General features: G+C 34.7%; 4 protein-coding genes and 1 non-coding gene across 8 annotated transcripts; 1 reads left to right on the forward strand and 4 right to left on the reverse strand.

Annotated features, from left to right (window-relative positions):
- Positions 1-1903: 1903 nt before the first annotated feature.
- Positions 1904-4114, reverse strand: LOC103569194 (myrosinase 1-like). Its single transcript, XM_008546367.2, has 6 exons — positions 3704-4114; positions 3515-3648; positions 3199-3456; positions 2949-3129; positions 2457-2842; positions 1904-2359 (listed from the first exon to the last, which is right to left on the reverse strand). The coding sequence occupies exons 1-6, from the start codon at positions 3909-3911 to the stop codon at positions 1985-1987; spliced, it is 1542 nt and encodes a 513-aa protein (XP_008544589.1). The 5' UTR covers positions 3912-4114; the 3' UTR covers positions 1904-1984.
- A 338-nt stretch (positions 4115-4452) lies between these two features.
- Positions 4453-6490, reverse strand: LOC103569195 (myrosinase 1). Of its 2 annotated transcripts, XM_008546369.3 has the most exons (7): positions 6375-6490; positions 6200-6303; positions 6003-6136; positions 5681-5938; positions 5432-5612; positions 4940-5325; positions 4453-4854 (listed from the first exon to the last, which is right to left on the reverse strand). In XM_008546369.3, exons 2-7 carry the CDS (start codon positions 6279-6281, stop codon positions 4480-4482), a joined length of 1416 nt encoding a protein of 471 aa, XP_008544591.1. In that variant the 5' UTR covers positions 6282-6303; positions 6375-6490; the 3' UTR covers positions 4453-4479. The 2 variants fall into 2 exon arrangements, with proteins under 2 accessions (XP_008544591.1, XP_008544590.1); XM_008546368.3 differs by having other exon boundaries at positions 6200-6488.
- A 239-nt stretch (positions 6491-6729) lies between these two features.
- Positions 6730-81006, reverse strand: LOC103569196 (myrosinase 1). 3 transcript variants are annotated; one of them, XM_008546371.1, is made up of 8 exons: positions 80870-81006; positions 8799-8888; positions 8543-8723; positions 8345-8478; positions 8027-8284; positions 7785-7965; positions 7324-7709; positions 6730-7255 (listed from the first exon to the last, which is right to left on the reverse strand). In XM_008546371.1, exons 3-8 carry the CDS (start codon positions 8721-8723, stop codon positions 6869-6871), a joined length of 1527 nt encoding a protein of 508 aa, XP_008544593.1. In that variant the 5' UTR covers positions 8799-8888; positions 80870-81006; the 3' UTR covers positions 6730-6868. The 3 variants fall into 3 exon arrangements, with proteins under 3 accessions (XP_008544593.1, XP_008544592.1, XP_008544594.1); XM_008546370.1 differs by lacking the exon at positions 8799-8888; XM_008546372.1 differs by lacking the exons at positions 8799-8888; positions 80870-81006 and adding an exon at positions 34413-34513.
- Trnam-cau (transfer RNA methionine (anticodon CAU)) lies at positions 62052-62124 on the forward strand. The gene has a single exon. It is a non-coding gene; the product is annotated as a tRNA-Met (tRNA).
- A 1628-nt stretch (positions 81007-82634) lies between the features above and the next one.
- Positions 82635-97478, reverse strand: LOC103569198 (zygotic gap protein knirps). Its single transcript, XM_008546374.3, has 3 exons — positions 97163-97478; positions 92225-92302; positions 82635-84754 (listed from the first exon to the last, which is right to left on the reverse strand). The coding sequence occupies exons 2-3, from the start codon at positions 92300-92302 to the stop codon at positions 83621-83623; spliced, it is 1212 nt and encodes a 403-aa protein (XP_008544596.1). The 5' UTR covers positions 97163-97478; the 3' UTR covers positions 82635-83620.
- Between the last annotated feature and the right edge of the window lie 46701 nt (positions 97479-144179).

Here is a 144179-nt window from a genome sequence, read left to right on the forward strand (position 1 = left end):
TGTTCAATACTACGTGAGTTTTTAACACGTGAGCTCGCACATCAATTTCCTTTGTTTAAATATACCCAACATATACTTTTTTCAACAATCGGAATTTAATTAATTTTTTAATTCTGGAAACTCAAGTGGTTTTACAATAACTATTTAGAATTCAAGTTTACAAGAGATATGGCGAAATTTTTCGATATTCGAGCGCGCAGTGAAAAAAATATATTTATCGATTTGCTGATAAGTAATTTATATGTGACGCTCGAGCCAGGCTTCCTTGAAAAATGCGCGGACCGGATGCGAAGGAGCTTCTCAGCCACGCATCGTCTCTGAGACAGCATTGTCTTGAGGGGGCGAAATCTCTTTTATTCGACCCGACATATGTCCAATGCTGAATGCATTTCAATTTACGATCCCCATCATCAGTTACGAAAACAATATTACTAATAATAATAATAATGATGATGGTAGTTTGTGTTAAATATTTTTATTGAGAATATCGTTTAAGTTTACGGAGGTTAATATTTTGTTAAAAATGAATAATGAAGACGGCAAAGTACACAACGTGCAGCAAATGAGAAAAATGCTTAGGTCATATATATGTACATGCACTTAGTGAGCGATTTAAAACCGCTCGGGGCATTACCCATACGAAGTAATGCCACGAGTTGATCTCTCGTCTCCCGGTAGGTTCAATCTTTAGTCTTTTAGCCAGACTCTGCTCCGGACTTGGAAGCAAGAGCATTTGTATCTTTCTCTGGTGGATAAGTCGGAGGTTCTGAAATGTTAACGTTGTACGTTCACGTTAACATCTTCATCGCCAGGATGATGTAGATCGCTAAGAAAACACCTTGACATGCGAGTGAATTATGACGGGCAACACCCACTTCCCTCGTCGATTACTCTTCATTCCTTTTTAATTCTCTTTTGATGTACGTTGCTAGAAAAATTTAAACTTTCATCAAAAAAAAAAAAAACAATATATATATATATAGTGTTGAAAAATCAGCTATTTATTTATTGTCTTTTTTATCTCGTGGTAATTATTGTTAGATTGAAGAAAAATTATTTTTAAAATAATTTATTAACTGACATAAATAATTTAAATAATTATTAAATTAATAATTAATTCAAATGATGGTTATAATAAATGCATGGCATCGAAGCCTTGGGATTATGATGGTCATCTTGTTTATCATTATTTATATATTTACACATAACATGTTAAACTGGTGTCTAAAGTATACACGTGAGCGAATAAACGACAGAGTGCGAAGTGTTGGTGACGAAGACGAGGCAGCGAGCTGAGATGATTTCTTTGAGCTAGAGTGGGAGGAAAATAGTGGAGTGAATGAGGAGATGGATGCAATGCAAAAAGGGAAGATACTATCGGCTGGGACCCCCGCGGGTAAATCATCGACGTAGGCGGATCCGAGCGATCGATCGCGCCAGCGAGGATGACGATCCGCGTATCACTCGTAATGATCTTAATCAAGCGTTGCATCATATTGGTGCCTCACTCTCTCGTAGCTCAGTACAAGCACTTTATAAGTGGTTGTGTGGTATATATCTAGACGATGTAAATACCTTCCCAGGCTGTAGTTATACATACCTTTATGACTATTCCGCTGCATTGAGGATCTTTTAATGGAAGAACCTGATATCGGCTCTCTCACTTCAGATCTATTGATATTTATTTATATGACCTTCTTTTTTTAAAATGGGGAAAAAAAAAACAGTTTTTTTAATATTTTTTTCGATCAAAATTATTGATAGAATTTTTATGGTAATTACTTTAATTTATATGTAATGAAACTAATTACCATCAAAAGAGTCTTTACGACAAGAACAAAAAATTTATCAATTGAAACATTTGATAGTCTATATTCTTTTAATGAGTTGTAATAAATTTATTTTTTCAAATTTTATTTCGCTAAAATTAAAATACTCCAATAACTTAATAATTTTTTTAATTCTAAAAGTTTCAAAAACTATTTTAGTTGACAAGCGTAAAAGAGTTTATAACAGTTTTATTTTTGTAAATTTCGCTTAAAACTTTTGATGACAATTTAGGCGTTCTAGGCAATTGAGGATCAGTAAAATTAACTGAAAAAATTCCGTATCTTTTTGAGTAACCTTGGAGCCATTCGAAGCTATCGGTGAGCGACCATGCGAAATATCCGCGAATATTTACACCCTGTGAGATTAGTTTCAACACTTGATAAAGATTGTGGTGATAAAAATGGGCACGATTTTTATCAACTACCTCGCCGTCATCTTCGTATCCATTCTCGGTGATGATTATTGACGGAATATTTTTATACAGGTTTAACATATGGTTTATCGCCTTCGACATTTCTGATGGTGTACACTATGGTCGAGAGTTATGGTGTAACCGGAAAAAAATAATGAATAAATTAGTTGATTATTTATTGAGTCATCAAATGAATTTATTGAAAGTAAATTACTCTAGTTTTGATAGCTGTCGAAAAAATTGAAGTCATTCCTGTATCTCCTGTAAAAGATACTATTGTTTGAGACCGATGCTTTGGCAATTTTTTTACAACTACTGAGTAATGAAAATTTATCCCCAAATAATCAACCGAATTTTGTATTATCTGAATTTGATTTTTCGTTAATTTTGGTAAACGTGAGCGAGGAAATCCTTGGTGATGACTAAGTTGCGATATCCGGTGTTTCATTGAATGGGGATAATCACCATGTTTAGAAAAAATCGGATGCAAAAACCAGCTGTTCCAAAACTCCCAAGATAGTTCAGCCCCTGACACTTCTTTATGATCATTTGGGTTTTCAGGGGACTGCCATGTCAATAACAATCCAATTCCTACTTGGCCTACAATATCATCGAATTAAATATTTTATTCCTCCAATCGGCTTTAATGACCAATGTAATTAGCGATCAATTGATTTTTTTAATGACAATAGATAAAAATAAATACCATTCTGTTGACTACGAAATTCTTCATGATACATCCGGTATGTTCTAGCGTGAGCTATTAAAGCATGATGACCACACAAATAATCACCCACGCCAGATTGATTGATTCCAGGCGCAAAGTCACCATTATAACCAAAATAACACATTACTGAAGGTTCATTTATTGTAATCCAATATTTGACCTAAGGATATAAATAAAAGTATAATCATAAAAAATTTAACAGCTATTTATTGATAGTAAGTAATTTTACCCTATCTCCGAACGCGGTGAAAAGCACTTGAGCATAATCGACGAACCAATCGATAATGAGGGGATTCGTCCATCCACCTAGATCTTGCAATTTTTGAGGCAGATCCCAGTGGTATATCGTTACAAAAGGTGTAATATTTTGTCTGAGCATTTCATTTATTACATTATTGTAATATAATATTCCATCGATATTGATATTATTACTAAAACCCGTTGGCATAACTCTCGACCATGATATCGATATTCGATACGCGTTTCCCTAAATCATTATTTTATCAATTATCTATTTAATACTTAAGAGCATAAAATTAACTTACGTTTATCTGTTTAATTAGATTAATGTCTGTTTTATACATATTGTAAAAATTAGTTGTGATATCGGCGTTAGACCCATCGACTACTTTATGCGGCTTCTCGTGAGTCATTCTATCCCAAATCGATTCACCCTTTTCTTAAACAATAACTCAGTATTATGAGGACATTTTCATGAATTAAAACATACTTACGAGATATATTCCATGCGCCTTCGGTTTGAAATGCCGAAGAACCTGCACCAAGCATAAAATCATCTGGAAATTTTGTTTCAATGGTTTCATTGATTCCTCTGAGACTGAAGTGAAAATGCTCAGTTTTCACAGTAAACTTCGACAATATTATCGTCAAGAAACCAATTAAAATTATAATTGAGTTAAAATAAACTAATTTATCCATCATTACAATTTTATGTCTTAATTACAAAAGCAGCAAGCGCGTGACATTTATTATTTTTACTTTGAAATAATGTTTTTAGACGATTATCTTTATATTGCTTAGGCTTGATGATGTTTGTTACGACAACTAAACACAAAGTCAGTGAATCTAAAGCAATAATATCCGTTCCGTGTTTTATTTTATATCAAACAACAAGATTCTCTTAATTATATGAGGAAACATTATATGACGAATTCTTAATGGCAATACTTACAAAAATAACTCATGAACTAATTCGGTTTTTTTTTTTTTCGGTAATTATCGGGTTCGTTATTATTGATGTTGAAATATAGACCAGAAAATTAATACTTTGTCGTTCGCTTATCGAGGCAACGTAGAAAAAAATATCATAATAAAATAAAAAAACTATTTGTTTGCATTGATAAAAATTTTATAGGATACTTAACAGATAAAATGACAACAAAAATCAAAATTAGATTACGATTTATTAATTGTTTTTTTTTTTTTTTTTTTTTTTTTTTTTTTTTTTTTTTTTTTTTTTTTTTTTAAATTCGTAAGAACAAAATTTATTTCAATCGGAGAGGGTAAAAGAACTTGTAACTGTTCTAGCTTTATAAATCTGAGATATAACTCTCGAAGAAAGCTTCGGTGATCTGGGTAATTGGGGATCGGTAAAATTAACCGAAAAAATTCCGTATCTTATCGAGTAACCGCTGATCCATTCGTAGTTGTCAGTGAGAGACCAAGCAAAGTAACCGCGAATATTGACTCCCTCGGAAATCAGTTTCAAAACTTGATGGAGATAATGATAATAATAGTTTGCGCGATTATAGTCGAGTAACTCGCCATGATCTTCAAAACCATTTTCGGTGATAAATATGTATGGAATATTTTTGTACTTTTGCAAAATATGTTTGATCGCCTTAGACATGTCTAATGGTGTACACTGGTAACAGAAAAGAAAATATTGATAGTTACTTTAAAATAGTGCGAATAATTGAATGAAATAGATAAAAGATATAAATAATTACTCTATTTTTTGCGGGATGTTTGAAAATTGAATTCATTCCTGTATCTGCGGCAAAAGACACAGACTTTTCAAAATTGTGATCAGTTAGTTTGCTTAGAATTATTGAGTTATAAAAATTAATGCCTAAATAATCAGTAGAGTTAATAATCATAGCAATCTGTTGCTTTGTAAATTTTGGTAACCGTGAGCGGGTAAATCCTTGGTGATGACTAAGTTGCGATATTCGGTGTTTCATTGTGTGCGGATAGTCGCCATGCTTAGAAAAAATTGGGTGCAAAAACCAGCTGTTCCAAAACTCCCAAGAAAACTCAACCCCTGATAGTTCTTCAGGATCATTAGGATTTTCAGGAAGATGCCATGTCAAAAATAATCCAATTCCTACTTGACCTACAATATCATAGAATTTAATTGATTAATGCTTCGAGTCGATCTAATTATCAACGTAATTAGCGATAAATTGATTTTTTCAATGAAAATAAATAAAAACAATTACCGTTCTGTAGATGACGAAATTCTTTATCATACAACTGGTATGTTTTGGCATGAGCGAGTAAAACATGGTGACCACACAGATATTCTCCAATACCAGATTGATCGATTCCAGGCGCATAGTCTCCGGTATAACTTATATGGCACATTATTGAGGGTTCATTTATTGTTATCCAGTATTTGACCTTAGTGAATAAACAAATTATCATCATGACAAAGAAGAATGCCATTAATTAATAGAAAGTAGTGTTACCCTATCTCCGAACGCGGTAAAAAGTACTTTGGCATAATCGACAAACCAATCGGCAATAAGGGGATTCGCCCATCCTCCTAACTCTTGTAATTTTTGAGGCAGATCCCAGTGATGAATAGTTATAAAAGGTGTAATATTTTGTCTAAGCATTTCATTTATCACATTGTTGTAAAATGTTATTCCATCAGTATTAATATTATTACTAAAACCTGTTGGCATAACTCTCGACCATGATATCGATATTCGATACGCGTTTCCCTAAGTAAATAATTCATCAATTATCTATTTGATAATTAACTTTAAATGTATGGCATTGACTTACGTTTATTTGTTTAATTAAACTAATGTCTGTTTTATACATATTGTAAAAATTAGTTGCGATATCGGCATTGGATCCATCGACTACTTTATGCGGCTTCTCGTGAGTCATTCTATCCCAAATGGATTCACCCTTTTCTAAAATAGTAACTCAGTGCTATGAGGATATTCTTAAAGCTTTATAAATGAAGACCTACTTACGAGATATATTCCATGCGCCTTCTGTTTGAAACGCAGAAGAACCTGCACCAAGTATAAAATCGTCCGGAAAGTATGTTTCCATGACTTTATCGACTCCTTTGAGACTAAAGTGAAAATTTTTAGTTTTCACAGTAAAATTTGAGAGAATCATCGCCGAAAAGCCAATAAAACTTACTGTTGAATTTAAATACACTGATCTTTTCATGATGACTATTTTTAGAGTAAATTCGAGTTCGTTAACTTACAATTACTGTTATCATCCATACAAGAATTTTTTTTTTTTTCGGCTATCGTAAACGGCTTATCAGACGAAACAACATTTAATACTCATCAAATACTTTCTTATCATAAAAAACAGTTATTTCGCTATTTTATTGTAACAAGAAGTTATCTCCGCTGGATATAAATGCGAAATTAAACATTAATCATAATTTAGGTTGTTTTTTTAATTAAAAAAAATTCTTAGAAATCAATGTTATAGTAGTAGTTAATAAAAAAAAATATGAAATTAAACCAATTTTATCTATACTTTAATTAATTAATCAGCCATTCTGAATTGTGGCTGATAGTATTTTATTAATAAAATTACATTATCTTGTATTTAAGACGTCAACAAAATCAACAAAAATTACGGTAGTAAATGAAAATCCCTACAGACATAAAGTTCTACTAAATAGATACCACTTTACCGTTATTTAGAAAAGTGTCGGAAACGATTTTAGTTTTGAAAATTTCAGTTATGATTTCAGATGATAATTTAGGAGTTCTGGTACGTTCTGGGTCTGTATAATCTACTGAAAAAAGTCCGTACTTCTGGGTGTAACCATCGCTCCATTCAAAATTATCTAGTAGTGACCAAGCGAAATATCCGCGAATATTAAATCCTTCATTAATTAATTTTAAAGTTTCATTGAGATGAAGATAGTAATATTCGGCTCGATTCACGTCATTCAAGCCGCCATGATCATAAATGCCGTTTTCAGTTATTAACATTTTTGGAATAATTAATTCTTTGTTCATTTTCTTTATGGCATTTGACATTGCCCATGGAGTGCACTGAAATTAACACGAAAAAATATTTACTATTAATAATAGTTTAAGAAAATTAATATAATAGCACTTACGCGATCTTTGGGAAAAGTTTTCGAGGTGGCAATCATTCCTGTATCCCCGTAAAAAGATATTGTACTCTTGACATCATAATTTGTTAATTTCGTAAGGAATTTAGCTGAGTAAAAGTTGACTCCCAAGAAGTCTGCTGATTTTTTAACCAATTCAATCTGTTCTTTAGTAAATTCTGGTAATCGTGACCTCGAAAATCCCTGAATTGAACTGTAGTTGGCAATTCTGTCTTTCATTCTCTTTGGATAGTCACCCTCACTCGAAAAAATTGGATGCAAAATCCAGTCATTCCAAAAAACATTTGATATTTCCGATCCTGCGACTTCTTCGGGATCATCTGGATTTTCCGGAACCAGCCAACTGATAGCTACTGCTATTCCAACCGTACCTATAATTATTAATTACCCGAATAATATTTTGGCTAAAATGAATTCCTAAAAGTAAATTCGATTAGATTATAAACCTTTTTGCTTTTCATAAAACTCTTCATGGTACATTCTATATGTTTTGGCATGAGCAAGCAAAGCATTATGACCACAAGAATAATCTCCTTGTCCGGATTTATTAAGTCCTGGTGCAAATGTTCCGTCATAACCGAAAATACAAAATATATTAGGCTCATTCAATGTTATCCAATTTTTAACCTAGTCGAAAATTTCATAGTCTGTTAGATTAATATCTTCAAATCAACTGATATTTTCTTACCCTATCTCCAAATTCATTGAAAACAACTCGGGCATAATCGACAAACCAGTTGACAACTTTGGGATTTTCCCAGCCGCCCAAATCTTGCAGCTTTTGGGGCAGCTCCCAGTGATAAATGCTAATAAAAGGTGTGACGTTGCTTCTAAGCATTTCATTTATAACATTATTGTAGTATTCAATACCCTCAACATTAATATAATCAGTTAATCCGTTGGGCAAAATCCTTGGCCATGATATCGATATTCTGTAGGCGTTTGCCTAAAAATTCACGGTCTATAACGATCAAATTTTTAATTAATATGCATGTAAGCAGCTTACCCCAATTTGTTTAATAAGATCAATATCCGTCTTGTATAGATAGTAGGAATTATCAGCAATGTCACCATTATGTCCATCAGCAATTCTGCTCGGCATGCTGTGGGTCATCCTGTCCCAAATAGATTCACCCTTGTCTTTGAAAAAAATTTTTCTTTATTATAAATCACCAATTCAAACAAAAACAGACCAATAACTTACTATCAACATTCCATGCCCCTTCGATTTGGTAAGACGACGTTGCACATCCGAAGATGAAGTCATCAGGAAATCTATTTTTGCAATTTTCACTTTCCACTCCATGGCATACTTCACTATTCACAATTGTCATCAAAATAACAACCGATTTTACCAATTTCTTCATCTTAAATTTTCTATCCATCTAGAATTAAAATTTAAAAAAGATCACTTTCCATTTGCCGCTGTTTGCGTTCAATTATATACCAATCAGACGCACCAATATTTTTTTTAACAACTTTGATTAAGTTGTTTTTTCAGTCCATATGATATCAATTTATGTTTACTTTTCTTGTAATCACATGCATGACTTATTTTTTCAATGAAAAGTAAAGAAATATACAAATTACTCGAATGTTTTCAGTTTTCCACTTAAATAGATATTGCGTTATTGTTATTTTTTCCGTCCGCATCACACATTCATAATATTTTAGTCAATGATTTCGATTTGAAACCGTAAATAACTGACGTTTTTTTGATTAATTATACGTCTTTCGAAATCGATCAAATGCTGAAATTTATTTAAGCCCGTACACAATCTGTTTACTAAATTTCAATGATCTGATTATAAAATAAAAAAATTCGTCTTACAAAGAAATAAAAAATGAACACTCATTCTTGTCAATTTAGTTTATCTAAATTTGTGATTAATCGGATATCAGAATATATTATTTTTTACATAACAGTTAATTCAGAGACGTGATCGAATAATCTATTGTAGGAGTGAATCGAGTTAAATCATTATCACAATTAAAAATTTCTAGATTATAAGATTCTGAGACTGCGATATCGAATATTTTGCAAAGCAACATACAATATATGAGCATATATATAGATATATATGTGCAAGAGGTTGTAGTGTTGGGTTATGAGTCTTTGAAAGCGGGAACTGGCGTACCGAATTGATGCACACGAAACGGCATGCCCGGAATGTTATAATCGCAAACCTTTGAACCCAAAGCCAAGAACTCCCACACCCTGTTCTCTCGCGCGTCGAGTCAACTCTTTCTCTCCCTTTTCCTCTTCATCTTTTTCTTCACCTTTATCTCTTTTGCTGTCTTGTCTTTCTCCATCATATCATCCGGCACCACCATCATCATCACCACTCGTATGTATTCTCCATCTCTCAGGAAGACTCGTTTCCATCCACAAGAAATTACTCCCGTGACTCTTCACCCAGCCTACGGATATTCCTCCCAACTTCGCTCTTTCTCCTTTCCCTTTTTTATCAATACTATTATTACAATACAAAATTCAGATATTTACAAGTTTCGGTCAGAGTCAGTACCAAAGATTCATTCGTTTCATGTGTGCTGGCATTTTAAATTTAGTAGAGTGAAAAAAGTAAATTAAATAATACTAATTTATTACATATATATTGTATACAAATAAGCCCCGAGCTAATTCAGGATCGGACATCAGGATATCTTAATTATCTAGGGGAAATTAATTACAGCGACGCCCACTGAAGATCTGCGGGACTCGAAGGGGAGGCTGGGCGGTTTGTCTGTGTATCAAATTCACGATGATGATAATACGATAACGACTAAAAGGACATGGAGAATACAAAACGACTCCCTAGGGCGCTCATTGTGGGAGTGGGCCAGAGTCAGTTACTTTCTATACGAAAAATTTATTCGCGGGACCTGTTCACATGACCTGACACCACTTTTCATAAAACAATTATCGCTACACCAGGTTTTAATCAAGATAAGCCTGACGATAAAAATAAATAAACGAACAAAGTGTCCGCTGTAAGCATAACGAAAAATAATATTTGTTTATAATTTTGTTTCCAGTCAATAAATTAAACAAACAAGGCATTAATTTCTCCTTGTCATAAAAAATGAATTTTATAAGTCCACCTTCCGTGTACATTGTGTGCTGATACACGTTCTTGTACAAGTGTGTTTATGTGCCCGTACCATCATCTACATGAATTTCGCGGTCTCGACTCACGCGCGAGCGTATATTATTAATTGTTTCATCGCCGCCTCGTTCGGTGCCTCCCCCGTGCACGACTAAGCAAATACAAGAGGCGTAACCGGGCGAGTGATGTACGAGCTTAAAAGCTGCTCTCGAGTATCAGCCAACAACAGCAGGCAACTTCTCCCTAAAGGCCATGCTCTTCTTGCTGCTGCCTTTTTTCATACAGTTTTGCTTCGAAAAAAAAAAAGTAACAATAATAATAATAAATAAAACAAAACCCCTTTCATACATTTTTTTGCTCAGACTCGACTCGACTCGTTTCTTTATCTTACGCGGGATTGTAATTTAAGGCCGGGCTTTTCCGGCTCTGAAAACGTAATTGGTTCGGAGCATGGATCCTTTGCACGATAACACTCTTATAAATGGATACGTGTATAAATAAAAAATAAAACCCGCAGGAAGATCAGAAAATATTATTTTTTTTTATCTTCTCACAATTCCGCGCCCTCGATCCCACTAATCTTCAGATCGTTTCTCAAATCCCCAACGAGTGCACACGCAAATCGTCAGAGTACTTGTTCATATAAATATATAAGGGAATGCACTTGAATTTATTTCGATTTATACCTTCTGGAAGGTTGCGATCAACGAGGTGCAAATCGAGTCATATATATTTATGTATCCAGCATTCCCTTCGGATAATTCTGATCCTCGTGAGATCTCTAACGAGTCTGAGTTGTGAGATCAATATGAGAAAGGATTATATGAGTCTCACTCTCAATAATTTATAAATAAATACACTTAATAGCTATTATTTTTTATTATTTTTCTATATCTCGTTAACTTTCAATCTTGTTGATACTCTGGTGAATCTTGTTAATAACATTTTTTCTTAATCGCAACATATAAATTGATGTGGTTAATGATTTTCTGCGAAGTTTCTGTTTAATATTGTAAGCAAATCAAACGGAAAATTACCATGTCCCGAGCAAGAGAGAGGAGTGATTATAATTATGCTCTGATATTATGACTGAGAGGAAAATCCGGGCTCTCAGTACCAGCTCGTGTATATAATTGCAATCAATCTTCAGACCAGAATTACTAGTTTTAATTTACTATTTTTTTTCTTTTTTTTTTTTTTTTCATTATTATTATTTCATAACACCATCTTGAACATATAATATATAAAGAAAGATATTATTATTCTTTGTTGTTGTCATGATTGCTGATTACTGAGACACGTGTAAGTTGTTAGATTGTTATTCTTCGGTATTTAATTTACGAAACCAGAAAGATAAAAAATCATTTTAATTGTTAACTTATTTCCAATAATATTTATATTGCACTTTAAGCTATTTCAATCCGTTCGTAATGTAATTGGTATTTATTATTATTATTTATAGGCGTTAAAAGTGAATAATAGAAGGAAAAAAAAATCAGATATTAATTATGAGTTATAGGATAGGAATAATAAAATGAATAATGGGATGCAAAGGGCAAGAAATAAAATATTTAAACAACTATTCTATGGAAGTTTAGTTGGATGAATCAGCAGAGTCATGTTGCTGGAAGACGTGAATGTGTGCGCGAGAGGAACTGCACAGACTGCTGAGAGTAACGATGGAAAATAGATGACAGTAGACAAAGTTCGAATGTTCGCCGGGTGATTTCGCCAATAAAGCTTTTCTAGAGTTACTTGGACGATACGACTCGCAAGATGGATTTATGTCGGCGTCATTAGGGGTTAATTATACGCCTTGTCAGCCAGCTGATGCGCTCTGAACAACCTGAAGAAGACGAACAAGTAACAGCACAACCAAGACAAGAGACTCCTTGGAAGATACTTCTCAGTTCCACTTGGCAAATAAAAAACATAAAAACGACAGTAGCTTTCTTCCTACGCAGAATCTTGATTTACACTTCAACAGTAAGTGTCTTAGTTCCCAGTCTGGTACTGAGATCTCGGTGATCTACGATAAAATAATATACCTTCGGCAACTATTCATTTGGAATCCACATATATATATATATATATATATATATATATATATATATATATTTAAACTCACGTCGGAAAAAGGCATCTTTTAAATTCCAGAGAGTTAAAGACACTTGGTATGGTAATCACGCGTACGAACCATCAAACTTTCCTCATTCTCGTTCGGAATTGTTGGGACTCATCACATCATGCAAAGTCGGACTACTTGTAACATCAAAGATCTTATTACTATTATTATTATTACTATATTATGATGATGATGAAGAAGAAAGTAAAGACTCGGGGGGCCACAGATAGCCGAATGTCTCTATCGATGCGAAATCTTGGCTTAAAAAATCTTTGAGCCTAGAAAAAAACAACTAGAGGAACAAATGACGTACTCATGACGTTAACACGGACATCACGTAGCACCTTAATGCCAAATGTAGTATCCATTGTGTTGCCTTATAAGTTTAGTGCTATCAAACTCGTGGATCCGCTTAATCCAGAAATCTCAAGTAAGTCGGTACCCTTAATACGAAGCATAACGTCCTCAACGATCCCTCCTCCTCTTGTCGTGGGAAACGTGTAATATATATGCATACATATCTATATAATATACATATATGTGCATACACGTTGCAGTATCTCGTACGCAAAGGAGAAACTCACGCATGCATCATAAACGCAGACAGGTCTGAGGTCGAATTACTTGTACACAGCACACGATCATTCCCCAGAAATTACAACTTTCGCTTAAACTTAACGTTATTTATGTACATAGTTATTTCTTATTATTATTTTCCTGTATTAGACGCTAATGAACTTCCCAATGCTTACCAAGAATCCACTCGATAGTAACGATTGATTAAAAGTAGACACTTTTAAAAAGCTAAATTCAGGCGGCTCTTGCAGTTCCGAGCCAGACAAAATGCTGTCATGACATTTGAAGGATTTGATTCGCCGAATGATCTCGAAACAATGAACAAACAATTTGCAGCAAGTCTGATTCACAAACGGCATCGCTTAGACAATCGGATGTGGTCAGGGAGCCCCCGGCGTTCGCTCGAGTTAGAGGAATGCATATTTCTGGTGCTCGCCCACGCCAGTTGGTAGGTCCGATTGTTCTCAGGATAGCTGGAACTGTTGGAGTGTTAGACGTAGACTCTTTCTTATATATTAGCCCAACCTTCAACCTGGATACCCGGGATAGTTCGCCTACGGCAAAAGAATCACTTATCCGTCTCACTTACTCGCCAGCATTGGTTTCGCTGGTTTCTTTGTTGCGAATCCGAAGCTTTTCACTTTATTATATTCTTATATTCGTGAGCCAAGCAGTCTTCTCTTCTGCCTCACAAGCTCTCTTCCTCTCTAGTTGTCGCTTCTCGATTCGTTTATATTCTCTTTTTCCGCGACGTGACGCATCTCACCCTGAGAACTACACCCACGCCTCGGCTACATCTGAGACCAGTGATTTTCTCTAGTCGGCTTTCAAACGGCTTTAGAATTAGCTTATGTCTTCCCTAAACACCTGTCGAGATATTTATTAAAATAGAAAATAATTCGCTGGTATTTTTCCAAAAAAATCGTAAAATTCATGCAAACTCGTATTTTTGTTGAATAACAAGGAAGTGAGATCACTGGCACATGCATACGAGTTATGCTTCTCGAGCATATTATTTTGACTAAGCACGATCAGACAATTGACTGATTGTCAGTATAGATTTTTTACAGCACAGGGAAATCGGTACAGAGTCTGTAATACTGACGTATTTCAGCGGTTCAGTTTGCAAATCGAGATTGGCTTTGTGGCCTGTCTGAATTATTCTATCTGTGGTGTAAATATCATCACCACCAATTTATGTTATCTACTGATGCAACTTGTATACACCAACAACAACACCAACAACAACGACGACGACGATAACAACGAATAACTTGAAGATGTTGTTGTAAGCCGATCTCACTTCCCGAGTGCCCTGCTTCGTTTCTCGTTTCCCTGATCATCATTGTTCACTTACATACTCTATCAGCCAGCGTATAGAACAAACCACCAAACCACGCGAACCCAATGAAATTTCACGAGAAAGTTTTTTATTCGCTTCTGTGAAATAATAAATCAGGATAAATAATTTCTTTTCCACGATGAGAACTTAATATCTGCAACATCATAATGGAATTGTTTGCTTATAAAATAATTTTGCGGGCAGGAATCTTTGGGCTGTAATTTCCCAGTTTGATATTTTTTTCTCTTTTCTTTCCCAGTAAATTAATATCATGCCTTTGAATATTATTTTTATAAATAATAATAATTTATACTTTTAAAAGCGTGGCATGTATTTTATTTAATTTTTTGTATAGCCGGTGATATTATTACCGCGTGCGGGTTAGCGGATGAGTTAGTTGAAACAGGTTGAAAGAAGAATCGAGGTTCGAGGTAGTTCGAGGTGGTTCCAATCTTGAGCATGAGTTACGACTGACCCCATAAATCCATACAGGTCACCCAGTAATTGGCGGGGCCCAATTCTCGCACCCAATCAGCGCTTTAGCTCTGATGTACGATGACGTCATGTATTACCAGGGATTTACACGGGAAAATTAGAGCCCGTGCATGACTCGGTGAATCTTCTTAACCACTCTCAAGTACACACTGCACACATTACTGGTAAATAACCAGGCTATACATATATCAAAGATCCACCCGTTGATTGTCCACATTAAACTACTCTGAGCTTCGTGGTGATTTGCCCTCTACCGTACAAACTCCAAACACTCGTTTATTTCATCTCTTTACTCTAGATTTATTTATCGTGATTTGATTTATCGTGATTCACGATCCCACTGGGAACTCGCTAAAATTGCTTACCGTATTTAAAAATAAACTCCACTCATCTCGTTCAAGAGCTTTCTTTTTTTATATTATTATGATCAGTAATAATAAAGGAAAAAATGAAATCCAACACTTGCATTGTTTTCAATTCGAAATAAATTTAATTAAATCAGTTTTAATGGTCCATAATAATAATAATTATCATTATTATTATTTGTTAGTAGATCGTCAATCGTGAATCATGGTTAGAAATCAGAATAACTATTAGGACTTTCTAAGAATTTATCATTAAACGTCCGTTAGATCGTCGTTATTTTTAGTAGTAGTTATTATAATATCCCGGGATAGCTGTGCGGGCCTCTCGGTCTCTGGCTCGCTCGTTCGCTTGCTTGCTTGCTTGCTTGCTCTCAGTGGATCCACCGTTTTTTCCATCCAGACGATACGAGGAGAATTGAATCGCGTCAAAGTTAATGATAACCTTGGATCCATGGAGGCTAGTTGCTAGTATCGGAACTCTATCTGCCCAGCTGGATTTGGGGAGATCGAGCATCAGGTGAGAGCTTAAGAAAAAATTAAACTAGTGGAGGAAAAAAACAAGGATCGTGGGGGAAGGAGAGTAGTTTGGGTAATCCGGTTTGAGGTCACCCGAGTCCGTGTTACGGATGAGCATTAGAATAAAAAATAATAATAAAATAAGAAACTGACGACGTGGTCCGGTATTAGTTTTTAAAAAATAAAATGAGACAAGTGTGTGTCCACACCGTTAATTTCTCTTCGTATACTGTCCACCCAATGGCAATTAATTATCGGCGATCCGGTTTTTCGGGAATGCTCTTTTGATAGTACTCCTCAGTCTTCTCAGTCGTCGCTGGTTGTTGTTGTACGCCGTAACTATAATTCACGATGATCGTTAGTAATTTATTTAAAATATCTCTATACTCAAGACGGCTTCAAGCTCTCAGCTCTCAACTCTCAACTCTCGGACCTCTCCAGAAACTCTTAAGCCCCATTTCCGGTCTTAATAAAAAATCATTAGTGTCGAGGTAATTTTTACAGTTGATACTAAATCGTAACTCAGATTTTATTTTTCCTGTTATTCTTGAATTACTGGATTTTACGAGTTAACTCTATCTATTTCAGATTTTTACTATTCACATTTTTACCCGTTCGTCTATACTATTTTATATTTTTTTATTCTTCAACATTCCTTTTTGTCGTTAACTCGCACATTGCGCCGCGGCCGGTGCATCCCGGCACACTACATACCTTACTCGTGTGGGCGATGGGTCGTAGGTCAGATGCACCAGCCAGCGGCTCTCAATTCCGGATTCTCCTCCTTTTCCATTCATTATTTTTCACATTTTCTGTCTCCTCTATTTATCATATTTATTTATTTACATTTTTTTCCCAATGACAAATTTAACTCTTCATAAATATAAATAACTTTTCATCAGAAAATTTTTCATTTTCACCAATTAATAGAATGAATTTTTTTGAAAAAAAATTAATTAAAATAAATTAATTTATTTTAAATTGAAAAAAAAAAAAAAATAAATAAAAGATAAGATTTAAAACAAAGAAAAGTCTCATTAACCACTAAAAAAATAATATTCCATACATCAGGACATTAAAGATAATTTTTCCATGCCTAAACCATCTCTCGCAATTTCAATTGGTTTCCAGTGTTTTGCGGCTCGTCTTCTTATATATTTTTTTGTTAATAATATTTTTATGTACATCGAGGATCCTCTGTTACTCTCTCTCCTGTTGTGCCCTCGGTGGCAGCTCACTTGGGGATAATATAAAGTATGGTACTGCCGCAGAAGCAGTTACACTGATTGCCGTGTTTTCAGTCTCGAAAAGAACAACTACTCCTCCCGACAGTGGCCCGTGGGAACCGCGAGCCCGCAAACGCCGCGGACCACGTACGCGATGATGCTGTGTACACTCTGGCGTCTCAGTCTGGTGTACCTGCTCCTTCATGAAGCTCTTATCTTGTGTAAGTGTAATACAGAGGAGCCAGAGACGAGCGGTTAGCGTGCCGCAAGTTTCGCCAGTAGAGAAACGAGGGGTTACTCTCAACTAAACTCACAGCCTTGTTTTTGATTACTCGTAATGAGCCTTCTAGGTCATATTCTAATCCAAAATATACTTTTTCTTCTCACCCTGGCAGAAAACCGGAAGTTTGTTTAATGAAATCCGTGCGAAACTTTAATTCGAATTGAATAAAATATTTTCTGCCAGGTTTAAATTAAGTAACCAGTGATTCATTCTCTGGCGATCAACAACATCTTGGCTCTCCCATGACGCCTGTTGGCTATACCAGCGGTGACTAATAAACTCAGCTCTTAGGGCGGGTATATACTTACCATACATATATTTATATATGTACAATGTGTATTGGTATATTATATGGGAGGCCGAGTTTCGTAATTCAGTGTTTAAACGCGGTCAACAATGTCTAGTCAAGTATCAGGGACAAGCCTCACCCCTGCTCGTGGGTGATAGTGACAATTATTTATATTATTTTTATGAAAAAATATTTTTTTTTGTCACCCACATAATCTAGATATATAACTGATTTAATTCTATTCTTGCTAAAAAAATATATTCTTATTGTTTTATTCAAAATATTTAGATATTTTTTATGTCTTGTCTCTTTTTTCCCACACTCGAGCATCCCCAGAGTCTAAGAACAAACAATAACATTTTAATTTGAAGTAAAAAATATAATTTTATAAACTGTAAACTACAAGATAGTTTGAATCAATGATTAAAATATATGATAAACCATTTTCCATCATCTAACAGGATATTTAAAGGATAATATCGGATAAAAGTAAGGATAATAATAATTAATAATATGATAAATCACAAATAAAAAATAAAGATAATTAGCTCGTGAAAATATCAAGGAGATGGATCATCATTTTGAGCCATGATAAACCACCGACAAACTCCCAGTAATTGGCTACCCGTTACATAATGTATAGAACGACGATATTATCAATATAAATATATATATATATATATATATTTTAAAAGCGCGTGAAGGGGGAATCGGTATTAATGTACCAGCGATATTAACGGAGTGATAGGAGCAATAAATAGCATCGTGAAACGCTAAGTAAAAGTCTATCTCTCTCCAGGACTCTAAAGCTCTCCTTGTCTCGTTTGTGTATCACGATCTATCTATCTATCTATATATCTATCTGCTTGCCTCCTTACCTTCCAGCCGTGTTGCCGTTTTGCAGAGTCTAGTCTAGTGGGATATTTAACACCAGCAACACACAATCTGGCAATAACTACGGCAACTCGAGCGAGACCGTTACCGTTGTATCTATCAATTAAGCGATTTGTTGGAGGGTTGGGTTTTTTATATGTTTATATTCATGCGATCCTGGTACAGGAGCATGTGAGCCAGTAGAATAAGTGCCGAGGATGTTACGTGCTCGAGAGTGCTGTTTAAGGGTCTCAAATGTATTTATTTGTATAGGAATAGAGCCAGATATCACGCGTTAGCGAACTCCTCCGCGATCGGATACCATCGGTTCACTAAGATACCAATCGCCCAGCTGTTGAGTCTTGTCGGGTATCACACTCCTGTGTAGTTCAACTTGCTGGATAATTATCCGATCTACTGTACTTTATTGCCTTGGGGTTATTTAGTTATTTTATTGCCTTTTTATTTACACTTTATTTGATAAATATTAATCCTACTTTACATTACTCGAGTTATTTATTTTATTCCCATAGAAAGTGTATCGATTATATAAATAATTTATTTCAGCTGGAAATAAAATTCATACTTATAATTAATTTTAAAATAAATTTTCATTTTTCAAATTTTAATCATTAATATAACCTGGTTATAAAACCCCACTTACTTCCCCTTGTCTACTTAAAGAATTTCATAATTATCCAAGAAATTAATTTGATAAATCACTGGAACAATAAATAAATGTCGAAACAATTGGCCGGGAAAAAAGACGAGTCACGCATCATCAGGTAATCGCTTTGTTATCCACCCACTTATTCGATTGTCGTGTGTTATATTACATTAACTCTGGCACAGGGGCGTTAAAAGCTGCTGCATCTTGTCTCTTCCTATTCTATTCTATTCAATTGTCTAGTTTTTACCAATTGGTGGGTGCAAACGTCTCTCCCGGTTATTGAGTAATTGGAACATGGCCTCAATATATATTACACACATCTATTCCTTCATTTATTTTCTGTGCCCCTAAATGGCAACACTCACCGAGTTTAACTCTACATATACAGATTCATATAAAACCAAAGGAAGCTCTTACTACCAGCAGTTGATGGATTTTTTCTTTTTCGATTACATCTTTCTTTATTTTGTCATAGCCTTTGTTTTAAAATTCACTCTCTTTATCTTCCTCTCGTTCAATAGTATAGTAGCGCACACACTCACTTGATGCTGAATAAACTGAGCCGAGAGTATATACGTATATATAAATATATATATACTCACTTTCGCATTAGGCTTCATTGTCCTCCCACGAGGATTTATGCTAATCCGATTCCCTCAGTTGTCTGACTATGTCGGAAACAAACCAAGGAGTGTCGCCAGGATATTGCTAATAATTTGTCTTTTTCTCACACGAACTCTATTGACACCTGTATTTTCTTATTTATTATTTTTAACACTGTAGAAAATTTTTTTGACCCAGTGTAATGTAACAATTCAATGATCGTTTGTTGCTCAATAATCAAAATTACAATGAGTAACACCGAATGGTGTAAAAAAAGTATACAGTTGTGTAAAGTTCTCTGGGTCCATGTTTACACCGAACTTTTTTTAATTTAATATTTAGTTAAGGAAAAAATTCAGTAATTTATCATTTATAATTGAAATCTAAAATTGACATAAATTGAAAATTTTTGAATTCTTATAAATATTAATTAAGACCTATGCCCGTCTGCTTAGATGAAAATAATAATGATAATTACTCAACAATATTTTTTAACCTTTTCGAAAAATTTCTAATTTTACGACACTGAAAAATAATCAATACGTAACATCGAAATTAATTGAAATCAGCCGACGACTTCTAAACCTAAATAATGCAATTAAGAATATCTTAGCTCAATGAAAATTAAAATAAAAGTTACTCTAAATGATTGTCCCTTTCTCACGACCTCAAAATTCTTAATAGGTCACACTAATGACCAAAATGGTAATAAATAAAAAAAAAAAAAATTTTAAAAGTACCTTAGGATTTAAAGTGAATGCCGAAGAGGCTTCACATCATAAACTTTACTATACATTTATATTTAAACTTTTTCCATCATCAAGGTTACAAAATAACATTAACGACACACTGATGCTCTCAAGTTCACAGGGCGTATCATCCTTTCTCTTCATCTATAATTAGGTCGTTCTGTTTTATTTATACATTTACAAATTTTCTTTAAATCATCGGCGTTTACTTTCATTTGTACGGCGCTTATTGATACAACCGATAATTTAAATATTTAAATGATAAATAATGAAGTTTCTCCTGGCACTTGTGTTTTCATTTTCGGTGAACTTTTTTAAAAATAAATATTTAAATTGTCTCGAGTTATCATGCCGTGAGGAATTTGTAAGCTCAGCAAAGATGTCAATCACCATGATGTTGCTTGGAGGTTACACTTATTAGGCGCATCATCGGCATCCCAACTTATATGTACATGTGTATGTTTATATATATGAAGACGAACTACTTATTCAGAAGATTTATATCTGACACTTGGGTTTCGCGCAGGGGTAACTCAATTTGTAGTTACAAACGAGGATAATATGATAATGGGTTACTCCAAGTGCTCTTTCAGTTTTCAAAGAGCTCGAAACGAGCCACCCACCTGTGCACTGTCATTTATTAACGTCTGTCAATGATAATCCTGCGTCAATGCATCACCAGGCTATTCGTGTTTTGTATTTCCAACACATCACTCTTGGGGTTCTTGTACACCAGTTTCATTTTTTTTTCTTTTTTTATTACATACCAATTATTTAATTTTTTTTTTATCATTTCGATTAATTTTACATTTGATTATTATATTTATTTAAATAGGAGGTCATTAATAAAAAATTTTGGTCATTTTTGGGCAAAATGTGGCTCCTTGAAAAAATTAAATTTTTGTGTAATTAAAAAAAAATTACAAAAAGTAGTTTCATAAATAATTAAGTATTAAATTTATCGTTGTATTTAATGACTAATAGACTTAATTTAAGCCGTCAAAAATGATGAATGATTAATGAGAAAAAATAACCAGTTCAAAGTACAGATATGTCGGTTAAAATGTTATAATTACATGTCTATTGGGTGCTGAATAATTTCCCGTCTCTTTTGTTAAATAAATACCTCTTTCATTCTCCCATTCTCTGTCTTTTTTTTTAATGGTATGATACTTTTTATAGTTCATTCAATACTATCCGGCACTTTGGCCACCGCAAATTACAAGACGTCCGACACCGACCGCGTCGCGATTGACGGCCGGATTGTTAAAAACAATCGATAGATCCATCGATCAGCCGGAGCTATCGATCATTGATCGAGGACGTCGAGCCAAAAATTTTTAAGCTTTTTTTTTAATTAAAAAAATAAAGGGAGAGATTAAGAGGGAAAAAAGGTATTGTGTAGCAGGTAGATAAAATGTATTGCCTAACGAGGTCGTGATTATCGGAATAATGGGCAGACTAAAAAATAAAAATAATCATTATAAATTTCTTATATCGGCTGAAATAATTTTTTTTACTTTTGTTATCCAAATGAAATATAATCTTTTTTAACTTATTCTCAACGTCTATCAATCTTCATACCGATTTATTATAATAATAATAATAATAATAATAATAATAATAATAATAATAATAATAATGAATCGTGTATGTGGAGATCTGGATGAGAAAACATTTGTAATGAACGCGTTTCAGTAAAAAATAAATAAAAGGCAGATGATAATCAAACAGAAATCTATTTAACGATTTATGCTTCGTAGCAAGGGCAATAATCGAGCCCTGACAAGGATCGATGTCGATCCTCGGCAATCGATAGGGGGTCACTGGTTTCATTAAACAAAAAGTACATTTTTTATTTTTCCATATCGTAATGCGCAAGTGATATTATAACACGGAGTATTATGGTCTTTAGTCATGAGAGAGCTGAATTTAAAGCAAAGGTGGATCGGGGCGTGGAGAACGAGAAACTCTGCAGGTTATGTGTTGTACCGTACACCAGGCACCGGAGCAGATATATTATAAATGTAATGTGTATAACCCCTTATGCGCGAGCTATGGAGACCTGGACCACTGGCTGTGCACAATTAGGCCTCGGTGTGGAACGAATTCATCTTCGTTTAATACGTTTCAGACTTATGGACTTTACTATGGTTAAGTATAAATGTATATGGGGTTCTGCTGGAGATCGATTATCAATCATGCCACCTTTGATTATTGTGCATCTGAGTCATGGATATTGTTTTTATCATTTTTTTTACACCCCAGCTAGGTAAATATTTAATAATTCTTCGAGTTGTTCGTTTATTTTATTTTAAAATCGAGTTTCAAAAAATTCCTCAATTAAAATTTATGCCGATACGTCTGTCGGCTAGAAAAAAAAAATACTCTACATATAAATAATAAAATGAATAATAAATCTAGTTAAGTGTTGGTAACTCGGTTTGAATAATAAATCGTGCAATTACAAGGAAAAATTCCTCGTAAAAAAATAAAACTCCTTATCATCAACTCGTATATATACAAAGTGCATCACAATTAATTTATTCATCGACCCGCGTCGCTTTCGCTTGCACACAGTTAACTCACCCGTTAGATTTAAATTTCACGACGTCAAGTGAATGTAAGTAAATATATTTGCGTAAGTAAACGAAACTCGCATCATTTAACTCGTCTATTGCCTATATCTACGCTTACCCACATTACATATATGTATGAATATATCCACTGCACACACGCATACCTCATGGGGAAAAAAGTTTTAACGATAAAAAAATTATGCCGTAAATCACAATAATATCCTAAAAACTTTATTCTGAAAAATAAAACTCACTGCTGCAGTATATATTCCTATAAAAATAATTTCTATTCATATTGTAAACACATAATTTATCGTTTACGTTGACTTAACTCACCTCTACACAATACTAAACACAACACAGACACTCATCATCCTCCATAAACAGTAAACACTAACATAAAAGTTAATACTACCAAGTGCTGCTGCCTCAACAGAGCAACGATTATTGCGAAAGTTTTAATAAACTAATCGACGCATCTTCACGTCATGTTAAACTTAAACTATTTCACAATATCTATATATTTGTGTACGTAGTTTACACATGTCAAAGATCATATTTTCCATATTTACGTAAATATTATTATTCATATTTATCATTATTATTATCATTGTTTTCAATTAATTTTTTATTTAAATCAATTATGAAAAAATAATAATTTATAAATTTATTTATTACCGAAAAAAATTATTTTTATTTTGATCGATGATATCTCAGTGATTGTTGGAGATAAATAAATGTCATAGGTGGTTTTTGAAGAGGTAATTTTATTTCCAACAACTTTTGTATCAATAAAAAATTATGTAAAACCGGTAGTTTAGTAGATAAATAATATTTTATGTTTGAAAAAAAATTAATTGTTAAAAAAGTTATTTTTTTTTTTTTCAACGCGGCTACAACTTTTAAATAATCAATTTCACGCGAATTTTTATGGGACCAAAGTTGTAGGAAATTGAATTACCTTTTCGAAAACTAGCTACGAAAGTTGCTTATTGTGAATAGTTATAGTTTTTCAACTCAAGTTGTCATTATTTTTAAATTTAAAATCGTGATCTGAAATAAAAGAAATGAATAAAACCGGAAATAAACTAAAAAGACCTAATCGTAATAACAATTTAAACGTTTTGCCGACTGGAACAAAGACTCTAAAAAAAAAAGCAAGACGGCAATAATAAAGATAAGAAAAAAAAGTACGAGACCTAAAACTAATATCAAGCGAAACCCACAATTGCGGTCTCGCGGACTTGGCCTCGCTACTGTGGCCAACCCTCCTATCCGCTCTGGCAACCTCCTAAAAACTCGGTCCCTCGCCCCTCATCAACCCCACAGAGTGACTGCCGATCGAGCCGAGTTCGTAACCTCGCGGCACCTACTCGTGCCGACTCGCGGAAGGCTTCGAACAATTTCGCGGTCGGCAGGACTAATTTTGAATGCCATTAGTTAGCACACGCCGACTGCTGTGCATACTTCTGCAGACAGAATAACCATAATAAATAATAATAACAACAAAATAAAGAAACGAACTGAAATGATACGGAATTATTTTATTCGCCCTCCTCTGCACTTTCTTTTTCTATCTCACCAAGGATTTCATCTCAAGCCCCGGTCCTCACTCACTCAGTTGATTCTTATTCTTATCCACCAGTTGTTTATTACCCGCGTATTTTAATATTTTTATTATTATGTCTTTGTCTGACGCATGTTGGCTTGTGCCTTCAATATACTTTTATTCCCCACCCATTACGCTACAGTGGCAGTGGCAGCACACAATTTTAGATTGCCGGCTCCTGTTCACGTTTTAGTTGCTCTGTTGATTCTACTCGATCGTCTTGAGGGTCTTGAGTAACCTGCTACTACCAGCCGCAGAAGAACACGTTCAACTTTAAAAAGAGGATGAGGATGAGGATGAGGATGAGTTTATGCCACCGGCTGAGTAACCGAGCTAACCCATGAGTTTATAACAGCATCGGCAGCTACTGTACTCTTCTATATCTTTACCTCTGCCTCTATCCCACTTTGTATTACCTGCATTATGATGATCCAGACGCCAATGCATTATATATCAGAGCTTGGTTACACGAGTGGCGCCACCACTTCTACCCCGACCACCCTCGGCTCGTGATTGAATCGCCGCGAACAACATGAATAAAAATCCCTATTCTATTATCTACATTGTCTGCTCACCAGCCTTCAATACACATAAAATCCATCCAATTTTCTCGCGCTCCAGTCATTATCGCTAATAAAATTGATTAATATTTCATTTTTTAGTTTTTATTCCCACAAAATATTTTAATTATTCAGCAAAAGTAAAAAAAATATCCGAGTGTTTTCCTCTTTGTTTATTTTTTTAATACATTTGTCCAAGTATCACGTATTTGTGCTTTGATGTACCGCACAAGCTTATGCACCGCGGATATGATGCATTATAATGCGAGCCCACTACCCGGATTTACTGGCAGGGTATACAGAGTATAAACTACAGAGGAACAAGAATTATCCCACGGGGTTCGCGGGGCTTTAGGGGGTACATTTGTACCATTATTCGATAATCAAATCTACGCACTATTATTATTGTTATTGTTATTTATATTTTATGTGTGTTTGTTTGTACTACTGTGTACTAACACTAAACCACAAGCTCAATAATCGAAATATTATATTATGTGAATAGAAAGGCTCATTTTGTCTGTCTGATGAGCATCGGTATTACGTAAACTTTTATTTTCACTTAAAAATTACTATTTTTAAATGAACTATTTTTTTTTTTTTTTTTTTTTTTTTCTTTTAGTAACCGTAGCAAAAAGTTGTGTAGATTATGGTGGGATTTTTTTCTTTATTTAATATTTTGTATTGTAAGGAGATATAAAAACGCGGATCGGCGAGTAACAAACAAAAGTGTAGGAGCTCCTGAGTTACGCGTATAATACATTACTTTTTATTTTTTATTTCGTAAATTATTTTTTGTTTATTTATTATCTTTTTGGCCTTTTCTTTTTTTTTTTTTTTACATTTATTCTGTTGTATCTCCAGCAACTAAGACTGTTTCGAGTAGTGCCCGGGGGGTGGAGAGAAGGGAGATGTTACGTGGCCTGTAATTTGCGCGATCAAGCCCGCGGGATCTCATCGCGATTCCTTTATGTTCGTTACGACTAACTTTTTTGCTCCAATGATATTCTCGATTAAATTTAAACAAAATTTCTCAGTTAAATAATATTCAGATCATTAAATTTAACTTTTAAATTTAATCCCGCTGCCACCACTCAGTGATATAATTTCTTTTTTGTGAGCTAAATTTTAAATTAACCGATACGAGTGTTGGCGCTAGAAAATAACTTGGCATCGAGTCAGTTGGAATAGGACTCGATTAATGTTAAGTAAAGCACGCCGCGTTTTTTTTTATTTCCCACGCGCATTACTGACGATCGGTAGCAGCACTTTTATTTGTAACCGATTGCCTGAGAGATTCGACTGTGGACGTGTCGAGTAATTAGAAATTTTAGGTTGGTCAATTTCGTTCCGTGATGTTAAGTCAGACACCGACTTGTACCTGTGTTAAAAATAATTAATAATGTCGGGATGTTATGTGATGTCTATACGAATGTATATTACATATGTATGCGGACGTAGCTCATCACTTGATCACTCACTCGATTTACTTTTAAGTCGAACCTTTTATTTGTGGTTGGATTTTTATTTAGGATCTTGACTTTCCCAGCTTGATTGACCTCGGTCATTTATCATCGCTGGTACATTTCTTAAGTTTCAACATCAATGATCATAATAAATATTTTATTGAAAATTCATATCAAACAAAAAATATTGTTTTTAATTATCGATATTTGAATTTAATAAGTGGGATTGTGATTTATGGGCCGTATTTATCTTACTCGAATTGTTGATACAAGAAATCAATATAAAACAACACAATACAAAAATTTTCGAAACAAATGTTTCTTTAATTTTATGCAATTAATCAAAATTTATTTTTAAACAGTCTGAAGGAAAAATTTTGTTTGTTTGACATTGCGTTAAAATCGGGAAATTTAATCAGAGATATTTTATTGAATGATTTCCTTTTATGAAAATTAAAAATTTGTGCGGCAAAAAGTTTGAAAAATAATCAGCATTGGGACACTGAAAAAATAAATGAAATTATTGAGACAAAATAAATGATTTATTAAAAAGATGAATTAGATAACATTGTGAAGACATAAAATATCTGGTGGTTATCTTGTATAATCGAATATTCATAAAATATGTATTTAAAATGTGTATAAACTTATTTAGCTAAAACGATCGATGTGCATTTATTTGAATGAGGAAAAGAAAATAGACAATGGCGCGATAATTCCTGGAACTTTTCCCAAGTATTTACGAGCATATATATCGTACTGAAGAAGTTACAAGAAGCACGTTCTGCCGTTCCTATATACACTACATCCACTACATACATTTGTGCATCATTGTGGGGATCGTAGACCGTAGACCGAAGACTGTTAACTGCGGCCTGAAATAGTATATGTGTCTTCTCAGTGTCTTCTTTACTTAACTTGTAGCATCGCTTTCAATGTAGATTCAATGGGAATAATATTTTGTTCTATGGGATATGTACACCAGAGGCGCGTCGTCTATGAAAATGCCTACTGTTGAATCGTGTTCTCGTTCTTGTTCTTGTTCTTGTTCATTTTTCTCGTTGTTTTGTTTTTGCTGATGCTGTTATTTTAACTGAAACCCCGTACCGAGAGAGAAAGGAACTACAAAATAAATAAACGGAATCACACATTACTGTTATCAACATCAACGGTATCCATTTCACCGGTTAGCTGGCGAGGATCTGCCGTAGACTGGATAATATTAATGAAGGACGAAAAGGACTCGCCGGTGGTCTCGGGTTAAACGAACACGAAAAAGTAACGCGTTGACTTGATTAATTGTCTCTGGACAAAAATTTGTATTGTAGGGCACTTTTTTTATTTATTTTTTTTTTGTGCTGACCAAACAAAGGACTGCCAGATCGAGTCCGTATCATGGGTCCATAGAAGAGCCCAGTTGAAGAGGAGGAGATGGAAGTGAAAAGGGAGACAGGAGTGGCTTTCAACGTACGTGTCGTTCGGTGTAGACGAGTGGCAGGCGTGGGTGAGCCCACAGACAGAACCCATTACTTAGTGAGCTATTAAAAGATCTTTCTCGTGTATCAATATTGAGATTATTCATTGGCCTCATGTAATACGAGATATCGAAATTATGCTGGAATATATTTTCTTAGCAATATTACTATACATATATAAATATACCATGACTCTCAAATATTTTAACATGTTTGTTTTAATAATTATTTCCGCTTTTTAAATATTTTCAAATTTTCGCTGTTTAAATTTCATTGAAATATTCAAGAATTGGATGAATCTATAGACGGTTTGATTTAAAATAGTTGAAATAGTATGAGCGATTTTGATGTTGGCTGGCTTGTGAATTTACGAGTCGTGATCTGCGGTGGCTGCAGTGGCCCGTAGGGGCTTCCGCTTGGCGCCAAGTTGGTATTTACATCTCTGTCATTACCATGTGCGCGCCCGTGGCTTACTCACGCACGATCATACACACACGGGTAGGTGCACTATCGCGTCTTATATATATCTCACATCATACACTATACATGTGTACCAGGTACACCGTAGATAAATACCGGCGAAGTATATATGCGTGAGCACGTGCACGCGCAACTATAAACGCGTGGGAGTCGACGACGAGGTGTCTCGTTCTCCACGATCCATTGTCCAATATAATAGCTCTGCACGCGCGATGAAATTTACTTCCTGACCCCTATCCTCTGCAGACTCTTCCGAGCCAAACTTTCTCACCAAAAAACCTCTTGATTTTAAAAATAAACATGAATCGAGATTTGCAACTCGATGTAGCTAATGTGCTTACATAACACAAGCAGTCATTTGTATCTATTTTTTTTTGCCTCTACAATGCACTGGATTTTGAAAAGTAAGAAGAAATGATAATATAATGAAGGCAAGTGAGTACTTACAGAGTAAGTAAAGCAGCGATTAAAGTCTCCGCAAATGCCCTACGGAGTTGTTTCCACAGAATACTACTTAATGCATGCTGTTAACTTGAAAGGAGAATAAAAGAGACGGCGAGTGGATAAGAAGAGACGGACAAAATAAGTTAAGTAGTGAGTAGTGAGCAAGGGAAGCTGAGTTAACTTAAGTTAAGTTGAGTCAAGCCAGTGCAATAAGACTTTGCACGACTAGTCATAAAATTCCACACGATAGTTTAATTTGCAGTTTGTACTTAGTAGGGTCATCTTAGAATGTTTTTCTCCTTCTTCATCATACTCCTGCTGCTCTACTCTGATAACTCTAATTAATGTCTATTATTTTTAAAATAAATCACTATGATTAATCATTAGAGCAAACATTACGTATCACTAATTATTGCTTTATTAATTTTAAAAAACATATTCTAATACTTTAAGTAAATTTTTTAACTTTTTTTTTAGTTTCTTTAAATAAATGAATAAATTTAATTATTATTGCAAGTACTCGTACACAGTTGAGATATAATAATAGTTCATTTATTATTTACAAGTTAGCTAACGTGACTTGTCCGTTAACTTATCGTTGCTGGTGGATATCGTGCAACGCGTGGGCCACTTATTATATATTATCGTAAAGTTTATCCCACGATAAATCGATATATTGCTTTTAAAAGTCTTTATCAACAAAATCACCTTATAATCTCATCATTATCATAACTATTACCATTATTGGTACTCCTATCATTATTTTGTCCTGGTCATTGTCGCACGTGAGTCCAAGCTATCCATCATCGAGCCAAGCTAAATAATTCCACACGCAGTCCAAGTTATTGTTGTTAAAAAATAGATTCAGACTTTCACAATGAGTTGACAAATTAAAAACCTCGAGATAAATGTCAAAAAACGACAAGGGAAATAATATTGATCAGTATTTTATAATTATTATTTATTATTAATTACATTTAATATTTGTTGCCAGTTGTCATGATATTTTTATTTATTTAGCAACACAAAATTTTAATACACTAATAAAACATGTAATTTAACGCAGCCCCTGATGAAAAAAAATATAAATTTATTCAGTAAGTTAAAATATAAATTTTATTACTCATAAAAAGTGGCCTGATTGATTTTTATTAATCACTGTGAATTATTAATTGTTGTTATTAATTATTAAATTTAATTTTAAATAACTTGTGTCGTAAACATATGTTGAGTAACATCACGGCCGGTGAGTTGAGGAAAAAATTTTTTTTTTTATTGTATAATTCTAAAAATGTGTAATCTAGATACATTTGGATATATACATATATATATGTATATAAATATAAATATAACTATAAAGGTGGTGCGAGAAGATCATGAGGTGAAAGAGAGTGGGCGAATGTTGGCGAGTCCAATCAGGAATTCGGCCCGGATCTTAAACTCCTCGAGGGTCGACAAGGAGAGAAGAGAAAGAGAAAAGACGAGTTGGTGTAGTGTATTAACGATCAGCTAGCGAACAACTATAATACTCATCTTCTCATATATGTATATAAATAGATGTGTGTATGTTTTACTTTTAGATGTATATATATTATATATATAAAAGAGAGAAGACTATTCGAATGCGGGTCCACCCCTCTTAGCTCTCCGCTTCTTAGCTCCACTCGGTACATAAACTCGGACGCGTAAAAGGTCACCCGAGGAAAGGCCTTCTCTCGCGCGTTTTATTATATATATATATAAATGTATATATAGATAGTCAACCGTGCCGCGCGCGCGTCAGCTGCCATTTCTGGCAAATAGAATCCCATCGAGCGTAGGGCAACGATGTTGCATCGAGAACCGCTCAAGCGGTCTGTCGCTACGAGAAATCGACTTTCCATGAGTTGATACGTCCCTCAACCGAACCCAAGCAGTTTCTCTATCCTATGCAATTCTAGGAACGATTCTTAAATCAGTCTTACTTAAATATTTACATTTTTAAAGTCAACCCTTAAATTATCAGTGGCGTGATTTAGATCTCAATACATTTTTCCCGGTTCGATTCACGTGCACAGTATAAATATGTCAATATATATAGACAGATATAGTCAGTAGAGGTATAGAAAGATAAAGTAAATGTAGTCGCGCCCAGTCATTCATTCTCATGGCGAGGAAAGAACAATCGAGTCGATTCGCGCGAGCGCGTAAGTTGGGCGTGTTCAAGAGCGACCGAGAGATGGCTCGATACATTTTCTTTCTCGTGAGTTGTACGGTGTCCCACAACGAGATTAACCTATACAATAAAACCGATACATGCTGTACAGTATGTTGATACAAGACTCATAAATGTGAGTAAGTGTAACAATGTTTAAGAGAACGGGAGAGTGATCTCGTTCGGGTGAGAATGCCGTGAGCGTTAGATGCATGTATATCGTGTAATAATGCATATTATACTCACTTCTCATTCGATTCCTTCGACTCGCTCACTCTTTATCTAAAACTCTTTGAGCGTGTGTGTTGCGCAAATTCCGCGCCATCTCCCGTGCGGGATACTCACTTTATCGGGTTTCACACAGGGTCATAAAAAATATCATTATTTCGTTTGTCTAATTGACGTTTCTATTCAATATTTATTATACATATTATTTATTGCGATAACAATAATTAATTATTAATAAATAGTTAACCGTTAATAATAATAAATAATGAAAATAATTATTGTAATTATTAAAATCTTTTGAATAACTAAATATTCATATTATTCAGTTGGAATGATGCGCAGCTCCTTACATACATATTTTATTCAACGATTGATGTTTCTCCGTGATCAATTAAATAATTACCTCATCTGGATACTGAATCATATCACGATGTACATCTATTAAACAGTTTATTTAAATAACCTGTTTCCGGGTGACAAATTTATAATAATAAATTTTATAATTAAAAAAAAAAAGTCATTTGATATTTTTATTCCCATTCTTGCCATCAAAGATATCCAAAAATTTATTTATTATTATTATTATTTTTTTTTTTTCAAAATCTTGCCGAATCGTAATTTATTACTCGTACAATTACTCCTCAGTAATTTGAGACAAAATATTTAAAAATACTTTTTTTTCGGGACAGTTTAAAATTTTTTGAGTAAATAAATTTCCCAAGTAATAGATAATTGATAAATAAAAGAAATAATTTTATTCAAAGAGTATTAACAATAATAATGATATATACCGGAAAAGTATATAGGAATGATTTTGCTTAAGCAGTACAGAGAATGATCGGATCGAACTACGTCGCCTCTGACCCGATGGCAAACGACTGTACCGGTAAGAAGCGACGTCTGATTTATAGTCGATCGGTCTGCGGTGTAGCTGCACGGGCGCGCATAAGGCATAAGGCATAAGGCAAGCATCTTCTTCCGCTCTGGCGTCAATGTTCCACTGGCTAGAGATGGGGAAAGCTCGTTTTCCCCCTCGACTTGGAGTGCACAGACATTAGCTTAAGCTCCCAAGAAAAATGTCTCTGCCGCTAACAAACACACACTCACATACATATCCAAGGATCTTTTATGCGTTTGCGTATTTTATTTATATACAAAAACATATTATATATACATATAAAACATGTTTATATGCGTATCTATAAAATGTCCATTGAATTCTTGAGAGTCTTTCTCTTTTGATGCGGCAGCTTAGTGGCTGGTAGCCAATGAGCCAGAGCTCTGTCATGACCGGAGTCTCTCCAATATTTTCACCGAATGCTAAGCGATCTTATATCTATCGAGCTCATCCTATTTCAATCCTCATCTCATTCCCGGTCCAAAGATACATAAATTCTTTTTGCTATCAGTCCGTGGACTTGTACTCGCGACAATCCGCGTTGGAACTGTGGTACGGTGACTTTCTGCTGACGGTTTACTTCTGAAGAAGAACAACAGTAACAACATCAGAAAAGTTTACATTAATGTATGAGCAGGGCAATCGTAAAACTCGATGTGTACACAGCAGTCTCGATTGGATTTCCTCAACTGACGACGTTATGGACAAAAAATATATATGACCAATAAAAAAATTATACATTCTGACATTACTTGTCAGATCGCAACTGACGCCGTATTATTTTTCCTTTTCATTTAAAATCTTGTGATATATAAATGGATCCGAGAATTATATTTTTCATCTCGATCTGTAAGATCTCTTTATACAGATATCGATACATAGATCGAGATGTATATAGCAGATAGATATTGTTGTTGATTATGCAGGATTGCTTGTTGCTCGCTCCGTAGGTTCTTTGTGTCAATTGCGTGATGCCTTCTGTCAATTCAGTTCTGGTATTTACTTTATGTGTTTATGGGTGGGTAAGTGTGTGTACATGTGTCTTTGCGTTTGTGTGTGTAGAGTTTGTGTAATGGCAAAGAGTGTGGTTGGGAAAAAAGAACGGATGCCATCGCACGCGCGAGAAGGCCATGGGTCGAGAGCTGGATCGGTAAATTAGATCTACGACAGATAGGGTGGCTTATAGAAAGGTTAAATCACGCCTTTCTCCATATATCTTATTATATATTCATTCACTTTTCATTTTTAAGTGCAATTTAAATTTAAATATTTTTTTTTAGAAAAAAAAAATTATTTTACATAAAATTAAATTTTGAATAATTTTGGAATTAACGAAAATATTAGTATATACCTCTTTTGAAATAAATTTAATAATCTATAAAAAATATGTCAGTGACTCTGATTGTTAATAGGTTTGAAGGAATTTTGATTAAAAGTGGGACACAAGATCAAAATATCATTTAAATAATCGACAGAACAATATACTTAAACATAATAAATAATATTTGCAAATCATTGTTTGTCCAAAGCCATTAAAAATAAATAAAACGAATATTCAGAATGATTTATTATCATACTAATGGTATAAATCATCATAATAATGTCACAACACAAACAAATACATGTGCGTTAGTATTAATTTAAATGCGTCTGACTCACGCGGAATTAATCTACTTTATTCTCTCACGAGTGCCGTCGACGCGGCCGTTACTACTTAGAAAGTGCTACGTTCCCTACACTGCACCACCAAACACACATACACACACGCGCACATATATATGTGCACAAACAAACAGCCAACATAATACAACCGATGAATCCGGATCACGCGTTCCAATGAAATTTCCACAAGCATTTTCACCTCCACCTCCACCTCTACCTTCTCAAACTCTCATACAACTTTTGCTATATATACTCACCTATTACGATGACATGACAACACACAGTAGATACAGAAAGTATAGTAAGACGAGGACTCGTGACTAATTACGCGGACAATGTGTAACACGCGCGGGCGTCCTTTCGCGGCCTCGCAGTGCTCGTAACTGAAACACTCAGTCGCACAAGTGAAATCAACATCTACACATCTACACATCCACACATTGACACACACACTTACACACACTGCAAGACGAGCGAACAAACGAATAAATGTCTCGTCTACTAAAGCTGCTATATTTGAATGCTAAAATCCTACGATCACTCGTTAGCAAGGAATTTGCCCTCGGGATCATCCTCGCCGTTTCAAATAGCTTCACGATTCCCCGTGATACACATCGGAATCTCGTGAATGCGTCTTCTCTGTATACTATTTTCCAATACTGAATTCAAAAAAATTATTTTCCTTCACTTCTATGTGCTAGCGCTATTTTAGAAGCCTTCTTCTGAAGCTTCACAGTCAACACACACTCAGGACGTAAAGAGTCCATACTCGGCACATAAACAATGCATACTCGGGGCTCGGTGTTGGAAAAAAAATTATTTTTCTTCATTTCGATATGCTAGAGCTATTTCGGAAGCCTTCGTCTGAACCTTTATAGAAAATACTAAATTATAAAAAAAAAAAAAATATGTTATTTAATATATCAATTTTATAAATATCATTTATTTTTATTTTGTTATTAATAGGGTGTGATGAAATATTTTGCGGTGAGTTATTGCCGGTAATTTTTAAATAAAATACAAATTTACATTCTTTCTACTCATCTGCCTCCTATCGTATCGATCGGTTACCTACATTACCATTGAAACTGCGATAGTTATCTCCAGTAATGACACATTGCACATGCACACATCTTTAAATAATATTTTTATTACGTAAATACTGTAACGCACTCTCCCGTCCTTGGGTCAATCGAATGAAGGTTTTGATACAAACTTAAACCCTATCTATAATTATTTATTATTTATTATTTATAAATTATAAAAATCATATAAATTACTTTTACTAATACTATTTTTATCGCGATGATAAAAAATAAAATGTTACTTTATTGCCTAATTATTAATGTCCACTAATTATTTAATTGCATGATATTAATGAATTTTTATTTAATTATTTAAGTGGGTAATTTATTTAATTATTGATATTTAATTACTTTGGTTTAAAAATAATATTTTTAAATTTATTACAAAAGATAAGTCGAATGAGTATCTCAAGGCCTACTGGTTTGCTCTAAAAATTAAAAAAATAAATATCATGACAAAAATAATATTTTTAACGGATGATAATAATAATCAGGTTAATTAATGCGGAAAAAAATAAAAAGGAAGATTTAATTTTAGAGCAAAGTGTCACGTGGACAATAATATTTTAAAAATCAGGTTTAAGAGTACGGTCTGTGTTAAACGTATTTATATTTGCGAATAGCCGAGTGGAATGTCGGATTAAACTCCTAATTGCCGAGTATTACCGGCAGTTACAGATATATACTCTGGGGCATTACATGCGTGCACGAGAATTGAGTGTGAGAGATGCTATGGTACGTAACGTCCGTGAGAGACCGAGCAGTAGGTTATAATGTGCATAAGAGAACTGAGGATCTGAGGATCTGAGGAGTGTGTGACTCTGTAAACTCTTCTTATTATGCACTCTTCTTCGTCTACTTCTCTCCCTTCTTTCCTCTTTGCTCTATCACGTATGCGCATAAATGTATTAGTAACTTGGAACCAACTACACGTTGGGTTCGCAAGCGCTAATGCGTTTAGATCCATACGCACATACTCAGATATTTTTCATCAGATCGTAATTGAAGATCAGGGAGCAAGAGCGACCTCTTCAAATCACGTTCTCAATTTTTATGAAATTATTTATAATTTTTTTTTATTTTTTGGGCTGATAAATCTGCTGTTGGTGTCACTCAAGATACTTGTGGTTGTGAAAAAAATTCCTTTGGATATTTTTTTTTAGTCTTATCTACATTTGCGGGCTGGTAATAAAAAAAATGAATAGTTGCTGGAGTATAAAATTAATTAATAGAAGAATAAAATTAGGGATTTGAAGATTAAAAATGTATTTGGTTAGTTTAATTCTAAAATAACAGAGATGAGGGGATTTAAAATTTTTTTAACAAATGTGAAGATGAGTAGTCGAGATTAAAAACAACAAAATTTGAAGTAAGATTTTTTATGAGCAACTAAGTGGAGCTGGATGGCGCAATTAGTTGAAATGTTTATGAATTTCGGAGTGTGGGATTAAAATAAATAAAATGACAATGTTGAGAAAAATAATATTTGAAGATTAAGGAACCGAGAGTAGTAATATTGAATTGAAATATATGGCTTTTGAAAGGAGATCCGAGGCTAGAGTACAGATAGAGCTCAAAGGATCGTCTCAGTTACAATTTGTGTTCGCACTTAAAAGAAACATTACCCATGCATTGGGACCGCGTGATCTCTGGTATGGGTCTTCCTCTGGCTGGCTTCTTGCTCCTTCCTCTTCCCGCCCGCGACTCATTCTACACCAGAGTCCCATGAGCTGATCTCGAACGGCAACACTCAGCGTGTGTGGTCTTCTCGCGTAAGCAGCTTTAACTTTTTCTTGCCGTCTAACCGACCGTATCTCGCCGTTTGTTACCGATTCGATTGTCGTCCAAACTCCAACTGGCTCCTCTCTTCTCTCCGCAGCTCCCTCCGCCCTGGCTCTATTCTCCATTTACCTAAACCAGCACATCAGTCCTGAAAAAAATCCGGCTTTAATTACGCCGTTAAATGGATAAGAATCAGAGCCCCGAGACCTTGTCCTCGAACTCTCCGGTGTCTCTACATGACGTTTCGTGATACACAACACATATTGTATATTGATCTCATTTTTTTGCTTCTGGTTTGATCACAAATCAGTGAGCCAAGGTCCACTTATTTGTTTAAGTTTTTGTCTCTCATCGACGTCATTAACAGAAAATTACCATCTTCATATTTTATGTATTTGTTTTGTTATACTTAACATAAATTACCTTGTAAAAAATTCATTAATTTTTTATATTTTTAATACATATTTATAATCAGTGATCTTATATTAAAGTTCAAAACGAAATAACTCGTAAAAAATTTATTTTACGAAAAAATATATGAGTATTATATATTTATCGACATTATATAATTTAAAAATAATTAAAATATGATAGCAAAGTGTAGGAACCGGATGAATGGTAGATTCCTCGTGGGTAGATCATTAAGGGTCACCATTTTTCGTTGTAATGTAGAGTCTTTATAGACGGAGTATGTCTGTATAGACTTTCATTGAAGCCCATGTCGGCTGACACGGGCGTAGGCAGATAATACCCTTGTAGTTCTCCTGCTTGATACTTAGACGGTACGACTAAGACGACGTAACCAACAAGGTAATTCCCGTTTTTTGGAGACTCGCTGTTAAGCCTCTACTCCTTTCTGCTAGCTCGCTGTCTTACATCCACTCTTTACTAATACACTCCAACCCTCTATACACATCTAACATGCAACGTATGCTTCGTTGACCCACTCGCCCACTGACTATTATCAATCGAATTACACTGCAGTATTGTTACATTGTTCTACTACCTTTTTTCGTTTCACTCCCATTTTATTATTTTAAATATTTCTATTCTCACGGTACCAGTCAGTTTATTTCAATACACCATCTATATCATTTACCATAATATTTATTATCATAATTGTGATAACTTTTATCTGAATTATTTGAAAGATAATTGAATACTCGATGGGACTGAAGTTAATATGAGTGTAAATGTAGTAGATGTCAGAAAAATTTATAATTATTAATTTTGTCTAGGATTCAGATATGTCCTCCGTAAATCAAAGAAAAATAATTTGTCTAGGATTTGTCTAGGATTTCTCTAGGATTTTTGGAAAGAACTTGTATAATCTTGAAATCATTTTGAAATTAGTCAGAATAGTTTTGTAGAACTTCAAAACATAGGAGATCTCTCAGAAATTCGATTTTTTAAAATCGGACCGAATATTGGTAATAGCTTCCCGAATTTTTCAAAATTTCCAATAAAATATTTATAATTAATAAATAAAGCAAAAAAAAAAAAAATGTTACTAATTCAAGTGTAATAAATTGGCTGATAATCCTCAGGTAGATTATCAAAAAAGATGAGATGCAAATGGACTGAATATTTTTATTTATAAATATAACTTTATACGATTTAGAGATATTTTATTTTTGATATAAAATCTACTTAGCGGAATAATTTATCTATTAATCAAAGGTTGTGTGCGTGATAGTGATAGTCTATGACCAATCTCGAAATATCTGAATAAAGCGGGCTCTAATTTCGGAGTCGCTGGCTCACCGACCGGCAGCCTTATTCGTCTCTTATTCTCATTCTCGATTAAAAAATATTACAAACCCGTTATAATAAGATACATCCCGATCGTTAATTATCGTTTTAGTCGCCAATACATTACTCTCATTCTTAATTTTGTTAATCCCAATTTTAATATATATGTCGTTTACCATTTATTATCATTATCATTATTTGGTGTTAACCCACTTGAAATCATTAATATGGAGATTTTTAAATATTTATATATAATTTAAAGAAAAAATTAAATAAATATGTTTCGATACGTTTAATAAACTAAATCAATAAATTAAAAATCTGTTATTTATATGTATATATATTGATATATTTATTTGGTAAAAAAAAAAATAAAAACCGAGTGTTCACACGAGAGTGCGAATATGAGGAACTAAAAAATAAAAATTACCAAATAGAATGAGATAAATAAAAGTTAAAAAAGCAAAATGTGGGTTTCTCGAAATGGACGTGGGCTCTCACCATTTAATCGCGTCCGGGGATCGCGGGATTGTAAATCGCACGATCAACTTGAGGTCGTTAAGGTTCTTTCTCTAATCGTAAAACTAACGTTCTTAGTTTCGTTCAGAATAACACACTCATATATATTTATATGTGTAGATATAGATATACATTAACGTCCAGGTTATTTGGCCGGGAATTTTTTTATGTGTTGAATTCCATTTGTATCACGATAAATTGCCCAGTTCTATGTGTACAACTTAAATTACTATTTTATTTACGAAATTATTGGTTATTTATTTACGACGATGTTGCAATTACTTACTTTTATCTACTCTAGACAACCCGGTGTCTATTTAATACATTTTTTATTGTTATCCAAAAATTTTTATTACTTTTGCCAATTTTATTTTATACATACCAACAAAATCCTGTTTACAGAATTTGCTATTTTATAACTAAACTTTTGATCGCTAAAGTTCATTAATTATTCAAACTCCATGTTTTTAAAAGCAATAAAAAATAAATAATCTATTTTTATTTAATATTTTACGCTGAAAAAAGTCATCAAGAATTCCAGGTGGTAGTTAGAATTTCTCAACATGGCGACCATTAAATTTCTAACCTTTAAAAAAAAAATTCAAGCTGACTTTCATTAAAAATGTTAAAATAATTATTTAAGTTGAAATGAGTGACGGAAATTTCGATCTAGGTCAAAAAAATTGGAAAAACGGTTTCTCACATTTGACGCGCGAAAAATAGTAAATTAACGTAAGTAAAAATAAAATGTAATGACATTAAAAGATATCTTTTCCGAGAATGATCTCGAGCGATTCGTCTTGGCATTCTCCATGGACGTAAGGGCAAACCGAGGCAACAAGTAAGCCAACACAGAGCCTTTGCCAATTATCCGAACCTACGGCGCGTGTAATGCGCGTTAACTTGGGCAGCTCTCTCGCTCAGTGAGCCGGCTCTATAAAGCCATCCCGCGCAATACATAATCTCACTTGTCTCGCTTGGTATCGTAAGCTCTGAGATATCCTTTACTTAGCTTACAGTAGACCAATGGCACAAGTGCACTTGGGCTTATTAGCGAAGCTCCCCGCGTCCTCGTCGGCGAATCTGTGACACCGAGCGGCACAAAGCCGTGATGCTTTGGTCTTTCTCTCTCTTTGTCTCTTTCTGTAACTCAGACGATCATAAAAACGGCTAAACAAACTATCTTACACACATTATCTACACTCACGCAAAACTAGAATAAACTATCAAGGGTAAATGCTCCGCAACATGTTGATTTTAAAAGAGAAAAGGATCTATATAAGATACCGCTACTAGTTTTTACTGAGCACCAACGGCCTCAATATAACACGATCCTTTTAACATTTTTCCTGATATAAATAAAAAATCTAAGAAACCTGACACGTAATTCCACGCTGGTGAATTAATATAGATTTATTTATGATAAATGTCGAAAATATTTTATTCATGCCCCTAAAAAAGTTATTTCATTAGAAGAGCTCTTTAAGTTGTTTAATAATTATAATTACGGTCAACACACTCTGTAGAGCCGCGCGCATTTAATCCATGACAAAATATTTATTTCCTGCGATTTTTAACTCTCGTTGTTTCAGATCCACTCAGATCGAGCTGGATCACCGGAGAGACGCTCGGGTATTGAGGACGCTAATGTTATTTTTATTAAGAAATTAGTGCTGGTGAAGGAGCAGAGGACGATTTGGTGCTCCGTCACTGTCACTGCTATTAAATTAAACATTGGTGAGTAATAGTGGTAGTAATAGTTGGTAGCGATGAGTAGTTTTCATAGTAATGACTTTAGATTTACCGAGTTATAATAAAAATAATAATAATATAAGTAACTCGAGGAGAAGGGACGAGAGGAGAAGAGAAGAGAAGGAATGAGAAGTGCAATGAAATGATGATTACAAAGGTGACCCACATTAATAACATTTTCTTCCGCACAAAGTGCTTAGATTCAATAATATGTATATATAATCGAATTGAATAAAATTGAATAGAATGAGATTAAAGGTAGATATATATATATATATATATATAAATTGTGACAAATGTAAGTGGGACAGTAATGGATAGAGAATAGAGTAATAAAAAAAAAAGGTAATTGAACAATCATGTGATTACGGTGAATAAAGTAAAGCGCGGAGTAAAGTGCAGATCGTGTTGATTGGTAGATGTAGGATCGCGGATCGAAGGCCACGCTGAGCCTTCACCCGATCATTTTCCTCGATTTATATAAATCCCTGGATGTATATCTATGCATTTGAATATACTCACTGTGTATATCCTCCCCCGTTTATTTACCAACTTTATATATGTATATACATGCACATACATACCGAGTGCTAAGCGGCTGATTTACTGTCTCGTGATCGGCAAGATTGCGCCCCGACCTCGACATCGATACCCTTTTGACTCGCCAGCAGAGCCGACGATCAGATTCGTATCAAAAACCATCTTTTTCTCTCTCTACTGCTCCCTCAATCAGCAAATGCATTAGCAAATGCAGATTATTATTAGACAGTGTTTATTTCTTCGGTTGTCGTGCTCGATTAGCCGACGAAAGGCTCGAAATAAATATTTCGCTCGGATCATGGTCGAGGGGCAAAGTGGCCAGTGGAAAAAAAATAGTTAATTAAAAAAAAAGGATTTGGTCGTGAAATAAATATAATAAAAAAAAGGCGATATCTAAAAATGGAATTATCTAATTTTATAGTGCATTTTCTCGAAGCAATTTAAATAGACGTAAATGTGTTGGTTGGCAAGTAATATATGTAGACTAATAATGATGATAATAATAATAAGAACAATCAGTATACATGGGTTGTTAGTATCTCGACACATGCTCGGTGGTCCCAATCACGGGAAGCAAATTACCTCGACGCTTATGGATGGACAATGCGTGTTGCGAGGGCATTACAGGTATCTATTATATTATGAACGCGGACTTAATCGACATTGCGAGAGTTGTGTAGCAGCCAGAGAGAGGATGAGATGAGTGGATCAGAGCTCGGTGTGTATCGCGGGTAACAGTGTATGCAGGTGAGAAGAGTGCCTGAGAAGAGTGCCTTGCCTTTTTATATTCACTTTTATAGCTCTTTGTTTTATTTATTCAAGTTGTTTTGTTTTGTTCTGTCTCTGATGCTGATGCTGAAGCTGTAGCTGGTCTTGGTCTTAGTCTTGGTCTTAGTCTTGGTCTTAGTCTTGGTCTTATTCTAGCCTATCGCAACGGTTTATGTCCCAGGCGCGGCGAGGTGTCAAAAGCGTTTTAGTTATCTCACGGGTACGTAGATAGCGGCACTTCTTCTCGGTCGTATTATAGTGGATGGGTGTCCATAGAAATCGCTGACTGGACTCCACACGGCGGGTTTATTCTCGCAATAATACTTTACTTTAGGGATTCGAAAATCCTTTCCATGTTTATTTTATTTCAGCCTCATTTAATATAGATTACTTTTATATGCCTGGATATATATATATATACTATATATTTATATATATTTTATACAGATAAAGTGTTTCATCAGGGTCATAATGGAATGAGAAGATTTTAAATTAAATTCACGTCTGTTAGTATCAGCAGCAGTTAATTAATTTCCTTAAGTATTTTTAATCATAAATGTGGACAAAATTTCGAGTAAAAGTCTTTTATAAAAAAACTATTCTAGAATTTGTATACCAGTGTGAAAAAAAAAAATAACGAAGCAGGATGGATGGTAAAGTAAAAAGAAAAAAAATACGCATTTACAGCTCGAGCTCGTCATCCGGGAACACAGTAGAATAGAAAAGAGTATGAGAGAGGTGTCGTAACTCTTGGAGGCAGATGGCTATCCTATCTGGCTGAGCATGGGAGCTTGGGAGCGCGAGAGGAGCGCGACCGGCACTCGTATCCTATGCTGGTCTAGTCGTAAGAATATAAGCGCAAGTACAAGAGAGTCTTTTTAGTCGAGGCAAGGATGGGGACGGGAATAAAAGAGTATTATAATAATAACAACAATAATAATAAGAGTAAGTAAGAAGAGATGAGAAGAGAGGATGGTGGCGAAGAAGGAGAGGTTAGATCGATTTTTCATAGCCCTCGAGAAAATCGCTCTACGTCGGCTAACAAGCGCCAGATGCAAATCGCATGAGGGCATTCTCGCGCGTTCTCTCTTTTATTCTCCGACTCCTCTCTCTTTTTCTATCTTTCTATTCTCTGGCTGGTATACAGTCTGGGTTTTAATCCTGTACTCGTGCCAGTCAAACACTTGAGTAGATTCTCTGTTGTACTCTTTTACTCCTTTTACTCCTTTTACTCCTTTTACTCCTTTACTACTCTCCGTGTGTCTACTTGTCATTATTATTGTTATTATTATTACTATTACTTCTACTACTATTGCTATCACTGTGGCTCTATGTCTGTATGTCTGTATATCTGCTCGAACAACAGATTGGACGAGAGGAAATTGGATACACTTCTGATGAATATTATACACTTATACCCTTATACATTTTATATAAATGTGCGCAAGTATTAAATGAAAATAAAATGCAATAATAAAAAATATTAAATAAAAATCGGTGAATTTGATTCGACGCCCACTTGGACTCTGGTTGTTGTTATTATTCTTATAAACTGCATTTAATTCGTTTGCTGGCTGTGCAGCCTACGTTTTGTAAATCACCGTAAGCAATTTTATTCTAATAGATGCGAAACACCTGGATATATCATGTATGAGTGACAACGGGTTTATGGTAACAATGAAAATTGACATATGTAGATTGCGATATATTATTTCTATTATTTTTTTTTAAAAACTTTTTTTGCTAACGAGTTCAATGCCCGCGGGCGTAATTACACATCTGCATTACTTTAAATTTCATTTACATACACATAAACATTTACATTTTTTATTATAATCCATTCATATCAATATTTATTGATGCTAATTGTGGAGTGAAATAATTTATCGCAAATTATTTTAAGCATTTACATTTTTTTTTTTCGCGGCAATAATTAAAATTGTCTTCTTCGAGGGGGTGAAAAAATGTTAAAAAATGTTGGGATTTTACACCATTAAAGCTAACGTCTCATTCCCCATAAAATCGTTTGTCACGAGAGAGTAGCGAGCTAGAGATGGTACAAAATAAAGAAGATAGCAGGATCAGGGCGATAAGAATCTAACCGTGATGGTGTATATCGCGGTTGAGTCTGAGCCAGCAGGTGAAATAAAAAAAAAAACAAAAATATCTAGCATTCGAACCACTTGATAAATGTGTATGTAGATCAAGGAATTCTATGGAGAAACAGCGCAGGGATTCCCCGGTTCGCGTACACACATATATATCCCCGAGGACGACTCTCATATCTGCCGGGTGTACCTTATGGTACCTCGTGAACATGGAGGTCTTTTATACCTGCTGCGAGCGACTCGTAGCGACATTAAATTCGCTGTCCCCGCGAATACACATCTACACATACACGACTAGCTCCATACAAGACAATAAAGTATCTCGTTGAGACATTCCCTTGCTCGAGATATCAGCCATCCAGATTATTCGATGACATACAGCTCGGGGTTTTTAAAAATTAAAGAATGCGACGCATCCGCACGAGCATCTTTTCGGGACTCTAAGTCATTAACTTTCTCAGACTTATCATCACCATGATCTTTCTCAACTAGTTGATTTATATTTTTTATCATGTGCTATTATTTAGTCTATCAAAGAGTTAACCCTCTGGCAAATAACAAAATGCTCGTCGTAGTTTCCTGATTTCTCTATACTCCTTGAATGAGTGAAAAAAATCCAACTGGCAGCAGAAAAATAAATAGGGCGAGTAAGCTTTCGAATTCCGATCAACACACTCTGAAGAAATATCAAGTTCTTATTGTCTTTATCATTTGCCCTAACGCGATCATTAAAGAAAAAAAAAGGCGGAATAAATATCTAATAACAATAAATAAAAAGGGATTGACTTGAGATTATAACTCTTTTGTGAAGGCTCGTCTTACAAAGCTGAGGAAATGATGTCTGGGGTCAAGGTGATGAGCAGGTGGCGGATATGTTTGTCTGAGGGCACAGAGTAGACAGAGCTGGAGATTGTAAGTAGAAGCAGGCGATGAGAGCGTCGAGATCACGTCCACTTTTTCTTCTCCTTCTTCATCGCCACCACCACCATCATCATCATCATCTCTGTTATCCTCAGAGTCTCTCTTATCCTCACTAGCCTGGCCATCAGACCCCAGTGCCTTCGCATGCTGCTAGATACAGCATAGGTTATTTACCAACCACGACGACAACACCGGCCAGCGAGCCCGAGAACTCACTCTATATAATTTGGAACGTCCACGTGACCCTGGATAAAGATCATCCCCGGGTCATCGGCACATTTGTAATCTTCCGAGTGCCGGCGCGACCTGTTCACGCTCTTTCTTCTCCCGTTATCGCGTTCAGCTTATAACCAAACTGATATATCGATACCGATACCGATACCAATACCGATACTGATACCAATCGTGTTTATATTTTCTTGCTCTCAATAGAGACTACACCAGATAGATCTATATATAGATATAGATACAAGGATGATGAGTTTGTTAAAACGTGTAAGATAGTTAAAAATATATAAAAAGGGAGATAAATCGGTACTGAGTAAAGATGAGGACAGGTCGATCTCTATTGGCCTGTGTCGTGAATCTCAGGGTCTTATCCGGCGCATCGATAGTTATCGATCTCGGCCATCGATCGGCACGAGTCTCTACACGCTTCCGGGCCCCCTCTCTCTCATTTAATATTGACGAGAAGACGATCAAGACGACACCGTCATTATATAAACTATCTATTCATAAATAAAACTAACGTTTTAACCAGGAGAAAATAACCATCTTAAACTATAAAATATTGTTTTTAAATTTTTAAAAGGTTACCAAGGTTTAAGTCCCTCCATTAAACTCTCCATACTTTTATTCTATTCATTAAATCCAATAAATTTACTTTTACGTTTATTACTGAGATTTATCGTCCCGATAACGAATTTTAATGACCCAAATTTTTATTTCCCAAAGGGACTCTTTTAAAAAATTTCTAACATTACTAAAAAAAAAAAAATAAATTTTTGTTTTATTAATTAATTAATAAAACTCAGTGATAATTTAAAAAAGGTTTTATGAGAATAAGTAAGGTCGTAATGTCCAATTAGGCGTGCGGCGATCTATGACTTGAGTTAAATATCAGGATAGTTGATGTGAATAACCATGCGTTTAAAATCTTAACGAGATCAAATATTGGCGATGAGAGGTTTTATGAATTCAATAATATATAAGGATATAATAATATATAAAATGATGGTATGATGTTATGTCGGTGTAGTGAGTTTAGTATCGTAGTCTCGTAATTCGTTTAGATAAGCATAACGAGGATATTTTTCCATCCGTGGTGTGTTCTGTGTACCTGTGATACTTACAATACCTATTTAAAGTGTAAGAGAAGGGCTAAGGGCTATACGCGTAACATACGGCCCTCGTCCCACTATTATATTATCGGTGGTTGTACACTCCACTCTACATTACATATACATGCTGCATAACACACACACACATATGTGTGCAACACAGCAGAGTCAGGTAATGAGAGTACTCTGGTCATATCACACCACGCGGACCAACAGAATAAAAGAGAGCGAGCAAGACCGAAGATGACCGTGTATGCATCTGACTATCAACTATCCTCCCGCCTCTTGCTCTTTTACAGGCAATATATATATACATATATTAAATAGCATGTAGACTCGTGATCGTGCCGTGTGAAAACAAGTGCCGATCGCTCCAATTACCTCCCGAGCCCGGTGTATCCCTATGGTATGTGGCCTCTGAAACATATCACGACCCTGACTTAATATTCAACTATTCAAAGAAGAAATAATTATTTAAGACAATTTAAATTTTATTTTTTTTTCTTGCTAATTATAATGCAGAAATATATAAAGTTGCTAACCGCTAATTATTTAATTAAATACTTTTGGAAATAAAAAAAAAAATTAAAATTAACTTGAAGTGTTGAGGTGACCGTCTTCCCTCTTACTTTCTGCGCTGGCTTATTTCTATCGGATCAGCGAAAAAAAAAAAAAAATGATGAATAAACTGAGTAAAAATAAAAGGATTTCGTAATTGAATAGCTTTATTTAAATGCCAGATAGCAGTTAAATAAATTAAATAGAAGCAATACAGAACTCTTAATACATCAGTAAATATATCAGGGACTCGGAGATCGTCTCTGTGATACGCCCTCTGTCGTCGATCTCGTCAAGAAGATCAGGAGAAAACTCTAAATAAAAATGGGCAGAGCATCGCTCATGGTCTCTTGCTGGTCTTTTATCTCATCATTTGAGCGAGGCGCTCTGGGCCATTGCAATTGACAAACGATCTTAAAATCCACGGCTCTCATCCTTCACTCGGCTCCACTCGGTTAGCACACAGTTGCTTGCTCGTGAGTCTGTTGGACCATCGAGATCACCAATAGAGCAGTTTCCTTCATACACACAACCACAACTATTGCTCATCTACATATCCAACAACTCGTATGTAAAGATAAAAGAGCGGTACGTCACGACGAGTTAAGACACTGCTGTCGTCGTAAAGATGAGCTCTGTACCACTGGAATAAGTAGCTTGGCTACGTTTGCTTCCTCAACTAACCGTTTTTTACATTTTTTTATTTACTTTTTATCATATCCACTTGTCTACTTTCTTTCCTCAACAGCCGAGTCCATTCGGTGGTTTACTGTCTCACGTAGACTCAATCCTCAATCCTCGATCCTCGGATGCTCAATAGACTTTAGCATTCAATACCATCAAGGCCATGACCAAGAAACTTTAGACGTACTACTGCTCGCTACTAAACTACCGAGCTACCATCATACCGTCTTTATAATACACGAACTAAAGAGTAACTCGTGACCCAGGAGCTCAACAGTTGAGTTGGCCTCTCACGAGTTACAAGTAGACCGATCATCCATCCGATTCAAACGATCCATGACCATGAAACTGCTCTTCAGCTCTACTCAACGACCTCCGCATTAAATTATTCTACTGGTTCACTTCAGCACAACAATCAACCCATTGAAAAAATTTGACCACCACAAAAACAAACAAAAAATATTCAGCTATTATTAACTAATAAGTTAATGAAAAAAATTAATTTGTTCATCAAACTAGATCATTTTTGATTAATTAATCATTTTGAGCTTTCAAAAAGTTACCTGATTGCTTAAAATTTTGAACTTGAAAATTGAAAACAATGCAGCAATGGAAATTTTGAGATTTCGTCAGCCGAAAATTAAAAATATTTATTTTCTAACTTACAGCTTGAACTCTTTACCATAAAGATTCTTATTAAAAGTAACCGACACTCAGGAAATAATAAAAATAGTCATCTCGTATCGCTACATCACGAATAAGTGGAACAAAACCCAAATGTAAGACAATAAATAACGTCGAGAGTACAATTTGCCGCTATCAAGCTTTTTGGAGCCTCAGTTATTGATGTAACACAACATAGCTACGCATCACCTAATGGATTGTAATCAGTATCACATTGACGACGTTTTTAAAAAAAGGAAAAAAAAACCCGATAAAAAAAAATAAATATAAAATAAAATGTAAAAGGTGTACTGTCACTATAATTAATGACCTGATATCGAGAAGATGGGGAGCATCTTAAATTCCTTTTGCTTAAATTTATATATACTCATTTTAGTGTCCAGCTCGGAGGTCGTCACGAGGTCGATTGCGCAACCTCCAGATACTATTGAGTACACACACACGCACACACACACACACACACACACACAGATTACCCGAGGACCTAGCTTGATGTCCAAACCCATACGAATAATTTCTAACGCGTTTAATCTCGACTCCGATCGCACCGGACGATATTAACTTGCTCTCATCTCTACTCCGAGTCCTTCTTCTTCATCTTATTCTTCTTTATTTCTTCTACTTCTACTTCTTTTCGAGATATATTTATGAGCTGGCGGGCTCCACACACGACACTATCAACGATTTAAACAACACACAGCACACAACATCATACAAACCCTAACGGTTTGCTTTGGCTACACATATATGGTTTTAAAATGATGACACACACAGTTTGCTCTCTGGCAATCAGAGCGAATTTTTTTTTATTATTCCCAGTTAGAAACTTCCACGTGTTATGTACACATTTTTTTTTTTGACATACTTTTTCGATTATTCAAATTACCTTTTAGTGGGTCAATTTATTAATTCAAATCCCTGAATCAATCATAGTCTCGACTTTTATCAAAAAAACTTACAAGCTTTTATTTTTTAACAACAAATTGATTTTGTTAAACTTTGAACCCGGAGTAGAGTCATACGTGATACACATACACGGCCACGGGGTACAATATCATGTAGAATTCTTGTAGATTAATCCACGTAAGAATAAGAAGGAAAAGGAAGAGAATAAGATACGATACGCGTGCGTGTTCCAAGTACGATGTACTGACGATCGCATCTCTCATGGAATTTCTCTCCAAGAAGATTCTTCAGACTCTTTTTTTCACTTATCCACGTCTTTGTATTCATACTTTTATAAATATGTATATATATGTGTATATTATATTGTGGTCTTTGTCTGTCTGAGTGAGAAAAACGTCGATTATTGCCAGAGAGCCGCTCGAGCGCGACGACTTCCGACTCGAAGCGCCGGGTACGCGTGGGATATATATATATAAAATATATACGTGCGGTATTGGTACGCGCAATACATTTCTTAAGTTATTTTTCCGACCTGTAACCCTAGGTTCGCTTTATAATATTATCTCTAGGGAAACTAACACAGACTTTATCCGAGATTATATCGGATATTTATGTCTATGAGATGAACGTAATTAATATCATTTTGGCTGTTACGTGATGGTCTCGGTCTCAGGTCGGTGTCGGTGTCGGTGTCGGGCTTTTTAATTTCTTTAATTGGGTGAAAACAAGTATTCGGAGAGATTCAAGATGAAATTCCTATGAAGGACAAGGACGCTCACTGAGGTCATTTAGGATGGAGAAATTTTTTTTTTAAATAATTTTAAATTTTTTTCGTAACCTAATTTTATTTCTAATTTAATCAAATGATTTTTTTTTTTTTTTTTTTTTTTTTTTATACAAATTATTTGAATTACAAATTCGAATATATATACTAATGATGTTCTTTTCTATTCAAAAAAAAGTTAATTAATGACTTTTTTTATCTAGATCTTTGGTATAATAATTTTAAAAATCCGGTATCCTGTGAAAAATTACCGAAGACTAATAAATAAAAATCTTTTCCAAACTTAAAGTCTAGTTGACTTTACTCGTGATAAATTTAAAATTTACCGTTAATTAGTAAAGAAAAATGTTGACAGATAAATAAAAATTTATTTTCATCAATATTAATTTGAAAAAAGGTCAAATTACTCGAAAATTATATTTACATAACCACGCTCAATTTATTTAGTCTGTCCACCTTACCCGTCTCCGTGACATATCAATTATAAAAAAAGCATCGTAAAGATATTTAATTGATTTAATTTAAATGATTACATCTTGTTCTTGTCTAGTAAAAAAAAAAAAAAAAAAAAAAAAAAAAAAAAAATAGAAAAAAATTTCTAAAGCAATAAAAAGGGACGTAGAAATAGTTACGACACCCGCATTAGGGTCACCTGTGTCTCAGTGTCTTTGGAGGACGCGTATAACTGCCGAAGACACGAGCTTGCCGAGTAGAGGATCTGGAGTCAACCTGTTGGCCTTTCGCTCCTTCCTCTCATGGTCTCTTTCTCCCACCTGCGTACACATAACAACACCATAATACCCCTCAGCACTGTTATATGTATACGAGCTGTCGAATAAAATACTATCGATCACGATTGCGTACCATAGTATCTATAAATGAGTGTAGTGTAGTCGTTGTTTATTTATTTCTATCTGTAAATCCAAATGTGAGATCACACATATGCGTTCCGTCAAAAAACCCAAATCCAAGATTCACCTTCTCTTCTTACTCTCACACTCGCACTCTAACATTAATACAAATATATATAAATAAATACATATGTATATGTATTTCCTCTCTCTTTTTTGTGTCTTAACGTTTTATCGCACCGTAAATAACGCCCGTAATCCACCGATAGAACTCGAGACTTGGATCGTAAAGTGCTATAATTAAGAATCCTCAACGAGCTGTAAGGATAACCTCAGATAAAACGACTGAGAATGAGAGAAAAGACTTTTTTTTCCTTTTTATTTTATATATATTTTTATATAAATGAATAAATAACAAAAATATAATTATTGTTATTATTAGAAATCAAATTATATAAAAATAGATAATTAATTGTTGTAATAAATTTATTTTATTTAAATCTCGTTGAAGGAGACAAAAAAAAATATATTTAGTAATTCAAACTGATAAAAGAAACTTTTTAAAAGGCCAATGAAATAGATGGCGGGTTTTAACTGAATAAATTCTCGGTAATTGTTGTGACCAAAAAGGATTATAATAGCAAAGTGGACGAGTCGTTCACCCGGTGGATAAGTGACACGAGACTGTTATCCTTTTCAGCGTATTTTTAATTCGCTATCCCCGACGGTTGCTCGAGTGATAGTCCTATAAAATACGATTAATTTTAAAAATCGTATTTACAAGAGTTTTAAACAAATATGGACCTCGTGAGAGTGTGCAAGGTGTAATACTGATTCATTCAAAAGAACTTGTATACGTTTCAGAGACACGTTCTGTCACTTAATTGCGCAAATTAAACGCGTCGCCGTGCAATTTGTCCGTTATTGTTTATTATATATATTTATTTCTCTTATTTCATTAAATTGAGCCTTTTTTTTTACTTTTATCCATATAAGAATTATTGAATAAGTTCTACTTTGGTTTTTTGTAAAATAAAAAACCAAAAAGTCCAGATGGCTATTTCTTATGTTCGATTGAATATTTAATGTTGAGAAAGGCGAAAAAAAATTACCATAAAAAAAATCAATGAATGAAATCCAATCTGAGGAATTTACGTATAATAAAAGAAAAAAAAAAAAAAAAAAATTCGAGTTAAAATTCAGCATTGAATGGAATAATAATGTATAGTAAAGAAATCTCGGTCAGTGAGCAGTTAGTTATAAATTGTTGGCTAGAATATAATCCCCATAAAGCGGAATAAAAAAAGGCTAAAAAGATGAAGAAGCAGCAAACGATTGGAATGAAACTGTAGGGGGCACACTGAGATAGAATAGAAAGAGAATATAAACGAAAGAGGAACTCGATAGGGTTAACTACATAGTAGGGATGCCTACTCATTGCTCAGCTGCGAATTCAAACGGTGAGTTCTCACAGTCTTGTCACTCCGAGGCGATACCGATCTAATAACCCTATACGCACGCGGTGACAGTTCCCATTGGAAGCGGCGGCTACTGCAACTGCTACCGCGTACTCTTTCTTACTTCTCTAACCAGTAGACCTGGTGCTGACTGCTGGTGGTTCTCTCGGTTCTACTACTTATGCCGGTGGCTGTTCATACCTGGCTGCTACTACTTTGCGGCGACTTCCGCGAGCTTGTCTACCAGCTCCGCGATGTGCATTCAACCAAACGCACTACACTACTACTACTACTACTACTACTACTATTACTACTGTGCAGTGAATACGGTTTATAAGGCGAACGTTTGTAAGCCCGTGGTGTATGCATCCGCAAGAGTAGTACAAACATGAGGAGAGAAGAGACCCAAAGCGGTGTTCATTGATGTCACATGGAAAAATTGGCCCAGAAAAGTACCGCGTTGCAACAAACGCGTTTAAATGTGTCCGCTCTCAGTCTGTATTATCTTAAGACGATGCTTCGGTATGTTCCCACGGATTTAAATAATTCCTCTTTCATATTATCATATACCTTTATTTATATATTACTATTATGGATAATTAATCCTTTGTAATATATTTTCATTTTTTTTCTCTTTATTAATGATTAATAGCATCATAAACAAATCCACTGTTGGATATTTTATTTTTGCTATCTGATGTATGATTTCTTTTACTGCTTCTACTATTTTTTTTGATAATAATTAAAAAAATCTAAAGTGGGTACATGAAAAAAAATTCCTTTTAAATTTAAGATGGCCCATTTTGCCCGATGGCGGAAGTCTAAATATTCAATTTCTTCACCAGAATAATAATTAATTGAACTCTAGTTGGTAGTAAAAGTGAAAGTAACCTTGGAATCATCCCTATATTTAAAAGAGTTGAGATAAAAAATGTTAAAAATAAAATTAGCGAATGTACATAGAGTTTGGAAAACAGAAGTCAAACGTTCTCGTGTAATTCGATGCAAGCAAGGTACTCGGGGGAAGCGAGAGGAAAGTAGGAAGCAAAAGGAGTACTCCGTACCGTGTAAGCACAGTAAAGTACAGCGCCTTAGAGAGAGCAGGTACACTCTCGTCTCCTTTGGCGGATAGGAGCACCGAGGGTCACGCGCGCGTCCACGACTATACGCGAGTGTACGCGAGTCAACTCAGTATTCAGCTCTGGCTTGTTGGTAAAAATCTAAAACAAAACGACAAATAAAAGACAAGATAGAACTCAAACGCTAACTGCTCTGTGCATTCTCCTCGTAACGGGTAGCACACTGCCGATGTAACCAGATCACGACGCGAGGACAGGCTACAAGAGCCACCAACACGGGATAAGGATGAGGCCGGGACAACAACGCAGCCAAAGAGCTATTACGATTATTAACAATTACGACTGATTTAGCATTGTTCCACTCGAGCTTGGCATTATTTAAATTTATTCAAATCACATGCTCGTACGGGTTACTCGCCAGAGAGAATAACCAACATTTCCATCCTCCCCCTTCCCCCTTCCTCGATCCCAGCTTCAGCTCCAGTTCCAGCTCTTACTCCTGCTGCTGCTGCTGTTCCTGGTTTAGCTTCTGTTGAGGATGCTGTACAACAAGACACTCTCTTGTCTATTCTGTCTCCTGTCTCTCCTCCTATACCTTATATACCTCACCTCCTCAGACCACCTCCAGCCCCCCCGAGAGTCGTTAGACCTTACGAATAAAGGCCACGTACGTTAATTGGCTCGAGCCATTTTTGGTCCCGCGAGAAGAGAATCTCGGTGCCGTTAGTTCTGGTTCATGGGTTTATAATGCAGCTCTCTGTTCTCTCTTATAGGGTTGCCCTCATGTCAGCTCTAAGGGTCGTCACGAGTTGTCTCGAGCTAAACTTTCCTCTGCTCGTTTTCTACATTTTTTATGTGTCATTTAAATTTCTTTTTTTTTTTTTTTTTTATTTCTGTTTATTTCATTTGAAAAATTGAAGAGCGAAAATAATTGATAATTTATTTATTGGCAAACAAGCAGATTTATTTTTAACCGGAGAAGTAGCGAATACAAGCGACGGATAAACTCAACGTTTTAAATTAAATGCCCCTCGAGGGGATAAATACGGTGGTGAGTATAATATGAAGATGTGGAGTCGGCGTAAAATCAGTAGGGAGTCTTCTTCTCTCGGCTCAACTTTACTTGTACTCGACTCTTTCCTCATATCATATCCAACAAGCATAATATAACCACGATGATTTTATACTAACGCTCTCGCGACGTCATTGTAAATATCGCCTGCTATATGGCCTCGTAAATATATCTACCTCATACATACATATCCATATCTATATCTATATATATCTGCATAAAGAAAGAGCGGTTTTAATCCCGCAGTTTATCTCAATTTCCCGCGAGTTGCAGAAGTCAAATTTAATTTTATTTTTTAGACAGTTAAATTTTTATAAATTTTATATTTAAAAACAGCACTGTGATAAAATCACCATTCCGTGTACACGTATAATTGAATAATCAAGTTAATTTAGTGTTCATTTAGTCGCCAAGTGTGAGAATGTTTCGGCTTTGGATTTACCGTATGCTAATTTTCGCTAACCTATCACGGTTAAACTTATATAAACTTTACATCTATCAAATCCTCAACCAAATCTATGTACACATATATATATAAATTTTTATCTCTCTCATTAGCAAAATAAATTTACAGGATAAAAGTTTTTTGCCAAGTGTCGGCGTTAAAAATAAATTTGTCTTGCGCACTACAAAAAACTTCTGTTCTGTATTTTACTTTTATTTATTTATTTTTTTTATCAAGTTAGTGTTTGTAAGTCTTGCAAGTTACCCAATAAAAGACTTGAGAGTCGAGTCAAGAGACAAGAGAAGAGAAAAGCGAGACAAGTGAGTGCGTCGCCGGCGGTAAAAGAGATCAAAGGGACGACGGTATTGAAGTCTCTGGCTGGTTCCCTTCCTCGGCACCGATCGTCCACATGTATGCCCATACCCGGGAGGTTTTATTATACAGGATTGAGTCCGAGTGCGTGCGCCGGGAATCATAATCAGGGCCCTGATGCTCTCGAGCTCGACGTCTCCTTGGCTTTGTCCGAGTTTACTTTGGACATCTGGAGCTCAGCTGGTTTTATTTATATTATATATTATAATAAATATCTCAATAATAATAATGATGATAATAGAACCAGCGAGAATAAATATACCGTAAGAATTTCTTTGTCAAGAGCTAAACAAATAGTATAATGAAATAATAAGAGTGCCTTGAGATTTAAACAACTCCGAATGAGTAGATAAGTCCATTAGTCCTGAAAGAGCTTCATTACGTCAGTACACTCACTTTATTATATTACTGTACCCATTGAGATAGTAATAGTCACAGTCATAGTTGTAGAGTACACTAAAAATATATAAATATGCAGAGTCCTCGACACCTGATGCACATTCACGTGTTCTTTCATCCGTAACAACATTAAAACATTAAGCTTTTAAAACCCGATCCAGTGTCTCAAGTTTGTGGGACTGGGCATGACTTATAGATAGAGCGGTGGGTCTCCACTATAACTCTGTGAGAGATTCGAGACAGCCGCGGGCAGATTTAGAAGGCAACAGTCAACGATACAGCAAACCACCAAGTTATTTATCGTCGCCATTTAGAGCACACCGTATAATAATACATCTTTTGCAACAAACTATTTCTTAATGTCCCACAACATGCTCAGAGAGAATACCACCGATGGACAATTTTAGATTTTTATGATAATAACCGACTTGCCGGCTCTCCTTACAATCACTACCGGGTTAATACAATAATTATTGACTTACTAGATTTATTCTCGTTTCATAAAAGATATTAAAAGACAAGGGTAATTGTAGATTTATAGGGTTTCATTACTTTCGAGGTATGATTACTTGCATCTAGAATCAAATGAATTTCTCTAATCAGAAAAAGGGCTCTGACTTTTTCAGGACAGCAAGTCAGCTTATCTTTCTCAACTGTTATCGTTATCATTAATTAAATATTTTCATCGATCCATTCCCCGGCACATTCACCCAGTTAATACTCAGACAATCTATTTCCTGAAAATAAAACTCCACTTATCGGCCAGAAATTACAGCGCATTAAATTAAATTAAATTAAATCCTGCTATCACTATCAACGAAATCTAAATTATCTAAAGAAATATTACTTAAAAAAATAAGTGTAATAAAGCATAGATTGAATATAAATGTTTTGTTAAAAATAAATATTCATCAATCTGTAATTCCCGATAAAAGTTAATATCAGATAATACTCGGGATTAAAAGGTATCTCTGGATCCCGCGAGGTATTGGTAGGTATTGGTAGGTAGTCCACACGGTGTATTGGTAAGCTCTCAACACGATGAGTCATTAATGAATAAGGCTGGATCGCGTATATTGCATACATCGGTCTCTTACACACCTGCGAGGATCCGTAGCAGATATCTACTTGTATATACGTTTTACACGCGACGCCTTGATGCACGATCCTGTTCTCTCTCTTAGCATGTATGCCGTGTTCTTTCATTTTCTCTCGTCCACATCTTCTCTTATATTAACACAATCTTGTCTTTCTCGTGCACTCCCATACACATCTGCACTCAAACTCACACCTATATATGTATATTTATATTTATATATTTATATAATAAATATATAGTTATGTATTCTAATACATATCAAAGCCTCCCCGGGATACTTCTCAGCATTCGCAGAAGCCGTCGCTACCGAATGTAACACCAGCATCACGCTCTCGGACCAGCATGTTCCACTAGTTCTCCGTGTTTTATATATGTTATACTCATACATTTAATATAACGCGATCGTGTGTACTTCTCGGTGCATACTAGACAAGGAGGAAATCGCTCAGAGGGAGATAAAACACCAGGGTTTGCCATGAGAACCCAATTGTGCGAGTGACCTATTCCGATCCAAGGCCTCGCTGCTAATCGATTGCTCTCAGATACTGCTCGATCGAATTCGATTCGATATCTGAGTTATTCAGAGTATTTTGTTATCTCGTGTGAACATTTAATAACTCAAAAATAATTACGTTGTTACTGTGGAGCTTTTAAATTTTTAGACACCACAAATTTATTGAATTCCTGTTTGTTATTTTTATTATTTTTTTCAAGTCTCCCAGAAGACTTTATGTGCGCGCAAGAACATCAATTTGAATAATCGGTGACAAAAAATATAAATAACGGATGTTAAAATTTAAGCATCGTAATTGTGACACGAAATTAGTACCGGACTAATTTACTTTTGAGGGCATTAAATATTTTAATATTAATAAAAAAAGTATATGGGGCACATAAATATTAATAATGACAAAAAAAAGCGTTAGCATAATCGTTGTAATACAGCGTAAAAGACATAATGGAGGGCGTCAAAGAGAGCGGATCGAATTGAACCTGTCCTGAAGCTTCTGGACCCTTTCAACGTGGATGTCGATACAATGTAATGGAAAACATTTATATATATGTAGACTACACAGGTGTATAGAGCACCGATTGTGTGGTGAATGTGAGTGTGTGGATATATTTTATAACTGGAGATGAATAGGTGTATGTATAGATACTGTCAGAAGCTGGGAGGCCTTGGGCCAAGGAATAGGTCACCGGCTCTCCGATCGGATTCTCAAGAATAACTGATTCGATAATTCCACGGCATCAGCGGCTGAATCTCGCACACATACTTTACTCATCCTCCAATGAGTAGTAGGTATTTTTAATCGAGGTAATTGCATCATTGCGCATATCACTTTTACATATTTTTCACAGAATTATCTTGCTCATTAACTCATTATAAACAGAGTGTGTAAGAGACGGCTGTAGCCATTAAAGTATATTATTTATTTATTATTATTTTTTTCCGTGTCCTCGATGCGCTTAATTCGATCCAGAGAGCATCCATTGCTGGCTAAATAATAATAATAATAGTAACAAGAGTAATGAAATAAAAATATAAATACTTTCGCTAAATGCCCGTAGGTGCTGGTAGAAAAGTTGACGACGAAGACGATCACCGTTTGTCTTCCGGTATTATTTTTATTTTTATTTCACTTTATTTATACGCACTGCTCGTCTTTTACCCTTGATCTACCTTTTTATCTCGGCCGTGACTAATTTTAAATTATACCCGACACCAGCCCTCTCTGTGCGATTAAGATTAATTGAATATTTTTTTCTCAGTACACACTGATTATGGTACTTATGTGCTTTTGTCGATTACCAAACTTTTTATTGCTTAAATTTATTCACTCGCTTTATTTCATAATAACGCAAATAAAATTTTAGTTCACACGAAAACCACCAGGCGGCTGGTGATGCGTAATTGTCTCGCTCTTGGTGAGGTACCGCTGGAAAATATAATTATAGACCGGTGGAAGTAATAATTATATGTATTGAATTGAAATAGTGTTAATAATGATTCCGTAGATTGTAGTGAGAAATAAATTCGAGTTGTTGTGCTTATGAGAAGCAAGTAGTGAAGAAAATAATGAGATTCAGTAGGCAAAAAGATAATTATGAGGGTTTTTCAAGGCATTAAATATAAATATAAATATAATAAATAGCAGTGTATTGGCTGCTTCCCACGTGAGCCCATCGCGAACATTAATTGAAATGTCACTTGGAATCGCGACATTTTCACGCTTATTTGCTGGCTTCCTGGTTGCGCCTTATTAAAAGGTACATCGCACCAGAAATATTAAATTAACATAGCCATGCGGGATAAATAGAGTGCGAAGACTCGACTCCCGAGGATATTAGACATCGAGAAAGTATTTATTTTCTTTCTCTCGTCTCTGGTCTCCTTGCTCTGCCGCCCTATTCCAATACTGCACTAAAACGTTTTTAGTTAACTTAGTGGTACACAGAGTCAGTACCAGCCTTGTGTGGATCGTGTATTGCCAAGGGGAAATTTATCACCATAGAAGCAATTAATGGGATTTTTCGCGTGTCTCCTTTGCCCTCAGTTCACGATCCTCGTGCTCATGCCAGCGTGCTCACGTACTCGACGTATTAACTTACAGACACTACATTACCGGGTTGTTACATCAGTTTTTTCTTACTTCTATATATGAAAAATATTTTTCAGGGTCCTTTAAAAAATTTACTCGTATAAATTTTTTTATTAATTTTTACTATCTTACATTTCTTAAATGAGAACAGAAATGTAATTAAATAAAAATTATAGATGATCATACATATATTATGTAGAATTAAAATGAAAATAATTGGGACAATTTTTCATATCATGATGTCGTTTTTATCCATGAATATTCGTAAGTAATTGACCGCCCGAACAAGTTGCTCGGGTTCTCCTTTCAATGTTGCTCGTATTCATATATATATATATATATATATATATATATATACATAATATTATAGAGTGAACGACAACATGAATTAGCGAGTGGTTGGAGAATCAAGACCATTTATTTCCATAACGGGAGTAAAAGGTCGAGAGTAAATAAATATATAAATTTGCAATGCGGTCTCTGTTACCTCATAATAAAATGTATCACTATATACAACTATATATATATGTATGAATATATTGTTAATGAAATATCATCAGAAATAACGCGGAATAAATTAAAAAAAAACAAGATCAAGATCGGGTGATTTATATTTGAAGATCGTAATAAAAATCGATAGATTGGGCGCGAGAGTTGGCGCGAAATAACGTCAGCGAGTTCAAAGAAGTAAAGGAGGGAACGAAGAGAAAAGAAATAATAAAAAGGGAAGTAAAAAAATAATTGTTGAGAGAGCGTGCGCTCGAGTTTGACGTTAATTGGCGGTAATTACGGGGCGAAGCCGCTTAATTAGGCGGGCAACTTGGCATCGAGGGAGAGACGAGGGATTCCAAAATTTATCGGCGACGCCGTTATCCAGAGTTGAGATTGTGGTGATCGCGCCAACGAGTCCAGAGTACGGAAAAAGAAAAAATAAAAAAAAGACGAACGTTTGTAAGAAAGGAAGAAAAGAGAAGTGAAGAAATAACGCAAAAGAGGTAAAAGGATCGCTAAGTCAAGTTCCAGCGCTATCTGATCGCGCGATCGATGCGCAATAGAGAGGCGTTAAGCTCATGCTTTGCTTGTTAATTAAGCGACGCCACCGCTTGAGGGCGCGCTCATCGCGCATGCGCGTCTCGCCGATCATTCTTTTTTTTATAGATTTTTGTCCGCACCTGCGGTTTTTACTTTTGTTCTTAAATTTTTGGTTTTTTTGTCGCCGTCCTCGGGAGCTCCCAATGTTACTCGGGTTCAAGGAAGCAAGCAGGACAATCTGCCGTTCGGAATCGACCCACGAGAGCCCGTGCATCGAGCCGGCAAGTTCCTTAAAGAGGTGTTAAGGCGCTTGTAACCGAGATAGCCGTATCGGGAAGCGCTAATCGCGTGTCTACTCGATATCCAACACCCACTACTGGTACTGGCCCGTGTTACAGAAAGACTTTTGAGTAAACTATAACTCTTAATCAGATTCTCCTTCATTTTATTTTAATAGCGCATAAAAAAATATCATTATATTTAATATGTTCTATTGAATGTTATTTATAATCATTATTTTGTCTTGTAGATGAGGAAATTGATATTTATAAAACACTATATATTTTTGATTAATTTATCTTATTTCCGTGTAATATCGTTATTAATTTATGATCTTGTTAAGCCCGGTATTTTTTCCTCATTATTCAAATGATATGTATTATGCATTATATTATATATTATGAAGGTATATTTATATGTGAGTTCTAAAGAAAAATGACTGGACGATAAATCGGATCGGTAATTCGTTTGGATGTCATTGCCAAGATACTCAATACACTTTGAATAATTTAAGATCACTTATTGCGTATACATATATATGTGTATAAGATCGTATGTTGTTGGAGTTGAGAGGCTCGAGACTTGAATTTCACAAAGAATAAGTCGAGTTACATATATATGTGTACTAATACTTATGTACAGATGCAAATCGTTTGTCGATTGACTCCGGTTGTCAAACTAGTCCGCCCACACTTCTTAACATCGAGTACAGTACACAGAACGATGATTTATCATACCAAGAACAATACTTATCTGCAGTGCTTTTCCGGGTACACTTGGATTACAAATGATCTGTTTTGAATTTACAATATTTATTTACAATATTCTGGTCACAATTTTATTTTTTTAATTTTCATTTACATAAAATCAAATTTTACATTAACTTCAAACTGAAGAATCTATTTCTATAATTTTCATGTAATTGCTTCAATTTAGAATAGTACAAAAAGCGTTTCAAGTTATTGATCAGTTGGGTAGGAGCGTAGAAAAGTTTAATAATTTGCAGACTTCTATAGTGCACGCCCGTCCCAGTAGCGCAGTAGGTAGCGCGTAAGTCTCATAATCTTAAGGTCGTGAGTTCGATCCTCACCTGGGGCAATATTTTTGGTTTTAATATCAAAAATTTTTTTTTTTCCAAAAATCAAAATTTAACAATCACTATTAGCAATTTTGCAAAAATTTTGAATATGATGCCGATTATTTACTAATAAAAAATAATTATTACATATGTAATGTCTATTTATTAGAACATATTGAAAAAAGTGCAAAATAGGCATTAAAATAATTTAAGTTAGATTAACATGCGATCGAGTTTGAAAATTTTAATAATTCTCGAATAATGCCGGAAATCAAATGAAAGTGAGATATTTAAAAATAGTGGAAAAAAAAGGGAAAATAATTCCGCTAAGTATAAGTAGCGAATGCGAGAACGATGTCACGGCTTGGTAATAAAATTCACGTGACATTAAGCCGCTCCCGCAGAGCGTCGTAGTCCTCGCGGCCGCATCATTCGGAAGAGTGAGAGGACACAAGAATAAATGTACGCGGGTGATGGTTCTCGCGATTAAATCGCTCGCCAACGAGCACGAAAGAGACGGCACCAGCTGTGGCATAAAATAAAAAATAAGTAAATAAATAAATAGATGACTGGGACTTGAAATGAGGGATCGAGAGGCCGGGAGATGGACGAGCAGCGATCTTCTAGCGCGTATATATTTATTATCCGATGGCCTGGAACTAGACAGATATAACTGGCTAAATGTCACCGAGGATACTTTTGCTTAATCAGGGGGTAGGGAAGGGATGTTGTGGTTCACACGGACTCATCTCATCTCCTTTGAGAATTTCATTTCGTTCCGTTTCCTCGGGTGAGACGTATAAACGATTGTTAAGACTCCAACCGAGCCATTAGCGTCACGCGAACGTCCCACTATCTAACTCCTCGTTTACCGTGACGCACTCCCGATCGATTTCTGTGTCTGCATACATACATACATATATATATTCATTCACTTATACCTACAACACACATTCACGTCTCTGACGTTTTTTATTTATCGTTCAATTGAGAATTTAGTATCCACCGCTGTTTATAACTATTTATTTTATTTACTATTGAGCAGTTGATGTAACCGGTGTTTACATCAGTCCTTTTAAATATATTTACATCGATGCTTTTTATTCAACAGGTGGCTCGATTGTCATGAATCATTCGTCTCTCATTTCATTATCGATAATCGCCTTTGTATTTTTTAAAATATATTTTTAAAACTTTTTCGCAGCTCGGTCAAACCCTGGCGCCCGATTTTACTATAGCCGCCACTAAATTTTAGGTTGGTTTTAAAATGGCCGCGTGGGTCTTCGGGAGTAGAAACGGACCTTCAAGTCAGACTGAAGGCTGATGATATTTTTAAATTAATTAAAAAAATTTCAGTTATTGATTGAGGGCAAAAAATTGATTTAGACAGGATAGCAAAGAGAAGAGACGGAATTAAAATAAAGATAGATCGGTATTCAGTGAGCAGAGCAGTGCTTGGTAACAGGTCGGAACGCCCGATAAATTCGAGCTGGTGATAAACATCACCCAACCCTGAGAACTCAGTCGACTAGTAGGTGAGTGAGACGCCCGCGTTTATCTCCCTATCGGGGGATCATGAGAAAGCCCTCGATATAAATATATATCGAGAGCAGAGCAGCCCGATCGTCGCCTAAGATTCGATCGTATCGATCTATTGCTACCGTTCAATACCGCGTTCGTCTCCATTCCACGGTCTCCTCACTCCAGATCTCGGCCGCTAAAACCCGATATATAGATTATTCTCTACATTCTACACAGCCCACGTCATTCTCGCGCGATAATAGAGACCGTCTGATCACCGATCACGATACCACGGCTTTGTTACTGATTTTTAAATTATTTATTCCGGGAAATTTATTTGAAACACATGAAGAAGTACAATCGTAATTACAATTTTATTTATTATTATTGTTAATTTTTTTTTTCCCGCAAAAAGTAAAAAAGTAGTAGACAATCTGCGGCATCTACCAACGAATAAAGAAACTTAAGAGGCTGTCTTATCAATTGAATCTTTAAATGGTTGATTCTAATAGCCGTTTAAGTAAAAATAAAAACGAAAAAAAAAAAATGTTTAATTTTTTTATTTTTTCGTTGTAACCTTATGTGAAAAAGACCCGTGTGAAACTGTTGTTTTTATTGATACTATTTGTTAGTTTTTTAGTGTGTCTTGAAATCGAAATACACGGTCAGGTTGCCTTAGCTCTGGTTTGTTTTCCGCGAATGCGAGAAAGAGATTGTGTAGGCGACGTTCCTACAGGAGACACTAAGAGGCATTTGCTACTTTCGCGTTTGTCAATGCCGGGCAATTAAGGCCTGTACTCTCTCAAGTACTTGCAGAGTATTGCCACTTTGTACTTTTATATATATATATATATATATAGATATTTATAAAGACCATAGAGTGAGGTAGTATAAAAAAAAAAAGAGAAGAGGAGAGTCCGGTTGATTTATATTTCCCTGTTGCCACACGCGACTTTTTTTAAAAATAACAGTCATTGTATTTATTTATAATTTTTATACATCAATTGATTAATTAGCAAACTATTATTTAATTATTTAAATTTGTGTTAACTATTTTAAAATAATTATTAATTGATTGTTTGTAAGAGTTAGCAATAAATAATAGAGTGAACGATAAAACTGCGTTTGAGTTTTAAAACCGCGAAACGTATAATTAACTCCGACGTCTTGACATTACGCTATAGATTTATCCACTAATTACACTAATTAATTTATCAGAGAGGATCAGGGGGTCAGAATAACAAGCTTAAATTTTAAATAATAAAATGTAATATAAAATATTATTATATTTATAGGTGAATAATGTAATGAAGTAAAAAATTGTTAGCTGAAGAATATTTCATGATTAACACTGACATTTAACAATATCCCGTCAATTATACCTTCTTGGTTGCCTTTATTGGCGAAAAAAATATATATATGAATTATATTATAATAATGATGATAATAAAAAAATAATGAACGAAGACGCTACATATTTGATTGATCGCTCGTTTATTCGCGCCCGAAATTCTCCGCCTTCTCTTGTCTACATTGTTCGACGTAATAGTACAGATTGGACGGTGAGAGAATGAGATTGAATTGAAGTGAAAAAAAAAGTATAGCTATAAATAAATAAGTCGATAGAATTGAGAGAGAGGGATTATAAAAGTAATGTGTGTAAGAGATGATCATTGTGGGCGCGTTGATTAATCAATAACCCATTCGACCTCAGAGTTAAGATATTTAAGATCTTTATATATAATATTATTATTTATTATTTTAATCATCTCTTATACTCATTGATTCTGCTTGTATATTTAATATTTGTAATGCTGCACGGAAAAAATATAGGTGCTGCAACAGGACGCAGTCCTGTCGGCAGCAAGACAAAATCCTTTTGCGGAGACATGATTTTCCCTGTGAAATCAATAAGATAAGGAACAAGTTTCATGTGCCAATTTTTTCGTCTGTGTAATAGAATTTCAAAATTTGAAAACAGATTCAAATTTTGAAAAAAAAAAAAAAAAAAAAAATTAACTTCTGGTGCATCCGCAGAAGCCTGAGTCTGAACATCTCGAGGGCATGTCGATGACCAGCTCTTTGGGCCCTTTATTATTATAAAAATTTTTTAAGGAAAAGTCTAAATAAAAAAATATGTTGAAATAAAATAATTAGTTTAAGTGATTATTAATTAACGTAAAGATAAAAAAAAAATGAAATAAAACGGTCTAATTTGTCATCTAATTGATAACAAGTTGTCCCATTGAGTTTATTGTTTGTCGGTTAGGTAAATGGTTATTAAGAGAGAGCGAGTTTTAAAGAGGAAGCGATTTTAGTCGCGTAACGACTTGAACGCGCGCGGTAATCACATTGTTCTTGTGGTAATTGCGCATTAATAGATGAGAACTGGGTCTCTGGTGCCTCCGGTCCCTTGCGCAATCGCCCGCGCCTCGAATCATCCTCGTCTCCTCATCAGCGGAGCTCGCTAGACAGCAAATCTAAATGCCTGGCATTATAATCTACTAAAATCTGTTTCTCTTACACTCCAATTTGTGCTTCCTGTAATTAATCATGTGTCAATAAACCCATCCATTAAATTTTTAATAAAAACTCCTAACGATTTTTCTCACAACACTCGCGCTCAATCGCCTTCTCTATATTTTTTATATTTATTGTAATTATAGCAGAGCACAAGTAGATTGCAACCTTGAATTTTCGAGTGCTTACCTAATTCGTGATTCAGCATTTTAAATTCAAACATTCAGAGTAAAAAATTATTTGGAACATTTTTTACCGGGCCCGCAAGCAATAAATTTAAATAACAAAATAAATGAATAATAATAATAATAATTTAAAAATATTGAAGCAAAGAGTAAACGGTAAAATAATAAACAGATCCAGTAGCTAGCATCAAAACTACCAATATAGCCCACGACGATTCAGCTGGAATCCGGAAATTCAGGATCACACAGTATAAATTGGCTGTCTGTGGATTTCTTAAGACTCTCGACTCGATATACTCTTTGAGGTTGTTTCTGACGAAGACGAGGATCTGTGTCGCAAGTGGATATTTATTATTTTTAAAAAACGAGTACGCGAAATAGAAGATATCTACTCGTGCGATGTCATAGTCCTGGCAACGAGTCTGTGTATCGAGTCGAGTTGACTCAAGTTATAAACACAGGCTGCAGCCAAGGTGACGAACCGTGCGAACGAGAACTGTCGGCTTTTATAACTCCGTCCTACCGCTGCAAATCTTCAGATCGAGAGAGAAGTGTTAGAAAAAAATATATAAGTAATGATAATAATAATAGTAGTAGTAATAATAGTAATAGTAGTAGTAAAAAGTATATAGAAAAAATCTAATGTATGAAGGAGTAAAAAAAGGACACGAGTAACGGACAATCAGAGAGACGTGAGAATGGAAGTAGGATTGCAGCAAAGAGCCAGGACGCATCCGTGGGTAATTCGTGCGACGATAATAAAGCGATGTCGTCATATACCCGCTCACGACGACCAAGACTAAGACTAAGACTAAGACTAAGACCAAGACCAAGACTAAGACCAAGACTAAGACTATAGGAGGACTAGAGGACGAGGATATACACTCAGATCGGCTGATGCATATACGGGGCCAGTATACCGGCAGTGGTAAGGAGCATGTAACGGTCACTGGATGCTACTCTCAGGCACTACACCACCAGATACTTTATATATATACATATATATATATTATACTATGGACCATTCTAATATCAAGGACTCTCGTGTAGTGCCTGCTCGCACCAGCCAACTCTAAAGCTGTAGCTAAATTATATAAGCTGGATGCTGGGACGTATGTATGAGCGTACATACGTTTGAGACACGAGCTTACATGTATGGAGGTTAAGAATATGGAGGTGGAGGAGAGGGAAGAGGAGGAGGAGGTTAGTGGACGGATGAGCCAAAGCCAAAGGAGCGACGAGAGGTGACCTGTGAACCAGCACGATTAAACCTCATAGGATAGATATCCTATCATATAGTCAGATGACTCATGACGCCTTGTCCTGTCTCCTGTCAACAGGTTCAAATGTTTCTTTGACTTTAATTTTTATTTTAATCAAAAAAATTATCGGACAAATTTTATTTTCTTATGCCAATGTAACATTGAATTTAAATATTTTTTAATCTGTTCTACTAATTTTTACATAAAGACGATATTTTACAAGTTGTTTTTATTTAAACGCGGCTGGAGATTTTGTTTGAAAAAAAATGTAAACAGTTTGGTAAATAAAAAGAACATGAGATGCCTGAAGCGTTTTTTTGGTCGACATTCCGTATAATAATATTTAACTTTATATATGCATATTTATTATATGTATCGAAGGAAGAACAATAACTGTCCGCGCGAAAGATAAATATCAAAAAACAAAGTATCTAAAATAAAATACACATGGTGCACAACAGACACAGGCACACGGATTGTAAACACACTGAAAACAAATAGCCGTTAATTTTTTTTTTAATTTTAAAATTGAATTAAATTACACACTGCAAAGTAATTTGACACTCAACTCCTTGGACATTAACGTGTATTTATTTATTTTGATGAAAAAAAAAAAGTAACCAACTGATCGGGCTTAAACTTTCCGATGATCGTTTTATTTAAGTTAAGGCTCTTAAATTTTTTATTATTAAATATATTGAGACTAGCCAGGCATTTCCGGCAGTCGTATTGGACAGAATTATTGAGAGTGTATAGGAACGCGTGCGGACGTGATTGTCGATCGCAATCGTCCTACGAATAACCATTACGTCTTACGGGACATGATTATTGGACGATCGAATAATAATCGTAATCATCGCCGAGGGATAATGACCAAGGAGGCGCGAGAGAGTTGAGATTATTATAATAAAGAAAGAGAATGTCAAAGGATGAATGGGAGTGAGCGAAAAAATTTTTTTATTTATTTTTAACAAATACATATACATTAAGTATATATTTTTAAAAAAAAGTAGAGGTGATGGTGAAGGTGACACTCGGCAGATGCTAGGCTTCGAGTGGAAAAATACATAAAATAGAGGCGCAAACAGAAAGGCTGCGAAATATAATATGTATATATATATATATAGACAATAATAGAGTATGTATAATGAAAAAAAGGATCGGCATCAATGTTGCTGTGGAGTGAAACAATCTGCACCTATCTGCAGATTGGCAGGCACGATGTTGAAGCCGTTGGAGCTGGAGCTGAAGCTAAAACTAAGTGAGTCGCCCGAACGACAGGCAAATGGCTAGCTTCGAGTCGATCATCTTGTCTATCCACTTCTCTTCACTTTACCTAGCCTTTTTAATCGGAACACATAAATATGAGCATGTGGGTGTGTTTAATCATTTTTAAAAACTCGAACCGCTTTTATGGACGTACTTCAACGCGACCGTGAGTGATCGGGATCCGATCATCGCCATCGATCTCAAGTATCAAGGCTATCTTCATTTTCTTACTTCATATTATTTTTTTTTAATTACTTTTACTTCGTGGCAACTTTCTCATAGTTATTAATTTAAACAGTTATTTACTTATTTATTTATTAGTCCGTTGGTCTAAATTATTATTTTTAATCAAGTCTTTAGTACTCATAACACCTCGATATTTAAATTTGATTTTTGATGCTGATAATTCGGTTTTTAATTTAAAAAAATCTTATGTACTTAACCACATCCTTTAATCAAATATTAATTTTTACAAACATCTATATGACTGGTAATTAAGTATTGCATAAAGAAAAATTATTTACAGTTGAATTTAAAATTTTTAATAATTTATAAAATAAGCAAAGGTTTCTTTATAATAAAAAATATCGAGGGATTAATGGCTCGCTAAGAAGAAGAAGAAGAAGAAGGCGTATCTTTCTTCGCCTTCAATAACGCGATTGCGCTCTGGTTGATTCGAGAAAGTAAAATCGACGCGGAGATCGATTCTAAAAGGAGTGAAGATAAGAATATGGTCCCTTGTAATCAAGACTCATATCTCTACTCGTCGAATATTAATCGAAAAAAAAAAAAAATTAAGAGCAAAAATATTTCTGGTTTCGAGCATTAAAGCATTTTGATAAAAAAATAATAAGAGAATAAGAATGGGAAGATCCGGGAGATCACCAAAACATTAAACACCTATTTTCATCACTTGGCCCACGTCTTGATTCTCTGTTATCCTTTCCCAGTGTTATTATAATCATTATTGTCGATTCCCATTCGTGTCCTTAGGCAAGATAATCAGGTAGCTCATAGCAACTGTGCTTACGCAATAAATCCTCTTCCTAATCCCCTTTGGTAAGGAGGACGATCGATATAAGGCTTGTATTCGTATTCGCCGGGTTTTAAAAATAAGAATAGACTCGTATCGAGGCACACCTTGGATTCTAATACCGGTGATTCGGCACCAAGAACACGCACCATTGGGTCTGAAGGACAAGGCCATTCTCATCGAAAAACTCAACGTGATCGGCATCGTTTTAACGCTAATTAAAATCACGGTGATATGACCTTCGGTCAGAGAGTTTATAATACTTTAGATCTATACTTTATTCCACGTATTCACCAACACGATAAATCGATTTACAATCTCGGCTATTGTTGTTATTATTGTTATTTTACTTTTTTATTGTTGAAAAGGTTTGAAAAATTTTACTGCCAGATTTCGATAAGGTTTTATAAATTTATTTACCGGCTTCCAGGAGTTCTTTAACAATCATCAAGATATCATTTTACTCATTTGAGCTGATATATGAATATATAACCATAAAATTTAAGCCATATTCAAAATCGAAATTTTGCGTAAATTTTTTATTTAATTTATATCTCAGCTCCTGGTGGGAATAAAATAATCATTGAGGTGGCATTTTACTCGTCAGACTGCCTTTTTATATATAAAGTTAATGAACTAGCCCAAAAAAAAATTTTTAGTACTGAAAAATTGAAATAAATGGGACCTAATTTCGATGAGTAGTAAAAATATCGACTTTAGTAAATGAATATTTCTGTCATCAACTTAAAAATGATTAAATTGACTGAGGTAATGATAGAAGTGTCGAAGTATGAGAATAAAATTAGCATTAATATCGTAAAAAAAAACAACAAGTTGATCGATTAATTGAGCGTTAGTTGAACGTGTTAAATGATCCGCAAAAAGTAACTCCATAATAACGAAACAATTTTTTTTTGTAGCCAACGTACACCTTGTACTGCCACGAGTACTTGTCAGTAACTTACCATGCATGTATATATAGTTGGCGCAACGATGAGTGAGGTACCTTGTTATGCACTCGTTTTATCTCGCTTCCCGCGGAGACGCCATGCATCCATACATCCACAACTTTCAGCTCCGTACATCGTACACCTTACCCACTACTGGCACATGGGCTCTAGTGCGAGACCTGGTCGTGCCAAGACACCGCGACCTGTCAGTCACGTAGTTCACCGCGACACGGAATTTCATTCCATCCTTTTTTCAATTCATTATTCAAATATTATCGCTAAAAATCGATTTAGCATTAAAATTTTTTGCGCTCAACAACACACTCGTCCGTTTACTTCTCGTCATACTTGACCGAACAATGAATCAATTTTTGTTTTAATTGAAAAAAGAAAAAGAACGTCATGATGTAGTTTTTTTTTTTGTTGCTGTAAATATAAATAAATTGTTAAAAATGCCAGGTCATACACCTGACATGCCTGATAATTTTCTAGCTGTTGAGGAGAACAAAAAGAATTTATTGTAAAATGGATGGGAGTAAAAATAGCATTGAAAGCGAATCGACGAGTTCAAGAGCAAAGTCTTAACATAACATTAGTGCTCTCTGCTCGGGCAACTCGACAACAGTAGAATGGAGTATGGGTTTTGCTGGCTGGCGGTTGTGAGTAGTATGAATAATCCGAAACAAGTCTCGATATGTGTGAGGAGCGACAGAGAGACAATAGGTCGAATGTAAATGTGGGAACGTGAGTCCCATCAGTGATCGTTTCTCTTGAGACGACTCGAGTCTTGATGTATTTATCGAGCTATCAAGATTCCCTTGGCCTCGCTCTCGTCTGCCTTTTTTTATTCATCTTTTTATTTTTTATTTTATTCATTTACTTGGCTATTTTTTAATCTTGTTTATTTAGCGCTCGAATACGCTCTGACACTAATGACACTGGCTCCGACTGTAAGCCAAGCAGAGAGTGCCAGGGAGAGAGAAAGAGAGAGAAAGAGAGTATGGTAATTTGCGGTAATAATCTCGTGCGATTATGAAATCCTTGTAGATTTATCAGTGATCCAAAATGTAAATTGAGATTGAGCTGATGGGAAAAAAGGGCAATTTAGTGTGTGTGCATATTAAACTCGTGTTTGTATAGTTTAACTCGTGTTAAACGTGTGATTAAATGTAATGCAACGAGAGTGTTATCGAGTTAAAAGATAAATTTTATCTCGAGAAACTTACGTTTACTTGGATTTAAATGTTCCAAGGAGATATAATCCTTTAGTTTATTCCTGTGTATCTATTGAGCTACTGATCATGTTTTACTTTTATTTTATTAAAACCAAAGAGCGAAATGGCTAAATTATAAATTGCACTGACAGTCATCATGTTTTTATTTTTTTATTCAAAAATTTATTTAACAGAAAAATAAAAAAAGTAAATCTTTTCGGGACTCGGATTTCGTTGCTGAAATGTAAAAAATAAAAAATGATATTTCTTCATGACCTGAATATAATTTTTTGTTTAATTTTTTGTTACAAACAGCAATTAAACCTTTTTAATTTTTCATCCACCACTTTCAATTGAATTTCTTAATTATTTAATTCAATTAAAAATAATCAAGCCGATTGTCGTCAACAAGATCATTTAATCACCTCAAAAAAATAATAATATTCTGACATCGTCCAATTAATTTGAAGCACGCGATATAAAAATCATGCCAGACGTTACGCAATTTTTATATTTTTAAGAGCAATATTTCAGTGGATACTCGCGTACGCAATTAACCGTGATCCGCCGATAATACAACACACTCTCTTAGCTCATCAACATTTAAATATATAACATTAAAAACAAGGATTTTATTTAAAAACTTTATTTCACCACAATTATAAAATCCTCTTTAATCTGCCTCAAATTTTATTGCCCTAACGTTTTAGTGCTACGCTATACTATACCGCTGACACTTTTTTTATCGGCAATATTAATCTCTCCTGCAAGAGACATCTTTAAAAAAATTCTCATTTTTACTGCCGACACATTACACCATTTTATCCATTTACTCATTACTTATTTATTCATTTATTTACTAAAAATTATTTTAATTGTCTATTCACATCTCCGCTAATCTCAAAACCAAACTGATGATCGACAGTTACGAAATAAAATATAGAGAGTATGATAGTTAAATCAAGTATACCTACACTCTATACATATATATGTATATGTACATATAGTGTCGATGGCATAGCGGCACACGATGAATTTAAAAGTCCGCAAGTGTGAAGACATCAATCGAAACATGACAGACATGTTGACGTGAACATATCACCAAGTCCTTCGACATCATCACAGACATATCAAGGTGATCGTCTCATCAATGAAACTGACTCATTTATTTCGAAATTTTATCATTCAATTTAATTTTTTTTCCACCTAATTATGTTACTTGAAGAGCCAGTCCCCAAACCCATTCTCTTAAAATTATTAGATCCCAGTAAACTGTACAACAAAAAAAAAAGTATATACACATATGAGTTAGCAGGGATTATTAATTGCCTGAGATCGCGTCTGAGGAGAATCTTCTTACGTGGGTACAAATAACTAACATGAGCTGGCTGAAGTTGGTGAGGACTGAGCGCAAGGATAAAAATAAGAAAGAGACCGAGGAGGAGGGAAGAAAAAGACGGTTGAACCAGAGAAATGTTTTAAGCTCGAGTCCTATCCACTACTACACAGGATACATAATATGGGAGAGGCGCCCACGCTTAGCTCTCTTGCTCTCCTGGATCATCAGTATCCTTACACATTACTCAGCGCTGCGTTATACAGAGTTGCCGACACGCGCACACGCCAGGTCCTTCTTTCAGCCATAAATTAATGTACCGTCTCTCAGAGAACGATGCATAATTGTGCTCATCTCGTTGCTCGTTGCACGTATTATATGTACAACCAGTCTCATCCTGATGCCCAACACACACTCGCAAACTCACCCTCACCCTCTGCTCCGTCCAGCTGGATGATAGGCCCATATAGCCGCGAGATATCTCCGCAATGACACGTAACGAGGGATCTAATGGCTTTGCAGACACCGGCCGCTCTTCCTCTACTTTTTATTATTATTATTATTATTATTATTATTGTATATGTGTGTGTGTGTACGTTTGATTGTTTGGATGTACGGCATCACTTGTCCGTTTACTCTACTGAGAGTTCGCCCACAAGTTATCACACGGCATCAAGATGCGGAATGCCTCGAATTAATTCTCCTTTAATCACCTTCCTCGTGTTTATCCAACTCTGTACCATGTTAACACATTCATGCTCAGCCTTGTCATGTTGCTTAAGTATTTCAAGATCTTGCTACAGATTTTTATCATTTTTTCCTTTGCAAACTACTTTTTTAAATTAAATTAATTGTGATTTTTAAATTTCATCATCAATAAGAGACCATTATATTAATGAAAGATCGGTAGTTTTTTGTTTGCATAACGGTTAGAAATCGGCATTATAATTTTAGTTTGACTGGTAGTGATCTATTTATCAAATAATTACGGGTGTAAAAAATATGTAAATCGGCGACCTGGAGAAGTATAACAACCACCGCAAACCACTGGAATACTTACAGGTTCATCGGGATTAACCTTGAGAGTATGATTAGAAAGCAAAAGGTTCCCCGTCGTTTACCGATCACGATTCGTCCTCGGTGCTCGTCGACTGGGAGCCACGGACTCAACTCAGCCAGTGCAGAGACATATCGTACGATCGTCGCTCGAGAAAATAAAAACAGCACAACATCGTCTACAGGTGCCGACTATCCGCGACTATCCGCTACCGATCTCGGATTAACTTATTTTTAAAGCCGCTCACGAATTAACCCAGCCGATTTACACTTATTATCTTTCGCTCTGCACTCTGCACTCGCTTTATTAGCGATGCTTTCACTCGCTGATTTTTTTTTTTCTTTTCCGTAAAATCTAAAAACTTGAAGCTTTAAACTTGAAATAATAATACGTATTCCCTTTTGTTAAAAGTATTCCGTGTGAATATACGGTCGCGGTAGAGGTACAGGTTTCGGTTAAGATCGTAATCGATTCTGCGACGCCTTATGTATCCACGGAGTCGGTCTCCTCTCCAGCCAGACTCCGGCTGATCTTATTCTCCACCCTCGATAAATTTTCGTGGTCAAGCCGTGGTGTTTAATCGTGCGGCTGAATCTCCCAAGGTGTGTAGATAAATGAAAAAAAATTTTAAATAAAGTTAAGAGTTACTTAAAGAACAAAAAGAAAAAAAAACTTAAGAAATCGGTATAAAGTCACGATTGAGGGAGCAGTTACCTGCGAGTAATTTCACTTACACTGCCACCATATCCTCTTGTGTCTTCCTGATAATCTTATACCTCAACAGCAACTACTACTGCAACAACAAGTCCATGATCGATTGCAGTAGGATCATCGAGAGCACGTTTAGTTGGTACCGATCGAGGGGCACTCGGTCTTGTATCAAGAACTATCATCGATATTTCTCTGATGGATAACAAGTAAACGGGAATAGAAAAAACCCCGAGAGAAAGAAAGAAAGAAAGAAAGATGTAGTCGGTTGGATCTGTATTCCGGAAGTGATGGGATTGAGGTTAACTGACACTGAACCGTTCGATTTTGTTCCAATAGGCTTAACATCCAGGTTTAAAACTCCAGCAATCCAGTGTCTCGAGTCCTAACCTTTTGTTTTCCTGGCCCCTCAGCTTTAGCTTCTGGTGCATGTATGGAGACGTGAACATGACGATATGAAAAAAATAAAAATGCAAATTTAACCATCGAGTTGCACCGATGCAACCAGTAGAGCTGGAGGACCACTGTCTGAATGTCCGACCTCCGTGCTCGCGACGGCTCTACGTCCGCCGGTTCGGGGCGCGTTTCGTTCGTGACTCCGGTGCTCGATGAATGCATCATTGCAATGCCTACTATGCTCACCGACACGATGCGAGCTGAGGAGAGGAGACTCTTGGACTCTTATTCTTGGGTCCGCTGGGTCGCCTTCATTTGGATGCCGCTCGGTGTCTCCTCATTCTCTTTGTCCAACAAATACTCTTACCCGTTCACTCATTCACTTACTCACTTACTTACTAAGTAATTTAGATAGAGAGTCAGTTACTTGCTGGTGTGGTCTTTTTGTAGGGTCTCCGAGTCTAGCTCGGTATGATACGTACGTTCACGTTTTACGAGCAGATACCGAGAACTACTTGGTCTTTGATGGGTTATGTGAGGCCTCAAGACTGAGGATACGCTGCAGACTGAGGAAATTATTTATTTTTCTTTTTTTTTTTTTTTTTTTTTTTTTTTTGACTTCTGTGCGTGCTATTTCCTTTTGCGCCTCTGCGTACGACAATACGTTTCGTGAATTGGAAATTTTATTTCGAGAAATGGTAAAAATTATTTCACGACGACCAGCGGAAGTTGAGACAAGTAATTGACGGAATCACTAACGTTCGATTATTTTATTTTATTTTATTTACTATTGACAGTCTGCGGAATAAAGAAGCACCTTGAGTTCAAGAGCTGTCGATCGAGAAGAGTCTCAATGGAGTTTTAATGAAATAAATTATTATTTTTTTTTTTAATTTATTCAAATTCCCTGGAGTTGTTGGTTAAAAAAACTACACGGCATAGTAAGATTATAGGGACGAGTTAATTAGTGTATTAAGCCGTAATTAAAATATTGGCCGGAGCGCAACGTGTTATTACGTCAGGCTTTTTATTTTTATTGCGGAACGACAGATTCGGCGCGACGATATTATATTACTCTATATATATATTTTTATTTTTAGTGGTACCTTGGACGGAATTTATCGACGATAATTTGCACCTACAGATCATCTCGCTTCGGGATCTCGCGAAAAAGATCTTTCAGCATTTTATTTATTTTTTATTTTACGATGCACCAAAAAACGGCAATACTCGATACTTAAATAATTTATTATACATTTTATTTATCTACAATCTTTCATGTTTTATAGATATTTATTAGTATTTTCACATTTTGCTGCACACATTACAGATACCGGCAAATATAGAGTAATGAATATGTAACGAGTAATTAAATGAATAATTTTAAATAAAATTTTCCTTTAACGGAAAATCAATTGGACTGGTGATTTTATATAACAACTATTTCCTATGGTTTAAGGCATCATATATCTACTTTTCTTGTGTCTCGACACATTGCACCGTATTTATTATTTATTTTTATTTTTATGCCGATCGTTTAAATTATAATTTTTTATCTACTTAACCGGAACTCATTGACTTTCTCATAATATTTAAAAAATGCAAAATTTTTATTCCACACAAAATTTCGAGACCTCGTAAAAAAATTCACGCCGGTTTAATTTTAGAAATAACTCGATTTTTTTTTATTATAAATTAAAAAGGACGATTTTAAATCAAATTCTGATTTTCGGTACGCCGTGGCATAAAAAAAAATGTCTTCTTGTCCAGAAAACTTGATAAGTTGTCTATTGTCTCCGTTAAAACAAGATACCAAGTACCCTACTTTCTTATTCTATCGTGTTTCCGAGCACTTAGTAGTACTAGATGAGGAAACGACTCCTCTTTAGTTAGATTCCCGGTTCCACTGAGTAGTACCCAGCTTTAAAATATATCTTACTGATCATGATCACCGTCTACAGCAACCAATTGACTGGAGATAATATGTGACCTGCTAATGGAAACGGAACTTCAATAGTACATAACTTGGCTCTGATTTCAAATACACTATCTTCAGATACGGATACGGATGTGCTTGTAAGTACTTTTAGCAGCACTTACGACATTATATATAAGTAATGTCGGAAATGCAAGACTGTATCAGCTTCGTCAAGCTTAACAATCGCCAAGAACCGTAACCCGCCCCACTTTCAATTTAAAATAAAAAAGTTACCATCTTTCCCAACCCTCTTGATGAAATGACGTTTGATTTAAAAAAAAATCCGTTGACCTGATAAACTTTTCCGATATTAATCTCAATTAAAAAAAAACAAGTTTATGTATCAGAAATGTTTATTCATTTTTCACGTGCTCTGACGTAATTCCCCTCGGGTTAAACCGAATGCCCAGCTACTCGCAAACGACTCAATCATCCTCACAGCCATTGAAAGCAATCTGTCTATTCGCACACCGGACGATTATAAACTCGTTCGCGGTAACCGGAGCCTCGACGAGCAAACCAACTCACCACCAACACACGCTCTAGTCTTGTAACTCGACGCCGGGTAATTACACTTAACTCTCAATGCGTCTCAACCTAGAGTACCTAGATCCACTCAGACACAGACACTCAGATACTCAGACACTCGGTAAATCATCTAATCACTGATCCGCAACGACAAGTATTTTGTCCGCCGACATAACTATCGGAAGGAAATATATATGTAAAATATAAAATTTTATTTATTATATAAAATAAAGTGAAGCATTATTTTAGTCGACATAATAAATATTTAAACTCTCACGACTAACTCATGATGAAGCCTTAGTCTGGTATCCCTAGGCGTCGAGGCAATTTCCCTGAAACCCCATTAACCCCTCGAAGATGAACGGTCCAAGGAAGTGCAGCACCAGTGCGGGTCTATCTCTGTACTCTGGAGCCTGGTTTTAAATGAACGAGCGAGACAGAGGGACTCGCACTTGTCGTTCACATCCACACTATCCGCTTACATTCTTACTCTTCTTTGCTCCTCTGGCTCTGGCTCTTGCTCTGACTCTGGCTCTGACTCTGCTGGCATGTCTTGCTTTCGCGCATTCTTCAGCTCGACTCAGTTCAGCTCAGCTTGGGTTGGCTTGACTTGTACTTCACCTCTTCCTTATATTATACTTTGAGCGCGTGCGATATCTCTCTGTGCTGGTAAGCTCCATTCCAGTGAAAGAGACCCGAGTGAGGTCACAAACCGAGTGCTGCTTATGTAAACCATATACAAGTACCATAATTTATCTAATAATATTACGGTGCAGCTCTTGTCGTGTGTTGGAAAATTTTTTAATATTTACTCTGGGGTGTGTATTGGCTCTGAACATTTTATCAATAAATAAAATCTTTTTTTTTTCCAAAATTTTAATTTTTAAAGTGAAATTTAATCGATAAAAAAAAAAATAAAACCTTTGGCAGTAAATTAAATTAAGTGAAAAAAATGTTAAAAGTCAAAACAAGAATAAAATAAAAATAATAAATTGTTGGCCGGTTTTTACGGCAAAAAAAAAATACAAGTTTCGCAAGAGAAATACGTATGTCTTGTGGTTTGATCTCGCGCCCGTTGACAAATTTGACAAGGTAGGCAATCGATTGCTCTTAATCGGTGGTAATCGATACAGCGATCGGGTCCCATTAGTGCTGCGGGTAAGTCCCGCGGTTCTTACTTTTATATACACAAGTGCATGGACCAGATAGCCACACATTTGCTTTTCGATCACGTTCTGCACTACTCACCCATAAGACCAAGAAAATCCAGTGGAGTTTTCTCTGCCCCACGTCACTTGTCACAGTCCATGCGGACTACGTACAGTCTACACGATGATGGAATTTTTTTATTTTGTTAAACGAGAGTCGAAAAAAAAAATTCCGTACGTCTCCTCCATCATACATATACGAGCAGTACTCTCTGTACGTTCGACAGTTGTGCGACCATTTACGTATACGTATGATCCGTATCGCTTCTCGGTTTTATACATACATGCACACATATATGTATATATAGAAGTATAGATATGTATGTACTTTCACAATGATATGCCATTCACGTTTCTCGTGCAGACGTTTTAACTAAAAAAACATTATATTCTTAAACTTTTATCTTGCTTACCAACAAAATATACACATAATTAAATTTTATATATTTATTCATTTTGTAATTATTTATCGGGTTTCATCAGTTAAAAAATTATTCCATTTCATTCACAACTCTTAACATTTACTTTTTTATTTCAAAACAATTCTCATGCATTTTTTAGTTTTTTAAATATTTTATAATAAAATATTCGGCAATATTTTTTTCAATGTAGATTGAAACTTGTAAAAATTTTACAAAGTAGTCTGCTGATAACAAGAACAAACAACGCGCGTCAATATCGAGGTGAATGTTATAATTTAAATTTATACTCTAGTCGCATCAAGTACATTCGTGTTATCAGTAGACTATTATAATTTTACAAGTTTTGTATTGTACTAAAAAAATTTAATTGCTGATTATTTTTGCGCTCTAAATATTCCTATAGATTGTAAGTTTTATTGCAGCTTATGCCAGAAAAAATTGTTGGTCGATTATTTCAGGGTGAAATGATCACAGCTAAAATTTATTTTGGCATTCAAAAGAAATTCTTCGAGTAGGAAAAAATTATAATCGATGATAAGTTTTTTTTTTAAAATTATAAAATAAATTAATGAACTGCAATGACTGGATGTATGTAGAAAATGGGGAATAGAAAGATTGGCAGATTGTCGACCGGGAATTTATGGGCCACCTTAGCGTTAAACGACGCGGACTGGCAAGCGCGAGCAAACAAGTAAGATAGCAACATACACACACAGATGACTGTTGCACATATAAAATATATATATGTATATAAAAGTAAGAGAAGATCTTAAGTCAAGTCAAGTCGTGCCAGCGCGGCCCAATTACTTTAAATTGAGTTATAACCGGATCAAATTGCCGATAATTGGCGATTGCATAGCTTAATCGGCATCCCCTTTTTGCCCTTACTTGTTTTTCTCCGCCCCACGTGCCTACTCCGCGTCTTCTTATTCTTGCTTTCTTACCTCATTTTATATCTCGATATTCCGAAAAAAACTCCACATTAATGAACAGCAACAGCAAAAAAAAACAGTTTAGCTTTATTTTAATTGGCAATAAATAAAAAAAAAAAAAAGAAGCCTTTTTGTTGCTGTTGTTAAATCCGATTAAGACGTTTTTGGATCAATTACATGCACTTTGTGATATTTATTTAATCATTTATTTATTTATTCGTATGTCAAATAATGAATATACTTTACCGTTGGTTACTTTCCTTGTGTATTATGGCGTCTGTGTAATATTATTATATGTATATAGAGACACAGTAGCGTTGCCTAACTCATGCATAGAGTCATGACAGGCTTGAACGATTACTTATTGCCCGTTGGTGTGTAACCAGTCGCAATAACAAACTGACGCGTTAAGCCACCGGCCACTACATTTTATTTGTTGCTCGCCCGTACAGACGACAACCTGTGTATGCACATTAACCATTATTGCACGCACGCGTCCACTTTTATTTCATATTTATTCATTATTTTTATTTTAATCACTTAAGGGATTAAACAACTAATTTATTATTCATAAGTTATCGATTTAATTTATTATGACACTGAACGCACTTTAAGTAGTGTAAGTACATGGGGTGAAATGGCTACACGAGAAAAACGACTCTATCATATAAATTTAATTTAAATAAATTTTTTTCCATTAAAAATCTTATTTTAATACGAACATTTATGCAGGACTTTAAATAATAAAAAATTCCTTTTGTTCTAACTAACCATTTTACCCCACTTGTTGTATAAAATAAAGCAGAAAAAATATTTTCTATAATAAAAATAAAAAAAAATAAAGTCGTCTATTTAAATAAAAAATAAATAAAACGCCTCGTGCTTATCCAATTAAGCTGAAGATCACTGCATACATAAGAGGACTCGATAAAGAAGTTAAACAAGAAGAATAAATATATAAATAAATAACATCTTATTTGTTTGTTTTTCGCAAAGCCAATGAATAAGTAATTTAGCAATTGATCACTGCGGCATCGGAATCATCATCACCGTCATCATCATTATCAGAAAACCGGAAAGAATGTTGCGACCCAACAAGGTCAAACGTCACGATCCGCATAGAGAGCCAGCAATATACAGCACAGCACAGAACAGTACAGTACAGGTATCAGTAACTCGATGATTTTGCAATCCACGCTTCCTGGTGCAATTGATTGATGGTACCCACTCTCCTTCAGCAAATAACTAAACGCGCGGAGCTGTACCATACGCGGCTTACAAATCCTCCGGCATGTTCTCCTTATACATATATATATATATATATACATCGTCAATATTTATCTACCGACTATCTATAAAATCAACTTATACACATAAACATATCGACAAACTAGCAGCAGCATCCCGAGATCCCGACATCCTCATATCCGCGTAAACGTGTACAACTTGTTACACTCACAGTGTCCGTGCTCGCAAACACATAAACTCTGTAGCTTACGTCTTGTGCTGTAGCATCTAGAGCCAGACATATACACAGACACCGGCCACAAGAATTGACTATTGGCCATAAGATCCAAGGTCTTTGTTTGTTACTGCTTCACTAACAGAAAATCTACAGCAACCTAACTTACATTAGGTGTACATTAAATTTCGCCCACGGTAGTAATGCTTCCAGAATGTCTGGTGCTTCTACGGCTGCTGTTGGTGATGCTGATGCTGCTGTTTGAGCTTTTCACGGCTGATTTATATGCCAACTAAGTGATTCCACGCGTAGAGAAACACCAGAACCTTAGGCCATTTACTTTAAACTTAACTCTTACCTTCTACAGCGATCCTCTGTCTCTTTTCTTCACTTGGTTTGTGTAGCTCTGAAGGATTTAGGATTAACTCGCGGCCATAAATTCCCCACGCATAACAAATCGCCGTTACTTAATCGTCTAACATTCATGTTACTTTTTTATAATTAGTAGATTAATTGGCAGTGGGAATAAATTGATAGGCAAAATTACAATAGGAAAAATCATTTATTATTATTATTTTTTTTTAATGTTTCGCTTACTGGCCTCTCAGATCACCTGCTATTTACATCAATGTAAACAGTTTTATTTACATTTTTATATAAAACAAACATATGTATAATTGTTTAAATATATATTTATATTTAGTATGAAATTTTATTTTTTCGGCCAAATAATTATTATTTATTGATATTTTTAAAATTTATTTTAAGCTTTTGGTAACTATATAATTCTGAATTTGACATTACAAATATTCTAAACTCTTTATTTTGGAATTATTACTTTTACGTATTAAATTTACGTATATAAATGACTTATCATATCTTGAAAAGTCTTGATTTGAATAACTCCAAAATAAAACGGAAAGAACATTCTCAAAAACAGGAAAAAGCGTAACTACACAATTACCAAAATAATTAATTGTCAATTTAAAAAACCCTCGGTGCATATCAATGCAGCTTAGAAAATAATTTTTTATTTACTCTAAACCTTAATTCTATAATTTTTTTTTCCTTTACTATTACATACATTTTTAAAATAATTAATTAATTTATATATTAAGTCACCTACTGGCCTTGAATATACTCGAGATGATCGGAGTTCTCATAAATGTAAAAACAAATCCACATCCATTAATTATAATAATAATAATAATAATAATAATAATAATAATAATAATAATAATAATAATAATAGTATAGTTATGATAGTAATAATAATAATAATAATGATATTAATAATAAAATAATAATAATAATTATTAAAATAATAATAAAAATCTGCTAACTATTACAATAAATTAATTGGCTGCATAAAAATATATATATTTACACATTGAACACAGTTATTCATGAGCCACGACCTGCAGTGTGTAGGGTCCAGCCTCACTCGTTGTCTCACGAAAGATTCAAGAATAAAAGAAAAAAAAAAAAAAAGAAAAAAAAATGATTTATTTAAATTTACCAAAAAATAATTGAAATTAGATCGAAAGAGTTACTTCTGGCCTTTTAACAGTGAGCGTGAGGTCAAGAGGTTTGCTCTTAGTACTCGGTTCCTCGCCGGAATTATCACTAATTTCAGGTCGTGCTTCGTTTTCCGTGTGTTCAACTTCAGGGGACTGTTCGGGTCTGGGTGAACTTTTGGTGCTTTTGATACTGAGGTCTATCGGCTCGTCTTGTTCAACAGCCAGGCCACCGGGACTAGGGCTGACAAGGAGCAAGTCACCACCACGAGGAGAGTGTTGAGAAGCTGCGGGAGTGACTAAACCTGGCGGATAGACTAGGGCCAGTTGGTTGTGTGGGTACGCGGTTGTGGCAGCAGTGAGTGCCAAAGAGGCGGTCATTTTAATGGGCGAAGGGTTGCTCTTGATGTAGTCGTAGCAAGTGGACTCACTGCAGGACTCATCCGCACCATCTATTGATGAAGATCCGCTGTCACTGGGAGTGTCAGCAGTTCGTTTGAATCCCGGCAGATACGGCCGAAAAACTCCTGGAGGGCTGGCGGCCGTCTCTTTGGACCCGTAGCTTGCAGCGGGTGAGTATATTGAGCATGGAGAGACTGCGGGATTTCTGTAGTTGTAGGACGTAGGTGGCGTTGTATCACGTGGTGGTGTTCCAGGATCCTGGTGTTGCTGCTGGTTGGTCAGTCGCTCTTGTTCCCGTTGCCAAGCTAGCACTCTGAGACGATGCTGCAGCGCGAGGTCATCTGGATGCGGTGACTTATTGCTGCGCTCAAGCTCTTTGTTCATCATTGCGAGGTGCATGATATGCCTCTGTACGCTTATATCTTCTTCGCTGGGCGACGCCATCTCCTTCTCCTTGAAATTTCCTTCCGCAGAGGAGTTCTGGGATGACATGAAGCTCGGCATATATCCGGGGCCAAATGGTGGCGCTGCTCCGTGGTTATGGGTCTGCTCCTGCAGGAGACAGTGGATTTTGAACCAATTGGAGCGACGTCCGTACCGGGATCCAGATTTCGACATTCCTACCAAAAGGCATTTTCGTAAACGACATGCTTTGCAAGCCGTGCGATTTTTCTTGTTTATCACGCAAACTCCGTTGTTCTTGCACTCTGATATGCTGCTCAGGTTGTTGTAAGTACGTCCAAAGAATGACTGGAACAAAAAAAATTTACTATTAATTTTTTGAATAAATCTTGGGTCAGATAATTACAACAATGACTTCTTAATTCGAGATTTTAGTTTTTAAGTTTAAACTGTGATTGATACTGCTGGTATATTATATAAGCGTAGCTTTGGATTAAACGTCAAGTTAAAATGTTACGCGCATCATAAGAATTAGCATGATGCGCTTCAGACACCAGCGAGTCAGAGAGAGAGGGCGAGAGAGAATTGACCGAGGAGTTTTACTTGGCGTATATATTGTATATTGTGCGGCGTGGTCGATCGTAAAACGTTAAACGCTTGTCGGCCGACGATAAAACCCAGTCAAAGGGGATATACGAGAATCGCGGGCAGGCAATGTGATGCCAGAGGATGCATATAAACTCAGCTGAAGGATATTTATAAAAATAAGGTTGCTCATCGGGGACTAATTTATGATCAGCGATCCGAGTCTTTGTAAAAAGCCGTCGTTTTAAAATAATAATTAGAATTATTTTGAAAAAATTTAAATGTAATTTGTACGGGAAAGGTCGATTGCAAGGTGCATTCTTAAAACGTAAGTGATAAATCGATTAAAATACAAGCAGCGAGGTATTTAATCCGGATTACGCGGATGGCAGTAATCGTTTACAACGGGATTCGCGCGCTTTATGTAATAGTTGTCTTAGCAGGGTTCGGTATATATATATATAGATATATACATTCAAGTCACCTGTGCTCTGTACTGTGGGTATTTCGCGAGTTTTTTTATTATTATTTCCAGTAGAACACGTTGCTGCTGCGGGTTCTCTAAACGGAGCGGTGCTGCACGCCATTTAGGGGTCGCGTGCGACAAATCCGTCGCACGCGGACAGCCGCTGATACTAGGGTACGTTAGCGACAACTAAACTGCAACACAGCTCGCTCGAATTATCTCAAATCAGCTGGCACGCCCGGAATCCCGAAGCGATTTGTTGCTGCGAGGCTATTAAATTCTACGGGAAAAACTTTGTCCTCGGCTTGTGCGCGATCAAATGTATATACATATATATATGTACAAGCAGCCAAGTAAGCGAGACTAATCTGCGCTTGCCGAGTAGAAAAATATTTTTCTTTCTCTCGGATACTTTTATTCTGCTTGGGAATCCGGAAGACGAGATACATGCGTTATATACGTTCTCTTATATTTATATATATATCTACGTGTCTTTGTAAATAAGGGGTTTAGATTGCTAAGTATAGTTAGACTTATTGGTGACTGAGGTAAAATGGGGGACGAAAAAAATTTATAAATTAGCATTGAATTACGTGAAATGTTAAAATTCTCCCACTCGAATACTTAAAGCTCCATTTCACATTTATTCGCCGTCTTCATCACTTTAATATAACAACTAAGCACACTACTGAGTGGTTATGAGTGTGTGTGAGTATCAGTGTGAGTGCTCTCCGTCTACTCGTATCAACAATCTATATTAAGGACGTGGGAATGTGAAATGGCCTGTTGTCCAGACGATTGCGCTGCGAGCCAGTTGCCGTCTTCGTTCAGCACAGCTCGTGCACTCTGAGGCCCGGTGTGGTCTGGAGGCTCTAGAAGAGCACGGACTCGCATCTCGAGCCCGCAGATTACTCGGCACGGGTGAGAGGGTTTCGTGTGTCGCGCGTCCTGGTTTGACCTCAAGGTAGACCGACATATACATTCTGCACATGGACACTCAAGCACGACGCGACCGCTGGACCACGTCGAGGTTCCCATACCCACCTGCTCCTGATGCTGCAGACGTGAGGGCACTACTTCCGGACCCACCTGCTCAGAGGGACTTTATTGCATTGTTTTTTACTGACTGACTAAAAAAATATTTATCGATCTAGTGTGACAGCTTGTCATTGATAGATTCGATAAAAATAACAGAGAATAAATCTCGTTGTTGAAACTTTTCACTCCATTAATCATCCCAGCATAAAAATCACGATGATGATGATGATGATGATGAGTCATCGTTCGATCTCCTTCTACGAAATCGAGATCGTTTCCTTCCTCGATGACATTCCACGCAACATGACTCGGCCAACATATGACCCATATATTACATATTTTATGGCTCAAATTCCATCACCGGGTACTTTTCGCGTAAAGAGAATTAATTAACTAAAGAGCCTCATTAGCGTGAATCACCGTGACGCATAAAACTAAAATAAGATCATTTCCTCTCAGCACTCGAGATTCTTCGCTCGATTTTTAACAAATTAACCGCCACAACTTTCCTGCTCGTGTGACTAATCTTTTAAATATTTTCGACTACAAGTAATTCGAATATTTATTTTCTCTCATAACCACAACGATATGCCATTATTTTATTAATTCGATATAAATATTTAAGTTAAAAGTATAAATATGTAAGCAGGTTGACATAAATGCAAAGGAGTCTATTGAAAATGCGAATTTTAAAATAAAATGCTCGATAACTTTGTGAAAGGGGCATGCCGATTGAGTAGCACACATACACTCACACACACACACACACACACACTAGGACTCAGACTGACTTACTCACACAGAGTAGCATTTTCCGTGGACTTGAGAGATCACAACTCAGCGATCTCAACTGCCGGACTGGACTCGAGAATATACAGAAAAGTAAAGAGAGTTTCCGTCTAAGTCGTTTTATGGCAAGACACTGCAGCAGGATCGTAAGTCACTATTTTTTTCCACTATTTTATTTTCCACAACATCTTTTTTTTTCCTTTTTTCTTTTCTTTATATCCTTGAGTACCGATACGGTAGGATAGAATTTGTCTCAAACGATTTGCTTGGATCAGTTTCTCCAGATCGTCCATAAAATTAAATATAAATAAAAATAAAAATATAAAATTTATTTATTGAAACAAACGAAATAATAAATATTTAGATAAGTGTATGAATAGACGTATAAATGGATTTGCAAATGTACAATCGGATGTAGGGATACCCAAGGATACTGAGCAGAGTAATCCATAAATACACAAACGCATGGTTGGACATACGAGTATGTAAATAAACGGACCGGTTGAGTTAAATAAGTAAAAATAATATAATGGTTAATAGTTCACTAGTTAGTGCACGAGAGATTGACAATCCGAGATGGATTCACATATAAGAGCTTTAATAAAACACTTGCCGTTTGTCGAGCTCTCGAGCCGATACTCTACTTGACTCGCCGCGTGTGCGATAGATCTACTCATAAGATAAAGTCACGCCGGCAATGGCAAGAATCTACGGTCAATTATGTGCGTACGCAAAAAATATTTTTCTAGTACGATACAACCGCCGATTAGCTGTTTATTTATATAATTTTTTTCTCGTGTGTGTCGTTGCTGTTGTTGATGGTGTACTTGCTACCGAGTAATTCAGGAGTTTAGCTTCGGCTGGATGGCTCTGACTTTTTATATTCATTATATATAGATTGCAGATGGACTTGATGAATGCGTAACGTGATCTCGATTTGTGATTTCGATTGCGTCCTGATGTATGTTGCGCGTTACACAATTACATACAATAGGTACTGAGTATTTGTACGTAATGATTTTATGATATGCGTTTTTTCTTTCTGAATACTAATTTATTTCGGTGGAATCTATAAGTGGTTCAGGGGCATTTAATTATTCTCGGTGCATTTAAATAATTGAGAAATATATCGGCGGACTTTATTTAACCAGCCGTTAACAAAATTATAAAACGATTCGAATTATTTTTGGAGGAAGTTGTTAACAATCTTGTCAACTAATTTTAATTGTTAATGAGCTGGAAGTGGGTTTTTAAAATGAGACAACTGATAAAGATTATTTTTTATTATGTTAACCAAGATTACTACCAGCTGTTGTGTCTTTTAAAAAATAACTTATGACAAAAGTTTTAGTGTGACGATATTAAATTTTTCCGGACAATTTATTGACACGTTTTTATTATTTTGATTTTTTTTTTTTTTTTTTTATTTTGTTGGTCTTGCGAACTGTTCGCGGCGCCAGGGGGATACTGAGATACCGATCATTTCGCGGAGACAAAATTTATTTGCTCGTAAAGAAGTCGTAAAGGTGGATGTAACGTTCGAGTGTGTATGATGAGCCTGTAGTGCTGCAGTGTAGTGTTTGGATGTCGCTGTTCGTCGCTGTTCGTCGCCCGAGTGGTTTGGCCCACATACGGGGACCCGGGCTCTGGGTTCATCCGTAGGTGGGCTCTTGTATTATGGACTGCTAAGAACACAGCACACAAATATGGATGGGTCTGTGCTCATAAGTCATGCTGATACCTGTGTAATACTGATACCGTACTACATAATACTGCGCTAGGATATTTATATATATATATATGTGTGTGTGCACACGTATAAATTCATCCCGAGAAAGAAAATACCAAGATCGTAAATCGTTGGCTTATGGATGCGATTGCGGTTACGGATATTTCATTTTTTATTTATTTTTTTCGTCCACTTGTATTGTGTAGAATAATTTTATGATTTTAGTGGAGACTTGAAAAATTTTTTTTTCCTCAAACTGAAATTTATTGCTCCAGAGTATAAACAAAAAGTTGTCAATTATCCAGCCGATAATTATTTAAGTCCATATCGACAAACATGATCCATTTAATTCTATCCAAAGTTGCACATCAAAAATTTAATAGCAAAGAAGAAATATGCGGTTTAGTTAGAGCCGAGTTGTGGAACTGCGGCTCGGACTTCCAAGTAACAATCCTGCTGTCCGTGAGTGCATTGAGACGACTTGGAGCGTAAGCACCTGCTGGAATCCGAATTGCAGGTAATTAACCGTATAATCACTGTGTGCTCGCATCAAGTATTTTTATTTCTCTCTCTTTCTTTCTCGCTACTCCACACGCACAGATAAATACCCAGCTCACAAGTAAACAGCAGCAAGCGAGCAGTACGCGCATGCACGTGCGCAATATTTACTCACACAATTTATATTATTTATACATCTGAAGCTTTACGATCAAGCTAATCGTACATTATGATTGGGTTTAATCTAACTTTATCGTCTTCATTATTATCGCAATTTATCATGCTAATTATTACCATCAACATCCGGAAATTAAATTACCTTTAATGTACTTTACTAAGTAATGTCTAAGTGTCTTTAGTGATTACCGGAAGTCGACGCTCTTCTGTTTAAAATACCAGTACACGCATATATGTATACATATGTAGATAAATAAAACGATATATATAATGCAAAGTGATTTTTCACAAAACCAAAACGGGATTTCTCGTCGTCACACTCCTCATTAAATATCTCTTTGTTCCCGATGATCTAGAAGCACATAAAGAGGAAACACGCGTACACTAAATAGGTACCATCGACCTCCAACCGAACTGCTCATTTTTATAATAATGACCGTGAGTCATATTTTCGGTCGTCTTTTTGGGATTTCCATCTTGCATAAATTTTTTTTTCTATTCAATTCATTTATTGTTATTGTTTATTGTTATTGTTATTGTTATTATTATATTTGGGACATTGTTGGAGGTTGACAATGAGCCGAACTCATTTACATCGAACAAAGCGTCGACCTAAATTGCCGGAAAGCTGATGACCCTTAACGAGAAACAAATTTAAGAGCACCGTTTTTATTATGTGAATAAGTGTATGATGGGCAGTCTCGGGAGCTGCATATATGGATCGAGGATATTCTCTGTGAGAAAAATCACCGTTAATATTCATGCATTTTTTTTTTCTTTTTTTTTTTTACCTTCGTGCATGTTTCTCTGGAATTTTTGTTTTTACTTCAGAACTAATTTTCGTGGGATAATAAGAATGGGAGTTTATTTCGGGGATCAAGAGGTTAAAATATCAGGATTTTTTTTTTAAGGAATTTGGTAGTGCATCATCAGAGGAATGTTTTAAATTACCTATCGCTTTTTTTCATTTAAAAATTTTTTTTACTCAGTTTAAGCGAGCAACTTTACCTGTTTTACTCCATAAAAAATATTCCTTTACGTTTTTTTCAATTTAATCTATATTTGCTACCGAAAGAAAAAATTATTTCAATAAAAATTATATATATTTTTTTGCCTATATCTAGATTTCTAGACAATTAAAAAAAATTAAAAATCAACATTTTTTGTTACGAAAAACTTCTGGAGCCGCATAATGACCAAAAAAAAAAATTTTAATGAATTAAATATCAAAAATAAAAAAAAAAAAAATTAACTAATGGCCCGAAGAATGTTTTCTTAAAAAAAATGATAAAAGTAGTTATAAAGATGAATGGGTAAAAAAATTAAAATTACCCATATTACCGAGCGATAAAAATATTTTAATATACTTTCTCGCGATGTATAAATCTGTCAGGGGTATATAAATAAAAACAAACAATAAAAAGGCTAATAATAACCCGAGAAGACATTTAAATACTTTAATAGTAGGAATTTAAGATACTCGAGTTATTTAGAAATTCTTCATAAGGTTCATTAGACCCGTTTAACGGGCTTTTAATTATTCCGCGGCTTTCTTAGTTTGCTCGGCGAGTGCATCATCAGACACCCGAGTAATTATTGTCGTGGCGATTGATGTGCTCACGCGAGCCGTTTTCTTGGCACAGACCTTTTGCAAGAAAGCTTTCGGGTTATGATGGGCAGCGGCTCTGCTCTATCGTCTAACGTCTAACCCGCGGATTACGAGCTCAAGCTTGTGCACAAGAGATATGAAGCATTTCCCGGTGGTTATTTAGTTACACTCGACATCAGACTGCAAGGTGAAAGGATTCGTGAAAGTGTATAGCATAACAAAGTATATATTTTATACATATACGTGCATAGGGAGTGAGAACATTTTTTATTTTTTTTTTTTTTTTTCGTTAAAATATAAATTTATATTGCACATATTCTTTTGTATCTGCGGTTATAAACGCTAAGGATCATTTTATAAATTATTTTAAATATCTAACAGAACGTCAACTAACTCAGTAACTGGTAACTGGTAACTAGTAACTGTAGATTGTACTGTCGATAATTATTGTTTGTTATAAAATATTATTCAGAGTCATCAGACTTTCATTTTGTCTCGAGACTTTTATGATTTTAATTTTATTATATATTTTATATTATTGTGTTGTGATTATTATTATTGTTGTTATTATAAGACTGTGAGAATAGTTTGATTTGAATGAGAGACAAATAAAAAAGAGACGAGAAGAGATAATCGATTCGGTGCGCTCGATTCCCCGCGACCACTTACGGATTCGAAACGGGCGCTAGTTTTTTCCACGCTTTTCGCACCTTATGCTCTCTTATTCCTTCGTTATTCCAACGTGTTGATTAGTATCGGCTTATTAACTTTTTTTTTCGCTCGACGCTAATTGATTGACATTTTTTTTTAATTACTTTTAATTTTAAATTTCATTTTTCTAATTAATAAATTTTATTATTTTATTTTTACTCAATGGGCTCTAATTAATCACTTTGAATTTAATGATCAATTGAAAAAATTTCTTACCTTACAACCCTCGCAAGTAAATGCACCAAAATGGAAGCCCGCTGCCGGTTCGCCACAAACTTTGCACTGTTGATTCATCTGCAAAAATAAACAATAAAATTAACATCATTATTCACGAGATTATTAAACAGTAGCTGTGAAGAAAAAAATTTCAAGGTCAAGCGTGAAATAAAAACTAATAAAATTCCCTCTGAAAGAAACAATCAAAAGCCAAAAAAATTTGGGGTAAAAAAAAGCGGCTCCATAAAAATGCGGGGGAGGATAACCGGTTTGCTCCAAAATTAAACATCCGAGTATAAACTTGAGCAGTTTAAATTTTTCCTTTATCGACGGTTAGTGCGCATTATTTGGTGTTTATGCTTTTGGGACCCGGTGTTTGTGAGTGCGCACATACATGTATAACTATGAGTATTATTTTAGGCGGTAGAATTTAGAGAAACCATTAGGAAGCTTCGTTAGAACGAACGGAAACTCGTTCTCGGACTCTGCGTCCATAAATCAGCGCTATCTACCCGCCCGGTGCCATCTGCCGGACGGAGTTCCCGCTCTCGATGCCTTTTTTTCTCATTCTCAATGCTCGCCCCCCTCACCCAAAACCCGGCCATACACTGCCACATAACTTGCATGCTCATATATATATACATATATACTTTACAACTCCGGACCCATTTATTTTTAAAAACTAAACGGGAATAAAATTAGGCCACGATCTGATAAACACCCGCGGTCATTTTTACGACCGGCTCGTTGTCTTTTTTCAACTTTTCTCACTATTTTATGGCCGGGGGCTAGCTTCTTTTCGTGTTTACTTTATCTAGGCTCTTTGCTCCCGATATAAATTTAAAGTTCACCGACACGTGGAATTTTTAATTATGGAAACATTGAAAAACAATTAAGGCTCAAAAATTTAAGAATTAAAATTTTTAAATAATCCAATGGCTTTTAGCCAAAATAATTAGCCATAACTTTATTAACAGGGGCAAGATGAGCCATCGAGATAAAAAAAAATAACGGTTGATTATTTATATTTATTATTTCAAAAACGTATCAATTAATTCACAAGCCACGTTTACATCTCAATTTATATATTAAAGAATATTTCACATACCCCCGGGCGGTAACGTGTTTAGATATTTGATTAAAAAAAAATTACAATTTCTACCTCGGTTTGTTTATTCAAAACAAAAATTTGACCCAAGGCGAAAGGCGGTAGGCTGAAATAAAAGAAGTAGGAAGTTAAAATGTTTTAAACAAGCGAGATTGTGCGTCGAGATATGATGATTGGTTTGGAAGTCGAGTGTCCCATCGAGGGTAAAGGGCGCACTAAAAGCTGCGCGGGTAAAAAACCGAGGGACTTAACAAACCGGCGAGCGAACTGGACGTTAACGAAGAGCACAAGGACAATAACGAGTGGACAAAGAGTCTGTTGTTCAAGCATAGTCTCGGTTTTAACGCAATTATCCAGGAGTCAACGCTTCCTCCGCAGAGAGTTCTAATTACCCAGTGAGCTCTCGTTAAAATACCCGCCGCTTGTTTGTATGTATGTGTGGACAAAAACATCCCTCTTGATAGCTCACCGCGACCATTAAATATTTCATTCCCGAGTTCATTTATCTTCGGACTTTTTTACCCGACCAACTTTCCGCTTCTGGTAATTTTCGGCAGCCCAGATCGCCAATTAGCTCACGCGCTATTTGCATTTATTTATTTATTTTTTTTTTAATACACTTTGAGAAATAACTTCAATGAAAGTCTCAAATTAACAAAATTTAATTCTTTTAAAATCAAATAAATAAATTTAATTGATACAATTAATTATATAGAGGGTAAAAATGAAATATATAAGTGACCTAGTACCCTAGTTATATTTTTTAACGTCAATATTTGCCGACACTTGCACGTTAATGAAGTCAAGTCAAGTAACACGCGTGCCTCAGTCGGCAAACTACAGTATTCATATTATATATCATATATATATATTTTTAGGGTGAAGAGTATATTCAAACGTCCAAAGTAGACGACAAGACACGGGAAGAAAAATAACACGCATTGGTATTTATTTCATTGTTCGTTCCATCTCGTCAGGGATCTAGTTGACTCGGGATTGAAGCCGGCCTTGCGCGGGGACACGAAGTAAGATATATATGTATGTATAAAGATGAGGAGCAGACGAGGGGTGAGTATTTTTTACCCTAGTTTACGCACCATTAAATTCGAGCACGACGTTAATCCCTTTCATGACCTTTATTATTATTATATTTTATATTCTGGTACGTAGGTCGCGTCCCCATTTTGGACCCTGATATCTCAACCCTTTTGACTCTTGTCACTTTTCACTCTCATAAACTAACTTTCTCAATGCCTGATTTTCGTGCTTGTCCTGTTATGACTTTAGTGAACTGAAAACCAATAAGAGACTACTTGCAAATTTTTTTTAAAAATCTTTTATGGCTTGGGAACGATGACTAATTGTTTTACAAAGAAATTTTTTTCAACTACTATTTATTTACAGTTTTTATTATTTTCTCAAAATTACTACTGTTACAAAAAATTTAAAAAGTCTCTTTCAACCCCAGATTAAAAATTTAATTTTAAAAGCTCCCAGTATTGAAAATTCTAAATTGAGTCCCCATAAAAAAAAGAAAAAAAAATGATAAATAATATAAATCTTAGTTGTTTGTACATCTGAATTCGTTTTTAACGATCATTCTGATGGATGAATCGACACTGTCAAGTGAGATAGCGCTAAAATAAACGCGTAAAAGGAGAGCGATGAGAAGGGGAAATAAATAAAAAAGGTAGGAGTAGATTTAAAAAGCGCTCCATAGAGCTGAGAGTGTCTGAATGTCTGAGTGTGAGTGAGAGTCTGCCGGCAAGGGGAAGCAAGAGGGTGATGTTTGAAAAATGATTCTCCTTGGAGAGACAGATCCACCGGGGGACGAATATCTTTCGGTTAATATTTTCGCGATCCAAGCAACAATGTGCTCGAGCAGCAACCGGGAGCCGAGTAGACAATTAATAACTTTCTTCTCGAGGATCGTTTATCGCGACAGTTTAGCCTCGTTCCCGGGCCTAAGGGGATCCAATAATAGCTCTGCTCTAACCGAGTCGAGACCGAGACGACAAATGCAATAAAACGAGAGAACGAAATTACGATAAAGGGAGAAGTGGCCAAGGATTTTTTAAAACCTACATTGTTCGACTTCTCGAGCCGTGACCGATTCAATTTTTAACACGAGCCTCAAAGCCGCATTTGAATTCCGACGACACTTGAGTTGATTTCTTTAAACCCTTTTTACTCTTTTTTTTTTTTTTTTTTTTTTTTTTCAATATACATATATATAAATTATTTTTTGTGGGTACTCTAGTCTATGAGTTCTCAGAATATTCTATAGCGTAACATAACGTCTTGGCAATTCGTCTTGCCTCTAAAAAACGTACACGATCGCCAGCTGTTGTTCCTTTGGTTCACAAGATCTTACCTCGATACTCGATACAATTTAACTCTGACTCATTATATCTTCATTTGTATTACTTTAAATAATAATAATACACTTACAGACCTTATGGCTCATATATTTATAAAAATACGGAAATCGATGCTCATTCAGAATATATTTTAATAACAACAGATTAAGTGAGTTAATTCTTTTATTGCGTAATACTTTATTGTAATTTATGCGATAATATTTTAAACGCTATTTCCATGACCATCATCATCATTATTATTGCAATTATTTTTTTAAAATTGCAGTTCTCACGTTTTGTAACCTTGTTAATTTATTTATGCATTTATTCGCTTCAATTGATATGCATAAATAACAGTTATAAATAGTACTTAAATATTTTTTAATTTTATTTAATTCAAATTTTTTTTCAGTAATTATTGTTGTTATGATATTTGGTAAAAAGTAAATTTATTTATTGATAAGGACTTGAAGCAAGAGGTGGGGGAAGGTAGATATTTAATAAAAAAAAAAAAAAAAAAATTCTTGCGAGTATTTGGGTGATGAATTTAAAAATTAAAACGTTCGAGCGGTAAAATTTATTTGGCGAAGGGTTTTTACAAGTGGGTAAGAGGTCTAGTTTACAGAGGGTCGACAATAGAGTGACACACCGCAGCCCCAGTGAAATAAGAATTTGCCCGAGATGTTTGTTGAGAGACAAAAAAAGTTAATAAAAGAAGTGCAATGGTAATAATGAGGACTGTAATAATACGAAGAATGGGAGAAGAAAGAAACGAGTGCAATAAATATATTTTGACATGGGAGTGCCTTTGTGAGCTTAAATATGCATAATAATTGTAACGTTTGCTTTTGGAAAGGTACCACCACTCGAGACACTGATCCTTTTTACCTCGACTTATTCTCCTGCTTTTGTTCTCCCGAATTGCCGGTAACAAATATTTTAACAACACAAACCGACCACCAAACAAACTTACAGAGGGACACACCACTTTAATGTTTTCATTTCGTTGGAGCACGTGTGCCGTTTTGTAAGTTTATTTGTGGTGGGGACGCTTATTTATTGCAAGCACCAGTCTACTTTTATTTCATAAACAATTCGATAAATTATTCAAACCAACAATATTACTTTGGCTCCAAAATTGCGTCCTCCATATTAATTTATTTTAAATCGACGAAAATTTAAATCCTATTAATTGGTCATTATTAATTATCAAGTATATTAATTGTCAAAAATTTGATGATAATTATAAAACTAAAACCTCAAATATGATTAAAAAAATTTTTACTCCAAATTTTGATCATTATAATTTTTTCTTTTGATAATTATGAATTTATCGTTATTAAAATTAATTAATTAGCAATTGAGTAATTGGTAAGGGTTTTCAAAAATAAATTTTGATAAAATTTGGAGTAAAAAAAAATTGTAGGCGTTGAAATCTCCAGAGAAGCATTGAAATCACTGAATACATACCTTAGAAAATATTTATAACTTTAACGACGGAATCCAGCTGACAGTAAGTACAATGATTACTTCAATTCGTAGTGTAATCTCGTTAAATTTGATAATAAATTCACAAACACATTATCGGTCCTCGCACTGAAAACTTCCAAAGTCCACTAAAATTATGTTAGATTTTTTTCACTGAGTTTATAAAACCAAAATGCAGATACAGAAGACTGTAATCACGATGATGATAATAAATATATTAAAGTAAAAATTATTTAATAACGTCCGTGGCTGCACGAGGTAGACGAGGTGCGGCCACGTCGATGGACGGGAGAGGACTAGCACACTTGGAGCGTTGCGACCTGTTCGTCTGGCCGAAGGTGAGGAGACACACTCAGCACAAGAATCTCTCTTACCTGGCTCCGTCAATCTGTTGCTGCTCTCTCGAGTCCGGTGCTGGAAGGGGCAAATGGGCCCGTCTGGCTCGCCACGCCCGCGATCCGATCTGCCAATTGCATACCGGCTGGGATCGGTACTCCAGCCAATCCAGCATCCGGTTATCTCGGAGGAGAGCGTTGCCGAACCCTCCCAGTTGTCTAACCGAGATTTCAGAGATTTTCTCGATCGGGGGGTACTGGGGCAATATTGGAAACTCGAAATTATTTATAAAATGTTATATTTTATCACTTTTAACTATCATTAAAGTTCTATTTAATTATTCATAAAAATAAACTAATTTCGAAATTTCAGAAAAATTTTCAGAAAGCTTTTCAAAATTCAATTTTGTCACAGCTCATATATACTATTTATAAAACACAAATATAAAAAAAATGATTTCAAAAATTTTCTAAAATTATAATGCTCTGAAATAAAAAAGTTTTTTCAACAATTTCAAGGATTTTTTTTTATTGTTAATCCTATTACAGAAAGTAATATAATAAATTTAAGTCTATATAAATTTATAAATTTATCAGCCTTCGTATTTTCAAGGTAGTTCGAACAACAAATTTCGAAAACTATAATAATATAATTATTTCATTTATGTACTAACATTTTCTAGTAACTAAATAGCCAAGAAAAATATCCGCGTTGAAAAATGTCAAGAACGCCGTGAAAAATAATTTGTTTGTAAATTTCGCGCCAATGAATAATTTAAATTTTAAATAAAAAAAAAAAATATAAACAATTACAGAGTTAGTATTTAAGTTTTGACATTACTATGATAATTTATTTTGGATGTTCAAAGTCATTATATCAGGTAAAATGCATTGTCGAAAGTGAACCTTTTCACCAGAAAAAACTTAATCCTCTTTCCGCACATTTGTCGTCAAACATGGAGTAAATTTGACCCTTCCACAAAAGTTAGTTCAATAGATTGTTTCATCACAGACTTCCAAAAATGCGATGTTAAAGAAATGAGCAAAAATTATATTATAAGACTCTAAAGAAAATATTCCAGGTAATTTTCATATGACGTTAGTATCATAATTTAGGGTATTAACTCGTCATTTATGACTTCCTGGGTTATTTTCAGCCCAATTCATAATGGGCTCAGGTTAGAAGGTGGGTTATGGATTAGGTTGATAAATTTACGACAGTCGGTTGACTTGTCTAACTATGCCATGAATACGGATAGCAAAGTACATTGTGTTAAATAACAATTACCAATACTGAATTACTTTAGAGTTAATTCACGGTAGCTTAAATTAACCCTTAAATATATTTCACTCAACAATACTCTGTAATCTCTTTTTCTCCGAAAGATAACTGCGATTATTGTAAATTAACTTGAGAAAATTTTAACTCATTTATTTTTCGGGCTTACGAAGTCTGTCTAAAAGTCTATACTTGGGCGGAGCACTCAAACAATTAGGAAATGTACAACAAAAGTATTATACTATTTCGCCTATATATAATATACTGCTCAAAATATAAATCATTTTTTTTTATTTAACCAGTCAAAAATATTTAAACTTGAAAATTTTAAATTAAAATTTTTTTCAAAAATATTCTTACAGAATTCTTGAAGCCCAATTTAGATCAAAATTTTTAAAAACTCTATTATAATAGGGAATATTAAATATAACTGATAAATTTTATCTACCAAATTTTTTTTTTTCGAAATTTTGAATTATTTTTCTATTGCAGATTTTATAAATAATATTTAATAGATATTTAGAGTGACCATTAAGTGAATTTACTGTATTTAAATAGTTATGGACAAATAAATTTCCCAGTGAATATAAATAAATAATTAGATGGGTTCGAAATTACGATAATTATTTTTGATTTGCTCGTACATGCATTACACGCTATTTAGAACCGATAAAATGTCGATGTCTGCTCACGGCAACGAGTTATAAATTAAGGATGATACCTTCAGGAAATTAAAATGATACAAGAAACAGGTTTTTTTATACTCAATTATTTTTATTATTTTTCTAGTGACACTATTTTAATCTATGATTTTATTTAATTCATTCCACTACATCATCATCATCACCACCATCATCATAATTATTATTATTATTTTCTCATATAAAAACCTTAGCTCTATTTGATATCGGGACATTTATTTTTTTTACAAAAAATTAAAAAGTTCAATAACAAAAATATATTGTGATTTATAAGGTAGTGATGGAAAAAGAGTGAGTGTAAAATCAATAGATTTAAAAGTAACGTTTGAAAAGTTTTAAAAGCCATATGACAAACATGGAAGGCTAGTAAGGCGCGCTGATTGTTGATCAATTGGCTGTAAGTTAATTCGACTTTAGGACGTTACACATTTATATATATATATATGTATATAACTTTTAAAGAATATGATGATAGACATTACAAGTCGTTTCTCATTCGTTCCGCGCGGAATCCGTCGGGTTCACGCGCTCCGAACCAAAGGTTTACTCTCTGTTCGCCACTCTACAAATAATATACCCTACTATCCATATATATATGTACATAAAACCAACATATATATTCTTGTTATACTATATGTTTGCTCGTCCATGCGGAAGCGTATTCGAGGAGGCAGATGGGGCTAATATGAACTCGATTCCGTGTCACAAAGCTCACAAATATCAACTCGCTCTTTCGGTTTATCCATTCGCATGGAAATGTATAACATTTATCATCCACTTTTTATTACCTCAACTTTTCTGTAAGTTTTTATACAAAAATTTATATACTTGCTCCCAAAAATTAGCTCCACTGATTTTAAATTTCCACTGGCCTCCGTTCGAAATTTAAATTTCAATAAATCAGTGTCTCATTCGGTGATTCAAGTGTATTGAATTGAATACTCCCAAAAATTGTGTAACATGCATATTTTATTTTGTCATATATTTATTGAGTATATATGTATATAAGTATATTTTATTGAAAAGACTTTAAAATATGCTTCAGATTCAAATTCTTTTGGATTATCAACTTGAACATGCTCCTTCACCTCATTTCTCTTTTTGTTCCCTTCTTGTATACATATATATTTGTCTCTTATATATATGTATATAAGAACACGACCTCAACACAAATTAAATAAAAATTTGTTTTATCACATTTTCGCTTTCACGGAATACCAAAAGGTTTTTTTTTTTTTTTAAATAAATATCATTAAAAAAAAAAAAGTAAAGACGACCCACGATACATCGAGTGTCTTCTTATTCGTCTCCCACACGCTAGACTTTCCCTTTTCGTTGCGTCATTTAGATACTAATTGAATCCGATCTCAAAATCTGTTTTTTTTTTTTTTTTTTTTTTTTTTATGTGAGCAGTCTACTAAATTATAAAAATATTATTCTTGAGAAAATGGGACAGTTGAACACGAATTTGGGCATAGAGTGAGTTGTATATGTAGCTGAAGTAAATCGTGGCAAAGAAAAATGGTGAGACCACCTTGGATGATCACCCTTGCTGTTTCTAGTGTGTAGCGTCCGGCCCGCGAGCGTCTTGTGGGCAAACATCCTTTGGTCACGCTTTGGGACGGCTCGAGTGCCCATTCACCACTCGGACTTATTTTCGGGCCCGAGACGCAGTCGAGTGACTACACGCTGCTCTCTTGGGCCTCGTGGGCTACATCGGAGGTGTGCTGGGTACATACGTCCAAGTGAAAAAAATAAAATCGGAAGTCATTTTGTACTGACGCACATGTTTAGCATTTGTCAAATATACATTTAACCCAAGAGTTTTAACGCTCTTTTTTAAATTTAATGATTTTTTTTTCTTTTAGAATTTAAATATGTTTTTGGTCATTATACTTTTTTTTTAACTTTGAATAATTTTTTTTAGCAATAGTCGTTTGGAAAATTTTCTTCTAGATGAAATCAAAACAAAGTCTGCAAAAAATAATTTATGGGCAATAACAGCCGAAGTCAAAAACTGCATAACGAAATGAAAAAATTAAAAATGATAATGAAAGTAAATAAAATGATTATAATTTTTAGTGAATAAAAAATCCTGTTGGATTACAATGTATGTTTTAAAGGAAGAATAGATACATATGTATATAAATGTATGTAAAAAAACGTCAAAAGCGTGACTAATTGGGAAGGAGAAAGAGAGAGAGAAGCGAAACCGCGGTACTAACTAGCCTCAGAAAGGCATATCGACATCTGTCAATTCGTCCCGGACCTCGTCCTCGGTGATTTTTCAAAACCACACCCGACACAACAACAACAGTGTCTCTCCGACAATCTTCTCCATCATCCGGTGCATGCAGAGTTTGAAAATAACCCAGGACATTTTTCAGTAGCACCACTCGAGAGTAGCAAATGTGTGTGAATAATTGATGAATGCCACTAACGAGACTCTAGTATATATAATAATAATAAAGTTTAGTCATTAATCGTCATTATTATTGTCACTGAATATCATTTAACGACGATGTATCCAATTCACACACTCGTGTATTATTTCGCTCGAGCACTACACATATCACACCATACTCTGGCTGGGTTAAAAAATGTATTCGCTCGAAGATTTTGCCCATACATTCATTAAATTACCTAAATTTGTCTAAAAGTATTTAAAATACCCATAAAGTTTACGTTTTAACGATCGCGAGACACTTAACGATTCATGGAACACTTTTTTTCTGTCCTTGTCTCTTTTATTATATTTTTGTTTATTTATGTACTTTAGTTTATTTTGTTTTATTTAGTGGACGTAACGGCAGTTACTTTTTTAAAGGATCGTTGAGCAAGAGACCAGGAAATATCAAGATTACGAGGCATTTTAGCAAACTTAATTTGTTTTTTGTGAATGAAAAATTTACGTTTCGTCGACTCCGCGGGAACTGAAACGCGATATCTTCGGCAAGACTACCAGCCAACCATTTTGTCCACTCGGACATTTAATATCCCGCTGATCAGAAATTTTATTTTTTATTTTATTGGTTTACGCGATTTTTAAAGATCTCTGTCCTTGATGAGAACGCCCACGTTACTATTTATAGTTTATTATTTTATATAAATATTATCATACTCCTCAATGCTAAAGAAAGCTATAAATTTTTTTATTAATTGTTATTACGAATAAAGTTTCAACTTTTTGAATAAAATTATCGAGTTTAACTTATTTTTCTTTTTTTTTTTTTTTTACTTAAACATAATGTATTTTTATTAAAATTCATCAGAGATTTATCGATACAAATTTAAATAAAAAATGTTATTCCCAAAAAAAAAAAGAATTTTTTGAAATTTTCTACGCACATCTCGAGATTTCAAATATTTATTTTCAACTGAAAGAAATCTTTTATATATTTATTTACCATAATATTTATGAAATGTAAAAAAAAAATTGACAATAGTAATGCAAGTTTTTGAAACGGTTCAAATTTTTCAACGACAATGTTCACAAGTATACAGCCGATTGAACCTCTACCGCATCCTAAGGCCAATTCCCCAGAGTCTCAAGTCTCTTTTCTCAAAATATACAACCAGCACTAAAAAGAATGTGCAGCAAACATATATTTGTACCTAATACACCGAAAATTGCAAGAACTGTTCTGTAGCTGTTAGAAATGTCATTATTATCCAGGATTGTTTCTTCGGCGACGGAAATCCGCCCCGAACAAGTCTGTGAACTCACAGAATACAGACAATTCCCCAGGGACTCAATCATCTGTGCTTTCCTTAGAAATGAGAACTCACAAAAACTTTCAAGATTTCTTCAGCTGGTTTTGGACGTCACTACATTAATCACAATATTCGAAAAAAAAAAAAAAAAAAAAAAAAATAACATGGACACCATATTTAAAAAGTTTTTTTTTACAATAAACAGTGGTGTGATATTGAATGAGTAGATATGATATTATGTGTACGTCCCATTTAACGATAATCGAACAGTATAATGAAAAGGCCACATTCTGACCGCAGATTTGCGCCCAAAAAATGTACCAACGCATACAAGCGTATCGATAATAAATCTGTGGAGCATTTAACGCTCTCGTCTGCCAGTTTTTATAATAATGCCTTGTATTTTATGTATTTTCTCCATTACAATACATACTTCTCTCTGCAGCGTCTCCACTCGTACACATACGCGCGGGAGAATGAATGGCTTCACGGGCCACCGAGCAGACTCAAAGAGACGCGTTGCGTTGACACGCCAGTCAAAATATTGGGGGAGTCACGTGTGATTTCTCTCCTATTATCGTGTTTAGTATTTTTTTTTTCACAGCAAATGTCGACCTGACGATAAATATGAGGATATGAACATGGAATTCGAAGTGGTAATTTTTGATTGGTTTCCAAAAATTTATTGGTTCAAAAAACCGTTAGAGATTCCGCTGCGCCAGTTATAAATAACGTGGACGAGTATATACTGTCGCTGTTTGAATCGTAATAAAATTTATATGACAACTTTCGACTCCAGTAACCCGAAATGAATAAAATCCACTTGAAACTGAAGAGTTTTGTGAATAGAATTTTGTAAGAGAATGGAAACTCTTAGACACGCATGAAAAAACAAACGTTATTTTTTTCATGTTCTGAAGGAGAAGTTGACATAGGGAGTAATGGAAATGGCGAATTGAAACCGGTTGATGATAATCCGCAACCTAGATTTGAAAAGGCTGTTTGTTTGGTTTTATCAGGGGGGAGATAAAAAAAAATGAAAAAAAACGACGGAGGAAATGAGATAACTTAATTTCGCGGAAAGTGAAGAATCGTGTAGTGGTAATAGACGATTTTCTCGGGTTTGCTGTATACAATAAGTAGATGCGGCTTTCTGTAACGGGATGATCGCCGCGGCGGTTTGCTTCCGATCGAGTGGTTGTTTGTATTTACGACTCGGGACGATAAGCTCCGGATGAGATCAAAGTGAAGCCAACGTGACAGTTTTAAACGATTGGGTGAAAAAAAAAAAAATCGTTTAAGCGTAGAGTTTGTGTTATTATTTGAGGGGAACTTTCTCAGAAGCCAAAAATTATGAAAGAATAACTAGCTAGCTGTGGAGAAAAAGAATAGAAAGTTGAGATGAAACGTTTAGCACAAAAGTTCTCCGCCCTTTTTTTGCTACGGCATAAATCTGAGGCATTTCTCCTGCATGCGGACTCGAGGGTCTAGACGCATGTTGTCAAAGTATAAAATAAGTTAGTTTATTGAGAATAGATTATTTTGGGCGGCTTTCAACCCTTTTTCACAATTTAGGTAGTTTTGCCCACAATATTACTACACCTTAAATATATACATATATTTTACAGGGCTTGTACTTTGACGATATTTAACCGTATAACTAAGTTCAGAACGCCTGCTGTGAGAGAGTTTTTATTTATGATCCGACAGTAGTGACAATTGTGGGTGACCGCATGTTGCAGGAAAATGCTCGTAAATTTAAATAAGAAATGTCACATTTACCTACAGATTATTTTTAAATTATTTTCTAATAATTAAGCACATTTTTTTTCGTTTCAAATAATCTCTTCATTATTATACTTTTTTTTTTCAATTGAAATGTTTCTAAATACATTTTCTATATTAACAGCAATTTTTTTTTTTTTTTTTTTTTTTTTTTTTTTCATTGAATATAACCTATGTTTAGTAAATGAACAAACTCTTAATGAAAGTTAATGCCAGAAAAATGTTTTCTTAAACAATTTTCAAAAATATTGACAGGAATAATTTATTATCGGATAAAAACGAAAAATATGTTCGGTACCCTTTCAAAAGATCTCGAAATACGACTTGTAAAGCAAAGAGGTCTCATTGGTGTAGACCAGAGAATAAGTGCAGAGTAAAAATCATATTGTCGTCGATTTTACGGTGGACTAGGGTGGACCTTAACCGTGGACAGGATTACCGCTAATCCGAAGAGTCTACGAAAACTCTGCCGAGCGCACCGCCTACATCGGCTCCATGGTGTGTTTTGCTATATATACCCATCTCTTTCGCTTACTTTGTCCGTTCCGCTTTTGTGACGATGAATCCATTTAAATTCGGATTAGGACCCGTTGGCTCGTTGTCGTAGTTGTTGTGTTCACTGAGTTATCCTTCTTCATTTCTTTGATATCTCTATCTTCCTCAAACGCTCTCAACTCGGGTCTCCAGATCTTCGCCCAAAAGGCCCAAAGATGCGTCCACCTCAGTCGAGCCTCACTTTTTTTTTTATGTCTCTCTTTATTATTCTTTCGCGCCAATTTGCTCTTCTGAAGCTTCACTCCATGGGATTAGACATCTGTATCATAAATTCGGATTTGTCTAACCAGCTTACCAGTCACAAAAACTTTCGATAAGATCAATTAAAAATCATAAGTGATCTAATTTTCTTGTGCATATGAGCGAATACAGTTTTCCAAAATATTTCGTTTAAATAAATTATTTTACCCACTAACACAATGGACATTTGTTGGGCGTGGTTGACCCTTCCCTAAAAGTTTAGGTCGACCAAAGTGAGTTTTTATGGAAAGCATATCTAAAAGAATTATCCTAATACTTATAAATACATCAACCAACAAGAATGTACCCTCACATTTTAGACAATGCCGTTCGAATGCAAAGGCCTTTCGTTCCTCGAGAAAACTAACTTTCGCAATTTTACTGTTATCTTTCATGTTCCTTCACCACTTTTCATTTTAATCCTTTTATTATGTTGAAACAATAACTTTACAGACATATTTATCTATTCATATTAATAAGCTGCTCATTTATTATCATATTAAATCCCAAAATGCTTGAAATACATTTATAAAACATTTAGACAACTCTAGAAAATCCCATTAGTCTAGTCTGCCTTGTACATTTAACTTAAAAGTCATTATATTGTTGATCTTTAAATTGAACATATACTACGTAGCTGTGAGTTGTCTCTTCTAAGACGTTCGCAAAGTATCATAAAAGGTGAAAGGACATGACTCTGAGTAATTCAGCCGGTTATTTATGACGTTGCCCAAAAAGACACCTCAGCCTATATCTTTTTGGATATGGAGTTCAAAAGTCTTTGACCAGACGATTGTTGGCTTATCAACTTGTGGGAGGGTTACATGTGTGTAGATTTTTGGGTTGAGATTTAAAAACGTACGGAATGCTATAGATTTCAAAAGTGTGAATGACACGCGTTATTAGTTATATATATTTATTGTATTGTTATGTTATATTGTGTATATATGGCGGTGATTTTATTGTAAGATCATCGATCGACACGAGATTGTGTAACAGTAAATTGACCCGTGTATATAATATTGATATAGATTATTCTCCAGGTCTGATCGTGAATCGAGGCTATTGTGATTCACGCTTTAGATACGCATTTCAAATTCATTAGAGTCACTTTTAGATTCAAAACTTTTAGTCCCCTGTAGAGACATTCAATGTGAACCCGATCACTATTCAATAACGACTAATTTACTCCAATGATATCACAATTGATCACACCCATATAAATACATATTATTTATCTCACTACTATTATTCAAAGCTATTCATATATATTTTAAATTCCGATTCATTGTCCCATTCCTCTTGCATCAATGTTGCAAAACACGTTTTCCCAAACGCTTTATTTGTTAGCACACATGCCCGAATTATATCTCCGGCTAAACGTTTGCCGTTCAAAATATTCAATTTTACTCAATGTTTGTAATATATATTAGTTAACAACAAATTTGTATAACCTGGGACACACTGTAATACTAATATCAGAGGATCGATCACAATCAGCCTGCTCTAGTCGATCGATCAATCATAACTGACACGTTTGTTTACAAGAAAACACGTAGACAAACTAAACAGCGTCTACAAAGATCAATCTAAAAATGTGTACACATTGGATAAACATACCTGCTGACGGGCCGAAGCTCATCCATCTACTTTTTCAAGTCACACCCTGAGCTATTTGCTTTGGCACCCATAAAATTAATCAGCATATTTCATATAATAATTTTACCTAAAACGTAGAAATAAGAAAAAATGAATTTGCAGTTAAGTAGCTATCCAGAATTAATCAAGATGTTATCGTGACTAATATTATCTTTATCACACCTCGAGATACCGAGATGCCTTCAACTCTTTATCAAGAATAGTTGGAGTGGCTGGCTGGTGGTATCGTTCAATAGATCGGGAATGTTTTCCAAGTAGCTCGCAGCCCCAAGGTAAGTTGGGTTTACGGGCGTCACGTATAAACTGAGTACACTTGGACGTATGTGTATGTAGAAACATATGAAGTTCAGCATATAAACATCAGCTGAGAAGCCAAGAAGTTTACCGGAGGCAACCCGGTCTACCCGAGAACATCACACAAGCTGGCTACTGTTGCAGGCACGAGGCTAGTTAAGATAGCGATCCACGGGACGTGAACAATGCCGTAAAGAAGCCGGTTGCTCTTGGTGAATCGGGCGTTATGGCGAAAACGTGAACGATTAGCGTTGGGATCTTTCTCTGTCTCAAGGCTCTAAGAGAGTTCCGAGCAGAGTGTAAAAGACATCCGCTCAAGGATCTATCTCGACATTTCTTCAGAACTTAACCCAACATACAACATATACATACTTGTATACTTGTATACTTATCCTTATCCTTATATATATATTTATTTATGTATAGGGTTTATTTGATCATCTCCAGTTCGTTATCTAGAACACGGACACCGCGGATGTTAGCCGATGTAATTGCTAAATTGCGATTGATCCTCATAACGTTGGTCCTTATGTTTCTCTCTGTGTGGTCCCATCCGGCTGATTACCACCAGACGAACCTTATTATTATAAATTTTATTTTTTAGTACCGAGACATTTACACGCGTCGCTGTCTCTCGTTAAAGGAGTTACATGATCATTTATTATCAATTTGTCCGGATAAAAGATACGTCAGTCAATCAACTGGTTACCGGTTATCAGTTCATTAGGAATCTTGAGATATTTACAGACTTCCGCGTCAATTTTTATCTTCGAGTCATTTTTCTGTGGAAAAATTTTCCATGGGAGTTAAAACTCTCAGTGATGATGAAAAAAAAAAAAAAAGAAAAAAGACTCGTCTCAAGAGCGTAGAAGATGGAACAATCGGTCGTCAAGCAGCCGTCAAAACATCCCTGAGAATCCATAGCGAATGAGTGTGCAGAGCATTCATGACATGAAACGAAAAAAAAAGTGTCTCGATTAAACGCTGTAGGTCTACACTAGGCGCATTTATATATATATATATTTTTATAATACAGCCGATGTCTACTCGGTAAGCGGAGCGTCGGTTCCACTTATTCTGCGCTCACGGAACAATGTGTGACCGCAAACAAACGAGCAGAAGCGATAGGGGGCGCCAATGGTTATTCAAGATCAGACAGACTGTCATTTGTCACGTCTTTCACGGGCTCTAATGATACGCACTGCTTTTGGCCGTCTTCTTATACCAACCTGACACCTGGTACTCTTTATTATTCCCACTCTGATATTTTTTATACACACATACATTTATACCTCGCATCTCCCATCACCCTCTTGCGTTTTTGATTCTTTTAGATGTCATGCTAAAGCAAGTTTTAAACTGACGGTTGAATTCGATTTATTAGGATTAAAAGCCCTAAAAAACTGACTTCTATCTGCCAGCAATTCAGCGCTCATTCCAATCCAAACGACCGCGTCTCCAACTAATTAGCGCGCGAAAATTTAAAAATTCCAGAATGACCATTGGCGTTTTGGAAAGCGTGAAAAGGGCAGAGTGAGCGGCTTTGACCAGCACAGCAGCAGTTCGAGATGCAGAAACGTCATCACCACTGACATCTCCAATTCCATTAACATCAACTACCGTGCGATGATTTAAACTTATTGGATGTCTTTCTGGAGTTGATCTCTTGGTCTCGGACTTGAGTTTTAAAAGGTTATTTTTAAAAAATACTGCCGAGATGAAGATGAAAAAGCAAAGGCCAAAGAAGACACCGCGTATTGCGGTTGCTCCCAGCTACTTGAGAGAGCAATAGCACACACATAGACACACACCAACAGAAAATAACAAAGCGCTTTGGTTGTATAATATTGTGGAGCTCTCTTTCTTTTATTCTCCCAACCACCCGGTTTGTGATATGCTTTAGCTCCCACTGCAGCATCCTTAGAGCCCTCGGTCCTTCTCGAGGACTGTGTGCCACCCACCTGGTGAGAGACCACGAACTCCAACGTGCGCTACTCTCTTTGCGGCACGTTGTTGCAACCTACGTTTCATTCTATATGCAACCGGGACGAAGACATTTGCCTGTTGGCTGCTTCCTCTTTTTATTATTTTTATTTTCATTCTTATTCTTGTTATATTCTCTCTTATTATTATTTTCCTATGTCACGTTTCTTTTGTCATGGGCTACCACACATCCACCTGACTCTCCTCTGATGCTCCTCTTAAAAACATATCAACCATCTTCTCTTCTGAGTCCTCATCCGCTCCCAGCCTAGACCGATCCAGACTCCTCGATGATGCCCGACTTAAAAAATATCCGGCCTAGCGGTCTACTGGAAACGATCACATAAAAAAATTAAAAAACCTGAATAAATTATCGGAATAACTTAATGCGGTAATAAAAACAGAAGTTATGGTTATTTTAAAAAAGTTATTGGCCCGCCCATACGCTGATGCATTCTGCATCCAAGTACGCCGTAGCTCCGAGGACGTCGTGACCTCGTGCAGATAAATCAAGAGATATTAAGAATCATGCTTGCCTTTTTTTTTCATATCCTTTTTATTCATATACATATATATATATATATATATATACATATCTGGCTTTCAGGTCTTTGTGTTCATAACCAGTCCAAGGTTATTAAGCTGAGGTTAAATTGATCCTCGGTGCCCAAAGTAGCCTAGATAACTTTTTTTTCTATCGGCGCCCAAAACAGTCAGTCTCAAATTATAAAATTCCCCATGCATTATTTATGTCTATTAATAACCAAACACCGATGAGAAATGTGTAGCGATCTTCTCGGGATTAAGCCGGAATGACGCCAGGATTAATGAGTGCATCTCAATCAGACTATTTTTCCACGTCGCGGTCTAATGCGCTAACACCGGGGGGTGTGAGAGGGCTATATTACCTGATCAATCAAAACCAGCAAGCGGCTCGCAGTCTCTTTAACATTTTTCCACTCCGAGGATCACTCTCATTTAAAACTTGCCCTTTAAGATTGTACTTAATTTTTTTTTTTTTGTTACCCCATACCTATCCCTGCTAACCAGCTAATAATCCGCATTATTTGGAAGCCAACCGTCAAATACTTAATAATCACGTGCGATATTAATAATTATTCCATCAATCACTCTAAACACTGCGTAAATTATTTTAATCAGTATTTTCGGTAAACGATCAGATGAATCGACGTTGCCTCGCTGATAATTCTCCTGTCGGTGATCAATCATCCATTGTGATCGGTGATTCAATGCAAGATTTTTGTAAGAGTGCTTAAGACTTTGATATGCATTTTATTTTATTTGAGTTTATTATTTGAATTTTAAGTCAAATTCAGCTTTATCCAGTTTGTAACGGATGCTACTGATACTTTTTTGTAGCGTTGGTTTATTTTGAGGATCGTAGGGTGGAATTTACCTGCGGACACCACCACGCCCACGGAAATCTTGTGTATACATAAAAAATAAAAAAAGTCGATTTTGTTTAGGCCTCGTGTGAAAATCGCCGTCTGTGTTATATGAGCCATAAGTCAAAACTGTTTTCTTTATGCTCCTATTTGATTTCGAGATCTACTTTTTTAAAGAATTGGGCTACTTTTTTTTATTTACACAACTTTTTTACTGTAATCCTTGGGATAAATATATATGAAATAATAAATTTCCTGTCATAAATTTTGTTGGCTATTCCGAAGCTTTATTTGTAAATAAAATAGATTTTAATTTCGATTCTTGGGAAATGATTTTTATAAAAAATTGTGGCAATTAAAATAATTAGGCAGTTGGTAGTTTTGTTGATTAATTTTTATTTGTGGCATTAAAAACTATCAAGCTGATCTATATGGCTTGTAAATAATTACAGGGTCTGAAAAAGATATATAAGTCGTAATATCCTCGGTTATATATAATATATATATAAGAACAAAATTAGAGTGGCTATATAAAGTTAAATGTGTGGATCTAATATGAGGTTGCGCGTTGGCAATGTTTTTCTATGAAGATTAGGCCATCAGAGCAACAGGAAGTTACATAAATATATATGTACAATTCCATCGTCCGCAAATTATCTCCGATAAAAAATAACTCTGGGTCAATTTCGAGTCACCCTGTCTTTATTTTCATTTCCTACATTTTTTTTTTCTTTTTTGTTTTTTTGCGGCCGATGTTGATGCTGATGTTAACATTGTCAAATGATATTGACAATTGATCCGATGACATTTGCAGGGGTCATAAATTTGCCTGAGCAGAATATCAGATTGGAATGCCGCTTAATAATTCGATTTACGGTCACGAGGACCTCAAGGACCCGAGTTATGCAGGTAGAAAGCTAGATTCTGGATGGTGTTCTCGAGACTCGTGCTTGGATGTAGATGATGATGATGTTGATGATTATGATGATGAGGATGATGATCCTTATTCATCTCTACACATCGTACGCTCTGTAAGCACGATTCGTTTTCTCTCTGATTGATCTGATTAGTCTGGACCCGCAGTAACTCGACCGGCAAATAATCCGCCGGATCTCAATCAGCTTCTGAAAAAAATTATAAACATTTATATTAGATTCCTCTCATTTTTCGAAGAAATCAATTAATTTTTTTTCGTAAAAAAATATTTTTTTTTTTTTTTGTTAATTATCAATTCAAATTAATAGCTTCGAAAAAAAAAATACTAGTAGCCGATGGGAGGCAAAACGACTCCTCAGAAAATAAAAAAAGAGATAAAATCTATTTTTCTAATTTTTATCAGGATTTCAATAGAAAAAAAAAAAAAAAATTTCAGTAACTGAGAATTGGAATAAATTATAAATAAAATTTATCGGACGTGAGAAAAAATGATTATTTATGTTAAAAAAAAAAAAAAAACACTATTTACGCAATAACAATAAAAAAGATATATTTCTAAGTATGCGCGAAATAAGTATTCGTACAATAATATCAGACGGCCATCAATCTAAAACATATAATAATGTCGCGGGTGTAGAGTGTGCGTTAAAGTGTTTTAAAACGTGTCACTCGTCAAATGGTTAGTCACAGACGATTACACGTGCGTGACCAGGCATACGTCTTTTGTGCCTGCTGTACGGACATTACCTTTGAAATTGCACCGTCTTGTGTTTTTTATCTCCTCCTTACCTCGTCCCGTCTCCGTCAACCCGTTCATAGAACCAGAGCATGCTCAAGATTAACTAAAATGGAAAAAAATAAAAAAAAAACAATGAGCTGGGAAAAAAATTAATAATTTACTACAAAATTAAACAAAGGCCGCAATAACCAACGAGAATATATACAATTATCCCGGAAATGACTCGTCAACAAATGAGTCGAAAAGAGTCTATCATAAAATACTTATGTATATTTAAATATGTAATGTAAAATGGAGTCGTGACTTTTAGCACTTGTGTATTTATTGTCTAGTCAAAAGCGATGTGAGTGAGCTCTAGTCCCATTTGGTCCAGAGAATTATTATCTTGGCGCCAGGTTTTAAAGAACATCGTCTGCGTTAGACTAGGTCGTCAAGAAGAGACGGCCATGACTTGTGAAAAAATAAAATAAAAATAATAGAGGAAATAGGGATTGCAGTCCGTCTTGTGATGCTGTCACAGCCTGACTCCGACTACGAGAGAAAAGATTCCGACGAATAAATAGTTAAGGAAGATCTCTAGAGAGTTTAAATAAAATATCCTTATAAACTTCACCCAAGCAATTATTCGTTAATCGAAGAAAGAGCCTCGGGCTTTACCCTATTCTCCTACGCGTTTAGTTTTGATACTAAAGAAAATAGCTATTTCTAATAACGTACCGTACAGTACGTACAGAGTTGCTTTGTATACTGTCTGGATCCATGCTAATAAATGACCAGCCTACTTTACTCTTTATTGTCTTTCTCACGGGAATTCATTTTTTTTTTATAACATTTCCCACGTTGCGAATCAATTCCGGTAACTTTTCATTAGTAGGGAAATCGACTTCTATTTATAAATTAGTATTCCTATTGGCTGCCATATTTTGTCTGTTTAAAAGCTTCTGGAGTGTGAAATATTGATTTTAAATAAAAATCTGTGAGAACTTTTTTTTTAGAAAATTTAAAGATCTATAAAAAATATTATTATCAATTTTTTGATATACAATACATTTAATATAAAGCTTATTATTATTTTCATGGAAGAAAAATGAGCGATAGTTAATTTTACCACAACATTATATAAATATTTAAATATAAAATCAAACAACTGGCTATAAATAGTAAAAATACCGATAGTAATAATAACAAGAATAATGCCAACAAAACGGACATTGAAATACGATAGTGAGAATGACACAGCAGCCCTAGTGTGTTGATGAGGTCCAAAGACGTTGGCTGGCTCTCAGTGATGTGTCTGCCGTCTCGACGTGAGATATCGATACTTTGACCTCTCATCGACCCCTACCATCGCACAATGATACTCCAAAAATTAAACAAAAAAAATAAACGTTACACACTTGGCTGATTGCGCCACATCCTCGATATTAATATCATCAGAAATCACTCCCGCTGTTCGTGACATCTCGAATCTTATCGTCCGAGTCTATTTATAAAATTAATTAAACAAACAGAGACTGATCCCGACGAAGGCATAGATCTTTTTCTATCAATTTCCGGCAGACTATCGTCGATCGTCGGCAGCAGATAAATTTTTTATTTTTTCGCTAGTCAGTCCATCAACGCGCACATAAAATTTAATGCAATACAATAATGTATATTATAAATAATATATTTACAATCGATTTGAGAATAAATTTAATATAAGGGCTGAATTGGAATAACATGATACTATGTGAGAAGACGATGATGAGAAGAGAGTTACAGCAAAGGGGTAGCTGCAGAGAAAAATATTTCATGGATAATATGTATATATATGTTACACGGGCGGTCTCACGGCGTGCCAGCGCGGTAGGAGTCTAATAAGATGTAACTAAATTATGATTGGATTCATCATTGGTTCTCGTGGGATTGAAATTGCCCATGAAAAGGGCCAAGGGCTCGATGGATTATTTTACAAATGTACGGTCAATTTTTAAACTGCCTTTAGCTATTCTATATGAAGCGTGATATACCGTGATCTCGAATGAGCGATTGCTAACCGCCGGATACTCTCAATCTCTCCCTCTGCTCAACTCCAACCATCTTTTGAATATCTTTCATTTTTTTCTTCTTTTTTTTTGTACATAAATCAACAAAATTTTAAATTGTTATGTCTTTATTATATTTTTTAATAATTGACACTAATTCATTCACTCTCTTCAACTAAAATTACTCATTTTTTTTAAACTTTCAAACTGGTTGACACTAAAAAAATTTTTTTTGTAGAAAGTTAATTTTTAATTTTTTTCACGGATTTATTAAAGGCTATGATTTGAGGCTTAGAATTTATTTTTTAGTAAAAAAAAAAACGTTATCTCAATAATTTTAACAATCGACAGCATAAAGTATTTATGATTTTAATCCTCTCAAGAATTTTCCAGCACACGTTAAAAAAAATTTCATTTTATGATTTAATATTTTTGCTAAGTACTCGAAAATTTCTAACTAACCCCAATAACTAGTAGTTACTGACCAATAAAATTATAAAAGTACATAAACCAGGTAGACGAGTTCAAGAGTTTTTTTTTTTACTGCACAGCCATTACCTGAATCGATAATTATCAATTCACATTTCACTGCTCATCTTTATGACAGACCGAAAATCAAATAACCCAATAAAATAATAAATCAAAACTAAAAAATCAAAACTAAAAAATCAAAAATAACTTAATCCTTGGAACTCTAAACTCGAATTTTATTGAACTTAAAAAATAATTTTATACTTTTCTCACCATAAAAAAAAAAAAACTAAAAAATAGGAAAAAAAGACGTTCAGTAAGGTGTTTTATTGCCACTTTATTGCAGTGTACAGAATTTTTTAGTAAACGTGTAACGCTCTAACGGTTAGTTGTTTGTTGTATTTTCAGCTTTCTTTGACCTTTTTGAGGTCATATACTTTTGCTTTTTTATTTATTTTTTCTTTCCTAATCTCGGGTGCCACGGTCACCCCGGAACTCTGTACAAAGTATTTTTATGAAGAGCACACCCACGGGTAGTTCTCGAGAAAAAAACTAAATAAACTCACTCCATTTGGTCTCGGGTCACCCCAAAATATTGGGTCACGTCGTAAAAAATGCTAAAACATTTGGAGCCTCGAACGTAAAAATAAAAAACTCTGGTGAGGTAAAAAGAAAGGCTACCCCGTCTTCCACCTTTCTCAACAAAAACAATTTCACCCTCAACTCTTAGCATTTTAGCTCCATAAATTTACCATTCCCTCTGCTCTGCTCGAAAAATTCCATCGATCCCGAAAAAAGTCCCCGTAGATTTCGGTCACGTTTTAATCTATAATCTTGGAAAAAGGACAAGACAATGGGACCCCGTCGATGTTGCCTCAAAAGAAAGTTAAATTTATTTTTATTTTCTGACTTGTGATCTCGTTATAAATGTACGGTCTAGTTAACGATCGAGTTTGTCCTCGTGACGGGCAAAATTTACCCTTGAGGATTCGTCTCTCTGGAGGAAGGTTTCCTTTATTATATTAACAATAATAATAATAATAATAACAATAATCATGATGAATAAGAATGTGAAAAAAATGTACGAACTAATTCAAACAACAAAACGAACGTTTATGTTTTGCATAAATGCTGAGTCATAAGTGCCTTTTTTATTTCATTCTTTTCATTTCTCCCTGGAGGATTTTTGACGTCTAAAGAAATCTACCAGGTGATCTAATATTAAAAACTTATTTTTTTTTGTTCTTTTTAAAATGATTTATCATTTTTTAAATTTTGAAAATTTTTTGTTTCTATTAATTTTACGCGCGCTATTTATTTTTTAAGATTTTTAAGAACAATTTCATATTTGAAAAATAATTTTTTAAAAATAGATCACTAAATTTTTTATTTTACGATTGAAAAAAAAAAATTGAAAATTTTGAAGGAGAGGCGTTTAAATCGATTGCACAACAAGTCATGGTTGATATTAAATTTCTAAACCGAAAATGAATTCAGATTTTGATTTTCATTGAAATAAAATTTTTTTATAAAACGCGTCTAGTCTTTGACGGTTTATTCTCGACCTTATGACAGATCGAAGATGATTAATTTAAATAGATCGAATGTACACGAAACGAAACGGATCGCCGAGTTTCCCAGATGACTTGGCAGGTAACAAGTTTAAGGGAGACTTGCGACCGTGGGCGTCATTTGGATCAGATTAATGACATCATAAACCCAATAAAATATCACAGGAGTCGGCAACAATGCGGGTGAATCTCCGGGGAGCTGTCGCTTAAGAATTCTATTTTTAATTTTTTTTATTTTACGTTTTCTATCCTCGGTTTTATACATCCATCCATACATATATATCGTCTCGCCGCTGATGGATGATGCAAATATAACTGTCCCGACGCAAACGCAGTATAAAAAACGTCTAAAAGTCAAAAAGCCCATGACTGCAGACGAGATTTGTCCGAACAGTTTTCTCAGCAGGTGGCTCGCTATCTTTTCAAGCCGATGGCTTTCTCGCTTCATCAACGCGTTACCATTTTTTTAAAAATAACAATAAAAAATAACGAAAGCAGACATACATATATATAAATATATAAATAAATAAATAAATAAATATATAAGACGCGTCTACATCTGTTTTTTTTTTTTTTTTTTTTTTTTCAACAAGAAATCGTTATAAATTTTTTTTTGTTAAATAGATTACTGATAAAATTAATAAAAAATGTTGCTTGATTTTTTTTTTTATTATTTAGTAACAAGATATTGTTGAGAATAATACAATACATAAATATGAACCACAGAAACCGTTATGGTTGAGTATATAAAAGCCCATCAAATAATAATCTACGGGGGATAATTTTTGTACCGGTTTCGACAATAAGGAAAAATTAAGATAGCAATCGACACTTCCTTCTCACTTCATCTGCTAAGTGTGACATGTATAGTTGTAATAGTAATAATAATAATGCAACATGGGTATCGAAATAATAAACAAACCGATTGTATGTGCAAGGATATTTGTACACAAGCGAAAAATAAATTCAGATAGGATCTGTCGCAACAAAACGCCAACAAAATTTCTTTTTCCGAGTCTGCAAGAGTTTCCGGTCGACGCAAAAAATAAAAAGTAAGAATTGAGGATGTGATAATTTAGTTATTAGAGATCGTGATGCGATGGCGTATTATGGCGTTAACGATCGGAAAAATCGATAAATCAAAGCAGTTGTGAGCCGATTGTGCTGGAGATCGGCAGACACCTGGTCTGGTATTTAACGCGGGATGTCTAACACCTGCACACAAAATGGCTGCCGGGGACGGTGATTGTACACATGGGAATCATGCACCCATATGAGAGTTATCACGCGATACCGACTACAATATCGACACAATGCCCGATCGATTCAACGATCGGAGTACACGATCTCCCGCTGAGATATATGTGGGCTGTAGTCGATACACCGATTCATAAACTGATTATAAATATAATACATTAACGAACGTTTTTTGTCAATATGTTATTATTTTTAGAAATTTTTTATTTAACATTTTTTTACATCATTAATTATCCGTGATTTTTTTTAAGATCGTTGCTAATATATTTTTTCAAATAATTATTTATTGGTGTGATTAATTTTAAACATTGCTCAATCAAAATTTGATAAAAGATCAATTCATACTTTATTTTTAAATTTTTTAGCAACGATTACACGTAATTATAAATTATTTTTGATATTAGCATTGAAAATTGTCAACAATTTGATGTAACATGACTTTTTGATGAATTACTAATTAGCATTGATAATTTGAATTTAATAGTAGGGCCGAGTTAATTCTAAGAATAGGCGTGAAAAAAATTTGAAGTGAATTTAAAAATGTAAAATGTTATAGAATTCCAGGTGAAGAATTTATGTTTTTTTTTTTTTATGGCCACTCAAAACTAGAAGAACAGTATTAACTTAAAGAAACAGAGGATGAAAAAGGTGTTGATTTAGGTCCGCACAATAAATGTCCAAAAAAAGGTCACAGGCAGTTTCATGCTCGGATATACTGCGAGACGCCGATTGAGTGAATTATTGAGGAGGGGTTGGAATATTTTTTTTCCGCCGTCTTCTCATTTTCGTCAAACGAAAATACTGTCTGTTTACACCGAATAAACAGGAGAAGTAACCAAGAGCAGTCATAATAGGGCACGCCCGGAAGAGCTTCACAATCCGACGCTCTAATTGACATGGGGAATTTTTTTGAAATTTTGTTTGCTCAACGAATTCCATAATTATTATATTTTCCTTCCTTATTATTATCATAATTATTTAATCATAGTCAGAAATATCTTATTTTCCTCATTCCTTAGTCCCCGAAAATTTTCGAAATACAGAATATTAATTTACCAAACTAATGCCAGCATATAAATAATTTTAATACCCATGATATTTATCACAATCTAGTTAATATATTTTTTAATATAAATCTCATTCTTATTCTCGGACTGTAGTTTTCTCACTCACATATCGCTTCGTTTATGAATATGTTTAATAACTCGCTCGAGATACAGATTACAGCCGATTGTGATTCTCTTGATTAATTACCTCAATTAATCTTTGGATCGTTATATTTCTCAGCCAAATGCCTCCTCTGAAAAATAGCCTCTGGCTTCAAAAAGTTCAACGCACCCTGAAAAAAAAAGTCATTATCACTTTTATCTAATTAACTCGGAAAATAATCAGCAAGGACTTTTTTGTGAAGAGAAAAATTTCCTACTAAAAATATATCAGTAATTTTTATCGTAAATTTGATAACTCACAAGTTATATAAAAAATTTGATTATTATTGAATTTTTTTTTTATCGGGTATAAATTACTGACAAGTAATAGTACAGTCTACGATAACTTCAATTAATATTTTTTGTTGCATAAGTAATTAATCGTAGTGTTAAAAAAAATAGTAAATGTCGATACTCGGAGGTGAAAAAAATTATCGTGTTCTCACGTGCCACTAAAATAGTCAAGTAATTAAATAAAAAAGAAAAAAAAAATTACACAATGATAAAAGTATAAATACACGGTTGTTTGCATAAACAAATAATCGATAACGCCGCTGGTGGTCTTGGAGAAACTAAAAATATAAATTAAACACTGATTTATTCACAGATATGTATCATAATCGTCATCATTATTATCATCATTGATGGGCAAATGACAGAATCATAAAAATGTCTATATTCAATAATAATTTATTTATTAAGTAAGATCTGAAAAAGCTTAACAAAATAAAAAAAAAGGTCACGATGACAGAATAGTATTGATATTGACATTCTGATGGATTAAATGTCATTTATCGTTATCTGATTTAAATAATTCACTCCTCAACGTTTCCTGATACGTTACACCAACGGCAATTGGTTAACATTTATTATCAACCAAATAGAGGTATCAATGCTGAATTTTTTTTCCTTTTTTTTTTCTCACGAGGAACTGATTTTAGTGTTAAAAGGTTACTGGCGATTGTCGAGCCAGATGGATAGACGTGTTACTGCTCGAATCTCATTATGTGTGACTGTGTAAACTCGAGTTCAACAATAGGTACAGGAGTCTCAGATTAATCTGACGGGGCACATAAATTCGCGTCAACGAGTCAGTTTTCGGAGATAAACCTAAGCTGCTTCCGTATCTAATACTTTTCTCCAGATGTTTTTAATGACGATCTTTAGTATCAAAAGTCGTTACACATTTTTTTATTCGCTTTATTTAAATGAGTTATGAATTAATTAACAATTAGTTGTCAATGTATTGACGTTCAGATAATTAACCTAGTTGACTAGTGACGCGAAAATTAAAAAAAAATAATAATAACATTGGCCAGAAATCTAAAACCAAATAAACAAATTTCACAATAGCGAAAAAAAAGTGAAATACTGATTACATAAAAAATTGCTGAGTAAATATATAATAAATCAATGAGTAAAAAATGATTACTCTTATATTTATTAAATGCAATAAAAAAAATTAAATCTATATTATTAGTGAAAATTGATTCAAAAATATATGATGATAAATATAAGAAATAGATGATACATACGTATGTATGTAGTGATATTCATTACGACTTATAAGTATATATAAGCGGTGGTAGTAAAATATGTGGTTATATATAGATTCAGTATAGTGAAGATGATGGTTGAATGTTCAATCGTAATAAGAAATAAGACGATAAAGAAGAGGAGAATAAGAACAAAGAGATTGCAAGGTTAATGGGTTCGCCAGCTACCTGTCATGAATATGGGCTTGGCTATTAAGAAAGCAAATAAATAAAAATATCCGTTGCTCTGAGAAGTTTATGTGTGTTTGGTTGTGAGTCAGTGTGCGCAATGTTGCTGTGTAACGTGTAGCAAGGTGATGGGTAAAAAAGTGTAATAAATAGAAAAATACCAATAAAGTGATGCACCGGGATTGGCAAAAAGCTGTATGACTCGAATTATCTCTTCGGTCCAAAGGCCAAAGAGCAAGCGAACCCAGAGTATGTACACAGTACTGGCAATAATGTGGCATCCTGTTCTAAATTCAAAACAAGATGCCTGCTTAGCATATACATACACTTGGCTTATTCGAGATTATACTTTACTGCATATTATGTACTTGTATATATACATATATATATGAATTTACTAAATGTATGTACGTTGTGATGCACACGTTCGCGGTATGACATTCGCAATTCAAATGATACATTTCTATTACCATTTTAATTCCTAAGGCAAAAGCCCTTTAATAGTATTTCATTTCTTTACGACTTTGTTTTTACATTTTTAATACTAAATTTATTGCCACTACTTTGTTATCAATAAATATTTGAAAAAATTCAAATTTGAATTCGGGACAATAAATTTTGATCCGAGATTCAGTGAAATTAACTCCAACTTTTATGAAAAAATGGATTTAGATCTAAATTATTTTTTCCTGAATTACTAATCAATTTTTTAAATAGACTTGATTTTTTATCTGAACAACAATCTAAAAATTTATTTTATAGATTTCAGGTATTCTTGTAATCTTAGACTTGACTAAACAGTAAATAAATAAAATTAAGAAAAAAAAAAAATAAATAACATCGATAAATAAAAGTGTAACATTTATTTTAACGAGCGATGATCCGAGGAGATTAAATAAAAGTGAACATTACTAACGAGAAATAGAAGAGATTCTTAAAGAATCTTAAAAATAAACCAGCGCTATTGAGAGTAGTGAAGATCAAAAGCGAAAGCTACCTGCAGGAAAAAATAACCAAAGAGGCGGCGCTCACCGCAGAACATATTTGAAAAGATCAACATCTTTTATAATAAGATACCCGGGCAATAATTTATTGACTCGCGTACGTGTCATTGAGCAAGCACGACAAGAATCCCGATTACCAGAAATCACATTTATTTTTTCTTTATTCATTCATCTGCAGTATAAAATATATATCTATATGTATAACACCTACATTGAGAGAGGTAATATAACGAGGAGAGAAACAGGACGATACGAGATAGTTCGAGCGTGAAGGTAAAGTGTGTATTGGGATCCCCAGATCGTGGGGTGTCATAGGGCATTGAGGGAAAACCAAAACATTCGTTCTTGTTAAAAATTCCTGACAATGGCCTGGATAGAGACCCCGTTGCCCGTTTCTACTTGACAATACAGATCTACAGATTCTGTATAGCTCTGCTGAAAGGAACTTTATCCATAGACTCGAAGCAGAGACTACAGCCGATGCAAGAATTGATGCATCCTCTATACTACATCTACGCTCTGGAGAGAATAATATAAAGAAACAGCAAATGGAAATGGGAATATAAATGAAAATACAGATGACAGAAAGAAGATCTGAAATACAAGTCCACTCCACTCCATTTAACCTTCTGACCACGGTCCAGATCATAGATAAATTTAGCATTTGGATATTTTAGATCGAATCTCTTGGGGTCGCACACGCCACTTTTTGTAGAAAATCTTTGTCCGATCGAGAATCGTATTGAAAAAATATTGAAAATTTGGACAATGGATATTTTGTAAGATGTATAATGCTCTGGCTGGGATCTCGATGATATTTAGCTGTCCACTTTGACGTGTCTAGTATTACTGAACGACTTTTTAAAAGGTATCAGGAAGTGAGAGCTCTGAGGATTCAAAAGTGGATCTGATAAATCGGAGATGGAAATTTAGATTTATTTAATCCTTTTTGCAGATAAAATTCGCTCGAGGGTTTCCATTGAGATCTCTGTGACTAAGTGCTTGTTCGGAGAAGAATATGTTCTTTATAAAGTTGTTTTGTAATAAATCTGAGTGACGTGTGGAGAGTTTGGGAGAATCGTTTAAATTTTTGCAGATTTTGTGAGAAAAGTTTTGAATGAGTATTTCTTTTTACACAAAACTTTCATAGATATTTTGACAAACAAAATGATTTTTTAGAATTGATTTCGTATCACCGGAAAGATTTTTTAAAAAGATTTTAACAGATACTTATTTTTCAAGAAATTATTTTCAGCATTTTTGAATTTTTCATTGTCAAAAAATTTTTTATTCAAAAATCTTGAATGTGAAACTTTAGTGGACATTTTGAAAGAGAAATTGTGTAACCAAAAATTAATTTTCCTGACCGGATGTACCTTAAAAAATTATAATATAGAATAATGATATTTGGAAATGGCTCAATAATTTAAAATTTGTTGTTGAAAATAATTTAGTGTCCATAAATTTGGTATTACACATTAAAGTTGACATCCAGGAGAAAAAAATGAGTCTTAAAAAATATATTTAGCCCCGAAAGTGTTACGAACTCATTACTATTTAAATAAGAATCAACTTTCAAAGCAGTTTTTTAAAATTGATTTCAATATTTTCTCATTTCTCAATAAAAAAAAAAACATTTATATTTAAAATAATTACCCCCCATAGTAAAGTTAACATTCTACAAAAAAATGAGCCATAAATAATTAATTTTCGCTTCAGAAAGTGTTACAAAATCGTCACTAAGTATTCAAAATAACATGGAATTCTCCGAATGATCGGCATCGATGTTATGCTCGGAAGCTCAATGAAATAATAAATAATAAATAAATAAATCCATGTAATAGCGAAAATACTCTTGTTAAATCAAAAATCCTCCGGTTATTCATGCAGCTCAATATCATCAGCATTAAAATTTTTATAATATCCGAGGCTTATAAGCCTACACTAGTACAAATAAACATTAATACCAGTAATATCGAAAATGTTATTCGCGACTAAGTATAAAAGAGTGTCCGTTCTTAGCAGGTAAAAATAATAAAAAAGACCCGAGTATAAGAGATCTTCTTAGCAAAAGCAAACCGGTAGGTGCACCAACACTTGCGTAGCATGCGACAGGTGTTATGATAATATTTTCTTGAGAAATAAAGGCTACTCGGGCTATTGCACAGGACCCCGCCATACGCCGTGGGTGGCCATATACCATACACACATTAATAAACACACACACACAAGCAGACACAGACACAGACAAAACTATTTTCCTGATGTCCCCTTTCTGTAGCCGATCTCAGCATACACCTATGATCCTCTTCGATATCTCATGGAGTCATGGTATAAGACCGCGAGTATTAGTGAGAGTCTTTTTCCACCATATGTATACCCACAATACTTTAAATACATATATATATTTTATATACAGCAATATAATACACACAAGGATGAGGATCGTTGCCGCGATGATTAAAGCCTCTTTTAATCGGCTGGCAGGCGGAGAAAATTCACCTTTGACCCCACCACCTTATGCCCGGTTATATTCTTCTATGCGTTGGAAATTATTATTTTTGTCTTATGTGCATACCTACACATGCGTCTTGTATCATCTGGAAATAGCTTTTGTATGAATTACAAATTCAATCTTGTTATTTTTTATCATTATTATTATTAATATTTAATATTTATACTATCAATATTACTAAATGTCATACAAGATCTTATTTTGATTAAAATCAATTGAATTTACTTAATAATAAAGATTTAATTTAAGGTTATTCCTGAGTACGAAATGTCGAAAACATTTATTGCGTAGTGTGAATATCCAAAGATTATGGTTTTTTTATTTTTATTGTGGGGAAAATGAGTAAGTACTTTGTTGCGATACATGTTTGTTAGGAAGAGTAACAATAAATAATTAATGTGCAGGGGTTAAGTTTGTATTTATGAAGCGGATTAGCTTTTGATATGCAAACTGGGATAGTATTTCGCAGATTAAAAGATTTAAATCCAGAATTATGGTAATTGATTTGTAAATTATGGAAAAATAGTTACATATTATAAATAAATGTCGGAAATGGATTTTTTTAAATTACAGAGGAAAATAAATTTATTATGGGAAAAATCTTGAAAATTTTTTCATGAAATTCCAACCAACATTTCTGGACTAAAAACCATTTTTTTTGCAGAAAAATTTTTCCAAAATCTGTTATTGTGATAAATTAATGCTCGGATTCTAAAAAAAAATTTTAAATTAAATGATTCGACTAGAGATAAAAACAATGGAACAATATCCTTTTAAATAAATGTTTTCAACAAATAAAAATAAATTGGCTGGTAATTTGTAAGCAAATGTAAATTATCACTCTTTGGACTCTCGAGTAAAGTAATCAATCGACATATCGTGATTTATAAACCCCGATATATATCGAGTGTATGCACACTAAAACTCATCAGAGATCCAAGACTATAAAGATGCGAAACTGATGATGATGATGATGATGATGATGATGATCAGCATCATGCAACAAGAACTCGAGCGCAAGGTCGACTTGGCTATTATAATTAACTCCCACATATATATAAATATATCTAAAGTTATTACGTCTTAGCATCTCGATAATATTTTTTTCCTATTCCCTATCCTTCTTCCACCCCACCTCCGCCCCCGTCTTCATCCTCATCTTCATCTTCATCTCGTAATCGAGGATATTTCTCGGTAACTCAGTTTAAAGAAAATGAGCGTGAAATGCGTGTATTGAGGATTTTATATCCTTGAGAATTATAATACGTGCAATGTATGGTTACACTTTTCACTCAGTTGCATGCAGTAATAGACTCTATCGCTATTATAATCATTATTGTTTATATATTTATATTTATATATTAGAAAAGTAGGATAAAGAGGAAGGATAAAAAATGTTGTATTAGTGATGATCACCGAATGATCTTGAACTAACACCTTTCAGGGCACATCTCATCATTTATTACGAACACCTCATATGCCTCTTGTTCCAATAATTGCGCAAATACTCTGCGTATTATATTTATATATATTTATTTACTTATTTATTTATATACATATATAATTGTGTTTATGTGTGCATTACGGAGTACAGTGGAGGCTGGCAAATAGCAAAGAGTGAAGAGATTGCCCGATGATGCATGAGCCATATATCCGTGAGAGAGAATGTGTGTGGTGCGTCGGTCATCTGTGAGTGCCACTCTGATATGATGCGTTATATTATATTCACCTGTATTTTATACACACTTATTTTGCGCCAGATGTTACGACAGAAGGTCAGATTTATACTTTTTGTGGCTTCTCAGGAGGAGGCTTCAATTGCATCTCGTAGGATATTACAATGAGTTTATAAATAAATATGTATGTATATATTTTCTGATGACACATTCTTATTATTACGATCTGATAAAGTGATTAATGCTTGTTAATTAATCTAACAATTTTTTTTTTTTTTTTTTCACAGAAAAAATTCAAAGTTTTTGTTGGGGTCGGGAGGGGCAGGACTTTTTACTTATCAAATGCTAAGTAATTACTTTGTAACAAATATGACCTAGTTATTAAAAGAAATATGAGAGAAAAAATAGGTCGTCAAAAAAAATGACATATTTTTAAAATATGTATGGTAGGAAAAAAAGAAATTTAAGTAAACTCGAGCCGATAATATAGAACACTGTGTCCGTTTAAATTTTTGCCCAGTGCTGGACTCGAACCTGGTTCCTCTACAGTAAATTCAGTCTGAAATAATTGACTGCCGGCGGTACAAAAGGAGCGATCGTTTAAATAAATTAAAATTCTCAGTATGATGGATGGCAGTGATGAAAAAAAATGAAGATACTTGAAATAACTTAGCCAATAAAAATAACAAATATATGATACCAGTAAGTATATAAATAAAATGAATTGAATGACGAATATGACGACGATGAGGCGGTGGATATATGGATATATATGTGTGTAAATATCCAGTGAAGAGAAATGGAAAATTCTCAGAGCCAAAGCCGACTTGTACAGCTAACGATGTCCAGAGGTCGCGATGCGAGTCCGCAAACGATGTAAATCTTAGTGACAAGCGCTTAATAAACGGATAATGCGCCTGCTCTGTAGTGGTTTTAACCGGGGATCGAATGGACCAACTGGCCGAGATATTACGACCTAAGCAATAACAAATATCATCGTTTGCATACTGCGCTCTCGCGATAACGCTCTTCTCACGATCGAAATATTTCAGTCCAGCGAATTATTTAATCTGTTTCGCAAATTAAATCCAACCTGTACTCCTGACTATCTCTCATTCAACTCCGTACTGATAATTTTTTGTTATTTTGTTAATTTTATTTATAAATTCTCAATGAGGAAAAAAATTCACAAATAAGAAAGCAAGAAGGGTTATTTCCATTGAGACAAAGAGAAGTGAAACAGAAATACACTATTTATTTTCTCGGTAGTCTTGCAAAGTATTGCGGCAGTTACAAGAAACCGAGTTCCATTCAAGAGTCAACAGACTGAATTATAAACCCAATGTTACAACAAATCAGCACTCAACTTCTTTAAGGTATTCGATTGTTTGTACTTAAGAATTCATTATTTCGATTGACTTATTTTCTGATTATCTGGTTCATAAAATCTTTTCCTCTGAAAATTAAACTTTTAATTATTTATTTATCTCAATGTTTTTAAAAAAAGCTCTTTATAAATTATCGAATACAGTCTTGTTCCATTGGAGACAGCAATATTTATCATCAGCGAATTCCGCTTATGGAAGGTGTAGATGCGAGTAATTGGAATTTTAATTAGGAGTAATGAGTAAATTACTCGTGATTTCGGAGATTTCGTGCGGTGTATGTTCAAAAGCTTCTGGAGGATCAAATATTGATTTTATGTAAAAAGTTATAATTACTTTATTTGTAGAGAATTCAAAGAGCTACAAAAAAGATTTTTTCAAATTTTTTGATATTTTGAATACTTGACGAGATAAAACAAATTTAATTTAAAAAATGCATAGAAAATAAAGTTCTCAATTTATTGGTTTATTATTTTAATTATTGAGAAAATAAAAATCAAAGTAGTGGATATATATGTATATTTCAATCAATAGAAAGACCCTGAAGTGATCCAGAATAGATTGAAAGCAACTAACGAGGTATATCCATTGTGGAGCACGCGCGAATCCCGTCGACTTGGATTTATTCCCGGATATATCTCTGACACCGGAGATAAATCCTTTGGGACGTACTGCTCCGCTCACGAGAAGAAAAGAGACGGAAAGAGAGCTTGAAGAGCCAGCCGTAGTATATAAGCAAATGAATAAGACAAACGTTAAAAATAAAAATAAAACTTTTAAAATCAACTAAAGCATTCGAGGATCTCTGCGTCAGTCCACTATCCATGGGAACCCATTAACGATTGACTCGTTCAACTTTCCCGTAAAAATCCTCAATAAAATTTCCCTCACACCACATGAATTTAAGACTGGCTCTATGCCTCTGTGTCTTGCGTCCGACTCTACATACACGTACCCTGGAAATCCTGCAATACCCTATATCGTACTCTCTCTCCGTTAACTACTCAGTGCTCAAATAAATAACGCACTTTGATCTCGTTAGTCTCCAGTAGGATAACGAGCTCAAGGAATCCCATTTTCAAATAAATTATTGCCACTACTTTTTTTTCGATTTTACAACTGACTTTTGATTTTAAAAAATACAAATTATTTTTTTTTTAATTAAATCAATTCGAGTTTTTAATTAAATGTGAGTTTTATCCTCAGTAAACTCCCATTCTGATTATCAGTTAATAAATTAATTCGAAATGATCGTCGCGAAGAAATAAAATCTCGAAATGGCAACGACAAGTGCACGCACATAGTGGGAGAGTAGTCAGCAAGTGTGTTAGCAATTCTAGGGAGATATCACACATGCTCAGAAGAGAGTGTCCATTTGCTCAGAAACTGAGGATCGAATTAAATACAAGATACCTTTAAACATCTCGGAGTCTCACCAGCAACACGCAGAAACTATTTTCTCCGTATGACGTTTTATATTAATTCGTTGCGCGTTGCGGTTTCTCTGATATATTTATCTCTCGATTTTATTCGTACGTAATATAACGAGTCTCCATAAAGTCAAACTCGCAAGAAAGAGAAATGGTAATATATGAAAATAACAACGTCGCGAAAATATATTAATGCGTCACGTAAAACGACGACGTCGTTCGATTATATCGAGAATATCTTTCGTTGTTTGCTTGGATAATTATTTAACTTTGTACGTCGATGAAATTATGTGAAATTACTTGTATATAACTGGGATCACTGTTGTATATTATCCACACACACACACGCACACACAACATATATATATATATATATATATATATATATATATATATATATATATATATATATATATATATATATATATATATATATATATACAAGTGTACATTGGACAGATGGTGCGCACGGATAATCAACGCTGAACTCTAGTCATCGGTAAAATAAAAAAATTTACTATCGGTAAATAAATCAAATGTTTCCGAGAACGAGTGGAGGCTCTGCAGCATCCATGTCTTCTATTCCAAGTCTCAACGATCTCTATGTTGTCGTGAAAGTGAAAAAAAAAATAAAAATATATATAAAAATACAAAGAAACACGTTGAGAAAAATAAGAGAACCATGGGCATTGTGCAAACGCCTTTCTCACACCAAAGAAAATCATTTACATCGATCCGTGATTTTAATCAGTCGATGCCCAATCGCCTGCTCAATCTCATTCACGGGTTTTAGGGAACACGGAAAACCAAAAAAAAAAAAAAAAAAAAATATGTATATGAAATCTAATAATAGGCGCAATCAACTTTTTCAATTGCTAGGACTCCTGGTCCTGGTTCGTAATTATATGATGTTAAGACTCAATAGGGAGAATAAATTATAAAAATATAAAATAGAGAATCGCATGAAAGAGGGCCAGAAATTACGGCCGAAAAGCAAACGAGGATTGATTGATCGGTATGAAAAACTGGATTGCCAGTAATAAATACATCGAGGCGGACGGTTTTATTGATATCCTGGTAGCAGACTGTGGACGGTTTACTTGCTGGTGTAGGATCTGCTGCTAATAATTTGTCTGGGAAGCGAGGGCGCCGAACGTCACTTCTTGCGCGTCTAAAACTCCGATCGCGTTCTGTAGCTCATTGACGTATATAATGTAGGATGGCTGAGAGATGTATAAGACACCGGGGATCAAGCGCCGCTGGTAATTTTGTCCCGTTTGTTGTTATTTGTGGGCAAGTGCTGCCGATCATGGGCTAGAGCCCGATGTTTTCTGGCACGCTCGAATAATCGCGCTGTGTGGTCCTTGTGTCAAAATGTGTCAAAACTCGAGTTTAAGCTCCTGCTAACGATTCTGACGGTGGCCAACAAAAACTCGCTCGCCGATTTCATCACATGCCTGTTCCATTATTTACATTAGGATCAGACTTTTAGAGAATAAATCTTGGACTAATGTGAGAAAATCTTACCCCAATCTATTTAACCATTATCTGGCTCTGTTTTTATTGCCAAAAAATGTTCAAATAATAATAATAATAACAATAATAATAGTAATTATATACCCCAAGGTACAAGTAAATCTAAAAAATGTGATTTGGAATGCAGCCGCTCCAATTGGGGATTTAAAATATTTTTTTATTGTCGGAACGACATTCTCGACACTTTTTAGTGCCCGTATATCACAAAACCCGAGTTAAGGCAAAGGCTAAACTGAATAGACTCCGAACCGAAATAAATTTAAAAACCTGACAATGGACATGCCCATGATGAGAAAAGTTTTCTGTCTGTTGATATTTATCTGCGACTAAATAATTATTTTATTTAAATAATAATTTCTATTTATGATTTTTGTCGAGTTAAGAGCTCGGGGGTCAGGTGGGCAAGTGGCAGGTGAGTAAGGCCAATTGAAAATACTTTGTGTGAGTGCAAGAGTGTGATCAGTGTGCTCACAGTGTCTACTCGATACGGACTATACTATTACTGCAGTAGACAGGATAGAGTGCTAGGAAAGAGTAGTACGCTGGGAAGATGCTTTCCCATGACACGAGACGCCCACGCAGGAAGCCGGTGTCATCGCTCGCGGGGGCATAAAAGTGTCCGCGGGATCCCAAGGACCACCTTGCTCGGTACGTGGGCGAGCTTGCGCAAGTTCTTATTCGACAAGCTTGACACTTGACGACAAGTGGACAGTGATTAGTTTTCTTTTCCTTTTATTGTTATCATTATCATTATTATTAATTTCGTATTTATTTAACCCGGCTGATTGATTTAATTTCCAGGTCGGAGGTGTTGAAAATGAATTTTTTAAAATAAAATACGACCGAGAGGCAGTAACGTCTGGGATTTTCTTTAAATGGTCAATAATTATTTTATCGATATAGTTAAACGTGACTGGTAAGTGCGGAAATAAAATTAGTATTATAGATAAAGTAAGAATAAATATGGAGAGGGCATACATAAGTATTAAACCGTATTTAAGTATGTAGTATTTAAGAGAAGGATAATACAGAGCGTTATATGCGCAGAAAGGCGCCGTCAGGACGTTTAACAGTCTCGAAATGTCATTTAACGACAATATCAGGTTCTTTTTATCCGTTCTGTATAATAATTTAACGACCACACACCTCGACGCTATCGTATCAAGAAGAAGCTTCTCAAGGTTTTCAAGATACCCCGGCAGTTACGACAATACCTGTACGTGTAAATATATGTGTACATATATTTGTACAATTTATTGAATTATTTATTTGCAGTGAGGGTTTATTTTATTTTGTTTTTTATTGTTGTAAATAGTCGAGTAGCCATTTGTGAGTGTGGGGATCGGGGGAGAGTCTGTTAACAAAAGTTGGCAAATGGGAGTAGAGTTTTAAGACAGGGATGAGTGTATGAGATGAGTATGAGTCGAGAAACACGTCGTCATAACTCTGTGGGTATTGTAAATCATATCGGACGCCTGGTGCACCCATACAGAAATGGGTTATATATATTCGAGCATAACGCCTTGTATACCCACCACGAAGATCCGAGTTATACTTTAATAGTAACAATAAATTATTGTACAACTGAAAACCACCCGGTCGGTCTAGCTGAGTGCCGATGAAATCCTTAGAAACTCTTAACGTCAAAACTTGACTCTGATTTTCAGACCTATAGATTCTTTATTTATTTTACTCTAACGTTTTTATCTTTAGATGTTAGTAAAAAAAAAAAAGAAAAAAAAATTGGCACACTTTTCTTTTTGATTTATTTAATAAATTCAATTGATCTAGATCCTAAGCTCACGAACCGCTGTAATATTCACTGAAAAAAAGATTTATTTTCGTCAAAGATATTGTATATTTAATTGTGAAAAAGATTTAATATATTTGAGTAATTTAATTGCGTGAAATAAGTGACTTATTTGCTCTGTAAACATGAATAAGTGAAATAGGGGAATATTCACCAATTCTAAGTGCCAATCGAACCACTTTTTAAAGTAAGTGGTTCAGTTTGCACTTAAAATTAGTGAATATTCACCGATTTCACTTATTCATGTTTACAGAGTGTGGTAAAAAAATGATCCAATTGCTGCGAATAAATATGGGCTTCAAATATATGTATTGTATCTCCGAATTTTATCTTTACCACAAATATATTAATTACTTACCACAAATATGTAAAGGACATATTTCCATCAAATTATAAAATTATTTAAATCAACTGTCATATTTAGTTGTATTAAATTGATTTATATAGAAGAAATATTTTTTTTTTTTTTTTTTTTTTTTCACAAAAATTGTCCGTTTTCCCCAATTCTATTTTTTTTTTATTCAGCATTATTTATTCAAATACTTATCTTTTTTTTTTTCGATTGAATTTCTAGAGATCATTGATCATCGAAGACCCAGATTTTACTAATCATCGATCAATGGGGACAGCAAAACATAAAAAAGTTATGATCGATAAAATCTATCCCGCCTGAATCGTGTTATTTAATACTTTATTTAACAATATTTGCATCGTCAGTTAAACGAAACGTGTAATTTTAATTGTAATGCAATAAATTTAAAAAAAAGTAAATAAATATAATAATGAACGACTGGTTCATTGTTATTTCAAAACAGCTGTAAGTGTCAGCGAGGCTATAAATTGAATTTAAGGCAAATATAAAACAGATATGTACGTAAATTTTTTTATTCAGGTTATTTTAGTCTGCAGCACACTGACGTCTTGCCTATTTCACTCACATTTAAAGAATAATTGAAATACCAATTATGAAACTGGGTTTTGATATAGAACCAACTGGAAATAAATTGAGTAAATATCACTACGATGGAGTATTTAATATCATCAATATTCATGCCAAATATTGAATCATGAATATTCATTGAGCACAATAGAAAGACAGTTTATGTTTTTATCTTATCAATTAACGAACTTTACATATAAGCAGCATGTGCGTTAGTCTTTTCGTTACATTAGTCGTTTGCCGAATTTAATACTTTAATTCACAACATATATTTTATAAATAACTATGCGCTTAAGCGTTACTTGTATTGTTATATTTATATTTTATTTTTTTTTACCAACGCATACTTTAAGGCCAGCGGAATTATCGCAATTACCTACGAGTAATTTTACTTTGCTGTGGATGAACACTCTGACTGAATTTATTCTAAACAATGAAAGATATCACAGTAAGTTTTATTTTATTTTTTTTTTTTTTTATTTATTAATTTACAGGGTGAAATGGGGTAGCCTTAATTTGGTATTTAAAAATCTAGATTTATTTTTAATTGTCATTAAATTATTTTTTTTATTTTTTTGACAAAATAGCGCAGCCTTAAGATATAAATAAAATTTTATTCATACTTCCGGAATAAAATTTAACGATTATAATAATCGAAGTAAGAAAAATAATTTTAAAAATTTATAAGTGCGTGAAATTTCTTATCAAAGTAATAAATAATAACGTAAAAATTTTTGAAAATTTTTTGCTTCAGAATTTTATTCCAATTATTGATATTCGATAAACATATATATTTGTTTTTTTTTTTTTTTTGTTTTTTTTTTTTTTTTCTTTCAGAAAATAAGCATGAAATTTCAAGCAAAGAATTCGATCTACGGCAGGGATATATTATAAATCAGTTTAAAAAATTCCGGAAAGTCGCTCGTTACAAACATTACTTCGAACGCAATGACATTTACAAAAACACAAAGCTGGCACGCGGGCCTCCACCGCCGATCTACGCAGTCGTCGAGAACCGCGGGCAAAAGAAACCATGATCAAAACTGTACCATAAAAAAGTAACCATAGGAAAAATTCACCAGCATATCCATAAACCACCTGACAATTTTTTTACACCGATTTCACTTTCCTCCCACCTCCCACCTGATCACTAATTTTAAAAACAATGCTAAATAAATGAAACTTTTTAAATAAAAAATATAAAAAATGTAAACGTGTGTGTGTTGTTCATATAAATATATGAAAAAAGTGACAAAGAGAAAGATGAGGTGACTTGTTAAGATTTCTCTAGAGTACAAGAGAGTCACGTTCCCGCCTTGACGTTACCAAATGTTTATCTTTCTCACGATACGGTAACACACTCATGACTTGCACTCATCCCAGTGGGTCTTTTTAACGCCCATTTCATGTGGGTTATAGAATAGAATGGGTTTAAAGACCATCTCGGATAAAAAATAAATAAAAAAGTAAAATAACATCATAAGAGCGCCTTGGGTTGCCTCTGCCTTTGCCTTTGGTTAAGACTTTTTTCCACTTACTTACACATAACACTCGGATACCCAGTACCCGGTACCCGGTACCCAGTACCCAGTATGTATCACCATCTCTCGTCTCTTGTCTCTTTATTTTCTCACTCTTGTCCAGTCGTTATACACTCGACTCGAGACAAGACACAGCACAGGCATCAGTCCGAGAGATATTTTCTGATGGGACTAGAGTACGCCGAGATATAGAGTCAAGTTGAGTCGAGTCGAGTCGAGATGAGATGAGATGAGAGGAGACTCTTATTAATTCTACTGGGCGATCCTCGCACCACAGTTGAGTATATTCCTATCCACTAATGTAATATAGTGTACATAAGACCGAGTACTTAACTTTTGCCTTAAATACTGGCTAATGATAACGCTTCCGAGGTATGCCTTCAAATGGATGTTTGTTATAGGACGACGTGGTGGGTCTTTTATTTTCTTACAGCTGACACTTCATCTAAATTTTTTTTTTTATTGTCTATAGAAATATTTTTTATTGAGTTTGCTTTGTACTGGAGGAATTTTTTATTTTATCCAGAGAAACAAACATTTTTGGGGGACCGAGTTAATGGAGGGCAGGGTAGTTTATTTTCAAATTTTATCAAAGGGTCGCAGCACTTGCCGATGCATTTTACGTCAACAATTATGTTACATAATTTTATTTATTATTTTGTAAATAATTTCTATGGATACTAGTAATTTTTTTTTTTTTTACTTAATTTTAATAAAAATAATTGTATTTAGGGTCGGTAAATTTCTATCAAATGTGTAGATAATTGTTTAATTACTTTGTATAAAAAACAAATAATTTTAGTTTAATAAACCATTAATAGTTATTGGAAATAATCAGCATTGAAAGTAACAAATTTTTTATCATGAATTTAGTGAAAGTGACAGGTTTTGATTAATTAATTAAATAATTAATAATTTAAATATATAAAAATTAAATGGCTAATGGGAGTATTGTAAAAAAAATTTGTAGCTCAAAAAAATTCAAGTCCAATAAATAATTAATAACACAAAAAATAATTAACCTGAACCCTTTGGTTAATCTGTAATCTACCACTCCCACAATAAAGTATCTCCTGAAAGAGTCTACTTGCTCAATAAGAATTTATTTAATAAAATAAACCCCGTGTGCATTGTTGTCCGCCCTTTTCTTCAAATCCAGTTAAATAATTTAACCCCGAGGTTTTTTCCTCAGCAGCCCCATCACCCATCGGCTCAGCCATCATCATTATCAAAAAATGTGAGAGCACGATTATGTTTGTGCGCTAGACAAACAAAGCCAGAGAAGAAACGTACAGAGCGCCGATAGATAGAGCGACCTTACGGGTTCATCCGATAAACCCCGCACGAGTTTCAAAACTATAATTATAATAATTAAACGATGAATCGATAATTAATCAGAAGGCTAATTACGAATTACGACTTGGCTAGACAATGCTTTGTATTGTTCGGTCGAGTAAACAAGATACTAAATATAAATAATTATTAGAGTCAAGTGTGGGAAGTCTTAATTGCTAGAAAGTCCACGAATATTTTTAAATAGAAAAATATTGTTTTTTTTTTTTTTTTATTTATTTACTTAATTTTTTTACGGCTGTCGTCATTTTTTGTCGAGCGATAGAGTAGCGAAACACGTGTGCACGATAGTCACGAGATATTTGCTGTTATCCAGAGAATAATTACCGACGCGTATTTTAAACGCGTGTCCTCACGTCAATCGTCACTTCTCAGAGCTCGATTGTAAGCCTATAAGCTGGTACACGGTAGTTATCACCGTAACGAATCTCGTATGTCCTCACTTCTCGCAACCTCCTCATACACAATTTTATTTTTAACGTTTTTTTTCCATTTTAATTTTATTACCTCTTTACAAGTTGCAACTTTTATGCTTTCTATCGGCAATTAATGTTGTGTTTATTTTATTATTTATCAGTTTCGTAATTAAATTCAAATCGGAGTCATTGGAAAAAAATTACACACAATAGTCATTAATTTTTCGATGTCAATTTAATAATTATATTTTCTTAATATTTGTAGGCTAGACCATCAAAAAATTAGTCTGAAATTTTTATTCTAGGGGAGATCGGGGCAAGACGGCCCACCTAAGCCGATTATTATTCTTTGTGGCTTTTAACCATCAAGTCGATTTACTCTCGTCCAACTTTAACTCAATTCACCAAAATTTTGGTGAAACTCCTGAAAAAAACATTTTTTTTAGGGCAAGACGGCCCCCTCCGAAAAAACATGAAAAAAAATTTTTTTTTTGATTGTAAAAAAATTTCTCGCATTATAAATGTTTATATTTTTTTCTTTAACACCTGTTTTTACTTTTATATTACTCGAAATAATCTTTTTTGACATAATACGAGTAATTTATTCACTTCTGAAGAAAAAAATTGAGTGGTTTAATTTTTTTCCAAACGATTGTTACTGTCTCTCCTGTCATGGACTGTATTCGGAATCAAAAAAATTACGGATTTAATGTCAAAAATGTAAAGAATGGGCTCATGATTCTTGTGCAGGAGTTGACGAATATTTTTCCGATATGTACATTTGTGAATATTGTGAAGATTAATTTATAATACACTTAAATTAAATTTAATATCTAAAAAAGTATTTTTGTTACATTTTGATAGTTAATGTTGTTAATTTTATAAATATATTATTCATAATGTTACACATAATAATTATAATTGTTTTGTTGGATTCTATAACAAATTATATGAATAAATCAAAAGTTATTTAATAAAAAATAACTTAATTGATTAATAATTATTTTTCTATTGAATAAAAAATTGATTATTGGTATTTTCAACTTTTTCAAATGCTCTATTTTACTCCAAATCTATAGAATTAACCAAAAAATGATATTTCTATTAAATTAATCATGACTAGGTTATAACAATATGAAATACATTGTTTTTAGAATTTTTGAATGGTTCATTTTGCCCCTAGTTTCACGTATAAGGCTAAAAATGAGTAAATAATCTGAATTTGTGATAATCAAAAGAAAACAAGAAAAAAAAAATGTTGGTTAATTTTTGAGGTGGGCCTTCTTGCCCCAGGGGGGCCGGCTTGCCCCAGTCTCCCCTATAGAGTTCCATTTTAACCCTAGGATTAGTTGGTAATTTTATTTTAGGGGAAAGTGACCAGTAGTTGACTACGCTTGATTTTTTTTGAGCAAAAATGATTCTATTGGCAATTAATTAAAGAGAGCGAATTTAAAAAATGAGCTGCGTTAACTCAGAAGTCATTGGGTGAAGCTCAGGATAAAAATGAGTTCTCTCGGGTTATTCTACACCGCATGTAACCTTTATTTTATCCTTATTCCCATTCCTCGAAGCGAAAGCCTCAATCAAATAAATAATTTTTAGGGCGAACAGGGCGGGCGCGAAGCCACGGCATAAATTATACGCCGACGCAACGAGGCGAGCATAATACAGCATCTTTCTCGGGCTTACATACACTATATTGCACTGTATATTGCAACAAAGTAAAAAACACTACCACCAGCAGTACCGTAAAAATAATTATAAAAAAATAAGTAACCTCGTAAAGTATATTTTAAAATAAATAAATACACGGATTACGAAAACGGCGTCTAGTTTTTTGGTCTCGCCGTGGAATTAATTTTTTTTTATGACAGACGCGTGACTTGATGTGAAATTAAGTGGCCTGTGGCTCATCTGATAGCGCAGGCGCTTGTTTTCTTTAGAGAAAAGAGGAGCATGTTGGGCTGAAAGTGGCAGAGGGCGAGAGCCCAACAGAGAAGGAAAAATATTTTACCGGCATTGTTTGCCGTCTCGGCCGATAATTCAGTAATGAAGGTAAGCAAACGTGACGAGGGCTATAATTACCGATACCACGTTGGATAGCGAGTAAAAGGATCCCTTAACTTTGGCGTCGAGCTGCATTCATGAGTAAGCTGCATTCTGTCCTGGAGAACGGGGATGGGGACGGGACGAGTCCGAACTCGGGGAGGGGAGGCTGGAGGAAGAAAAAACGAGAGAAGACGGTCTTAGAATATGGGCAGCTCTAAATTAATAAATCAATGGCAGCCTTATCCGATCAGCCGTGGGTGGAGTTTGTTTGTTTAAGAGCTGGATTTATTAATTTTTCGCTGGGTGGTATTACAAACCTTGCATCCGGTCTATCGTGACGCCCCTATTGATATTTTCTCTTTCCTTCTGTGATGTGCTCTCTGCAGCAAATATTTTATTATCTCAACCGACGGAGGTCGCGACCTTTAATCTGTATGACGGGTTAAAAATTTTTTTCCCCTTCAATCTTCGGCCGGCGACATCTTGGAATCAGTTTTTTCAAGCCTCTCTATTATTTAATTACAATAATTAATTAGTTGGATTACTAAAAAATCATTGAGAGCTAGGATCGAACCAGCGATCACTCACTGACTGGGATTAATTTTTTTCGCATCAGAAAAATAATTTATTTCTAATTAATTATAAAAATAATTAATTGATACTTGAAATAAAAAATAATTGAGAAACATTGAAACGCGATTCATTAAATGTAATAATAATTGTCTGAATATAAAATAGTATGTATGTGCACTTGGCCCTAATCTGCATCAAATTGAAACGAGCGAAAGGCGGGATTATAATTGCCAGTGTCTCGAGCCAGCGTTGAGGCCTATTAGTGTCGAAATAACCGATGGAAATTGTATTTTTATTTTAAAATTCATTTCTCAAGTCCCAAGTATACAAGTATACAGCATAACAGCAAGTGTTTCACGGTATTTTCGCCCACGAGGGACGAGATGGTCCTTCGAGCCGGAGCGGGAACGGGTCTAAGGACTCTAAGGAGAATTAATATGAGAGGCAAGTAAAGGGAACTAAATAAAAAGGTAAGCGGGCGCAAATGCGGCACCTTTTAAAAAGTTATCGACGCGCGCGCGCTCGTCACCGATCGCCCTATCCACGGGTGAGTTGAGACGGACCGCCGCTACGCGTACTTTCGTCGCGCACGAACGCCAGTTAATAACAATTTGCCGCTCGGACCGTACGCGAGAGCTTCGCTACGACGTAAGACTGGGACAGAATATACTTACACATATATATATTTATAGATAAATATGTATTGTAGTCATACTGTATGAGTTGTGGCTCTAACTTGCTGGAGGACGGCCCACAGAAAATCGCACGTGCGATCGACGCATGAGAGACGCGACTAATTGAATGATTCTGTGATGTAATATTGTCATTGTTATTATTATCTTTATCCTTTCTATTATTATTCAATAATTATTATCAATCAATTTTTTAAAAAATTCTTCTTTAAAAAATTGAAATAAAAATTTGTATTTTTTAAAGTTCACGTAAAATTAAAATAACTCTGAATCTATCAATTTTGCGAAAAAAGTTGATCATACCTTTTTTGTAGGAAATTAAATTTTCTTTAAAAAACCTTTGGCACATTTTTTCGTAAACTCAATGGTTCACGAGATATTTTTATTTAAAACTCAAATCAGTGGAGAATCAATTGAAATTTTATCTAAAAAATAAAAATAAAAATAATAATGATAATAATAATAATAATAATAATAATAAGTGATAAAAATATAAGTCGATATATCGATTGAGAAATTCCCGGAATGATTTTCTTTATGTTATATCTTCACCTGTGATTCCGCACGTTCCGTTCGAATTCCCGTAATACCAACAACGCCCCGCATATATGTGAGAAGATAACGTCGACACAGCGTACGTAATAATAGTATCAGATATAATAATCTAACTCGCAATTTTGCAATAAATCACCAATCTCAGTACAAAAAAAATTTTTTACTTATCACTAATTCTCTTAAAGTAACAGAATATTTTTTTATCGGTTAAAAAAAAAAGATTACGGTTTTAAAAAATCCGATTTATAAGGATGTGAATAAATAAATATATTTAATCGAATAATAAACAAATTATCCAAGATTTTGTACAGTCATACTCTGTAATTATGACTACCGGGTAAACGTGGGTGGAAATAATTTATATATATATATTTATATATATGTACAATTATTATAATTTATATGTGATATGTTTGAGGGCGCAATGAGTCGAGACGCAAACACACGCACAAGTGTGTAGTGAGCCCCAGGCGATGTATTATATTTATTTATATATATATGTATATGTATATGTATATGTATGAGAGGTAGATGGAGAAGAGAATAGAAGTCGAGAAGTGTAGAGATAGAATAAGTACCTAGTCATAACGGTGCCTCGAATCCTGGGTCATTATTGAAGGGTGAAAAGTGTGCCGTCTTCGATCCTGTGGAAGCTTTGCCAGACCAAGACCAAGACCAAGAAGAAGAAGAGGAAGAAGGAGAAAGAAAAGAAGAAGAAGAAAGCCGCGCCCTAGCATTGAAGTCTCACGACCTCTGAACCCGGTCTCGTAGTAACTGCAAATGAAATGAAAATATTAGAAGCCTCGAGCGATACCTCATCACCTCGAGTTGTGCTGTACTCTCTCCGCGGTGTGTATTATAGTGGATTGAAAGTATTTTTCGCGTATTGCTTAGACGTGAGTTGAGGAAACCCCATGAAAAATTTTTTATTCTCATTTGAATACATTATACTGAAAAATAATGAATAAATATTATTTTTATTGAGAAATAATAATATTTACCGATGGAAAAAGTTACTATTACTATTTCTGTAGCTCACAAAAATTATGTGAGTGCATAATTAGAGTAATTTTGTTGAAATGGTCATTGGAAAATTTTTTACAAAAATCCGACTAGAAATTCTGTAATTTTTTTTTTTAATTGCAGAATAATTAATAGCCAGTCTACATAAATAATGAATAATAAATATATTTAAAGCAGTAGCCAATAAAATAATATTCCTCATTCCGGTGGTCAGGACTAGAGCCCAAGTAAAGGAAAGAGTCTGAATAAGTTGAGGCGCTCTCATGCGGTGGTCCGACTCGATACTGATTTACCGCTCGTCTAATTTGTAGGCGGGCGCCATTAAACAATCCATAAAGGCACCGCGCGTAAAAGACTCGGTGCAAAATGAGCGAATTGCTCCATAGCAGTACACCAGTACCACTCTAGACTACTCAAGACCCGAGACTCAAGAGCAGAGTACTGGGTTTACTACCCTAGACCAGCATCAAATACCGAAACTCCATACTCAGCTGCTTGTAAGAAAAGTATTAAAAAATACCTGCATACCCCACGGTCACAATGAGCACTATTCTCACTCCGACCCGGCAACCGGCAACCACCAACCGGCAACCATCACCGATTTATTCATATTCAAATGCCGGCAAGTCTTTACGATCTCTCTTGTTCGTTGGCGCGTACAACCACTTTTTTATCATCCAGCTACTGCTGCATTTATATATACATATACATATACATATAAACATATGTCGTTAGCCGAAGCATTTCATTCTCTTATTTTCCTTCCCGTCTTTTTCTGTCCGCTGGTAGCCATTGATGGCCGAAGACCTGCTCAAGCTCCGTTCCTAGTCTTCTTCTCGGAGCTAATTCTCTGGTGCTGGGTCATATACACGACGCTAACTTCTGGACGTGAATTATGGCCCGTTACTTCTCTCGCTATAGATATTAGCGGCTTTTACAGTAGTTGCACATTTATAAATACGCCCATGAAAATTTTATATTTGTAAACTTTTTTTTTCCATCAGACATCAGTCAATATATCAAAAATATCGTTACAATTTATTTATTTCCTCAGAAAATAGAGCTTAGATTCGACTCTGGGACTCCTATGACGTCACCAGAAGCCTTTGCACCCTCTCTGGTTGGCCCACAGTGACCAATAGGAATGTAAAAGTAAAAAAAAAATTGAATAATCGATTATTTTACAGTTTTCCATAAATATTTTCCGAAATAATTTATAAGCAAATAGAACTTCAGTGGGTAATTTTTTAAAGTAATTATTTGTTACTGTTACCTCCAGCGCAGTAAAAAATATATATTATTTCTTGTATAGAAACACATGGTTATAATTTTTTGCGCAAGTCAATATATCAGTACAGTGGCCATGTCTAACGGGTAATGCACGCCCGTATTAACTCCATCCCATACACCACACATACTTACACACATTTATATAAATATATATATAATAAAATATATATACCTCCTTAGTAGTCCTTTCACATGTACATCTGACAAATAATCGCAATTAAAGTCCAGGAGATTCATCGTTTCTAATTATAGTTCAATAGAAACAAAAAATCCTCTCTAGTTCTAGCTCAGGTAATTTTAAAATCGCGTTGCTGTTAAAATAAAATATAATAATAATAATAATAATTTAAGTGCGAGTGCAATAAATATATACGTGCTCATTAAAAGAAAGGAAATTAACGGGGGTCTGGGTCAAGCAAGTATTTGATAATCAGCATCTTCAGGAAAAGGTTCGCTGTGACGCTGGACACTTGTCGGTGGCGTTACAGGAAACCGGGTCTAGAGTCCTGACCAACCGACTTGTCTAATTAGCCTCCAACCTGTCACACAATATAAGTATATTATAATACCGACATATTTGTAATCCGGCTGCTGATATGCTGCCCGCAACCCCGAGGGCATTTATTACAACTTGATAATTTTAAATTTTCCTTACGAGTTACTGCATCTGTGGTGGGAATATTTGCTTGCGCATATCCGGCAAATTAATGGCCTTTTTTTAAATTTTAGTTTTGGGTGATATCTGAAAGGGCCAGAAATATCTTGTGACTACTGATGGTCAAGTAAAAATATTAAATAAAAACTATTGGTATTATTTAAGTCGTTAATTGAATAAGAAGGCTATAAATCGAAATGACTTTAATGCTACTGGTTAAACATCAATCAGGGGAATAAAGTAGCTGAAGTTTGTGAAAAGAGGATCGGGAATAGCAAGAGCGGAATCATGAATTTCACCATCGACGGATTAGTTTGAGATCGAGATCGTAAATCAGGAGGTTTTTGTCGCCCAGCAGACGTGCAAGTGGGCGAGCGTCAGGCTGAATCTCAGGCTCCAGGAAGACGCCGAGGAATTGAGAGAAAAGAGTAGCAGCAAGAGTAAAGAGCAAAGAGAAGAAGCTGAACAGACGCTTTCAATGCCGCTCGATTCCACATCCCGACTCACATTGTGTGAATTTATTTTTTTGCTGGATCTGAGACCGAGTTTCGTCTCGTGCACGCGGCTAAATATTTACGCTGCCAATTAAGGCTTATTGAGTTACAGTTTACAATTAAATTAATACTTATAATTTGAATTGTTGTTATGATTATTGATAGAGGAATTAAATGC

This window comes from Microplitis demolitor, chromosome 5, assembly GCF_026212275.2.
Source record: "Microplitis demolitor isolate Queensland-Clemson2020A chromosome 5, iyMicDemo2.1a, whole genome shotgun sequence".
Classification (NCBI taxonomy): Eukaryota; Metazoa; Arthropoda; class Insecta; order Hymenoptera; family Braconidae; genus Microplitis; species Microplitis demolitor.

Excerpts from the sequence above, each read along its gene's own strand:
- LOC103569194 (XM_008546367.2), bottom strand. The coding sequence starts at position 3,911 with ATGATGGATAAATTAGTTTATTTTAACTCAATTATAATTTTAATTGGT. Across the intron at positions 3,649-3,703 it reads AGGCGCATGGAATATATCTC|AAAAGGGTGAATCGATTTGG; the intron begins GTAAGTATGTTT and ends TTATTGTTTAAG. Across the intron at positions 3,457-3,514 it reads ATCTAATTAAACAGATAAAC|GGAAACGCGTATCGAATATC; the intron begins GTAAGTTAATTT and ends ATAATGATTTAG.
- LOC103569195 (XM_008546368.3), bottom strand. The coding sequence starts at position 6,404 with ATGAAAAGATCAGTGTATTTAAATTCAACAGTAAGTTTTATTGGCTTT. Across the intron at positions 5,613-5,680 it reads TTACCGCGTTCGGAGATAGG|GTCAAATACTGGATAACAAT; the intron begins GTAACACTACTT and ends TTATTCACTAAG. Across the intron at positions 4,855-4,939 it reads AACATCCCGCAAAAAATAGA|TGTACACCATTAGACATGTC; the intron begins GTAATTATTTAT and ends TTCTGTTACCAG.
- LOC103569196 (XM_008546370.1), bottom strand. The coding sequence starts at position 8,723 with ATGGATAGAAAATTTAAGATGAAGAAATTGGTAAAATCGGTTGTTATT. Across the intron at positions 8,479-8,542 it reads AGGGGCATGGAATGTTGATA|ACAAGGGTGAATCTATTTGG; the intron begins GTAAGTTATTGG and ends TTTTTTTCAAAG. Across the intron at positions 7,256-7,323 it reads AAACTTTTCCCAAAGATCGC|TGCACTCCATGGGCAATGTC; the intron begins GTAAGTGCTATT and ends TGTTAATTTCAG.
- LOC103569198 (XM_008546374.3), bottom strand. The coding sequence starts at position 92,302 with ATGAATCAACAGTGCAAAGTTTGTGGCGAACCGGCAGCGGGCTTCCAT. Across the intron at positions 84,755-92,224 it reads TTACTTGCGAGGGTTGTAAG|TCATTCTTTGGACGTACTTA; the intron begins GTAAGAAATTTT and ends TTTTTGTTCCAG.